The sequence below is a fragment of the Salmo salar genome, chromosome 04 (assembly GCF_965601325.2).
Source record: "Salmo salar chromosome 04, fSalSal1, whole genome shotgun sequence".
Taxonomy (NCBI): domain Eukaryota; kingdom Metazoa; phylum Chordata; class Actinopteri; order Salmoniformes; family Salmonidae; genus Salmo; species Salmo salar.
Genome location: NC_138294.1, coordinates 59,531,758 through 59,649,106, shown reverse-complemented (window position 1 = coordinate 59,649,106; position 117,349 = coordinate 59,531,758). Strand labels below are relative to the sequence as shown.

Genomic DNA, 117,349 nt, shown 5'->3' with positions numbered 1-117,349 from the left:
GAGAGAGGAGAGCGAGGAGGAGAGCGAGAGCGGCGAGAGAGAGAGGAGAGAGAGAGGCGAGAGAGAGCGAGGAGCGAGCGAGAGAGAGAGGAGCGAGAGAGAGAGAGCGAGAGAGAGAGGCTGCGAGAGAGAGAGAGAGAGGAGCGAGCAGAGAGAGAGCGAGGAGCGAGCGAGAGAGGAGCGAGAGAGAGAGGAGCGAGAGAGAGAGGAGCGAGAGTGAGAGGAGCGAGAGAGAGAGAGAGAAGGAGAGAGAGAGCGAGAGGAGCAAGAGAGGAGAGGGGCGAGAGAGCGAGGAGCGAGATCAACCTCTACAAGACTGGGACTGTCATGGTGCAAGGTAACATTAGGCTGTTTGAAACAGACTTTTAGACCATTAAGGAGAGAGCAGAGAGAGAGAGGACACCACCAGTGACATGCCCTCCCACAAGACAAACTCCACCAGGCCCACCCCCACTATCCCCACCCCAAAAGGCACATCCAGCACCTCTCTTCCCACCACAGTGGAGGACACGTCCCAGGAGGAGAGCGACCCCCACAGTGCAGAGCAGACTCAGGCCCTCCTCACCACCATGGCTGCCATGAGGGAGGAGTTCACCAGACTGGAGGGGGAGGTGGTCCTGCTCAGGGAGAGCGTGAGCAAAACAGACATCCTCACCTTAGAGGAGCTCCTAACCAAGGGTGTAAACAGCAACCAGACATCCTCACCGTAGAGGAGCTCCTAACCAGGTGAGGACAGAGCAGGACAGCAGCCTTGCAACACAGCTGAAAGAGGTTCAGCAAGAGAGAGACGGACTCAAGAGAGAGCTGGCTGATCTAACAAAGGAAGTGAGAGAGCTCCAAAAAGACAGGCAGAGCAGTAATAACGATCTGACCTCACTAAGAGAGGAGCTGCAGGAGAGAAAGAGAACAGAGGACAGGCTGCAGGAGAGAAAGAGAACAGAGGACAGACTGCAGGAGAGAAAGAGAACAGAGGACAGACTGCAGGAGAGAAAGAGAACAGAGGACAGACTGCAGGAGAGAAAGAGAACAGACTGCAAGAGAGAAAGAGAACAGAGGACAGGCTGCAGGAGAGAAAGAGAACAGAGGACAGGCTGCAGGAGAGAAAGAGAACAGACTGCAGGAGAGAAAGAGAACAGAGGACAGGCTGCAGGAGAGAAAGAGAACAGAGGACAGGCTGCAGGAGAGAAAGAGAACAGAGGACAGGCTGCAGGAGAGAAAGAGAACAGAGGACAGACTGCAGGAGAGAAAGAGAACAGAGGACAGGCTGCAGGAGAGAAAGAGAACAGGCTTCAGGAGAGAAAGAGAACAGAGGACAGGCTGCAGGAGAGAAAGAGAACAGAGGACAGGCTGCAAGAGCAGCTAGAACACCACTCTATGACCTGCCCTCACAGAGCAGAGGAGCCCAGCTCAACCAGCCAGGCTTCCCCAGCCCTGCCTGCTGCACACCTCCTCCCCAGCCCACAGAACAGCCTCCCACTGACAGCGGTACCGGCACAGACCAGCCACAGACCAGCCACACCCCAGCTCCAACACCCACCAGCCCCCCCACTACCCCCTCCAGTCCAGAAGAAACACTGGCTGACATCGTCCTGTTAATGGACTCATATGGGAAGTTTGTTCAGGAGAAGAAACTTTTCCCTCGACACAAAAGGAGAAAGGTGTGGTGCCCAACAACGCAGAGTGCCATGGAGCTGCTTGATAAGGCCCATCTTGGGTCCCCAAGCCACATAATCATACACACCGGAAGCAACGTCCTGCGTGCTCAGCAGGAGAGGGTGGCGACTTCACTACGGGGAGTGATTGAGAAGGCCTCCGCAATCTTCCCCAACACAAGAATCGTGGTGTCAACCCTTCTACAGAGGAAGGACTTCCACCATGCCACAATCCAAAGAATAAACACCAGCCTCTCCCGGGACTGTGCCCTGCGACCCAATTTACACCTGGCCACCATCCCACCCTCGATCAGGACAGTCTCTGACCATGTTCACCTGTACAGGGAGACAGTCCCCATCCATGCCAAAACTCTCAAGGACGTCGCTTTAAACCGCAGCCCGACCTCTCCACCCAGGAACAGCGGAGCAATCTCCACCCCTCCGAGATCACCGACGCAACACCACGGACCCCCCAGCCATGACCACAGCACCACCAACCTCAATGCCCACCACAGCCAGCGTAGCACAGACCACCCCAGTCCAGCTTCAGACCCACCCAGACGATGCCTACCACCCCCTGCCCCCCACCGCAGACCCACACTTGGAGGAGCCATAGCCCAGCAGGCAGAGCTACGCACAGGCTGTAGCACAGGCTGTGAGAGGAGCAACTGGCCCATCCCCCACCAACGAAATGAGTGACATTAACCTTTTTGGGCTAGGGGGCAGTATTCGGAATTTCGGACTGACGTGCCCAAAGTAAACTGCCTGTTGCTCAGGCTCAGAAGCTAGGGTATGCATATAATTGGAAGCATTGGATAGAAAACACTCTGAAGTTTCTAGAACTGTTAAAATAATGTCTGAGTATAATAGAACTGATATGGCAGGCGAAAACCCGAGGAAAATCCATCCAGAAAGTGGGATTTTTTTTATGTGAGTGGTTTTCCATTGAAAGCCAATTGACTATATAAGGTTTTAGGGTCTAGATTGCAGTTCCTATGGCTTCCACTAGATGTCAACAGTCTCTAAAGACTGTTGACATCTAGTGGAAGTCATAGGCTTGTTTTCTGAAAAACGACAAAGAAAAATATATTTTGGTAAGTGGTCTATGGAATCATGCAGTACCGTTTTGCGCACGTGACTGTGTGCGCGCTCTTCGTTCTTTTTACTTCCTATTGAATACGCTATTGTCCGGTTGAAATATTATCGATTATTTAGATAATTGACAACCTGAGGATTAATTATAAACATCATTTGACATGTTTCAACGAACTTTACCGGTATTATTAGGATATATTCGTCTGCATGTTTTGACCGCCTTTGAGCCAGTGGATTACTGAACAAAAAGCGCCAACAAAACTGAGTTTTTGGGATATAAAGAGGGACTTTATCGAACAAAACAACCATTTATTGTGTAGCTGGGACCCTTTGGATTGCCAACAGAGGAAGATCTTCAAAGGTAAGTGATTTATTTCATCGCCATTTCTGACTTTCGTGACGCCTCTTCTTGGTTGGAAAATGTTTGTAAGCGGGGCGCTGTCCTCAGATAATATCATGGTATGCTTTCGCCGTAAAGCCTTTTTGAAATCTGACAAAGCAGCTGGATTAACAAGAAGTTAATCTTTTAACCGATGTATAACACTTGTATTTTCATGAATGTTTATTATTACTATTTTTGTAATTTGATTTTGGTGCTCTGCAATTTCACCGGATGTTGTCGAGGTGGGACGCTAGCATCCCAATGAGCCCAAAGAAGTTAAACAAATGCTGAGTCTACTATGCTCACGTGATAGGCCGAGGGTCATGGTAAGATGAGCACAAGAACTCCACCATCCTCTCACTACATCCACCCAAGTGGCATGACACAAATCCTATCTTAAATGATTAACAAATCACATTTGCATAAGAAGAGTTTACATTAATTGAAAAATCCTATTTTAATAGTTCTTGTTTGGATTGTGAGTGTTTGTCTCATTTTGAAGGTAAAGAAAAAAAGTTATGAAATCTTTTTACGTTGCATGTTGGAATTTACACCTCTCAGACCACAGTAAAATCACAGTGTATCTGAGAAGAGCAGAACCCAACCGTGAAGCATCACGGCCCAATAAATTACATGGTACCAGACAGGCCTAAAGATGGAGTGAAAACAGTACAGACATCTACCAAAAAGCAATTAGTAGCCAAAAAATACAATCTCTACTGGACAACTTTTTAGCCTTAACATTCTCCTACAGCAATGAAGGTGTAAATTTGGCCATTTGGAACATAAACTTTATATTTGACAAATTAGCCTCCATGGCTAATCTAAAGAAGCATATGAGCAAACCAAAAATAACAGATAATGAAAGATGGTTTGATAATGATTGCAAAAATTGAAGAAAGTAATTGAGAATTATATCTAATCAAAAACACAGAACCAGACAACAAAAATATACACCTTCAATATGGGGAAATACTGAAGCAATACAAACACACCCTAAGAACAAAAAAGGAACAGCACATTAGAAATCAGCTGGATGGAATTGAGGAATCCATAGAATCAAACCACTTCTGGGAGAATTGGAATAAATTAAACAAACCTCATCAGGAGGAATTGGCTATCCAAAATTGGGATATGTGGAGAAATCATTTTGCAAACCTCTACAGCAATATAACAAAGAGCCCATAACAAAAAGATATACAAGAAAAATTACAAATCCTTGAATCAGCAGTCAAAGAGTATCAGAATCCTGTGGATACCCCAATTACAGAAGAATAATTATTGGAAAAACTATGCACTCTCCAACCCAAAAAGGTCTGTGGTGCTGATGGTATTTTAAATGAAATGATCAAATATACAGACCACAAATTCAAATTGGCTCTACTCAAACTCTTCAACATTATCCTCACTGCAGGTATTTTCCCCGATATTTGAAACCAGGAATTGATCACACCAATCTATAAAAATGGAGACAAATTTGACCCAAATAATTACAGAGGAATTTGCGTTAACAGCAACTTGGGGAAAATTCTCTGCAGTATTATAAATAGCAGACTACATAATTTCCTTGACGAACACAACATCCTGAGCAGAAGCCAGATTGGATTTCTAAAAAATGATCGTACAACAGACCACATTTACACCCTCCACACTCTAATTGACAAACAAGTAAACCAAAACAAAGGCAAAATCTACTCGTGTTTTGTAGATTTCAAGAAAGCATTTGATTCAATTTGACAATAAGGTATTTTTATAAACTAATAGAAAGTGGTATTGGAGGGAAAATATATGATGTTATTAAATCAATGTACACTAAAAACAAATGTGTGGTTAAAATTGGCAACAAGCAAACAGACTTCTTCTCTCAGGGAAAGGGAGTGAAACAGGGCTGCCCAATAAGTCCAACGCTATTTAACATCTACATGAATGAATTGTCAAAAACATTAGAAGAATCGGCAGCACCTGGTATCACCCTACACAACACTGAAATCAAGTGTCTGCTGTACGCAGATGACCTGGTGCTGCTGTCTCCCACTAAAGAGGGTCTGCTGTAAACAGATGACCTGGTGCTGCTGTCTCCCACTAAAGAGGGGTTACAGCAGCACCTAGATCGTCTTCACAGGTTCTGTCAGACCTGGGCTCTGACCGTTAACCTAAAAAACGATATATAAAATGATATTCCAAAAAAGGTCCGGAAATCAGGATGACACAAATATAAATTCTATTTGGACACCAAAAAGGAACTTCAAAATCGAAATTCCAATTAGAATCTGGCTCAAAATGTTCCATTCAGTTATAGAACCAATTGCTCTATATGGCAGTGAGTATGGGGTCCAATCTCTAAAAATGAATTTACCAAATGGGAGAAACATCCAATCGAAATACTGCATGCAGAGTTTTGCAAGTGCAAAGAAAAACTCAAAATAACGCTTGTAGAGCAGAATCGGGCCAATACCCCCTCAATCGAATAGAAAAAAAGAGCCATCAAATTTTACAACCATCTAAAAACAAGTGACCCCAAAACATTCCATCACACAGCTCTACAATGTCAAGAGATGAAACAAGAGAAGAGTCCCCTCAGCCAGCTGGTTCTGAGGCTCAGTTCACTAACCCAAACCAACCCCATAGAGCCTCAGGACAGCACTCAGAAAATCTGGCCCAACCAAATCACAAAACAAAAAGAAAAATATATCACTTATTGGAAAGACACCACAAAAAAATCTAACTTCAATGCTATTTGGCTCTAAACAGACAGTACATGGTGGCAGACTATCTGACCACTGTGACTGATAGAAAACACTGACTAGGTACTGACTCAGTGAGCACAGTCTGGCTATAGAGACCGGTCGTCACAGACAAACCTGGCTGCCCAGAGAGGACAGGCTGTGCTCACTCTGCTCCAGGGGAGAGGTAGAGAGAGACAGAGACACATTTCCTATTACACTGTGACAAATACTCAGACCTAAGAGAATATTTCTTTCCCAAAATTATAATTCAATACAAAGAATTTGAAACTATAAAATCAAATATTTATTGGGTGAAAAGCCAAAATGTGCAGTTTTGGCAGCCAAATGTGTGTCCTGCTGCCACAACCTGAGGGACAGCCAGTGAAAAGTGCAATGTAATGTCGATAATATTTCCCATCTTGTTTTGTTTTGTCTTTCATACCATGTCATGCGTCTTCTCAGTCATGTTGACACTGGTCTACTACCATTGCTTTAATGTATTGTTGATGGTAATCCCATATCCACTACTACTATTATTGCTGTTGGTCCCACCATTTGTTTATATATAAATATTATATAAAGTCAATTGAATTGAAAAGAGAGACAGAGAGAGAGAGAGAGGGCAAAGAGAGGGCAGAGAGAGGGGGGGGGGGGGGCAGAGAGAGAGGGGGGGGGGGCAGAGAGAGAGAGGGGGGGCAGAGAAAGAGAGGCAGATGAGGACATGACAGGACACACGTCACTCTTCATCAATTCACTAGCGGAACAACACAAATCAGCAAGAGCACAAAATGTCTGACAATCTTAACTGAACCAAGCTAGCTAAGCTGCAGAGGATGATGTATTGCAAGAAGGCTACAACGTTTTACCGAATCCATGCAGACTACCAGACAGACAGGCATTAACTGGTGGAGAGGATGAGACTGCACTGTGCACTCATGTCTGCCCTGCTGGCGCATGTCAACCCCAGCTGGGGTGCAAGGGCTTACCACCACACAATGGCCGTGTCCATTAAACAATGAGCCAGTGCATTACACACCCTGATCGAGTGCACTCCAACACTCCAAACAATGACAGAGAGCACTTACTGCCAGGACCTGAGGCTCAGGCCACTATTCTAGACCCTAGGATAGCAGCCATAGAGGCTAGAACATTAAGTACACTGCTACAAGTGGCTGTGTGCTGCAAAGATACCATCAAGGGAACCCCATGTTTGCCACAAAATAAACATGGGTGAATAAATATGGGTGCTAACTACTGCTCCACTTGTGTCCACTGTCCCACAGCTCCTTGGCAACTACCTCCAGATATTTCACAGGGGGTTAAAAGTGAAAGTGTTTTGGCCCTGGCTGGGGCACCTGTGTTTCACAGGGCCATTAGAGAGAGGGAAATCACAGTTCACTTCACACCGTTATAGTAAGTGAACATAAATAATACACCAACCTAACAAGCTCGCTCTGTCTGTCTCTCCCTCTCTGTCACGGCTCCCATTCAGGCTAGGCGTAATACTAGGCAGTGCTCTTAGGACAGTGGTCAAACCTAGAGACAGCTGCTATGCCAAGTTCTCCCTGACTGAGCCAAATCAAAACACTCCTCCCCAGACTGGAATTCAAAACAACCTACATTTTAGTCATTTAGCAGACGCTCTTATCCAGAGCAACTTACATGTAGTGAATGCATACTTATAACTTTTTTTTATAACGTTTTTTTTATTTTTTTTTTTAAACGTACTGGTCTCCCGTGGGAATCAAACCCACAACCTTGGCGTTGCAAACACCATGCTCTACCAACTGAGCCACACGGGAACCTCACTATTATTGGGCGTCTCTTCATTCCAAACAATCTATCATTTATTGCTGTGCTCTATTAGCTAAGGTCATTTCCATCCAAAAGTCTCCATGAGCACCAACATGTGAAGGAGCATGTCAAATTGGGTATAGAAATCAAAGCGAAGAGTCTACATTTTGTTTAATTAAGGCATATATAGACATTTTAACAATTATCCATCCTAAAAGGGTGGAATAAGCAAAAGCTTTGATTTCTGGTCAAACAGGTTGATAAGGGGTCTTGGAAAACATCTACCAGAAAAAGTCTTAAACAGGTATTGAAATACATCGCCTTCGCAAAGAGTTGATCAGGCTGTTGATTGTGGCCTGTGGAATGGTGTCCCACTTCTCTTCAATGGCTGTGCGAAGTTGGATATTGGTGGGAACTGGAACACGTTGATCCAGAGCATCCCAAACAGGCTCGAAGGGTGACATGTCTGGTGAGTATGCAGGCCATGGAAGAACTGGGACATGTTCAGCGTCCAGGAATTGTGAATTGTGTATAGACCCTTGTGACATGGGGTCATACATTATCATGCTGAAACATGAGGTGATGGTGGCGGATGAATGGCATGACAATGGGTCTCAGGATCTTGTCACGGTATCCCTGTGCATTTAAATTGCCATTGATAAAATGCAATTGTGTTCATTGTTCGTAGCTTATGCCTGCCCATACCATAACCCCACCATGTGGCACTCTGTTCACAACGTTGACATCAGCAAACCGCTCGCGCACACAACACCATATGTTGGCAAAGGAGAAATGCTCACCAACAGGGATGTAAACAATTGTGTGCACAACATTTGGGAGAAATAAGCTTATGGAACATTTCTGGGAGCTTTTCTCAGCTCATGAAACCAACAATTTACATATTGCGTTTATATTTTTGTTCAGCATAGCAAGGGCAATGACCACAAGTCAGTCATAACGTGGCTAATAGGCTAGCGTATCTATTTATGTAGCAATCTAAAAACACGGAGCCTAACGTTACAAAGTATGTGGACACCTGCTCGTTGAAGATCGTATTCAAAAATCATGGGCATTAATATGGAGTTGGTCCCCCCTTTGCTGCTATAACAGCCTCCACTTGTCTGGGAAGGATTCCACTAGATTTTTAAACATTGCTGCGTGGACTTGCTTCCATTCAGCCACAAGAGCATTAGTGAGGTCGGGCACGGATGTTGGGCGATTAGGCCTTGCTCACAGCCGGCGTTCCAATTCATCCCAAAGGTGTTCCATGGGGTTGAGGTCAGGGCTCTGTGCAGGCCAGTCAAGTTCTTCACACCAATCTCGACAATCCATTTTTTTGTATGGACTTCGCTTTGTGCATGGGGGCATTGTCATGCTGAAACAGGAAAGGGCCTCCCCAAACTGTTGAAAAGTTGGAAGCACAGAATCGTCTACAATGTCATTGTATGCTGTCGTATTAAGATTTCCCTTCACTGGAACTAATGGGCCTAGCCAAAACCATGAAAAACAGCCCCAGACCATTAATCCTCCAACACCAAACTTTACAGTTAGCGCTATGCATTCGGGCAGTAAAATAGTCCTAGCATCCGTCAAACCCAGATTCATCCGTCGGACTGCCAGATGGTGAAGCGTGATTCATCACTCCAGAGAACGCGTTTCCACTGCTCCAGAGTCCAATGGCAGCGAGCTTCACTCCAGCTGACGCTTGGCATTGCGCATGGTGATCTTAGGTTTGTGCAGGCTGCTTGACCATGGGAACCCATTTCAACAGTTCTTGTGTTGACGTTGCTTCCAGAGGCAGTTTGGAACTCGGTAGTGAGTGTTGCAGCCAAGGACAGACGATTTTTACACGCTCTAAATTCCGTTACCAAAAACAGAAATATCTTTAAGATATTTTTTAATTTCTCTCCATCATGAGGAAGATAATGAAAGTTCACATTAGTAACAAGGTAGACCTATCAATTAGTTCGTGTTTTTACTGTCTTTACCAAATCGGTAAAGAAATTTCTGAATAAAAATCTGTAACGGAATTTCTGCTACAATGGGAAGTCATAGTAGTCACAACTACAGTTGGGTTCACCAGTTTGGACAGCACAGTAGAGTTCAGTAAAATACAGTAGAGTTCAGTAAAGTTCAGTACACAGTGGCGCACACTAGAGTTGAGTACACTATAATGTACTGTATTGTACTCGTCTGTGCTGTACTATACGCTACTTTACTGTACTGAACTCTACTGTTCTATGATTGGTTGAGATTTGGTCCGGACCAACCAAATGTGTCTTGTTTGGGGCAGAGCGGATTAAAATAATAGCCAGTGTGTAGAATAATACCCAAATGCAAAAGAGGCTCTTGCGTATTTATACCTTAGTGTACCTATTTAGGATACATTACCATGAAGAGAATGCCATTCATAACCATAATTATGCATTTCTGTGTAGTACAGATCAGGGAACCATGATGAAATTCCTTTACCAGGTGTAAATCCACTTCACTTACTGTAGTTCAATAACCAAAATATATTTTTTCAAAGTCAATGTGTCATGTCAGATGACACCCCATTATTTCTGCAGACATCATTGAATCTTAATTCGGAGCGAATATTGAAGAGGTATTTAATATATATATATATATATATATATATATATATATATATATATATATATATATATATATATATATATATATATATATATATATATATATATATATATATATATATATATATAAACAAAAAACGGAGGGAGATTTTACAGAAATTCTATTACCATACTTCGCATACTTTCTTCCAGTAGATGTGTTTTTGTAACATTTTCTGTGTACGTTGTTAAAAGTAGTCCTGGTGCATAGGGTTGCATGGTTTGTTAAACTTAGAAATCACAGGTTTTTGTTTGGCATACATTTTAAGTGAAAAATCTGCATCTCAGCACAATTCCGGTACTGCGGAATTGCCCCGAATAAAGCTGAACTGATTGTTGCGTTGGGGTTTTCGTGATTCAAAGTATTAGCCAACTACTTTAGCAGACTGAAGCACTTCACAGAGATTGTTGAGAAAGAACAACTGTCCTGTAGAAAGTGCATTTTAGTTTAGTCATGTTTATGAACATACTAGCTATAAAGGCTAGCCACAAGCAGGCAGAACCCAACAGAGGGTGAGAGGGGAGAGGGGTCAGGCCCCCTCTGCCCTGACAGTTGTTTGGAAGCTGACCCATACACACCTCAACTCATCCTCATGTGGCAAGTCTAGAGTGTCTGTCTGTCGCACAGTTTCCCCTTACAAGGAGGTCAGTGCCAGTGAATGACACCAGCACAACGGGCCTGGCTGCCTGAGAGAGTCCACTCTGAGGCTTTACGACATATTAAAGGAATGAGCATTCTGCATTCCAAAGTGTTACAACACCAAGGAGTTTACATATCCTATATCCTATGTGAGTGAACTTAGGCCTTCATGCAACCAGGCATAATAGCATTCAAAACATTGGCATATTGCATCCTGTGTGTTACTACCTAGGTTTATTGCAATTTCACAGGGCAGCCTTATTTTAAAATGGATATAACAAAAACATTCTGCATTCTACACACTAACTCATAATGATAAAGCAAAAACTGGTTTTTATAAATTTGTGCAAATTTGTTAAAAATACCAAATGGAAATGTCACATTTACTTAAGTATTCAGACCCTTAGTCTCCCAGTCCTTGCACTGAAAAACATCTCCACAGCATGATGCTGCCACCACCATGCTTCACCGTAGGGATGGCGTCAGGCTCCCTCCATACGTGACGCTTGGCATTCAGGCCAAAGGGTTCAATCTTGGTTTTATCAGACCAGAAAATCTTGTTTCTTTAGGTGCCTTTTGGCAAACTCCAAGTGGGCTGTCATGTACATTTTACTGAAGAGTAGTTTCTGTCTGGCCACTCCACCATAAAGCCTGATTGGTGGAGTGCTGCAGATGCTTGTCCTTCTGGAAGGTTCTCCCATCTCCAGAGTGACCATCAGGTTCTTGGTCACCTCCCTCACCAAGGCCCTTCTCCACCGATTGCTCAGTTTGGCCAGGTGGCCAGCTCAAAGAAGAGTCTTGGTGGTTCCAAACTTCATTTTAAGAATGATGGAGGCCACTGTGTTCTTGGGGACCTTCAATGCTGCAGAAATGTTTTGGTACCCTCCCCATATCTGTGCAGACACAATCCTGTCTCGGGCAATTCCTTCAACCTCATGGCTTGGTTTTTGCTCTACCATGCGCTGTCAACTGTGGGACCTTATATAGACAGGTGAGTGCCTTTCCAAATCATGTCCAATCAATTGAATTGACCACAGGTGGACTCCAATAAAGTTGTAGAAACATCTCAAGGATGATCAATGGAAACAGGAAGCACCTGAGCTCAGTTTCGAGTCTCATAGCAAAGGGTCTGAATACTTACGTAAATCAGGTATTTTTTAAATAAATTTGCAGAGATTTCTAAAAACTTGTTTTTGCATTGTCATTATGGGGTATTGTGCATAGATTGATGAGGGGGAAAAAATGATTTAATAAATGTTAGAATAAGGCTGCAACGTAACTAAAATGTGGAAAAAGGGTCTCAATACTTTCAAACTGCACTGTATATGGCCTTATATAACCCCATAACATAACTAGGGATGCACAATGTATCAGTGAACATATCGGAATCGGACAATATTAACTAAAAATGCCAAAATCGGTATTGGTCCGATGTCTAGTTTAACGCCGATGTCAAAGCTGACGTGCATACCTATATAACGTAGGTACATGACGTAATGACGCCACGTAAAACTGTGCAACACAGCATTCCTAACCTGGCCCACAATGTCTGCTGCGTGGATCGAGCAGTCAATGAGTCGAGCAGTCATTTGAAAGAGTAACATTTCAGCGAGACAAATCCATTGAAGCCAAGATAATGGAATTCATTGCCCTTGACAATCAACCGTTCTCTGTCGTGGGTGATGTTGGCTTTCGCGACTGGTCGAGCACCGATACACACTAACAAGTGAGCTATTTTTCAGATCTTTCCCTACCGGAGTTAGACAGTAATTGCGTCACTGCTATTAGCATCACGACATACTATGGAACGCCGTTTGGGTCTTTGCGTGTCAAAAAAGATACACGTCAAATTACACTATTGACAATAACACTATTTGACAGGTTAAATAAGCTTTAAATTTGACAAGTAAAATAACAGTTCTATTATAGAATGTTGTGTGTTCTGAATTTGCAAGTGCAAGCCAAGCGCCACCACTACTATCAGTAGCACTGTCAAAGCTGTACAAAAAAAAAAGTTTGCAAACACCAGCCACAGACGATGTGTTCACAATACCGCATTGGTATTAAAGCATTATTTGTTCGACCGCAACTTCTAGGGTAGCTAGCTTTTAGCTTGGTACCTAGCTAGCGCCAATACAACCAGCCCGAAAACAATGACCAGTAGAAACTGCAGTCATTTTCATTATTCTTAGCAATGATTTAAGAATCCTTGTGAGTAAGTATTAGCTAGGTAGCCACTTCTTGTTCACCTATTGAAATTGAACTTCAGTTCATGAAAATAAATAGCTAGCCAGCTACTTACCCCTGAAGGCCAAAGCTAACGTTATCAGCAGTCAGCTAGCTTCATCTGGCTAGTGAGGCTCGACCGGACCGGGTTATGTGTTGTGAAGCTAGCCACAATAAGGATTAGGCACAATAGTGGAATTTGCGGTTTGTCTCTAAAATAAAAGTACCTCTTTGAAAGTGACGCAGAAGGTTACAATTGGTGGAATCATGCCATATTTAGACTAGATAACGTTAAACAAGGTTGGAATGCGAAGCAATGATATGGGGTATCAGTCTACTCGGTGACACCCACAGAACACAACTGTGTTATGCAAATATTATAGTTGTAGCTCTTATCGCAGGAGTGTCACTATGTGAAATCACCTCCCCAGTCAGACTACAGTGAGGGGAAAAAAGTATTTGATCCCCTGCTGATTTTGTACGTTTGCCCACTGACAAAGAAATAATCAGTCTATAATTTTAATGGTAGGTTTATTTGAACAGTGAGAATAACAAAAAAATCCAGAAAAACGCATGTCAAAAATGTTATAAATTGATTTGCATTTTAATGAGGGAAATAAGTATTTGACCCCCTCTCAATCAGAAAGATATGTACAGTGAAATAAGTATGCCCCCAATTCAATTCTAAAGTATGATACATCCAGTGTGATTTCAACAGATTTGTCAAATTAACTAATTATTTTCTTTTGTTGATTTATATAACAACATTCTAACCTCGTTTACCATGATCTATTCAATTATGGCATAATTCTACTATTTGTATTAATTTGCATCACTGTCAATTACATACTTTTATTTTGAAGTCTAACAACAAAGTCCACTATTGTGGCTAATCCTTATTTTGGCTAGCTTCACATAGATGGGTCCGACCACCATTAATCAAGTAAGAACTGTCTTATAAATTAGGGTTATTTTAGATGATGACACCTAGCTATATGTTTAGCTAGCTAGCTATAGCTACTGAAACAGATGTCATTTTGCTATGTTTTTGGGGAAGAACATTGTTTGCATCCATGAGCTAGCTTGCTTTTTTTATGACCAGCACGGTAGGTGCGTTAGACAACTTTACCAGCATCATAGCATACGTATCAATGAATCGTTGTGACATATGAAATACGAGTGGTAGTGTAATCAATGTGTAATAACTACGTGAAAGATTTATGAACGCGTTAAATTATTGTGTGACGTGCAGTCATATTCAGGTCCTGATTGGTCAACAAGCTTATTTGACACAAATAGTGTTATTTGACACAAAGTGTTATTTGACGAGTATCTTTTTTTGACACGCAAAGACCCAAACGGCGTTCCACAGAAATCCTGGTTGAGAATGAAACGACTGACCAACGAAACAGCACAGCAAGGAAGTGCAAGAAATAGGTTTTGATTATGTTTTACTGGTAATGGGGACATACAGCTGAAGTTGGAAGTTCACATACACTTAGGTTGGAGTCATTAAAACGTATCTATTAAAAGTATCTATATCCACAGTAAAATGAGTCCTATATCGACATAACCTGAAAGGCCGCTCAGCAAGGAAGAAGCCACTGCTCCAAAACCGCCATAGAAAAGCCAGACTACGGTTTGCAACTGCACATGGGGACAAAGATGGTACTTTTTGGGGAAATGTCCTTTGGTCTGATGAAACAAAAATAGAACTGTTTGGCCATAATGACCATCGTTATGTTTGGAGGAAAAGGGGGGATGCTTGCAAGCCGAAGAACACCATCCCACCCGTGAAGCACGGGGGTGGCAGCATCATGTTGTGGGGGTGCTTTGCTACAGTGAAGCTTGTGGAAGGCTACCCGAAACGTTTGACCCAAGTTAAACAATTTAAAGGCAATGCTGCCAAATACTATTTGAGTGTATGTAAACTTCTGACCCACTGGGAATGTGATGAAAGAAATAAAAGCTGAAATAAATCATTCTCTCTACTATTATTCTGACATTTCACATTCTTAAAATAAAGTGGTGATCCTAACTGACCTAAGACAGGGAATTTTTACTCTGATTAAATGTCAGGAAATGTGAAAAACTGAGTTTAAATGTATTTGGCTAAGGTGTATGTAAACTTCCGACTTCAACTGTACGTAAATGCCAACAAAATAACGTTTTGGTCAGTGTGGTGTGTATGTGTAACCTTTATTTAACTAGGCAAGTCAGTTAAGAACGAATTATTATTTACAATGACGCCTACCCTGGCCAAACCCGGACGACGCTGGGCCAATTATGCGCCGCCCTATGGGACTCCCAATCACGGCCAGATGTGATACAGCCTGGATTCGAACCAGGGACCGTAGTGACAAAAATGTCATATCGGTGCATCACTAAACATGACCATAACATACCTCCTGCTGTTCTGAACTAAGTCAATAGAGAGTATGGTCTCTAATGTTGCCAAATCATATCATCATCAACACTAATCAAATGATGTGGTGCTGGATGGTAATCTGAGCGATAGTAACACCCTCAGACAAATCCCATGACTGTGTAATACAGCAGCTAGGTAGTCATCTTACCTAAAGAATTGAGTTAAGTAAACAGCTGCTATGGTATGAGGACTACACTGTCAGCAGCCAGCTCACTAAATCATTGTATCGTTTGCTTCATATAGCTAATGTTTGTGAACACCCGAACCTATGGCTCAATCTGACCTGTAACAACCTAATTAAAACGAGGAAGTCATGTTGGTCTTCTTCCCCCAAATCCGATTGTAGTGTGGTCATGATGCGTTTACCATTTTAAAATCACAACAATGATTCATAGCCGTCTGCATAGTTGTACTAGATACGTGTTTGTCAAATATATATTCGTCAACGTAACCGGTCAAAATTAGCCAACCTACTGCCTCTCTCAGGAAGCTTACAGTAATGCAGTTGCATTCAGACTCATCGTTGCCACTCCTGCCTGGCAGTCACAGCACGTAAACAAACATATCACAACAGTAATTTTAGTAACATTAGCAAACCAACTCAGGCACACAAACAGATCATGTGCTGGGTCAAGTGTGGCTGACTTGTATGACGAAACCAACAGTGACTTGCTATCTTATAACCCATCAACAGTCAACTAACCCAATGATTTCTAACGTCTTAGCTGGTTAAAGTTAGTTAGCTAGCTAGCTCACAAGACGAGAAGATCACACTGGCCTAAAACGGTCTAAACTTGACCTAGCAAACATTTAGGCACCCAGTAACGACCTTGGTTATGTTAAATTGACGACATTAGCTAGCTACCCAGCAAGCTAACTGTTCCCCTCAAATAGGCGTGTCACTGTTTGTAAACTTACGTTAGTGGGGCTACCTGTAACTTTAGCGCGCTAGCTAACTTGTTGGCAATGTACCAAGCTAGCCAACGTTAGCTAGTTAGATACGTTAGCAATCTGCCCTCATGATTTGTTTGACAAGGGGATTATTTAACGATGCATATTTGTAAATACTAAGAGATCCTGCACTCGATTGAGAAAAGATCCAACGATCTGACGCCACACTTGGAAAACAACAAATCACTTTAATAATGTTTACATACTATTTTACCCACTTCATAAGTTATATACTATTCTAGTCGAGACCTATCCTAGCAATATAACTATTGCTGTACACACCTTTTCTATTAACATAACTACTGCCCATAACGTGTCTACACACCAGCATATACATATTGTTATATCCTTATATCCTAGACTTTGACATTGCTCGTTTTAATACTTCTATATTTCTTCATTCCTTTCGTTTTACTTTTGGGATTTGTTGGTATTGTTAGGTTGGCGCTAGGAACATAACATAAGCATTTCGCTACACACGGGATAACATCTCCAAAATATGTGTACGCGACCAATTACATTTGATTTGATAAGCTAGCTATCTTTCCCTGCCAGATTTGCTAGCAAGCAGGCGGAGAACGAAAACATTGCCACTATGTAGACATACCTTCTGAGAATGCTGTTGGAGGACATTCTGCTCCACGGTCATGGCCGGTTGAGAATGAAACGAAAATAAATTAAAACCTAAGCTAAAAAAACGAGTTATAGCCAAGTAAAATAACAGTTAAGATGTCCCCCAGTTATTCAGCGCGATAGCGGTCGCCATGGGAAATGCAGGCATGGAGGAAAACATAGGCAAAGACCGTGAAAAAACCTATGGAGTTGCTACCACGCGATCGCTTTTCTGTTTTCGATTTGTACTGCCTTGTTGGACTGCATTTACGTCACGGATCTAGCTTTAGAATGACGCAATGAACAACTTTCAGTTCTGCAATGTTGAATACTTTCCATTTCCATTTCTTGCCATTCGAAAACTAAATAATTTCAAACCAACTATTCTGATTTAGGCAACATGTCAGCTTCACTATTAAAGATTTTAACACATTTGTGTCTTGTGTGATTACAAATGACTATAAATAAGGGTAATATTATGTGTGTTATAAATTAATAGAGCAGAATATAATAATTGTATTTTTCCCAGAGAGAAAGACAGCCTTGATAAGATTTGTATATTTGTTAGAATACATGTTAAATGCCCTAAATGTGTGGCGTAAGGTTAGGGACCAAACTCATAATCCGTTTCTATTATCAATTTATTAACAACTTAACAGAGCCCACATGTGATATATTTGCAGATCACAGCAAATACAAAGACAAAATGTTGGTAACGAATTCACTGGTATGTAAATTATATACATTTTCCTGAAAAAAACAGTGTCACTGTTCAATTGGTTGTGTCATACTTTTCTGGCTTTGAAGTAGGAAGGGGCTTTAAGGCGGCAGCTCCGAAAAGCACAGAGAGAGACCCACAATGGAATATATTATTTTTGTTTTGTTTTAATACCCCGTACATTAGGTGGCGGCAATACACCAATAGGTGTCGTCTGCCATAAAACGTTAAAGAAGAAGAAGAAGAAGAGTGAGAGGAGCCAGAGGAGCCACTGTGAGAGGTTTTCATTGGGCTGGACATGGTGGCGAGTAGTGCGGACGAAATGGAGGAAATTGAGATAAAGTTGGTGAAGCAACAGCTGTGCTGGAATTCGAACAATATGAGTGTCAGTTCTGATGGTATGGAGCGGGAGGACGAGGGTCAAGGACCGGAATGTCCGGTAGTGGAAAGACATAGGAAGTAGAGAGATCATGATACAGGAAGCAGTGGAGTGTCTAGTAAAGGAGCATAAAGAGGGTCAAGGTAGGAAGCAAGAGTAATATGTGTTGGAGTGGAAAGTGGTGATAGTGTTTGATGAGACTACAGGGCCTCACTTACACCCTATCTGACTATATAATGCAGTAAAGAAAGAGGTAGGTGGAGTGAAATTAGCTTGGTTAATTGGAAATTGTAGATTGTTAATATTGTGTGGTTGCCAGGCTCAGCAAGAGAAGATTCTGAAAATGGAAAAGCTTAAAGGGAAGAAGATTAAAAGCCATGTCCCTGGTGCTTATGCTAGATTGAGGGGAATCATCACTGGGGGTCCCAATATCTATGTCCACAGATGATATTAAAGAAAATGTGATCGGAGGAAGGCCAAAAGGTTGATCAGTAGGAAAGGAGGTCAAAGAAGTGAAAGCCTATCAGTGCTGCTGAGGGTTGACAAGGTTATGCTTGGGAAAGGACAGATAGGATTCCTTAGTTTCAATGTCAGAGAATTTGTCCCATCCCCATTGCAGTGTTTTAAATGCCAAAGAATGGGATATGTAGCTGTTCTTTATAAAGTAAGGAAAAGATGTGCCAAGTGTGGAAGGGAACATGATTACGGTGAATGTGGGAGCAATGTGAAGATTACATTTTGTAATTGTTGGGGGGAACATAGTGCAGCATTTGGTGGATGCCAGGTGCAGAGAGAGGCTAGAGAGTCTCAGAGATATAGAATTAGTCATGATGTATCGTATGTAGAGACTGTAAGACAGATTGGTGGAACTACACTGTGGAATGATGGAGCTTCCATGGCCGCTCCTGTAGTAAGTGGACCTAATGTCGGGGCTGGTGTTTCTGCTGGTCCTGGCATTATTTAGAGGCCTGTTCAGAAATCTTGCACTCATGAATGTGCGGTGTCAAAGGATACTTTGATAATTAATAAAGTTGACTTCATAGCTTTTATTGGTAAAGCGACAAAAGAGATACTGGGGTAACAGATGTTACTGTTAAAATGTTTGTTGAGATGCTGAACAATCCTAAGGGTGGAGTGTTTCAGCATGCTATAGATCAAGTTTAATGGGGTAGGGAGGTTGGGGACTGTGTTTTTTTGGGGAGGGGGGGAAATGTGGTAGAAGTTAGTAGGGATTATTATTATTATTGAAAAATTGGGCAGATCATGATTGATCGTACACTCCAGCAGGGTAGGTGGCGGGCATGCACTTAAACGATTGGTTGCGGACCGCCATGATATCAAAGAAGAAGAAGAAACCCAGGGAGAGAGAGAAAGAGAGAGAGAGAGATTTAGTTACAGGTGCTTGCAGATGAATGCATATATCTATCTATTCGACAGTAGGGCTTTTGAGACATTGGGTGGGATGAGCTGTGTGGATAGCCTCCTGCTCAAAATGATGCTGTGACCTTCTGAGTTGTGTAAAGGTGCTGAACAGTACTGTACTGTGCTACTTCATAACAGAGAAGTCCTTCCAGATACAAGACCATAGGATAAACATATGAGGATTTATTAAATTCACTGCTAAGAATTTCTGACTAGAATTGCTTTGTCTTTCTCTATATGCAATGTATCACATAATGGTATGGTCTGTATTTAGTGTGGTGGAAAAATACAAATGCATGATAGTTTTTGGATAGCCCCTCAGGTGAGATACTAGAGTGTTTACCTGGGGGCCCCATTTAGGTCTTGGTGCAGTTTTGCCTGAGCTTTGGATGGAGAAGTCAGGAGAATCAGGAATGCTGAAGCATGGCTGCCATTTCTGCATCCACTTTGACCTCTATGTCTGTCTGTAGGAATCAAGCAGAAACACAAAACACAGCCGTTCAGTGGCAAAACTGTGACCAGGTATGGAGTACTGAAGCCCACCTCGGGTATTAGAAAGATCAGGTCTCACCAGTAGAGGGCACCACTTAAACCTTCTCCTGTTACAACACACAGAAAACATGACATTAGATAATCAATTCCCAACCATCTCCAACCCCCCTCCACTGCTATGTTGTTGATAATGTAATGTATCTAGGACAGTGAGTTATTGGGTCTTGCATTGGCTCAACATCCTAGAGTGTGACATTGGTGGAATAAAGGCTCTTTAACATGTGCTATAGTCCCACTTCTGTCATAATTGTTCCTGTCAGATAGCATACATTATACTTTCAGCTCTGTCAATTGTTACTCATAAATCAAGGCTTCTTACCTCAGAGAACTGGGTCATGTTTCAGATGTTCCAGAACAGACTTGCTGGAATATTCACTGAGCGTACAAAATATTATGAACACCTGCTCTTTCCGTGATAGACTGACCAGGTGAAAGCTATTATCCCTTATTGAAGTCACTTGTTAAATCCAACTCAATATATCAGTAACGTGTTCTTAATGTTTTGTACACTCAGTGTATGTCGCTGAAGTAAAGTTTCCCACCCTCCTGTAAATACATACGATTTGACATGAATTATCAGAGTCCTGATAAGATGGCTCAAGAGACAAAATACTATATTATCATAGGAAGATCACATGATCAGGGAATATACAGTATTAAGGATTATATTATTTTTGTGATCTGCATGGAAAACTCTTTTACAATTGAATTGGAAATCATAGAACAAATATTGTTTTATTTGGGTCATTTATTTTGGTCCTAATCTTCACAAAAATATATGTTTTACAATGTTGTAAGTGAAGGCAAATCACACCATACCCCCATAAACAAAAGTTTAAGAAGGTTGTCCAGCAGATGGCGATAGAGTATCTGATTTCACACTGCGGGTTGCGTAACGATATTTTCACATACCACCAAAGATAAATGAGGAAAAGCAAATGGTTAATGAAAATGAAGCCACTTTGTAAATCAAGTAGCATTATAAAACACGTAGTCTTGTTTCCAATTTTGAGCACCACTACTTAATCAATATTTGATATTTTTAGGTGCGGCATGCCGGATGCTACTGAAATATTGGCTGACCACCAGAGAGTGTGAAGGTTACTTAGAGCACTCTGAAGGCCTCCCTGAGAACAGCCTTTTTGTCAGGATACAGACACATGGCACAGTTTGACCTACAGACATACACACAGACAGGCATGCAGGAAGGAGGCAGAGACATCTGTCAGTCAGGGTATCTGGGAACTGATTAGGTCACCAATCAGTGATTCATTAATCTGTGAGTCAATCAGTGAATAAATGGTAAATAGATAAGGCCTTTCCCTTAACATACTATTAGCTGAAAGGAGATGGAGAGGAGGAAGTGTCACTGGATATGTGTTGTGTGTGATCTGCTTCAGTAAGACACTCAAATAGATCCCTAGCAGAAAGCAAGCCTGAGGGTGCAGAACGAAGGAACAGCTTTACACCAGGACATCCAGGGAACCATTCTGTATGGCCCTCTCATCCAGTTTCGGCATCTAGCCCTGCAAAATGTAAATGACTGTCAGAGTTTCTTTTGTAATAACATATCAGATAGGAAATTGTGGGGGAACATTGTAAATGTCTTGTGTGACTGTAGGCCTACCAGTTCTGCTGTCCTGTCAGTACCGAGGGCATGGCCAGTCTGGCTCACTAGCTAAATGAGGATGAAGCGGTATCTGTCAGAGCCACTGTCCAGATCCAGCACATTACAGCCTTGTAGCTTCTCAGGAACCACCAGCCCACAACCAGAGTACCTACAGAACAGCATAGTAGCACCCATGATGGTAGACACTGATGCATTGATGGAAATAACCAATCAACCAATCCTGACTTCTACTGACACTGAGTGCAGTTTGGAATTGAATAGTAATGCATTTACAAAAAGTGTATTAGGGGCTCAGGTATTTTGATTGTTATTGTTATTATTACTGTTCAATTACTCAGTTACAACATCAGTTATGTTAATTAATTGCCAAATAGGATCAGGCATTAGGAACTGACAATATTGAGTTGCAAAGTATAGACAATAGAGAGACATATTTTGGTGGTGGACTTGTCGAAGTGCATCAAAAGTGCTCTGTGTTATTGGGGTGGATGGTGACATGCATAATGCACTGGTCTTTAAACCACCACAGATCTCTGGTCGAGAGCCGTAGTATCGCTACAGTGAGGAGGATATTACCATAGTATTACAAATTAATCTTAATAATGTCTGATTCAGTCACTGATTTAACAGCAGATACAGTGCCTAGCAAAAGTTTTCATCCCCCTTGGCGTTTTTCCTATTTTGTTGGATTACAACCATGTATTTCATGTAATGGACATACACAAAATAGTACAAATTGGTGAAGTGAAATGAAAATAATTACTCCCCCCCTTTGCTATGAAGCCCCTAAATAAGATCTGGTGCAACCAATTACCTTCAGAAGTCACATAATTAGTTAAATAAAGTCCACCTGTGTGCAATATGTGTCACATGATCTGTCACATGATCTCAGTATATATACACCTGTTCTGAAAGGCCCCAGAGTCTGCAACACCACTAAGCAAGGGGCACCACCAAGCAAGCAGCACCATGAAGACCAAGGAGCTCTCCAAACAGGTCAGGGACAAAGTTGAGGAGAAGTACAGATCAGGGTTGAGTTATAAAAAAATATCAGAAACTTTGAACATCCCACAGAGCACCATTAAATCCATTATTAAAAAAATGGAAAGAATATGGCACCACAACAAACCTGCCAAGAGAGGGCCGCCCACCAAAACTCACGGACCAGGCAAGGAAGGCATTAATCAGAGAGCCAACAAAGAGACCAAAGATAACCCTGAAGGAGCTGCAAAGCTCCACAGCGGAGATTGGAGTATCTGTCCACAGCACCACTTTAAGCTGTACGCTCCACAGAGCTGGGCTTTACGGAAGAGTGTCCAGAAAAAAAGCCATTGCTTAAAGAAAAAAATAAGCAAACACGTTTGGTGTTCGCCAAAAGGCATGTGGGAGACTCCCCAAACATATGAAAGAAGGTACTCTGGTCAGATGAAACTAAAATTTAGCTTTTTGGCCATCAAGGAAAACACTATGTCTGGTGCAAATCCAACATCACCCCGAGCATCATGCTGTGGGGATGTTTTTCATCGGCAGGGACTGCGAAACTGGTCAGAATTGAAGGAATGATGGATGGCGCGAAATACAGGGAAATTCATGAGGGAAACCTGTTTCAGTCTTCCAGAGATTTCAGACTGGGATGGAGGTTCACCTTACAGCAGGACAATGACCCTAAGCATACTGCTAAAGCAACACTCTAGTGGTTTAAGGGAAACATTTAAATGTCTTGGAATGGCCTAGTCAAAGCCCAGACCTCAATCCAATTGAGAATCTGTGGTATGACTTAAAGATTTCTGTACACCAGCGGAACCCATCCAACTTGAAGGAGCTGGAGCAGTTTTTACTTGAAGAATGGGCAAAAATCCCAGTGGCTAGATGTGCCAAGCTTATAGAGACATACCCCAAGAGACTTGCAGCTGTAATTGCTGCAAAAGGTGGCTCCACACAGTATTGACTTTGGGGGGGTGAGTAGTTATGCACGCTCAAGTGTTCTGTTTTGTTGTCTTATTTCTTGTTTGTTTCACAAGAAAAAATATTTTGCATCGTAAAAGTAGTAGGCATGTTGTGTAAATCAAATGATAAAACCCCCCCAAAAATACATTTTCATTCCAGGTTGTAAGGCAACAAAGTAGGAAAAATGCCAAGGGGGTGAATACTTTCGCAAGCCACAGTACAGTGGCAAATATCAATTAAATTACTGTATTATAAAACAAATGGCATACCTGACCAAGTTCATGGTATTCCAAAGATTCCATGTTGTAGGCTATGGCTAGCTGGTTTACTTCAACTGTTGCAAAAAACATACTGGAAGTCAGCCTCAGTCTGACAGTCTGCTACTATTGTGTAACAGAGATACTAAACTGCACACCTCCTTTCATTTATGTTATTCCCTGCACATTTTTATTGACATAACAGTGAATTTCTCATCAAAATATAGGCTCCCGATTGGCGCTGCAGTCTAACGCACTGCATCTCAGTGCTAGAGGTGTCACTACAGACCCTGGTTTGATCCCAGGCTGTATCACAACCGGCCATGATCGGGAGTCCCAAAGGGCGGCACACAATTGGCCCAGTATCGTCTGGGTTAGGGGAGGGTTTGGCCGGGGTAGGCCGTCATTGTACAATAAGAATTTGTTCTTAACTAACTTGCTGTAACAACAGTTGTCATGGAGAGAAGACCAAGGCGCAGCAGGTATGTGAATACTCATATTTAATTTCCAAAGAAAAGGAGTAAAGCATCCACTCAACAAAACAATAAAGGTGACAACAGCAACAGTTCTGCAGGCTATTAAACGCAGTGCAAAAACAACCACCCACAACCCCAAAGAAAAACACACACACCTATATAGGACTTCCAATCAAAGGCAACTCAACACACCTGCCTTCAATTGGAAGTCCCAATCAACAACACAATCATTCACATACAAAAACTGCCACGTCCTGACCCCAAAACTAATACAATAGCTCCATCTGCTGGTCAGGACGTGACAGTACCACCCCCCCCTCAAGGTGCAGACCCCGGAATGCACCTACCAACAGAAAACACCCCAAAAAAAAACATAAACACTAACCCCTAAACAAGAAGGGAGGGAAGGGAGGGTGGCTGCCGTCACCGACGCACTGTGCTACACCCTCCCTTCCCAACCCACCTATCCTGGAGGTGGCTCAGGTGCAGGACGTGGACCTCGCTCCACCGTCGGCGTCGCCCACTTTGGTGGCGCCGATAGCTGCACCGGGCAGACGGGCCACTCGGGCTGACCCTGGCAGACGGACCACTCGGGCTGGGCCGGAGGACAGGCGGGCCACTCGGGCTGGGCCGGAGGACTGGAGGGCCACTCGGGCTGGGCCGGAGGGCAGGAGGGCCACTCGGGCTGGGCCGGAGGACAGGAGGGCCACTCGGGCTGGGCCGGGCAGTCGGGCCACTCTGGCAGACCCGGGCAGTCGGGCCACTCTGGCAGACCCGGGCAGTCGGGCCACTCTGGCAGACCCGGGCAGTCGGGCCACTCTGGCAGACCCGGGCAGTCGGGCCACTCTGGCAGACCCGGGCAGTCTGGCCACTCTGGCAGTTCCGGGCAGTCTGGCCACTCTGGCGGTTCCGGGCAGTCTGGCCACTCTGGCGGTTCCGGGCAGCCGGACCCCTCTGGCGGCTCCGGGCAGCCGGGCCCCTCTGGCGGCTCCTGACTAGCGGGCGGCTCTGGCGGCTCCTGACTAGTGGGCGGCTCTGGTGACTCCTGACTGGTGGGCAGCTCTGGCGACTGTTGACTGGCGGGCAGCTCTGGTGACTGTTGACTGGCGGGCAGCTCTGGTGACTGTTGACTGGCGGGCAGCTCTGGTGACTGTTGACTGGCGGGCAGCTCTGGTGACTGTTGACTGGCGGGCAGCTCTGGTGACTGTTGACTGGCGGGCAGCTCTGGTGACTGTTGACTGGCGGGCAGCTCTGGTGACTGTTGACTGGCGGGCAGCTCTGGTGACTGTTGACTGGCGGGCAGCTCTGGCGACTTCCGACTGGCGGGCAGCTCTGGCGACTTCCGACTGGCGGGCAGCTCTGGCGACTTCCGACTGGCGGGCAGCTCTGGCGACTTCCGACTGGCGGGCAGCTCTGGCGACTTCCGACTGGCGGGCAGCTCTGGTGACTCTTGACTGGCGGGCAGCTCTGGTGACTTACGACTGGCGGGCAGCTCTGGTGACTCTTGACTGGCGAGGCTGGGCTGACGCACTAGACTCCTGATGCGTGGGGCTGGTACTGGACGTGCCAGCCTGGAGACACGCACCTCCATGCTAGTGCGTCTAGCGGGACACACCGGACCGAAAGGGCGCACAGGCGGTCTTGAGTGCAGGGTTGGCATCACCCCTTCCGGCTCGATGCTCACCTTGCCTTGGCACCTGCGGTGCGGGGCGCTGGTACTGGGCGGACTGGGCTGTGCGTCCGTATAGGCGAGATGGTGCGTGCCTCAGCGTAACATGGTGCCCTCCACCTCATACGCACCTCCCTGTAGTCACGGGTAGCTGGCTTACGGCTCTTCCCTGGCCTGGCCAAACTACCCGTGTGCCCCCCCCAAACAAAATCTTGGGGCTGCCTCTCGGGTTCAATTAGCTCCCTTAACTTGTCCTCCCAGAATTGTCTTTCGTCCTGCCAGGTCCATTCCTCCATTTTTTTCTCCCATGGCTTCCTCCTCTTCTGCTGCTTGGTCCTTTGGTGGGTGGTTCTGTAACAACAGTTGTCATGGAGAGAAGACCAAGGCGCAGCAGGTATGTGAATACTCATATTTAATTTCCAAAAAAAAGGAGTAAAGCATCCACTCAACAAAACAATAAAGGTGACAACAGCAACAGTTCTGCAGGCTATTAAACGCAGTGCAAAAACAACCACCCACAACCCCAAAGAAAAACACACACACACCTATATAGGACTTCCAATCAAAGGCAACTCAACACACCTGCCTTCAATTGGAAGTCCCAATCAACAACACAATCATTCACATACAAAAACTGCCACGTCCTGACCCCAAAACGAATACAATAGCTCCATCTGCTGGTCAGGACGTGACACTTGCCTAGTTAAATAAAGGTTAAATAAAAATAGAACGGGGAGTAGGACTGACGAAAATGACAGAGCTTAGCTGGCAAGAAAGATCTCTTCAGAGTTGACATTCCCCTTACCCTCTCCACATTTATTGAGATCTGAGATCAAGGTGAGTATTGATTTTATGACAACAGAATGAATTAACTAGTTAAAGCTATCTGAGTTTGGATAAAGGACACACACAGCTGAGGTTTATGTCCTGTAAAATCCTACAAAACTTGCAACTACCAGATTTAGACTGTTTGTTGAAACCTTAACTTACTCCCACTCAATGCAACAAACTACAGTTTATGTTTTTCATGAATGATATCCTGTGTTGGTATTTTTCAGTGTTATTTATATTTTTACTTTCAGGCACTTTTCTATGAAATGAACGGAACATTGTTTTCTGAATATTATGTTAGTGTCACAGTTGTTGTCTTCGTCTTCTGACGATAATGCGAAATCGTCATCAGAAAATGTGGACCAAAACGCAGCAGGTACGTGAATGCTCATCTTGATTTTTAATTATCTTTCAAAACGAACATACAAAATAACAAAAACACGAACGATCAACAAAAACAGTCTGGTAAGGCACAAGGCGAAACACAGAACAATCACCCACCAATCACACATACAAACACACCCTAATATATGGAACTCTCAATCAAAGGCAGATAGACAACACCTGCCTTCAACTGAGAGTCCCAACCCCAATCAACCAAACATAGAAACACACAACCTAGACTAACCATAGAATACTAAACATAAACCAAAACCCGGAATTACTAAATCAAACACCCTTTACACAAAACACACCACCCCGAACCACATAAAACAAATACCCCCTGCCACGCCCTGACCAAACTACAAAACAATTAACCTTATATACTGGCCAGGACGTGACAGTACCCCCCCCTTAAAGGTGCTACCCCAGAAGCACCTTAACAAAAAATAACCCCAAGCAACACCAACAAAAAGTCCCCTTTTCTAAAGGGAGGGAAGGGAGGGTGGCTGCCGTCAACGACGGCACTGTGCTACACCCCCCCTCCCCAACCCACCTATTTCTGGAGGTGGCTCTGGCTCCGGCCGTTCCAGGCTGTCGGGCCACTCTGGCTTCGCCGGGGGGCAGTCGGGCCACTCTGGCTTCGCCGGGGGGCAGTCGGGGCAGTCTGGCAATTTGGGAGAGTCTGGGCAGTCTGGGAATTCGGGACAGTCTGGGCAGTCTGGCAATTCGGGACAGTCTGGGCAGTCTGGCAATTCGGGGCAGTCTGGCAATTCGGGACAGTCTGGGCAGTCTGGCAATTCGGGACAGTCTGGGCAGTCTGGCAATTCGGGACAGTCTGGGCAGTCTGGCAATTCGGGACAGTCTGGGCAGTCTGGCAATTCGGGACAGTCTGGGCAGTCTGGCAATTCGGGACAGTCTGGGCAGTCTGGCAATTCGGGACAGTCTGGGCAGTCTGGCCACTCCGGCAGTTCAGGGCAGTCTGGCCACTCCGGCAGTTCAGGGCAGTCTGGCCACTCCGGCAGTTCAGGGCAGTCTGGCCACTCCGGCAGTTCAGGGCAGTCTGGCCACTCCGGCAGTTCAGGGCAGTCTGGCCACTCCGGCAGTTCAGGGCAGTCTGGCCACTCCGGCAGTTCAGGGCAGTCTGGCCACTCCGGCAGTTCAGGGCAGTCTGGCCACTCCGGCAGTTCAGGGCAGTCTGGCCACTCCGGCAGTTCAGGGCAGTCTGGCCACTCCGGCAGTTCAGGGCAGTCTGGCCACTCCGGCAGTTCAGCGCAGTCTGGCCACTCCGGCAGTTCAGCGCAGTCTGGCCACTCCGGCAGTTCAGCGCAGTCTGGCCACTCCGGCAGTTCAGCGCAGTCTGGCCACTCCGGCAGTTCAGCGCAGTCTGGCCACTCCGGCAGTTCAGCGCAGTCTGACCACTCCGGCAGTTCAGCGCAGTCTGACCTCTCTGGCGACTGTTGACTGGCGGGCAGCTCTGACGACTGTTGACTGGCGGGCAGCTCTGACGACTGTTGACTGGCGGGCAGCTCTGACGATGACTGTTGACTGGCGGGCAGCTCTGACGATGACTGTTGACTGGCGGGCAGCTCTGACGATGACTGTTGACTGGCGGGCAGCTCTGATGATGACTGTTGACTGGCGGGCAGCTCTGACGATGACTGTTGACTGACGGGCAGCTCTGATGATGACTGTTGACTGGCGGGCAGCTCTGATGATGACTGTTGACTGGCGGGCAGCTCTGATGAAGACTGTTGACTGGCGAGGCAGGGTTGACGCACTTGAAGCCTGGTGCGTGGTGCTGGTACTGGGATTACCAGATTATGTACACGCACCTCCAGGCTAGTGCGGGGAGCGGGAACAGGACGAGTCGGACTGGGTTGACGCACTTCCGGGTCCGCACGAGAGACAGGAGCTGGAAACCCAGGGCTATGGAGGCGCACAGCCGGTCTAGATCTTACCTCCTGCACAACCCGCCTTGGCTGGATGGAACTAGTAGCCCTGTACGAGCGGGGTGCTCGTACAGGGCAGACTGGGCTGTGCAGGGGCCTGATGGTAGCCGTGCGTAGAGCGGGAGTTGGGTAGCCTGGTCCTCGGAGGCGTACCGGCGACCAGATGCGCTGCGCATGCATCCTCCTACCAGGCTGGATGCCCGCTCTAGCACGGCACCTGCGAGGGGCTGGAATAACGCGCACCGGACTGTGCGTGCGTATGGGTGAGATAGTGCGCTCCTCAGCGAAACATAGCGCTCTCCACCCCATACGCTCCTCCATATAACCACGAGTAGCTGGCTTCCGGCTCTTCTTACGCCTAGCCAAACTACCCGTGTGCCCCCCCCCAAAATTTTCTTGGGGGTGCCTCTCGTGCTTCTCCTTCAGCGCGTACTTGGCCTCGTACCACCGCCTCTCTGCCTTGGCTGCCTCAATTTCCCCCTGCGGGCGTCGATAATCCCCAGCCTGATGCCAGGGTCCGGCCCCGTCCAGAACTTCCTCCCAAGTCCACTTCTCCCGCCAGTCCAACTCGAACTCCGTCTGCTCCTTCCTCTGCTGCTTGGTCCTTTGGTGGTGGGTGATTCTGTCACAGTTGTTGTCTTCGTCTTCTGACGATAATGCGAAATCGTCATCAGAAAATGTGGACCAAAACGCAGCAGGTACGTGAATGCTCATCTTGATTTTTAATTATCTTTCAAAACGAACATACAAAATAACAAAAACACGAACGATCAACAAAAACAGTCTGGTAAGGCACAAGGCGAAACACAGAACAATCACCCACCAATCACACATACAAACACACCCTAATATATGGAACTCTCAATCAAAGGCAGATAGACAACACCTGCCTTCAACTGAGAGTCCCAACCCCAATCAACCAAACATAGAAACACACAACCTAGACTAACCATAGAATACTAAACATAAACCAAAACCCGGAATTACTAAATCAAACACCCTTTACACAAAACACACCACCCCGAACCACATAAAACAAATACCCCCTGCCACGCCCTGACCAAACTACAAAACAATTAACCTTATATACTGGCCAGGACGTGACAGTTAGTCTCGAGGTATTGCTCGCCTGAGGTAGAGTACCTCCTGATAAGCTGTCGACCACACTATCTACCAAGAGAGTTTTCATCTATATTTCTCGTAGCCGTCTATTTACCACCACAAACCGACACTGGCACTAAGACCGCACTCAACCAACTGTATAAGGCCATAAGCAAACAAGAAAATGCTCATCCAGAAGCGGTGCTCCTAGTGGCCGGGGACTTTAATGAAGTCAAACTTAAATCCGTTTTTCTTAATTTATACCAGCATGTCACATGTGCAACCAGAGGAAAAAAACCTCTAGACCACCTTTACACCACACACAGAGATGCATACAAAGCTCTCCATTGCCCTCCATTTGGAATATCTGGCCATAATTCCATCCTCTTGATTCCTGCTTACAAGCAAAAACTAAAGCAGGAAGTACCAGTGACTCGCTCAAATATGGAAGTGGTCAGATGATGCGGATGCTACGCTACAGGACTGTTTTGCTCATCAGACTGGAATATGTTCCAGGATTCATCCAATGGCTTTGAGGAATACACCACCTCAGTCACAGGCTTCATCAATAAGTGCATTGACAACGTTGTCTCCACAGTGACCGTACGTACACATCCAAACCAGAAGCCATGGATTACAGCAACCGAGCTAAAGGCTAGAGCTGCCGCCTTTAAGGAGTGGGACACTCATCCGGACGCTTATTAGAAATCTCGCTATGCCCTCAGATGATTCATCAAACAGGCAAAGCGTCAATACAGGACTAAGATTGAATTCTACTACACCGGCTCTGATGCTCGTCGGATGTGGCAGGGCTTGAAAACTATTAGGGATTACAAAGGGAAACCCAGCCGCGAGCTGCCCAGTGATGCAAGTCTACCAGACGAGCGAAATGCCTTTTACCTTCGCTTCGAGGCAAGCAACACTGAAGCATGCATGAGAGCGCCAGCTGTTCCGGATGACTGTGTGAACACGCTCTCTGTAGCTGATGTGAGCTAGACCTTTAATTAAACAGGTCAACATTCACAAGGCCGCTGGCAAGTGTCTTCACTGACATTTTCAACCTCTCCCTGACCCAGTCTGGAATACCTACATGTCTCAAGCAGACCACCATAGTCCCTGTGCCCAAGAAAGCGAAGGTAACCTGCCTAAATGATTACCACCCTGTAGCCATGAAGTGCTTTGAAAGGATGGTCATGGATCACTTCAACATCATCATCCCGGAAATCCTAGACCCACTCCAATTCGCATACCGCCCCAACAGATCCACAGCTGACACAATCTAAATCACACTCCACACTGCCCTTTCCCACCTGGAGAAAAATAACACCAATGTGAGAATGCTGTTCATTGACTACAGCTCAGTGTTCAACACCATAGTGCCCACAAAGCTTATCACTAAGCTAAGGACCCTAGGACTAAACACCTCCCTCTGCAACTGGATCCTGGACTTCCTGACGGGCTGCCCTCAGGTGGTAAGGGTAGGCAACAACACATCTGCCATGCTGATTCTCAATACGAGGGCCCCTCAGGGGTGTGTGCTTAGTCCTCTCATGTACTCCCTGTTCACCCATGACTCCGTGGCCAAGCACGACTCCAACACCATCATTAAGTTTGCAGACGACACAACAGTGGTAGGCCTGATCACCAACAACAATGCGACAGCATATAGGGAGGAGGTCAGAGACCTGGCATTGTGGTGCCAGGACAACAACTTCTCCCTCAACGTGAGCAAGACAAAGGAGATGATCATAGACTACAGGAAATGAGGTCCGAACACGCCCACATTCACATCGATGGGGCTGTAGTGGAGTGGGTGGAGAGTTTCAAGTTCCTTTGTGTCCACATCACCAACAAACTATCATGGTCTAAGCACACCAAGAAAGTCATGAAGAGGGCACGACAACGCCTTGTCCCCATCAGGAGACTGAAATTATTTGGCATGGGTCCCCAGATCTTCAAAACGTTCTACAGCTGCACCATCAAGAGCATCCTGACCGGTTGCATCACCGCCTGGTATGGCAACTGCTCGGGATCTGACCGAAAGGCGCTACAGAGAATAGTGCGTACAGCCCAGTACATCACTGGTGCCAAGCTTCCTGCCATCCAGGTCCTACAGTGGCAAGAAAAATAATGTGAACCCTTTGGAATTACTAGGATTTCTGCATAAATTGGTCATAAAATGTGATCTGATCTTCGTCTTCGTCACAACAGTTGACAAACACAGTGTGCTTAAACTAATAACACACCAATTATTGTTTTTTTGAATACATAATTTAAACATTTACAGTGTGTTGGAAAAAATATGTGAACCCCTAGGCTCATGACTTTTCCCAAATCTAATTGGAGTCAGGAGTCAGCTAATCTGGAGTCCAATCAATGAGATGAGATTGGAGATGTTGGTTAGAGCTGCCCTGCCCTATAAAAAACACTCACAAAATGTGAGTTCGCTATTCACAAGAAGCATTGCCTGATGTGACCCATGCCTCGAACAAAAGAGATCTCAGAAGATCAACAATTAAGAATTGTTGACTTGCATAAAGCTGGAAATGGTTTCAAAAGTATCTCTAAAAGCCTTGATGTTCATCAGTCCATGGTAAGACAAATTGTCTATAAATGGAGAAAGTTCAGCACTGTTGCTACTCTCCCTAGGAGTGGCCGTCCTGCAAAGATAACTGCAAGAGCACACTACAGAATGTTCAATGAGGTTAATAAGAATCCTAGAGTGTCAGCTAAAGACTTACAGAAATCTCTGGAACATGCTAACATCTCTGTTGACGAGTCTACGATGCGTAAAACACTAAACAAGAATGGGGTTCATGGGAGGACACCACGGAATAAGCCACTGTTGTCCAAAAAAACATTGCTGCACGTCTGAAGTTCACAAAAGAGCACCTGGATGTTCCACAGCGCTACTGGCAGAATATTCTGCGGACAAATTAAACTAAAGTTGAGTTGTTTGGAAGGAACACACAACACTATGTGTGAAGAAAAAAAAGGCACAGCACACCAACATCAAAATCTCATCCCAACTATAAAGTATGGTGGAGGGAGCATCATGGTTTGGGGCTGCTTTGCTAAGCCTCAGAGCCTGGACAGCTTGCTATCATCGATGGAAAAATGAAGTTTATCAAGACATTTTGCAGGAGAATGTAAGGCTATCTGTCCGCCAATTGAAGCTCAACAGAAGTTGGGTGATGCAACAGGACAGCGACCCAAAACACAGAGGTAAATCAACAACAGAATGGCCTCAACAGAAGAAAATACCCCTTCTGGAGTGGCCCAGTCAGAGTTCTGACATTAACCCAATTTAAAATGCTGTGGCATGACCTCGAGAGCAGTTCACGCCAGACACCCCAAGAATATTGTTGAACTGAAACAGTTTTGTAAAGATGAATGGTCCAAAATATCATCCTGACCGTTGTGCAGGTCTGATCCGCAACTACAGAAAACGTTTGGTTGAGTTTATTGCTGCCAAAGGAGGGTCAACCAGTTATTAAATACAAGGGCTCACATACTTTTTCCACCCTACACTGTGAATGTTTACACGGTGTGTTCAATAAAGACATGAAAACATATAATTGTTTGTGTTATTAGTTTAAGCTGACTATGTTTGTCTATTGTTGTGACTTAGATGAAGATCAGATCAAATTTCATGACCAGTTTATGCAGAAATCCAAGTAATTCCAAAGGGTTCACATACTTTTTCTTGCCACTGTATATACTAGGGGGTGTCAGAGGAAGCCCCCAAAAAGTGTCAAAGACCCAGACACCCAAGTCATAGACTGTTCTCTCTGCTACCGCATAGCAAGGGGTACCGGAGTGCCAAGGCTGGGTCAAAAAGGCTCCTTAACAGCTTTTACCCCCATGCCATAAGACAGCTGAATAATTAATCAAATGGCCACCTGGACGACTTGAATTGACCCCCCCCCCCCCCCCCCCCCTGTTATTACACTGCTGCTACTCGCTGTTTATTATATATGCATAGTCACTCGTACATGTACAAATTACCTTGACTAACCTGTACCCCTGCACATTAATTTGGTACTGATACCCCCTGTATACAGCCTCATTATTGTAATTTTATTGTTACTTTTTTTAAATGTCTTTTTATTTTGCTTTAGTTTATTTAGTAAATATTTTCTTAACTCTATTTTCTTAAAACGGTATTGTTGGTTAAGGGCTTGTAAGTAAGCATTTCACGGTAAGGTCTACTTCTGCGCATGTGACAAATAAAATGTGATTTGATTTGAATCACGTATATCAGTGTGTTCTCCTATCCTCCAATGTCCCACACAGTTGTCTCTGACTGCACATCTTTACAGTTCAACAATAACCTATAAATATGCGAGCTATGTATGGTGGAGATGAATCAAAATCCCCTCTGAATACCAGATGCAGTAAATAAAGTTGAGGCTCTGTCCCTCCCCTCAACCCCAACAACAGAGTTACATTTGACATGTTTCCCCTAAATGGCCCTTGGACTCCACCTGCACAAAATTCACATCTCAATCTGGTCTCAGCAAGACCGGCTGACACTGAACCGCCCTTTCTCATTCGACTAGGGTGTTTGAGAAATGTTTATTTGTGAAGTTCATGAGCCCATAGATCGGCACAGTGTTGTCATATGTGGTTGAACTACACAGCCAGTTACAAGAAAACCGTTTCCTTGAAAATGCTTAGAGAATGCTTTGAGAATTGAAAGGGGAGGTTAAATAGGTCAAAAGTGTTTCATTAGAATAATGGGGACACATAGCCACAATCAAGCACTGTGCAGTTTCCGTTCTGGACAATTTTGAACTTTACAATTTGGTTAGGATAATTGTGGATTACCTAGCATAAACAATCTGTAGATGTTATTGAGTGCTTTTTCTAGGAATATACTCACCCCGGAGAGCATAAATAGCAGTAAAGGGTTTGGTTGAGGAAATAATTCGATTTGAGTACTTTCCTGTGATGAAGACATTAGCAGACAGGAGAGTGACACCACTAGCTCTCCCCATCCAGTTTGTAAAACATTTACCCTTGTGCTTGTCTGACACTGCAGATGTCAGACATACTATTTCAATGTCAGCCAAGATCCCTGAAACGGACAGGCAGGCAGGCTGCTGCACTGAGGCTCTGACTGCTCTTAGGGATCGTTCATATTTCACTCACTCAGTTTACATGTATTCACTTGACCATCAATATGCAGGCTATACAAAATGTGTTATTTTTAACCTCATCAATAATGAACAAATGTTAACTCTGTGTGTCTTTGAGACTGGTTTCATTGACACAGTAAACCGACTGTCTTAGTAAACAGAGTATTTATCCAGTAGTACTAATAGACCATTAGATGTTCAGTCTGCTCCACTATCACAATAATCACGGAACTCATCTTAAAGCTCCACTCCACACATCAAGATAATTACTCATTTATGACATTAAGTAATTACCCAAACGTTTATGCGCCCCCACAGAGAGGCCTGGGGAGCAGAGAAGGTCAAAGGGTCAAAAGGCTATCAGGTGTGATTAAAAGAAAGAACTGAAATCATGCTGCCAGTTGTCATATTTACAGAGGCCCTTTGAAAAACGGGGTCATAAAGTGGAGGGGGGGCCGGCTCACAGCTGCAGGGCAACACATGATCCTCGGCTGCCGAGAAACAGAGGGCTGTCAGGCCGAGGGGAGGTTCAGAGGTCATGACCTTTGGCGTTTAAGGCTCCAGACTTCACAAGAGGTACATCTTCAAAAGCCAAGGCCCCATTGGGGAAACTGGTTAGCGCAGCAAAATGAACAGGATTTTCCTCGCCCAGTTGTTTGATTCTACTTTTTGTATTATTATTTATGTTGGTTCACTTCAAGTTTTACTTTCCAACTACATCCATTCATTGAAGTATTAAAACCATATAATTTAAAAGATATCAAATTAAATACTTTCTATTTATTATACAAGAGACAAAATTCACAAATGGCAGAGTAATGTCTTAAGCGTAAAACTAATAATTACTCAATAATACTGGGAATGGGCCTTCTGGGAATGCTATAAAGTCCGGAAGTTTGCTGTCAGAAGTATTACATTGTAAATGTACTTTTAATCCGCCTGTCTGCATATTTCAAGACATGACATTTGGGGGTGTAGTGACATACCCGATGGGTTGGACAATTCTCTTATCAATCATCTTGAAAAAAAAGTATACTAAAAACATGGAAACCAATCAATCCGCCATCATTAACACAATGGAAAAATCAAAAGATTTATTATTTAAATATTGAAAGTGTGTGGGCTATGGAGATAAACAAAATGGTGCAGTTTCAGGCCATGTTGCGGAAAGTGATGTGGACGCTGGAGATGGGGAGTGTGTGCTAGTGGGTCTGGGCAGCTGTGACATAGTTGATGTTCGTATGATGTTGTCGTTTGTGTGTGTATGTTTTGTATTGTTTATAAAAGAGAAAACGTTAAACGTTTTATTTTAAGGTTTCTTATGCTTACTCTTTTTTATACTTATTTAATTCTAATTGTAAACTTCTCATCAGGAGGAGCACCTGACACCCTTGGTCTAAATGATGTCACATGACACGTAAAATGTTAATTGTTGTGTGTGTACATAACATGGGAGGTCAAACCATATGCTCAAAGTTCAAACACTAGTAGAGCTGCAAAGCTAACAGTAATTTACCAAAGTTACAGGAATCTTCTGTAATTTTGGTAATAAAACAGGTAATCTATGGCCGGGGTTCCCAAACCTTTTGGCTTCGTGACCCACCCTTATAGTGGGGTAACCCACCATAAGGGTTGAGCGATGAAAAAACAGAGCTCTGTTACCCGACCCGAGCCCAACGGGCCAGACACTATACATCGGGTTAGGGCCGGGTAGGGCCTGTTTAAAAAAATAAAAAAGAACTAGTGTAGGGCTCGGGTATCACTAAATTGATCAATAACATTTTGAAGCTGAGCCAGTTGCTTGTGCTCTGCTGCACAGTACAGTCATATCTGACTAAGATCACAACATGGTGTCAGAAGAGCTTCATCCTCATCAAATATAAAACAGGAGAGATTATCTCACAGAAAATAATGTTCCTTGAGTTTTATCGGAGATGAGTGAAGAAAAGTAGCTGACAGCTAACTGCTCTCTCCCTGTCTCTTCATTGAGCAGAGCAGCTCAAGCGGAGCTGTTTCTATGGATACTCACAGAATCAGAGATGCCATGAGCAGAGCACATGCACAGCGAGCTGCACCCAGGGGCGAGTGACAGACAGAGAGCAGCTAATGGATTTACTAACAGAGGAAAATATTTCGGGCAATGCCGAGCCTTAAATTTGGCAGACGCAATCGGGCCTGGGTAGGGTAGGACCTGAACGTTGCCGGCATGGGTGGGGCTCAGGCTTAAAATGAATGCCTGTGTAGGGCTCTAAAAAAACATACACAATATATTTTTTTTTAATCTTTGCAGCGTAGCGAAAATGTTGCCGTTTCAAAGCTAATCTCCTGCAATTCCACATGTCCTGCCATGAAGCTGAATGAACATTTTGCAGTTTTAAAGCCAATTTCCTGAAATTCTATAAATGTTGCCATGGATCTGAGAGAAGTTTTTTAAACTAATTTCCCATAATTCTATGCATTTTGGCATGGCTAATGCTGTGTTCTTATGCTCAGACATGATAACAAAATCAATGGGGGCCTGATAGTCTAGCTTTTACTTTGTTGCTTGTAAATTCCCAAAGATTATATGCTATTATTGAAAAATATAGTGCATTCAGAAAGTATTTAGACCTCTTGACTTTTTCCACATTTTGTTACGTTGCAGCCTTATTCTAAAATGCATTAAATCATTTTTCCCCCTCATCAATCTACACACAATACCTCATAATGACAAAGCAAAAATGGGGTTTTATCAATTTTAGCAAGTTTATAAAAAACAAAAAATGGAAAGATCACATTTACATAAGTATTCCAGACCCTTTACTTTGTTGAAGCACCTTTGGCAGCGATTACAGCCTTGAGTCTTACATTTTAGTCATTTAGCAGACACTCTTATCCAGAGCGACTTACAGTAGTGAATGCATACATTTCATACTTTTTTTCCCGTACTGGTCCCCCGTGGGAATCGAACCCACAACTCTGGCGTCGCAAACACCATGCTCTACCAACTAAGCCACACAGGTCTTCTTGGGTATGACGCTTCAAGCTTGGCCCACATGTATTTGGGGAGTTTCTCCCATTCTTCTCTGCAGATCCTCTCAAGCTCTGTCAGGTTGGATGGGGAGCGTTGCTGCACAGCTATTTTCAGGTCTCTCCAGCGATTGGGTTCAAGTCTGGGCTCTGGCTGGGCCACTCAAGGACATTCAGAGACTTGTCCCGAAGCCACTCCTGCGTTGTCTGTGTGCTTAGGGTTGTTGTCCTGTTGGAAGGTGAACCTTCGCCCCAGTGTGAGGTCCTGAGCGCTCTGGAGCAGGTTTTCATCAAGGATTTCTCTGTACTTTGCTCCGTTCATCTATGCCTCGATCCTGACTAGTCTCCCAGTCCTTGCCGCCAAAAAACATCCCCACAGCATGATGCTGCCACCATCATGCTTCACCGTCGGGATGGTGCCAGGTTTCCTCCAGACGTAACGCTTGGCATTCAGGCCAAAGAGTTCAATCTTGGTTTCATCAGACCAGAGAATCTTGTTTCTCATGGTCTGAGAGTCTTCAGGTGCCTTTTGGCAAACTCCAAGCGGGCTGTCATGTGCCTTTTACTGAGGAATGGCTTCCGTCTGGCCACTCTACCATAAAGGCCTGATTGGTGAAGTGCTGCAGAGATGGTTGTCCTTCTGGAAGGTTCTCCCATCTCCACAGAGGAACTCTAGAGCTCTGTCAAAGAGACCATCGGGTTCTTGGTCAACTCCCTGACCAAAGCCATTTCCCCCGATTGCTCAGTTTGGCCGGGTGGCCAGCTCTAGGAAGAGTCTTGGTGGTTCCAAACTTCTTCCATTTAAGAATGATGGAGGCCACTGTGTTCTTTGGAACCTTCAACGCTGCAGACATTTTTTGGTACCCTTCCCCAGATCTGTGCCTCGACACAATCCTGTCTCAGAGCTCTACGGACAATTCCTTCAACCTCATGGCTTGATTTTTGCTCTGACATGCACTGTCAACTGTAGGACCTTATATAGACAGGTGTGTGCTTTTCCAAATCATGTCCAATCAATTGAATTTACCACAGGTGGACTCCAATCAAGTTGTAGAAACATCTCAAGGATGATAGATGGAAACAAGATGCACCTGAGCTCCATTTCGAGTCTCATAGCAAAGGGTCTGAATACTTATGTAAATAAGGTATTTCTGTATTTTATTTTTAATACATTTGCAAAAATTCCTAAAAACCCGTTTTCGCTTTGTCATTATGAGGTATTATGTGTAGATTGCTGAGGATTTTTTTAAATCCATTTTAGCATAAGACTGTAATGTAACAAAATGTGGAAAAAAGTGAAGGGGTCTGAATACTTTCCAAAGGCAAGTATAGGTTTATTATCTTTTCTACTGTCACGTCCTGACCAGCAGATGGAGCTGTTGTTGTAGTTTTGGGGTCAGGACGTGGCAGTCTTGTGTGTGTGATTGTTCTGTGTTGGTCTTGTGACTCCTGATCAGGAACAGCTGGGGATCGTTGTTCCTGATTGGGAGTCATATATGTAGGAGTATGTTTGTCACTTGGTTTTGTGGGTAGTTGTTTTTGCACTGCGTGTTGTGTGCCTGCAAAACTGTTCCTGTCTTATATATTGTTTGAATTATTAAGTGGATGCTCTACTCCTTTATTTTAATTAAAGATGAGTATTCACATACCTGCTGCGCCTTGGTCCATTTTTACAGAAGACAGCCGTTACAGAACTACCCACCACCAAAGGACCAAGCAGCGGAGAAGAGGACAGAGGCAAGTGAGGGAGGAATGTTGGAGGCAGCCCCAAGAATTTTTTAGGGGGGGGCACAAGGGCTATTTGGCGGGGCGAGATTACAGCCCCAGGCCAGCTCCCCGTACCCTTGTAGGGCAGACTGGACAGGTCCCGTGCTTTGGGGTTGGGGCTGTGGTGAGGCCTGGGATTTTCAGGCCGGTAGGCAAGGTACCAGCGCCCCGCATGTGCCAGGGCGAAGTAGGCATCGAGCCGGAAGGGGTGATGCCAACCCTGCGCTCAAGACCGCCAGTGCGCCCTTTCGGTCCGGTGTTTCCCGCCAGACGCACTAGCATGGAGGTGCGTGTCTCCAGGCTGGCACGTCCTATACCAGCCCCACGCATCAGGAGTCTAGTGTGTCAACCCAGCATCGCCAGTCAACAGTCACCAGAGCTGCCCGCCAGTCAACAGTCGTCAGAGCTGCCCGCCAGTCAACAGTCGTCAGAGCTGCCCGCCAGTCAACAGTCGTCAGAGCTGCCCGCCAGTCAACAGTCATCGTCAGAGCTGCCCGCCAGTCAACAGTCATCGTCAGAGCTGCCCGCCAGTCAACAGTCATCGTCAGAGCTGCCCGCCAGTCAACAGTCATCGTCAGAGCTGCCCGCCAGTCAACAGTCGTCAGAGCTGCCCGCCAGTCAACAGTCGTCAGAGCTGCCCGCCAGTCAACAGTCGCCAGAGAGGTCAGACTGCGCTGAACTGCCGGAGTGGTCAGACTGCGCTGAACTGCCGGAGTGGCCAGACTGCGCTGAACTGCCGGAGTGGCCGGACTGCGCTGAACTGCCGGAGTGGTCGGACTGCGCTGAACTGCCGGAGTGGTCGGACTGCGCTGAACTGCCGGAGTGGCCGGACTGCCCTGAACTGCCGGAGTGGCCGGACTGCCCTGTTCTGCCGGAGTGGCCGGACTGCCCTGTTCTGCCAGAGTGGCCGGACTGCCCTGTTCTGCCAGAGTGGCCGGACTGCCCTGTTCTGCCAGAGTGGCCGGACTGCCCTGTTCTGCCAGAGTGGCCGGACTGCCCTGTTCTGCCAGAGTGGCCGGACTGCCCTGTTCTGCCAGAGTGGCCGGACTGCCCTGTTCTGCCAGAGTGGCCGGACTGCCCTGTTCTGCCAGAGTGGCCGGACTGCCCGGTTCTGCCAGAGGTGCCCGCCTGCCCTGATCTGCCAGGGTGCCCGGCCTGTCAGGATCAGCCCGAGTGGTCCTCCTGCCCTCCGGTCCAGCCCGAGTGGTCCTCCTGCCCTCCGGTCCAGCCCGAGTGGTCCTCCTGCCCTCCGGTCCAGCCCGAGTGGTCCGCCTGCCCTCCGGCCCAGCCCGAGTGGCCCGCATGCCTTCCGGCCCAGCCCGAGTGGCCCGCATGCCTTCCGGCCCAGCCCGAGTGGTCCTCCTGCTCCCCGGCCCAGCCCGAGGGGCCCTCCTGTCCTCCGGCCCGGCTCGAGGGGTCCGTCTGCCTGGCGCAGCTATCGGCTCCACCGAAGTGGGCGACGCCGAGGGTGGAGCAGGGTCCACGTCCTGCACCGGAGCCACCTCCAGGATAGGTGGGTTGGGGAGGGAGGGTGTAGCACAGTGCCGTCGTTGACGGCAGCCACCCTCCCTTCCCTCCCTTATTGTTTAGGGGTTATTGTTTATGGGTTTTGTTGGGGATTTTGTTTGTTGGTGTTTTTTCGTTGTTAGGTGCATTCCGGGGTCTGCACCTTGAGGGGGGGGTACTGTCACGTCCTGACCAGCAGATGGAGCTGTTGTTGTAGTTTTGGGGTCAGGACGTGGCAGTCTTGTGTGTGTGATTGTTCTGTGTTGGTCTTGTGACTCCTGATCAGGAACAGCTGGGGATCGTTGTTCCTGATTGGGAGTCATATATGTAGGAGTATGTTTGTCACTTGGTTTTGTGGGTAGTTGTTTTTGCACTGCGTGTTGTGTGCCTGCAAAACGGTTCCTGTCTTATATATTGTTTGAATTATTAAGTGGATGCTCTACTCCTTTATTTTAATTAAAGATGAGTATTCACATACCTGCTGCGCCTTGGTCCATTTTTACAGAAGACAGCCGTTACATCTACTTACTTACTATTTGACTTTAGAAGTTTACGTTTACACTGAAAGTGTTTTTCTATCCCAAAATGTATATACAAAATAAATATCAATGTCATCCTGCGGCCAAATGAACACAAATGGATCCCGACCCACAGTTTGGGAACCACTGATCTATGGTAACTTTGGTCATTTATACTTGAATACTTAAAAAAACGTATTCATATAGTATACATTTTTTATATCCGTGTAAATATTGTCCATGAGTTTCTAGTGGATAGACCATACGGTTCAAGAGAAAATCACCTAATTAATGAAAAAAAGCATCTAATCAACAATTACATTATTTTCAGTTAACTCTGCAACTCTTCAACTATTGAATTCGTTTTTTACAACTACCAGCAGTTTGTCCCCAAAACATTTACAGCATAGACATACGGACATAGTAAAATAAATAAAAGTGTGTAAAAAAAAAAGAGCATATTTCATGCTGAAACCCTCATATTAAAGACAAGTGGTATTCACTAAGTTGATGGTTTATGTTTAGGATAATGTTTTACAGTTTTGTCATTCAAATTTTTGTTTTAATCATCTTATTTGATTATTTGATATATTTCACGTGATAAGGTCACACAGAGGGCGAGAGATAATAACAGACACCTGTGATCATCTGAAGTACCCAAAGGGGACACTAGACGTCTTGTGATAGATTAACATAAAATCTTTGAAAGTTACCAAAATTTTGCTAGTTTACTGGTAGACTTCGAAAGTTTCCAGTAACATACAACCCTAAACACTAGCATGAGCGGGGTGACTGAACATCTATGGGGAGATTCATCAGAACAATCACTATGACAACCAAAGACACATGTTGGCCCTGCATGGTCCCCATGTGAGTAAACAAAACCATTTGATAAATCAAAATAATACAAAAAATAAAAACAACAGTTTTAATGAGCATCATCCCAATAAAAAAGTGTTTGTTTGAAAACATTTGTGAACTTTTGTACAGATGAAGTACCCTCTTGTAGTGGGAAGCTGTGCAGATCCTTGACAAAGTTTAGAATTTCATGTGAACAATGCTCTGGACCGAGTTTTGACCAAATATACACTACTGAAACAACCAATGCCTGGAACTTGTTTTTGAGGCTTCTGACTAGCCTATGAGAAATGCCAAGTTGTTTGACTCAATTTGAATCACTGGTGACCTGCTGTGCTGCATGCATCCTTCTGGCCCCATGTCGAGGTCAGGGAATAAAAGGGTGAAGCACAGACAAACAACTGATTGTCAAGTTTTACACCTTGACCTCGGTTTAAACTTGTGCCTCCTTTATGCTCACTGCTGTTTTGGCAGTGGGATGAAATTGAGGGGTTATTGGCCATTCAGGGCTTGATAAGGATCTTGGGAAGTAGAAGTTCACCCAGGGGAAAGGCTACTGAAAGTTTAAAGAGAGTGCAGCCAGTCATGGGAGGATTATATAAAGGGAAAGCTAGTCAGGCTAGGACTGCTGATGAACCGAGCAGGATTTCAAAAGTGCACTGTCTGCAGACGGACAAAACCCCGACTGTTCACCCACTGGACTTCAACATTCAGAAAGTTTGGGTTGAACTTCCTTTCACCTTTAAAAAGCCCCTCTCCTCTTTCTCTTCCTCTCTAAGTACAGGGTGTTTTCTGTCCCTGAGCAGAGCTGTTGCTTCATGAAAGGGATCATCAGGATGTCTGAAAACAGGACTTCAGGTGTTTTATGGCGATAATATAATGTGATCTATTTTAGTCTGAGGGAGAGATGTGATGTGGATTCAGCTTCAAAGGGTATACCATGGTGCATGCATCCAGGGCACATCTACTGACCTCCACTCCTGTCCTCCTTCCTTTTAATGCCTTTCCTGCCTTTGTTAAGATCTGGCAGAGAAGTGACCAACAGAGAACTCAGAGTCAAAGTTATAGATGACGTCCTCAGGGCTTAGAATGCACCATGTATGAGGAAGCTGAACAGCAACTGACTCACACTGACAATATGTGTACGGGAATATAGACCAATTTAAGGAATAAACAACGAAATCAATCATATCAAATACCGTAGTAATATAATACGTTATTATAGTTAGGTAAGGTGAATATCATAAATGAAACAGGAACATAACTCAGTCAAGAATTTTAGTACTTTATTTTGGAGATATCAGTGCAAATGAACACCCAAAAAAATGCAAACATAAAAAATGAAATAATGTTTCAGGTTGTCACATGGAAAAATGAAACACTTTCGTTTTGCTACAAATGTATGTTTCAGATGCACAATGCCAGTAGGTCTATGATTGTACTTCATACCTCCGCTCTGTCATCAACCAGTAACAGAAAATAAAATCACAAAAATATTCAATGCACGTTTATTTTCACACGTTTTCTCCACTTTCTCAACAGTCTGTGGTTATTTAGGGACTGTTCATGTTCTAAATGACCGTCTCTCTCTCTGTGATAAAAATACCTATTTTAAGACTTGACATTTTACCCCATCACCAGTAGGGATACACAGGTAGTTCCCATGCGTCTGCATGCAACAGGCAGCAGTGAGGAGAGTCAGACACTATTACACAACACAGCGCAGGATAGATTATCATTTTACCACATAGAGACACATGCAAAGAACAAACCAACCAAAAAATGGGCATAGCATCCTCTGTCATTTGTATGTATGTACACTATTACGCATAGAATTCATATTTACATTTTTCCGGGCATTAAAAACTAGGGTAATATATTTTTCTTCACCAATACAAAATAGTTATCTTTCATAATGAAAGTACTATTTACACAAATATATTTAACCATTGTGAAAATCTATTAATAATAGAAGAAACGTACTGAATATGTACTTCATATGTATATGTATTAAAAAAGATCACATGTAAGACTAAATGGATGACAGCAGTGTGGGAAACTGAAACCAGAAACTGATCAAATACAGTACAATCCAAATAACGAGCTAGAGATCAGATAAGCCCTCAAGACACCAACAATGTCTCAATGATTATTGGGTGACAGGTTCACGTCATATCCAGCTGCTTTAAAATGTACCTGTGGTTTCCTCTTTATTTCCATGCAATTCTTTTGACATTTTAATATGAGCTAAGAAACCGCCAAGAAAGTAAAAGGTGTCTATAAAGCACGAGAATCAAGAAACACAAGATAAGCTTTACAAACTGTCAAATTCTCAATGGATAACAACACTGACATTTTTTCATTACATGCCATAAACATATTATTTTTAAGGACACCAACAGCTCAACTTTGACAGTGCAAACTCAGGGGTACAATATCAAATTAGACTGCATTTTTTAAATTTCAGAATATGCATTTATATTTCAAAACCATTCATTTTGAACTCATTTGGAACTAATAGTTATGCAGATGCTGCAGTATTTTAACTGTTGCCCAGAACCTGTATACAACACAGGAGGTTGGTGGCACCTTAATTGGGGAGGACGGGCACGTGGTAATGGCTGGAGAGGAATATGTGGAAAGGCATCAACAACATCAAACACATGGTTTCCATGTGTTTGATCCCATTCCTTTTGCGCCTTTCCAGCCATTACTATGAGCCGTCTTCCCCTTAGCAGCCTCCACTGGTATACAACTACTACTGCCACCCACAACTCACTGTCCCACAGGTAGGCTCGTCAAAGGTTTTTAAATAACCTCTACTACTACTATTCGGTAATAGCTGTATTACCAGTTGTATTACCATCTATTAAGACGTCACCCCGCATCTGCACTGTCAAAACGTAGCCCCAACAAGTTCATTACATATCAAAGCAAAATGCAATGCGTTGTGACCACATGAGCCCTGTCTGTCAGTCGACATAGTCGACTCACTGATGATCATAGAATGAAATCAGTCTTGAGGAGACGGTGCAGGAGCAACCAATACAGAGCCCTCTAACAGAACTGAACTGTAGGTACCTTTAGTAGATTTGATTATGAACATTGTTCACAGGATGTTCCTTTAAACATGTCTCTATCGTGTATGTTTTAATGTACTGCTGTGCTTGCCCTGGTATGACTATATTTAGGGTTTGATCAAAAATGTATGCTCTCTGTCGATCTGAAAACTTCCTGTTGGGAAAATAAATAAAGATGCAGTGATTTTTGGAGTCATCAATAATAAAGGTAGCTGGAAATGTTCTTGATCAATGTTTTACAGGTGCCAACAAAGAGGACACCGAATAGTGATATGTGTGCAATACAGACACAAATCATTGGAGTAAAACCAGACAACTTCTTTGAAAGGTGCTTTCTTCATTCATTTAAGAATGTGAAATACATACTGTATGGAAATCACCAGTGGGCATGTTCAAATTTGACAATTACCTAATTTTGGTGCAAGTGATTTGACAATCTGTTGAAGTAGAGCTATATCGTACCACCCATTCCGTAAACCGAGCCATCGATAATTATGATACAGTAATGAAAAGAATGCCTTGAATTCATTTGCTCGGTTCTTTTCATTCAAAATCCTCACTCTTGCATTCCTTGTTGTTATTTCTTCTCATCTAACTACAAATGAATTTGGCAATTTTTTATGTTTTAGTTAATGAAAGTCATTAAAACTACCATTTGTCAGATGAGTCGCTCAGCCTGTCGTTTTTGTGGCTGTGCTTGTCGTTATTGTAGGGAGGGGACAGGGAGGAGTGCTGGGTGGTGGCAGAGCTCAGTTTGTGTTCATAGGCATCATGGCCATCATTACCTGGCTCCTCCTTCACCTTCACTCCCCCTGGCCCTGACCCCTGGGTCCCCTCCGCCTGGTCCCTCCCCTCCCTCCTCAGCTGAGCGCTACCCTTTTGCAGCATGTAGTACAGGATGGGGTTGGAGCGGGTGAGCCGGGGGGAGTCTGGGCTCAAGTCACAGCCCTCCTCCGCCTGGTCTCGACCTGCCCACTGCACCGGGCTCTCCGGCTCCCGTTTCACCGGGGTGGGGTACCGTTTGGGCGAGTCCTGACGGGGTGGGGGGGCTGTGTGTCGCCCCCAGGGGGAGCGTTGACTGATGTCCCCTGTCTGGGGGGTGGGCAGGGGTCTGAGGTGGCTGGGTGGCCCTGAGTTGAGGGAGCTATGGGGGTGGTGCCAGGGCAGGGTAGGCAGGTTGAGGAGGTCGTGTTGATTGTAGCCTGACTGATTGAGGTTGAGGACGCTCCCGTTGGCTTTACCGTTGGTCTGCAGCACAGAGGGGACAGAGGGGCTAGGGACTCCCCGGGGCTGGGACAGCTCCTTCAGACAATTGTCAGACAGGAGCAGTTGTTTGAGCACGTTGAAGCCCCGGCTCTCCCTAGGGAGAAGAGCTTCACTGCTGAGGCTCCTGGCTGGGGCCTCCTCCTCATTAGGGCTCCTGAGGCCCCTGTGGTAATCAGGCTCCTCCTGTATCTGGCTATGGACCAGGCTGCTGTGGCTGCTTCCAATGTCCACCACGGCCCTCTGAGGGCTGCCATTGTTCAGGCTCATAGCCAGCTCTGAGCAGAGCCGTCTCTTTTTAGGGCTGGGCCCCTGGTGGTGGTAGTCTCTCTGCTCCTCCTTCACAGGGACAGGGCTGGGCCGGCGATCTGTGTGTGGCTGTGTAGGGCTGGTGTAGTAGGTAGCGCTCTGCTGTTTTAGGAGCTGGCTGAGGAGGCCATATTTAGCAATGACCTCTGTGGGCCGGGGCTCTTTTTTTAGGTCCTGCTGGGGTTCAGAGAGCGGGCTGTGCCTGTCGTCATACCCTCCTCCCCCTCCTCCCCGTCTCTTTCTGCTCGTCACATCCTGACACACTGTAGAGGACAACAGGCCTAGGACCTCTTCCCCCGGTTCAGTTTTAACCTTGAATTCTGCTGCCGAGGGCCCCTTGGATCTGTCACAGATGACAGTGCCAGGGGGCTTCTCATAGCAGCTCCCCGCTGCCGTCTCCACACTGCACCTCCCACCAGACCTGTCTCTGTCTCTGTGGGTGGCTGAGGCCACGGAGGAGGCAGAGGAGGAGCTCGCTCCCAGCAGGAGCTGCAGTACTGTGCGACGCTCCAAAAGGTTCTCGATCTGGGACGAGGTGGGTGACACCTCCCCCCGGCGACCGAACGACGGTGTGCCGCTGCCCGAGGGCCTCTCTGAGAGGGGGGTAGTTGTTGTGTTCCTCTGGATGGGGGCATTGAGCCTCTCCAGCAGAGCCAGAGGCCTGCCACCACCCACCTCCAGCTCCCGTCTGGGTACTTTGCTGGGAACCATGGGTGGGGAGGGCGAGGCAGTGCCGCACTGGGCCAGGTTCTGTAACAGTTTACTGGCGCTGAACGCCGGCTCATCTGCAGCTTTCTCAGCAGGGAAGGGTTTAGACTTACATAGATCCAGAGGGCTGGACTGGACATGGGGAGAGGGGTAGGGGGATGGGGTGCTGCTGGGGTCTCGGCTGAGAGAGTACAATGGAAGGCCTGATCTGTCCAGAGGGCTCTGTGTCCTTACTTCCTCCCAGGGGGCCAGTGATTTAAGTGGGCCCCGTGACAGACTGGACAGGGTTGCATCATGCTGCAAATCTGGATTAACCACAATTTTGTTTACCTTGTCGTTATTCTTGCGCTCCAGAAGGAGCTGCATGAGAGTGACCCTGGGGTGGGACTTAAGGTCTGGGCTCATTTCAATCTCCTTCTTAACCTGGGGGACCTTCGGACCGGAGGGATCTGGCTTCCACTTGTTTAGTAGGGACTCAGTGAGTTTGTCTAAGGAGGAGGAAGAGGAGGAAGAGAAAGCAGTGGAGGAAGAGGAGAGAACGGTAGAGGAGGAAGAGAAAGCAGTGGAGGAAGAGAAGACAGTAGGGGCAGAGGAGAAGATAGCAGAAGAAGAGCTGGAGGAGAAAGCAGTAGAAGAGGAAGAGTAGGAAGCAGAGGTGGAGGGGGAGGTGGCTTTAGGCCTGGTCTCTGGGGCTCTGGTGCTGGCCCTGCTCCTCATAGAGAGGTCAATGGGAGAACAGCTGGAGTAGGAGCTCTCTGCGTCGCTGCAGCTCTCCTCTCTCTTGGCCAGGCTCTTCTCCTGGACGGAGCACTCGCTGTCGGAGGTGACTGAGGAGCCGCGGCTAGGGGGCAGGACCCCACAGTCGTCCTCCAGGTGCCCGTTCTTAGTCAGCTGCTTCTGGTTGTTGTGGTTGTTGAGGAGCAGCAGGAGCAGGCTGCTGCAGGTCTGGGGGGGCCTGGCGGGGCGCGAGTCAAAGCCACGTTTCTCAGTAGTGGGGGTTTGGGGTTGGGTCTGGGTGTCGGTGTGGGGGGTGAGGGGCAGAGGAAGAGGGGTGGGGCAGGGTGAACTGTGGGCTGGCAGCAGGGAGGAGGGGCTCCGCTGCCTTGAGCTGGAGTTTAGTGCCAGTCGGGGGAGTGTTGTTGTCGCTGTCCTGTTTTGGGCAGTTAAGGAGCTTAGCGCGTCTGGGGCAACGGTGGTGGTGCTGGTGCTGGTGGGCGGAGCCTCTCCCACACTGGGCGGCCTCTTGTCCTGGGTCTGCTGCGTTGCCATGGCGGCCAGTCTCTCGCTGGCCGAGTGGCCCGAGTGCTGGACCTTGAGTGCATGCTCCCTAGTGTACTGCTGCAGGTGGGCCTCACTGGACAGCAGCAGGGCCAACTGACTGCAGGCCACACTGGGCTTGGGCGAGGGGGCGGGGCTGGAGCGGATCTTTACCAGGTTGGCCACAGCCTTGAGCCGTTCTGCACAGGACTGAGCATCAGTGGAAGCAGCAGCAGCGGTAGGGGTAGAAGGAGGGGTGCTGCTCTGTACCGAGCAGGGGGACTCAGAGGGCCTGTCCTGGCTGTGGCCGTGTCCTTGCCGGCTGTAAGGCGTGCTACTGTGGTTCTGCATCTTGCTCTTCCTCATCAGGCCCTTGAGGCGGCTGGAGGCCATGCCGTAGCAGGGGAGCCGCTCCTTGTCTGGAGCAGGAGGGGGCTCGGTGGGCGGGGAGCGCTCGCTGGGGGGTTTGGTGGACTGCTGCGACATGGCTACATTCTGCAGTCTGGAGCTGAAGGACTGGAGCAGGGAGGCCAGCAGGGTGCTCTCCCCAGCGTGAGGAGAGCCCTCCAAGGCCCCATTTTGCAGGCCTCCTCCACCCCCCTGGCTGGGCAGCTCCACAGGGGGGGAGCTCAGCCTCTGGGCTCCAGGCTCATTCCAGGCCCCTGAGCGGAGCAGCCGGGCCTTCTTCAGGTTCTGGGAGACCCCATGGTGCAGGGCAGGGCCGTTCCCGGCCTTCTGAACAGTGACGATGGCGGGGCCGTGGCTGGGCAGCTGGAAGGGCCGGGCCATCTTGTTGACCTGCTCCACCTGGTTGCCGTGCCCTCGGGCAGCCTCTGATCTCCGGGTTGCCGTGGCCCCAGGCCCAGACGCCACGGGATGCATCAGTAAACCTTCCAGATAAGTTAGAACAGCTGAATCCGTGTGTGTCTCAGGGCCAGGCTCCTCCCCATGAGTCATGTTCAATACTAGGATCCCCTGGTATGGTTCAGCACTGCTACTGGGAATAACAAGGTCCACTAGGTCATCAGGTACTGTACTTTCAGATATTGATAAGAGGTAAGTATGCACATGGGCAGGTTCTAGTCTTTACAGATACTGGAATCCATGGGCTCAATGTAAAGTCATCCCTTATCCACAGTGGAAAAAGCCACTAATACACAGAAACTGTGGCCATGACGGGAGCCATTTGGGGGCTCTCATCCGGCCCTCGCTGCCATTCCTGTGTGCCTGTGAACACCGGATGCTCCCAGAATGCCCGGTATAGGCTTATTCAGTGAGCGGCGAGGAGTGAGGAGTCAGCGAGATTGATCTCAGACGGGGATCTATGGGAGCAGAGACAGAGAGAGAGAGAGAGAGAGAGAGAGAGAGAGAGAGAGAGAGAGAGAGAGAGAGAGAGAGAGGAGAAACAGCATGAGAAGCAGGGATTTGCAGCACGGCAGCACTACATCACATTAATTTCAACACCTTGTCCACCATCCGTGTTACTTAGCAACATTTCAGTTTGACTGCACACATTTCTTTTTTCTTTCAACCGAACCGACAACGACAAATGTAGATTAGGGTCTGAATTTATTCAAATGGGAAATTCAAGCCCACCACCTCGAAAACATTCAGGTCTACAAGCCGTAAACCCCTCGTGGCGATGTCTCTGCGCTGTCGTTCAAGAGTGAAGGGCCTGTGAGAGTTGTGCATCATTTCTTATGCAGTTTGTCATTTCAGTGGATTATCCCCCTCCCTCCCTACTACCACTCCTCCTGCACTTGAGCATCTCACACTATCATGTCTCCGTTCTCACACAGCACCTGGGTACTCAGTGCCCCCCCCCCCCCACACACACACACAGAGGGTATAATGACTGAATGCTCTCCCACCTGGGTACAGTCCTGGCTGCCCTGGTGCCTATAGAGAGCTCTGGCATTATCACCACCTGCCCAGCTAGATCCCTCTCCTGCCCCAGTTGATCCCTGTCTGGACAATATATAGACCCCGCACTTCCATTCTTAGTGTCAGTGACATTTAAAAAAAAGCCCTGAAGGTATTCTAAAAACCAGAACTGCATTGACTTGACATGAGCCTGGTTATTATGTACAACGGCAGCACATGTTCCCTCAGTACTGACATTGGCCTCCACAGAGAAGAGACAGAATATGGCTCGGTTGATCTGCCAAATGTGTGTGTGTCTGTGTGTATGTGTGTGTGTGGATCCGGTGCACCTGTCACATTGTGGCTGTGCCATGGTCAGGAGGGCAAGACACTGACACTCAGGCAACTGACCGCCGTTGCCGGTTGCCATGACAGTGGCCCTGAGAGACCAGCGGTATGAACCCTGTCATGCTGGTCTCTGTGGTTACGGGACACGTCCCATAGTCAGGGCTCAGCCCATAAAGGTTAATTAATACAGAGATTTTCCAACGCCACCTCACCTCAGCTGCCTGATTGACCCCCAAAGTCTCTCCCTGAAGCGGCCTGCCTGTTCCACCTTTGGCGTGAGTGGACCTACAGGGCCAACGCGACAGGACAGCCCTTCATTATGATGACTGGAGGTCAGTGATGATGCAGCAACGAATGGACAGATAGGATTTAGCCTTATCCCTTAATTATGGAGGTCAGTGATGATGCAGACCAACATTGGTACAGGACAGTATAGCCCATTATGATGACTGGAGGTCAGTAATGATGCAGTCAGTCTAACCTATATAATAATATGTGGAATGAAGCAGCCAGGGCTGACAACCACAATACAGTAGGCTGTCTATAATCTGAGTGAAATCCATCTTCTGGGATGGTCCCACAGGTTGGCACGACCGTAAAGGCCACCAAAGTGGCACCTTTAATGGCACCTTAAAAATGAGCAAGGATTAGTTGTGGGATTACAGTTGATCAGATAGCTGAACTGAGAGCCTGCGATGAAATACTGGGATGGAACAGGAAAAGGAATAAGAAGTGTGTCATTTCAAGTTGTCTGAGTCAAAGCCTTCTTGATGAGCCATCCCACCCCCAGCCCGTAACTCAAGGTTTAGAAGGACCACATCTGGCCAAGATAAGAAATGACTTAATTGAGGTTGGCCCATCAGTGTCGAATACAGTTCAAGGCCAGATTTAAGCTGACCCAAATCTGACAACAACAACAAAAGCCAACCTAGTCACCTCAGCCTGGACTGGAGCGACGGACAAGCTGACGTCTGCTGTCCTGCTAATCTTAGATGGCAGGATTAGGGCTATTTTCCCGCCGTGCTGGCCGACCCAAGGGCTTAACTCAATTAAAAAGGAACGTAGTGTTTGGAAGGGGCAGTAAACACGTAAACAAATGTTTACCATCAATATTGTTTAGTCACTTAGCTAGTGACCTGTGTGTGTCATAACATTGGGTTCAAGAACGAGACCATGGAAAAAATGTCCACAAATGTGGAAGTACCTGAAAATCGGGGGCCAGCACAGAAATAAAAAAATTAAAAAAAATGTATGAAATGTATGCATTCACTACTGTAAGTCGCTCTGGATAAGAGCATCTGCTAAAAATGACTAAAATGTAAAAAAAATTTAAAAAATTATTGAACTGGAATTTACTCAAAACAGAACCTAGTCTCTGCTGGTGACTGTATTTTAGGCTTGACTCTGACCTTAGCTTTAAACCATCAAAATATTTTAATCAACTATAAAGATGTAATATAGGGTTATAAGGCCCATAAAGTGGAAAGTATAAAAAATGTAAATCTAAGTGTAGGTAGTGGCCCTGTCCTGTTTGTGGATAGGCAGGGTTAGCTGGGACTTTATGAAGGACAGGGCCCTTGACAGCAGCCATGACAGAGCTGAGGTCAAAAAGCCCTGGAATTTCAGTGGCAGCAGCAAGAGAAAGCGTGTGCTCTAGGGGTGGGCAGTAAACTGTAAAAAACGATATACCGGTATTCATTCACGGACTGGTTTGGATTTTTACTTTACTTTCTATAACGGTGTTTTAATGTTTGATTTGTTACATTAAATAATTCAGTAAAGACTGGAAAACATTATGGCAATCATCCGTTTTTATCGTTAGTAAGATACTGCTAACAGCTTAGAACTGCTAGCTAACTTCACTGAGGTATAATAAGAACTAGAGACTGTGTCCAAGATGTTTGACCATTGTTTTCAACGTAATTTACTCACGTTCGCATATGCTGATTCATGGACGTGTATATTCGGGTTGCATCCGGTTTACAGGGCCCAACTTCACATGCACACTACCATCCAAAAACATGCCAGACATTGGATGAATATATCATTTTAATATCTTCGGCTGTGAGTGATGGAAAACAAATCGGCTTCAGCGACAATTATTTTAATAATTCAGTAGATGTTTTGTGCACGAAGGTGATGACTAAAGTGTGTTATTAGGAATGGTCTAATCTGGCTTCTGTATGTGGCCGTCTATGGAAATTGTCTTTCTGGGGAGGGCGTCAGTTAAAACTGCAGTAACGAGGCAAGACTGTAGGAGCAGTCGAAACCGTGCTTCTATACAGCAGCCCTGGCTCCTTGACTAACTTGCTAGTGCCAGTCAAAAACTTCGGTAGGGCAACCTTGCCAAATAGAGAAGAACTGCAATTGAAGTCAAAAATGCACAGTCAAAGAGGACAATAATTATTCTGTCGAGGAAACATTTTTTGACGAAATATAGGCACACTAAGACAAAAGAAAAGTGTGACAGAAAATAACTTCTGGACATCAGGACTGCGATTACTCACCACGGACTGGCAGAATCCTTTTTTTCCTTTATTGAGTCTGACGAGCCTGACGCAAACGATATACTGCTTTCTCGGGAACAGGCCCAGATCCCCGTGACTTGCGTGAAGAGGAGGAGGAGAAAAAGGTGCCGGAGGGTGGGCTGCCTTCTGAGAATTCGTAGGCGATCGAATAAACCCCCACTTCCTTCTATTCTGCTAGCAAACGTGCAATCTTTGGAGAATAAAATTGATGACCTACGCGCATGATTAAACTACGAACGTGACATTCAAAACTGTAATATCTTATGCTTCACGGAGTTGTGACTATCAGCATACAGCTGGCTGGTTATACGCTGTACCGGCAGGATAGAACAGCGGCGTCTGGTAAGACAAGGGGCAGCGGACTATGTATTTTTGTAAATAACAGCTGGTGCACGATATCTAAGGAAGTCTAGAGCTATTGTATCTCATGATAAGCTGTAAACCACACTATCTACCTAGAGAGTTTTCATCTATATTTTTCATAGCTGTTTACATACCACAACAGTCAGAGGCTGGCACTAAGACAGCATTGAATGAGCTGTATTCCGCCATAAGAAAACAAGAAAACGCTTACCCAGAGGCGGCGGTCCTAGTAGCCGGGGACTTTAATGCAGGGAAACTTAAATCCGTTTTACCAAATTTCTATCAGCATGTTAAATGTGCAACCAGAGGGAAAAACAACTCTGGACCACCTTTACTTCACACACAGAGACGCATACAAAGCTCACCCTTGCCCTCCATTTGGCAAATCTGACCATAATTCTGACCATAATTCCTCTTGATTCCTGCTTACAAGCAAAAATTTAAGCAGAAAGCACCAAAGACTCAATGAAAAAGTGGTCAGATGAAGATGCTAAGCTACAGGACTGTTTTGCTAGCACAGACTGGAACATGTTCCGGGATTCCTCCGATGGCATTGAGGAGTATATCGGTCATTGGCTTCATCAATAAGTGCATCGATGACTTCGTTCCCACAGTGACCGTACGTATATACCCCAACCAGAAGCCATGGATTACAGGCAGCATCCGCACTGAGCTAAAGGGTAGAGCTTCCGCTTTCAACGAGCGGGACTCTAACCAGGAAACTTATAAGAAATCCCGCTATGCCCTCCGACGAACCATCAAACAAGCAAAGTGTCAATACAGGACTAAGATCGAATCGTACTACACCGGCTCTGACGTTCGTCGGATGTGGCAGGGCTTACAAACCATTACAGACTACAAAGGGAGGCACAGCTGCAAGCTGCCCAGTAACACGACCCTACCAGACGAGCTAAACTACTTCTATGCTCACTTCGAGGAAAATAACACTGAAACATGCATGAGAGCACCAGCTGTTCCGGAAAACTGCTCTCCGCAGCCGATGCGAGTAAGACCTTTAAACAGGTCAACATTCACAAGGCCGCAGGGCCAGACGGATTACCAGGACGTGTACTGCGAGCATGCGCTGACCAACTGGCAAGTCTTTTCACTGACATTTTCAACCTCTCCATGTCCGAGTCTGTAATACCAACATCTTATAAGCAGACTACCATAGTGCCTGTGCCTACGAACACTAAGGTAACCTGCCTAAATGACTACCGACCCATAGCACTCACGTCTGTAGCCATGAAGTGCTTTGAAAGGCTGGTCATAGCTCACATCAACATCAACATCATTATCCCAGAAACTCTAGACCCACTCCAATTTGCATACCGCCCAAACAGATCCACAGATGATGCAATCTCTACTGCACTCCACACTGCGCTTTCCCACCTGGACAAAAGGAACACTTATCTGAGAATGCTATTCATTGACTATAGCTCAGCGTTCAACACCAGAGCTAAGGACCCTGGGACTAAACCCCTCTCTCCGCAACTGCATCCTGGACTTCATGACAGGTCGCCCCAGGTGGTAAGGGTAGGTAACAACACATCTGCCACGCTGATCCTCAACACAGGGGCCCTTCAGTGGTGCGTGCTCAGTCCCCTCCTGTTCTCCCTGTTCACTCATGACTGCACGGCCAGGCATAACTCCAACACCATCATTAAGTTTGCCGATGACACAACAGTGGTAGGCCTGATCACCGACAACGATGAGACAGCCTATAGGGAGGAGGTCAGAGACCTGACCGTGTGGTGCAAGGACAACAACCTCTCCCTCAACGTGACCAAGACAAAGGAGATGATTGTGGACTACAGGAAAAGGAGGACCGAGCACGCCCCCATTCTCATCGACGGGGCTGTAGTGGAGCAGGTTGAGAGCTTCAAGTTCCTTGGCGTCCACATCATCAACAAACTAACATGGTCCAAGCACACCAAGACAGTTGTGAAGAGGGCACGACAAAACCTATTCCCCCTTAGGAGACTGAAAATATTTGGCATGGGTCCTCAGATCTTCTATAGGTTTTACAGCTGCACCATCGAGAGCATCCTGGTGGCTTGCATCACTGCCTGGTATGGCAAGTGCTCGGCCTCTGACTGCAAGGCACTACAGATGGCAGTGCGAACGGCCCAGCACATCACCGGCGCCAAGCTTCCTGCCATCCAGGACCTCTATACCAGGCGGTGTCAGAGGAAGGCCCTAAAAATTGTCAAAGACTCCAGCCACCCTAGTCACAGACTGTTCTCTCTGCTACCTCACGGCAAGCAGTACCTGAGCGCCAAGTCTAGGTCCAAGAGGCTTCTAAACAGTATTTACTCCCAAGCCATAAGACTCCTGAACACCTCATCAAATGGCTACCCAGACTATTTGCATGCCCCCCCCCCTCTTTTACACCGCTGCTACTCTCTGTTGTTATCATATATGCATAGTCACTTTAATAACTCTACCTACATGTACATATTACCTCAACTTACCTGTGCCCCTGCACATTGACTCTGTTCCGGTACCCCCCCCGTATATAGTCTCGCTATTGTTATTTTACTGCTGCTCTTTAATTACTTGTTACTTTTATTTCTTATTCACATCCGTATTTTTTTTAAACTGCATTGTTGGTTAGGGGCTCGTAAGTAAGCATTTCACTGTAAGTTGTATTCGGCGCATGTGACTAATTTGATTTGATTTGATTTGACAGTATGTAAATGATACATTAGTGCAGGAAATTAAGAAATTAATTAAAATGCTGGAAGTGAATGCTGGAATTCAGCAAATAACTATGCAAATGCAAATCACTGGTCAAGCACAAGAGTACAAAAGAGGATTTAGATTCCTATGCAATGTTCTACAAATATAACTACTTCACTGTCAGGTTTGTCCTCCTATTATTTTAGATTTCAATTTGTTATACTTTCCACTTCATGGGCCTTATAACCCTGTATTACTTCTTCATTTCCAGTTGATTATAATATTTTGATGGGTTAAAGTCAAGGTCAGAGTCAAGCCTAAAATCCTCTGGCCCTATCACGCAGCCCTAGTGTGCTGTAAATGAGCGTGCATGTTGCACTGTGAACAAATAAATGACCTTAATAAATGGAGCCTGTCCTCTAAGTCTAATCCTTAAAGCCCAGACCCCCCTCTCTGCTTTCAGGAGCAGCACAGGCGATACAGGCGTGTGTATTACTATTACATTATCTTGCCTGTTGTACATATTGAATATTATCTTACACATCTGTTAACATGTCATCTCATTCCTGGCCCCCAAAAGCCTGACCCCTCCCCCATCTCCATGGTGAGACACCAAAGGGCCAATGAGCCGCTCTCCATCGACTCCAGTTACCACGGTGATTGATTATCCATTATATTTGACAATGTCACGCAATGACATCCAAACGTATTTTAAAGAGTTTTTTTCTACAGTGGCCATGGGCAAAAGGGAGGCCAGCTGTGGAGACGAGAGTTTTATCATTCCCCGACCGACCGGTTTCTCTCCTACTTTCTTATTTCTTCTCCTCCTTCCTCTCTTTTTGCTCTCTTCTTCTCCTCACCTCCCTCTCCCCTCTCCTCCCTCTCCCCTCTCCTCCTCTCCAGAGGCACTAGGAACAGGAAGGTTAGTGACCTTTCAGCCATTTCCTCTGTGGAATTACCAGAAAACTGTTGTGATTACAACCCAATGCAGATGTCAGGGATTAGATATCCAAGTCTGACCTTCAATCCCCCTCATTCACGTTGGGCGTCAGATTAATCGCAACATCCCCTAACCCCCCCCCCTTCCTAAATTACCTTCATTGTCAGGAATGGTAATCCATTTAACCCATTTAAAATGTAAGAGTCAAAACAAAATAATGAAAAGGGGGAAGAACCACAGGAGCAGGCAGTTAAAGTCAAGGTCATTCACACCGCCAAGGCTTTCCACTTGACGCAACAGCTGGTGTCCATGCAAAGCTCTGGGCGTTAATAAAAAGTGACAATGCAGCCCGAGCGGTGTGTATCACTAACGTCTGACACCAGCCTGGCAGATGTGTTCTCCCTGCATTAAAGGGGAGTCAAGGTTAAAGGAATTGAAAAGGAGAGGCAGTGCCTAAACACCATTATATCATGTAATCTGCAGGCCAGCCTGCTGCACATACTCAACAGGGTACCTCACTTACACATACAGTGTGACCGCCATTTGTAAATTCAATATGGCCAGGCCTGACATGATTAAATAAGACAAAAAAACAAGCTGCCAACCTGACCAAATGCAATCGTTCAAACCGAGAATACAAGTGAACTTACACGCGGTAGGAAAGTCAAATTAAAAGCTCTGTCTCACGTTGGCAGAGGTAAACAAGAGCATAAAAGGCCACTGAACAGTGTGAGATCACAACCAAAGAAGAGGGTTAGAGATAAGTCATGCAGGACCAAGTTACATTGAAAACGCACAAGCACACACAAACTAGGGCACTCTGACCCAATTCTAAGGATGCATTGACCAAACAACTCATGCATAGTGCACAGACTCCCCCATGCTCGCTCGCTCTCTCACACACACACACACACACACACACACACACACACACACACACACACACACACACACACACACACACACACACACACACACACACACACACACACACACACACACACACACACACACACACACACACACACACACACACACACACACACACAAGGGATATTAAAATACCACAAAGCTGTACCTCATCCACACGCACCATCCTGCTGGAACAGTCATACTCCCCAGTCAGTCTGACACATGAACATGAACATTGCGTGGTGACCTAACACTAACATCACTGGCTCTGACAAACCAACATGAACAGAACAGAGTTCCCCATTTACAGTTCGTGGCCTGTGTCAGACCTTCACGGGAGGAGAGGAAAGGGAGGTTTAACTTCTGTACTCATCAGTACAAAGAGTTCTCGGGGGGAGAACAGAAAATAATTCATGCACATTGATGAGTCATCTAAGCGATTCAGAGCCTAGCAAAGGGATGAAGAGAGGCGGGATGAAGAGAGGAGGGGAGAGGAAAGGGGAGGACACAGCCGAACCCAGATGACCCTGGATGATATCACTTTTCCCCCCTGTGCCCTGGCCTGCATGGGAGCCAGACCTGAAATGGAGTGGCCGCCCCGGGCCCTGAGTCTACAACAGAACAGCTAAGCTTTCAAAATGTTTGTGTCCATAGTAAATATTTGTGTGGCGGTAGAAGACCCACCCAAGGGCTATTTCCTGAGAGAGAAAGAGAGCTGGACAATTAGTGTGTTGATTAAAACACACACACAAGACATTCCTTTATCTTAATGAGCTGTGGCCACTATCAATCTAGACCAATTCATTCCTATTGGGCCTCCATGCTAATCTTATGCTAACATTGTCTATTCAACATACATACTCTTTTTTTATCGCCCCATCCAAAGGAACAAGCCATTTTTCATGTGAAGCAACCTCAGCATGAGGTTGGAGGAACTGGAAGCCATAACAGCTGATTAGTCCAAGACCATGAAGCCAAAGGACACATCTAGTCATCTAGAAGCCCTTTGAAGGTATTTGAACCAGACCACTCTGGGCTGGCGATCATGATGATGGCTGAGGGAAATAGACCACTTTCCTATTGAAATCATCTGTCCCTCCCTCTGACAGGCTGCTGCTGCCCAGAACATTGGCTACTAAACCATGTTAAAAAACCCTGTCCTTTAATGAACTATTTCCATAATATCCTTGGCTTCTATCCTAAACAGCTTCACTCTCTCTGTGTGTGAGTCAGCAGGATGGATCTTTATTGGGTTAAAGGAGTAGTCTGCTGATTATAGGATGAGTAATTCTGGGATGCTTTGTGAATAAGATGGCCAACTTGGGACAGAGGACTAAGTGACAGAAAAAGAGGGGACATCTCTGCCTACTCGCCAATCATTTTCCCATTCATAATGCCTCCATTGACCTACTTCATCAGGAGTTTTTAAATCATTCTAATGCTTCTGCCCACAGTGAGCTCTGAAAAAGGCATGGGCGGGGTACGATTTGGGTACAATGTGCTATACCAGGACATTTTCTTTAGACTCACTCATCAGAATAGGCTCTGTTTTTTCCCTCTCTTTCTGCTCTTCTCCCTGTTCTGTCTCTTGACATAACTAAGAATACCATCTCATTCAAAGTCACACAATGAAATGAATCTCTTTAATCAATTAAGTGCACTTAACCCACTAAAGGATAAAATGATTAAGGTTAACGTTTTGGGAGAAAATCTCAGGCAGGCAGCACAGTAACAGCACCAATCCTGTTGGCAGGCCAGAAGCCAGCATATGCCAATAAACATCCCAGGACACCTCAACATGATTAGGACTACACCCTCCCCTAGAGCTCCAAGCTTGACCCAGTACTCCTTGTGCTCCAACTCGAGCTGAACCACAGACTCTTTACTGCTATTATACTACAGTGCTTCTGCTAGCTAGTAGCTTCACATCCCTTCATACTGTCCTGACCAGGGTTAGGGATCAATTCCATTTCAATTCGGGAAGTAAATGGGAAATTACAGTTCAAGAATGTGAAAAATCCTAATTGAAAATGAATAGCACAATTCAGCTGTTGAATTGGGAATTTCACAGAATCTCCTGAATTGAAATGGGAATGATCCCAACCCTGGTCCTGAATCAGTCCTAATAATGCCAGTAACTGTCAGTCCTCCATGTTAACCAGGATCACCTTGAAATGTCCTCGTCCTCTTGCGGAGTCCTTCATCTAACTAGATCTGGATTACATGGGCCAGGGCTGTAGGCCAGAACACCATAAGAACAAGTCCCCCCCCCCCCCCCCCCAACAACCATTGAAGCACTGCAGTTGCAGGACAGCACAATTAAAATGTGAAGGCTTGTTTGTTTGTTTGTCCTGAGCCTTTGAGATCAGGAAGTCACTAGGGATGTGTAAGTAGCAGGACTGTTGTCGTTTCCCGGCCATTAGGATAGACAGAAGGAAAAGAACTGAACACCAAACACTGCAACCCACCCACCATGAGGCCTATTACTTTGTATTAATAGAAGGGAAAGAGGGAGGAGAAACAGCAGACTAGGCTATGAGGTATTAAATAGGCCTACAGTAGAAATACCAACAGGATGATTCATTCAGTAGCAGTCTGTAGTGAATGCTACACTAGGCAGTGCTCTACACTAGCTAACACAAGTCCTCTCTGATTGCGAGGCAAACAGACACGCATCACGCGCCCCTACCTTGTCATCCTTAGCTGTGGAGGCTGATACAGGTAAAGTGCAGTAATCCATTTGCTCTACTGGCAGGAGCACTCCTGCAGAATAATAATCAGACCCTTTACCTCCTCCCCTCCCCCCCTCCCTCCCTCCCTCTGTTCGCCCTCTCTCCTTTCCCTTCCTCACTCACCTTTCTCATAACATGACACCCCCCTGCGCCCCAGATCTGACCAAATGCTAAAGAAGGGTGTCTTCTGCACAGATAGCTGCTGCCACTAATCAAGCCCACGTGCACCGGGCCGTGGGATTAAAGAGCTCACACAGCTTGACTCAGGGACTAAATAGCTGAGCCACACACACAACGCACACACACACAGAAACACCCACTCACACAACGAGGTGAAAATAAAACCTGTAGCAACCCAGAAGTGTCTCACACTTCAAACACACACACAACCACAGACACGCAAACACACAAGGAGGTCAAATCAAAAAGCTGCAGAAGGAGAACACTCTCTCGTTATAAAAGAACTCACTCACAGCCCAACAACATTAGATCTACATTTACACCTTTAAACCACCTCTCTATTTCTCTCTTTCTCCCTCTGAACACATTTCACAAACACTGCTGCATGGTGTTGTATGTATTTCAAATGAAGGGGCACAAACTCAACAACCATGAATTGACATGAACAATCATTCCAATTTGTTTTCCTTTACAGAGATAGTTTATGAAGGGGTCTCACTCTTTGTCTCTGTCTGACTCCACAGTATCAAAGGTCCTCCACTGTGTCTGTCTGTCTATCTGACTCCACAGTATCAAAGTTCCTAGTCTAGTGTGTCTGTCTGTCTATCTGACTCCACAGTATCAAAGTTCCTAGTCTAGTGTGTCTGTCTCTCTATCTGACTCCACAGTATCAAAGTTCCTAGTCTAGTGTGTCTGTCTGTCTATCTGACTCCACAGTATCAAAGTTCCTAGTCTAGTGTGTCTGTCTGTCTATCTGACTCCACAGTATCAAAGTTCCTAGTCTAGTGTGCCTCTCTCTATCTGACTCCACAGTATCAAAGTTCCTAGTCTAGTGTATCTCTCTGTCTAGTCTAGTGTGTCTCTCTGTCTAGTCTAGTGTATCTCTCTGTCTAGTCTAGTGTATCTCTCCGTCTAGTCTAGTGTATCTCTCTGTCTAGTCTAGTGTATCTCTCTGTCTAGTCTAGTGTATCTCTCTGTCTAGTCTAGTGTGTCTCTCTGTCTAGTCTAGTGTGTCTCTCTGTCTAGTCTAGTGTATCCCTCTGTCTAGTCTAGTGTATCTCTCTGTCTAGTCTAGTGTATCTCTCTGTCTAGTCTAGTGTATCTCTCTGTCTAGTCTAGTGTATCTCTCTGTCTAGTCTAGTGTGTCTCTCTGTCTAGTCTAGTGTATCTCTCTGTCTAGTCTAGTGTGTCTCTCTGTCTAGTCTAGTGTATCTCTGTCTAGTCTAGTGTATCTCTCTGTCTAGTCTAGTGTATCTCTCTGTCTAGTCTAGTGTGTCTCTCTGTCTAGTCTAGTGTATCTCTCTGTCTAGTCTAGTGTATCTCTCTGTCTAGTCTAGTGTATCTCTCTGTCTAGTCTAGTGTATCTCTCTGTCTAGTCTAGTGTATCTCTCTGTCTAGTCTAGTGTATCTCTCTGTCTAGTCTAGTGTATCTCTCTGTCTAGTCTAGTGTGTCTCTCTGTCTAGTCTAGTGTATCTCTCTGTCTAGTCTAGTGTATCTCTCTGTCTAGTCTAGTGTATCTCTCTGTCTAGTCTAGTGTATCTCTCTGTCTAGTCTAGTGTGTCTCTCTGTCTGACTCCACTGTATCAAAGTTCCTTTAGTGTGTCTATCTGTCTGTCTCTGTCTGACTCCACAGTATCAAAGTTCCTTTTGTGTGTCTGTCTGTCTGTCTGCCTGGAGGCAGGAGCAGTGTGTCCTCAGTCCCAGTGCTGTGTGCACACAGAGACAGGCCATCTGTAGAGCACAGATAGGAGAGAGAGAACGCCACCCTATGCATCAGCAGGGATATTTCATTATGTACATAACGAGTGCCATTAATCGCTCTTAACAAGAGGACGCAACCTCACCTTGACAGTCTCACACGCACAGCAGCAGGGGAGGGGTGGAAGGGAGGGGGTGGATGGGGGAGGGGGCAGGAGGGAGGGGACAGGCGTTGAAATTAAAATTCAACACACTCAGGGATCTGGCATCTCCTGTGCTGCTGCCGCCTAACCGACTAATACCCCAGCCGAAGAGAGCCGGAAGCCAGGCGCACCCGTAGTGAAAGAGAGGGGAATAGATAAATATATAAAGGAAATGAACGAGAGAGAGAGAGAGAGAGAGAGAGAGAGAGAGAGAGAGAGAGGTGGGGGAGTAGGTAAATAAATAAATAAAAGAAGGGGAAAATGCTGCAGTGGTCGTGCCAGCGGGGCTCGTGCCCTTGACATAGTGACATGGGGCCACTGTCATGTGACACTCTGTCATCCGCAGCGCGGCCACCTGGCAGAGTCCCCACCTTCCCCCGACCTCATCCTCCGGTGACCCGACGCCGTTCGCCCGGCCCTCCCCGTTTGCTCGGCCCTCCCCCGCAGCAAGGTCGGGCGGGTCACCGTGTCCTCATCTGTAATCCACTGCCATTCGTCAGCAGCCCAGGCTGGAGGAGAGAAGAGAGGCAGCCGCTCCGACGAGTGGAGAATTCCCAATTAGGCAGCCGTCACACACGCACGTACCGCACGCACACACACACACACACACACACACACACACACACACACAGACAGACAGACAGACAGACAGACAGACAGACAGACAGACAGACAGACAGACAGACAGACAGACAGACAGACAGACAGACAGACAGACAGACAGACAGACAGACAGACAGACAGACAGACAGACAGACAGACAGACAGACAGAGCACAGCACAGCAGAGCGGAGCGGAGCGGAGCGGAGCGGAGCAGGGGAGAGAGATAGGGCTGGAGGGAGGCTGCAGGATCAGCCCACAGTCCACAAACATGGGGATTTGAGTTTGGTAGGGTAGGGGGCAACTGCAGGACAGCCATGTATGAATTATGTCATGTGAGAAGGGGGAGGCATGGGGCACGGAGGGTTCTGAACAACTATTTGTGTTTAATGGCGTTTACTATCAAATCACCACCTCTCCCATTCCCTCTTACAAACACTGGGCTTTCTCAGAGCTCACTGACAGCCTTTCCACTGGGATTGAGTTTGACATTTCAACCAGTTCCCCCTCTCTGTTTCTCTCTCCCCCCAGGAGATGTGTCAATGACAATGTCTCCCCTCTATCAATAGCCTGCAGATGTGATGACATGATAAAGGAGAGGTAGAAGGAGACTAGTCTAGAAAGAAGAGCAAGTTACCCCAGGCTTTCTCCCTTGGTTGTAAGTTGATCGTAGGTTGTTCTTTATAGCCCCAAAAACACCATTTAATGGTAGCTATCGCATAATGTATCCCCACTAAACCATCTTCCTAACAAGCCATGCTAGTGTGTATACGCCCATGGAGTGAGGAGAAAGTCTGAGGAAGACCCAACAGACAGACTGGCTGACATAGGACTTTCCTGTGTGTTTTGAAGTACGCCAGATATCAAATGGCTGACAAACAGACCCTAATGGATCATTTATCATCCTCCCTACACATCTGTTTTGAGTAATGGGAAAAGTAATCAGCAGAAATGATACAGAGGACTGCCTGGCAGACAGGAAGCAGCAAGATTTATTCCCCGGCCAATCACCTCTCACCACTGCTCCTTATTGATTGTTTAGTCTAAATGTTTTTCCGCTTAATTAGAAGAAAGAGTTAAAGTGGTTCTATGCCAGTTGGATGGGGAACAGGTGAGTCTGACTGAGAGAGGGGAGTGGGGTTCGGTTGCAGCACGACCGGTTTGCTAGTATGAAAAGTAGCTACGTTTGTTGACCTTTAGTTGAACATCTATAAACCTATTGGCGACTATTCCAATGAAGTATTACCAAATACTTTTTTCCCGCTTTTTGTCTAAGTAAGTAGCCTTGTTCGAGCCAGAACAGCCCATAGGGCAGGAGCTTATCTCCTGTTTCTGTATAGCGTGAGGCAGCTTGATGTACAAGTACACCCCCTGGACAGGACGCTAGTCTATCGCAGGGCCTTAACCCCAATCTCCTTAATGCTGAGTGCCAAGTAGAGAGGCATCGAGTCCCATTTCCTGTCTTTGGTATGACTCACCCGGGGATCCAACCGTCCAGTCTCAGGGCGGACATTAACCATAAAGCCACTGAGATGGTTATTTTTGTCTAAAGCCCTGCCCAATGTGTCAAAGGTCGCTAAGGCTCAGTTGAACTTTAAATCCAGCTTTGCGGGGTTAGTGTTCAAACGGGTTGCATCACAAGATCTAGGGACATTTATCCAATAAATTCTGTCTGAGATGAAAGTTAAGGTGAGAAAAATCAAGTCCTGCTGATTGACAGGAATGGTTGGGTTCACAACCTCTGATGGGGAACCTTTTAATTTCCCTCTTGGGACCCACAGGTGGTATAGCTCATCCGATACACTCCCCACAAGGTAGATTGTTGTACATATAAGAGTTGATTCTGTCTGGGTCGGCAAGGTTAATTTACTCTGTTTTGGTATAATGCTTCTTAATAATGGAGCTGCTTAAAAGAGAAAGAGCCTAGTCTTACTTCAGAAAAACATCAAGGTTTTCTGAAGCAGGGATAGGCACCCCCTTGAAGAAAGAATAGGCCCCCTGTTGAAGCAGGGATAGGCACCCTGTTGAAGCAGGGATAGGCACCCTGTTGAAGCAAGGATAGGCACCCTGTTGAAGCAGGGATAGGCACCCTGTTGAAGCAAGGATAGGCACCCTGTTGAAGCAAGGATAGGCACCCTGTTGAAGCAGGGATAGGCACCCTGTTGAAGCAGGGATAGCCACCCTGTTGAAGCAGGGATAGACACCTTGTTGAAGCAAGGATAGGCACCCTGTTGAAGCAGGGATAGGCACCCTGTTGAAGCAGGGATAGGCACCCTGTTTGAAGCAGGGATAGGCACCCTGTTGAAGCAAGGATAGGATCCCTGTTGAAGCAGGGATAGGCACCCTGTTGAAGCAGGGATAGGCACCCTGTTGAAGCAGGGATAGGCACCCTGTTGAAGCAGGGATAGGCACCCTGTTGAAGCAGGGATAGGCACCCTGTTGAAGCAAGGATAGGCACCCTGTCTTGTCAGCAGCTTCAGTCTGTACAGAGTGCAATGGATGGGTTATCTCCTCAACAATCTGACTCCTACCAGCCATAAAAAAGTTAACAGATGAGGATTTGAGGCCACCGCTGCTGGACCCCTGTCTCATTAAATAACTTACTTTCCTATCCCTCCCTCACCTGATTTATCACACTAACATGGCTCTGTCTGTGTGTGGCTGGCAACAACAACAGTTGGATAAGTAGTCATCCAAGAAATCTCTGGGCTCTGAGGCTCTGAGGCTCAGAGAGAAAAAGACACTCATTACAGCCCTTAAAATGCCCTGTGACCAACAAGGTTCACACCTGGGTCTCCTGTAGTGTATGCCAGAAGAGTGTATTAGGCCGCCAAGTCAACACCTTGGTTAATGACTCAGGGTGCCAATGCAACTGTTCAGGTCTCAGGCAAGGCTACTCATGGTGACCAAACCACCTCAGTCACACCCCAACCAAACACACTCTAGACCAACATGTTGGGATGTTAACTCAATGGAAAGATGGAGGGAGTTTATTTACTTTATTTTATTGAATATTTAAAACATACAATATACTAGCAGTGAAGCCGCTCAACAACTACATCACATTAGTCATCTAACAGACTCCCATTCAGAGCGACACACAGAAGCAACCAGGGTCAATGCCCTGCTCAAGGGCAGGTCCACAGATCTCCCACAAGGTCAAAAACAGGGACCTGAACCAGCGATCCATCAGCCATCGGCCCAAGCTTCCAACCACCAGCCCCCCAAGATCCCCCCCACGGTTACCCAAGAGCTGCCCCTCAACCATCTGAGACCCCCCCTGCCAAAGAAATGATAATAATTCCATTCCCCACCCCCAAGCCCTCGTCCCCAAGCCCTCGTCCCCAATGCACCAACAACCAACAAAATTAACAAAAGAGAAAGACAATAACAAAAAACAATAATGCAAAAAACAAAAGAGATCAAGGACAACAAAAATCATAACAGCAAGGCCAACTGAATATGTTTGAGTGCATGTATGGCACTATTTACATGCGTGTGTGTCTGTGTATATGCACATGTGTGCATTTGAATGAGAGTGTGTGTATATGCATGTGTACAAACACCTGCACGGCATCAGCCTCAGACAAACAGGCATTAGCTGTCACGTCCTGACCAGTATAGAGTATATTTGGTTATTGTAGTTTGGTCAGGACGTGGCAGAGGGTAGTTGATGTATGTATTATGGGGTTTGTCACTGGTCTATGTCTGTGTTTCTATGTCTAGTTGATTGGGGTTGGACTCTCAATTGAAGGCAGGTGTGTTGAGTTGCCTTTGATTGGGAGTCCTATATAGTAGGGTGTGTTTGTCTTTGTTTTTCGTGGGTAGTTGTTTGAGAGCACTGCTTTTTGTTGAGCCTGCTTTCACTGTTTCATGTCGTTAGTTTCTTTATTGTTTTCTTCCGTGGTGTTCGCATTATTTTATAAATATGTTGAGCACGAAACCCGCTGCGCATTGGTCCCTTCCTCTCTACGACGACAAGCGTGACATTAGCTGTAAAAAAAAAAACACTGTCCCTCAGTGTCATTCAAACATACCTTTTGTTATGTTTATTTTTACATTATTTTTTTACTTTAATCTTTGACCGGCATTTTACCCACCAACTCAACTCCAACTTGTCTCCAATTCCACATCCCAACCCTCAGCTTCCCTCAGCCCATCCCACCTATCTCTGCTGGCCAACCTCTTTAGATTTTTACTCACCATATATCTTTCAACTATGCTGTGATATTTAACATACAATTTCAATCTATCTAATCGAATAGAATCCACAGATTGCGAGTTGAAGACAAATACATTTACTAAGAGTATAGGTATATTAGAAATTGACTGACCCGGTCTCTCCAGATCTCCCAACAGTACTATTTCTAGGGTCCATTTTAGATCAATCATTTTCAGCCATTCCTGAACCTGAAACCAGAAACAGGCTACCTGAGGGCAATACCAAAATGAATGGTCTATTGATTCTGTATCCTCACAACAAAATCTGTAGAGCTGTGATGATTGTATGCCCCAAATATTCAACATTTTGTCGGTGGCAAGAATTCAATCTAATAATTTTAGCTGAAAAGTCTTAAATCTTGTGTTGTTTTATACATCAACTCATACACACTGTACCATGGAATCGGTACATCACACATTTCTTCCCAACTATTTTGCAATCTGTATGGCACAGCTGTCAACATCCTGGTCCTCAAATGAAACTGGTATACTTTCCGATTCATGCTATTTTTATTCCTCTGCCAGTTTTGATCATTTATATTGGGCAGATAGACCAGTTCCCTACCTCCTCCCACTGCCACCTGCCTCTTCCATTTTTGGGGTAATGCTGTAATCAGTTGGTTGTCATTTTGGATTGAGGAGACCTTCCCATACAATTCTGATAACTGCATGAAATACATAACTGTCATAGGCGTCGTAAGGGACAGACCAAGTCGCAGCGGTTATAGTGCTCATCTTCCTTCTTTTTATTATGAGAGAACACTCAAACAAAATAAACGAACGACAAAACAGTTCTGTAAGGCACACAAGCTATACAGAAAACAACCACCCACAAACCCAAAGGAAAAAAAGGGCTGCCTAAGTATGGCTTCCAATCAGAGACAACGAAAGACACCTGCCTTTGATTGGAAACCATACTCGGCCACACATAGAAAACGAACATAGAAAATGAAAACTAGAACAAATCCCCTCTAAATAAACCAACCTCAAAACACACAAAAACAACACCCCATGCCACGCCCTGACCATACTACAATGACAAATGACCCCTTTACTGGTCAGGACGTGACAATAAATCTTTACAATATTGTAACTTTACAATATCATTTAAAAACAAAATACCCTTTTCAAACATCTTTCCTATAAATACAGGTATTTTATCAACCAGCACAGTTCAGCCATAATATTTGTTGTATTATTTGTTCTATCTTTTCAGGGGGGTGAATTTGAAATTGTAGTCAGCTTGTTTGAAAAAGAGTTTCATTTTCAATTAATCGAAAATGAGACATGGCAATCTGCACAAAGGCAAAAACTAAATTTTTAAACAATGGATGAGCTTTTCTTAATAATCTACTTGAGAACCATTTAGGGTACATGTAAAACTTTTGAATAAGTGAAGCTTTTAGGGAGAGGTTTAGTGCTTTTATATTTAATCTCAATCCACCCAATTCATATTCATTATATAGATAGGCACGCTTTATCTTGTCTGGTTTAGTGTCCCAGATAAAGTCAAATATTTTTTGCTCATATGATTTGAAAAACAAATAATCAGGAGTAGGCAGCGCCATAAGTAAGTGAGTAAACTGAGATATGACTAAGGAGTTAATCAGGGCAATTTTTCCATAAATAGACAGGTATTGACCTCTCCATGGTTGCAGGATCTTGTCTATTTTTACAAGTTTTCTAGTGAAATTCATTGTGGAGAGCTCATTTATATATCTTGTGATATGAATACCAAGTATGTCTACTTCACTGTCAGCCCATTTTATAGGTAAACTGCAGGGTAATGTAAAAGTTTTATTTTTTAAAGAGCCAATACGTAATATTGTACATTTATCATAATTAGGTTTTAGTCCAGAGTCCAGAAAAGTTATCTAGATCTTCAATGAGACATTGCAGGGATCTAGCTTGCGGACTTAATATGAAACTTGGGTCATCGGCATACATGGACACTTTTGTTTTTAAGCCTTGTATTTCTAATTCTCTAATGTTGTTATTTGATCAGATTTTAATAGCTTGCATTTCGATGGCCATAACGAATAGATATGGTGACAGCAGACAGCCTTGTTTTACTCCTCTTGACAATTCAAAACTCTCTGAGAAGTAGCCGATATTTACCATTTTACACCTGGGGTTGCTATACATTACTTTTACCCATTTTATAAGAAAATCACCGAAATTGAAAGAAATCTAGGCATTTATAAATAAAATGAAATCTTACTTTATCAAAAGGCCTTTTCAAAATCCACTTTTTAGATGTTTCATGATGTTCTATTATTTCTAGTAGTTGTCGTACATTATCTCCAATGTATCGTCCATGTAAAAAACCTGTCTGATCAGGATGAACAATACCTGGTAAAACCTTTTTAATTCTGAGTGCTATGCATTTCGCTAGTATTTTTGCATCACACCATTGAAGTGTAAGAGGCCTCCAGTTTTTAAGATAGAGTGGATCTTTATATTTGCCATCTGGGTCTTGTTTTAATAATAGTGAAATCAGACCTTACTGCTGAGTACCTGACAGACTACCATTTCTATGGGAGTAGTTAAAACAAGTTAACAATGGAGCTTTGAGTAAAAAAAAGGCTTGATATAGCTCTACCGGTATTCCATCAAGCCCTGGGGGTTTTCCAGACTGAAAGGATTTTTAATAGGCTCAAAAAGTTATTCCTCTGTAATTTGGCCTTCGCACTGATCTTTCTGTACATTTGTTAATTTATTTATTTATTTTTTATTTGGGAAGAATTCCTTACAGTAATCGTCATTCAGTGGGAGAAGATGTGACGGAAAAGAGAACATCTGCTTTAAATATTTAGTTTCCTCTAATATCATTTGGAGAATCATAACGAGTTTCTGCAAATAATTTTTGTTAGCGTTCCTGTGTGAGATTCAGGAAGAATGTTGTGCATTTTTATCCATATTCCAGCCAGTTTGCTTTATTTTTGTAATAGATTACAGTAGATCGTTCTTGAATAAGTTCCTCCAGTTCTTTTTGTTTTTCCTCTAACTTATTTTGTATCTCTGTAGTATCGTTTTCATTGCTATCTACCTGTACTATTAGTTCATGTATTTCCCTTGTTAGAAGTTTAAGGTTGTTTTTCATTGTGTGGGTGGCTGGGTAAGTGATGATTTTCTATGCCCCCCCCATTTGCTGTCACCCCTCCCCCTTCCTGTTTAATGTCACAGGGCTGGCTCATATGACCTTGAGAGGCATTGTTGGCACGGCGAGAGATCTGCCGCGGCCTCGCCTGAGGGTGTCCTTGAACTGGATCTGCAAGACCAAAAAAACTTCACGCTGCAGCCTGATAGACATCTCAGATCTCCTCCGTCCCTCTCTCTTCCCTCCCTCTCTCCCCAGCTCTTTTTTTATTCAATCTGTGCTGCTCTTATCTGTCCCCCCGAGGGGAAGATAGTTATCAGGATGCTGTATCTTTAACCTCCCTATCGGACCAAGATAGAGACAGAATTTCAAAATGTCTGACTGGCCTGGTCATGTGGATGTATTTTTAATCCTCCCTCCACCTCCTCCTCATTCTTCTGGCTGGAGCACCCATGTAATTTCAGGAGAGGAGTGTTTTTAGAACACACCTGTGTGTGTGTGTGTGTGTGTGTGTGTGTGTGTGTGTGTGTGTGTGTGTGTGTGTGTGTGTGTGTGTGTGTGTGTGTGTGTGTGTGTGCAGTGAGATAGCTGGCTAGCTGACCCACAACAAAGCAGCAGTCCACTTGAGGTGTTATTTACATACCAGGAAATCCCAGACTGTTTCCCCCCCTTCCCTTCCAGGCTGTTGGCACAAAGGGCTCTGTACTGGAGCTCCAAACATACCATTTGTCTCTATTTAAGAGATCTGGCAGCCTTGTGTTAAATCATCACCTGAAGAGGCAGCCTCTCTAACTAACTTAGAAAGGGGAGGAGAAGTAGATTTTAACAGGCTGCTCATGGTGACTGACAGGAATGCTAGGTCATGGTGAAAATATGTGACATTTACATGGGTAAACAACACCATGGTTCACTGTACAAAGTCCTTCTCTCATTCTGTACTGTCATACTAGCCAATCATTACTTCTACTTTCACCTGAGTTTGGAACTCAACATAAGCCAGAGGAAAGCACACAGATGCTTTTATCAACATGCAGATAAATAGCGCAGAGCATCGCTCCCTTTCAATATGATGCAAGAGCAGGTCAACCAGCTAATATTTACACTGCACCAAGAGACTGCTGGTTCAATATATGAACTGAAAGGAAATGCAGTGTTCTTTTTGCCTTTAATGCAAATACGACTTCCAGGAATCATAGTAGTGACTGTGTGTGTGTATCAGTGTGTATCAGTGTGTGTCAGTGTTTGTGTTGAAGAGCAACAGAAAGAGGCCTAGCCCTTCTCCTCACCACTGGCCCAGCCCCCTTCCCTGCAGCTCCCTTCACGCCTGACCTTTCATGACTGTAATGTTATCACATGTCCTATGCAGGCAGGGCTGCTGGAAACCATCTGCTAGCAGCGTCATGGCGGCCAGGCCCCTTCACTAAAACACTGCTCTGGTACTGGCTGGAGAGACCCGGTCTGGCCCTGTTTTGGATCTAACTGGTTTACTGCTCAGCATGTCTCACCTTCACACACATATACACACACACAAATATAGAAACACACACAGACTAGGGCTGGACGAAATGGTCAAAATATCATATCACAATATTTTCCAAATCTTGGACAGTTTGACGGTACTTTATGTTTTTAAATAATAAAAGTTATACATTTGCTTTATGAGTTGTGCATGACCCTAGAACATACATTTTAAGTGATTTCAATAGGGCTTTCTCCATTCTGATGGTTTTATATCGTTCAATCAAACTTCAAGTAAAAGTTGATTTCCACATGATATTGGCAAAACATCTAGGACTTATTTTTAAATGAACAGCGCAGTTAAAAACTAGATTTTCCTGTTTCCTTAATAATATTTCCACACTATGACGTTGAAATAACACTCTGAAATTGTGAAAATAATGATATTTTTGTGTAAGAGGTGTAATTTTTTTTTTTTAAAGCCTGGAATTTCAGCCTGTTCTGGTGGGATGGAACTTTTAGCTGACATAATGATGTCACAATGTGATCTATCCAAGATGGCGTAGCAGTTAGATGTCTTTGTCCTTCGTCTTGTTGTGTCCCATGTATATATATATTTACATCTTTTCTTCGCATATTTTTTATATATTTTTTTCTAAAAACTCAACCTCAAAACACTCTCCTGCAACCCGCCTCACCAATTTAAAAAAAAGTATTATTTACCTCAAATCTGAAATCTGAAATCTACAACAGAAGCTAGCCAGAGGTTAGCCAGAGGTTGGCCAGTTCACTGGCTAACGTTGGAGTTCAGCTAGCCACGGTTGGCGGTCATCAGCTATCCCTTAGCTCAAAAATCTATCGCCAGTTTTGTACAGCGCAACTCAGACCAGAGCATACCGGACCTATTTTCTCTCCATATCCCCGGATTTCTACCGCAGGCTCTGGACATTTACACCTGGATCTTGCAGCTAGCTAGCTGCTACCCGAGTGACTATTGGCTAACGTCGGTCCCGGAGCTAACATCAATTATTCCGGAGCTAGCCAGTTGAAGAGTTCCATCAGCCACTCCTGGGCTACAATCACCTATCCGGACCCGTTTTCCTGCCGATGCGGAGCCCCATCAGGCCTTCACGACTGGACTACCGACGTTATCTGCCCGAGGGAGTTATCCAACTGGCCCCTCCGTCGCGACATAACCTGAACACCCATCTGCGGCCCGCTAATCGTTAGCTGTCTTATCGGCTGCTATCTGAATAGGTCTATCGGACAATTTTCTTGGGCCACTATAACTATCACTATTTTGCCAATTGGACTGGTCCCCCTACCACACGGAACCCCACTAATCTACAGACGGAAACGCACGAGGTGGCTAAAAACAGACCTCCCTCCATCTTCTGCTAGCTTGCTACCTATGGCCCGGCTAGCTGTCTGAAACCCACGGGACCCTTATGATCACTCGGCTAAGCATGCCTCTCCTTAATGTCAATATGCCTTGTCCATTGCCGTTCTGGTTAGTGTTTATTGGCTTATTTCACTGTAGAGCCTCTAGCCCTGCTCATTATACCTTATCCAACCTTTCAGTTCCACCACCCACACATGCTATGACATCTTCTGGTTTCAATGATGTTTCTAGAGACAATATCTCTCTCATCATCACTCAATGCCTAGGTTTACCTCCACTGTATTCACATCCTACCATACAGTTGTCTGTACATTATACCTTGAAGCTATTTTATCGCCCCCAGAAACCTGCTCCTTTTACTCTCTATTCTGGGCGTCATAGACGACCAATTCTCATAGCTTTTAGCCATACCCTTATCCTACTCCTCCTCTGTTCCTATGGTGATGTAGAGGTGAATCCAGGCCCTGCAGTGCCTAGCTCCACTCCTATTCCCCAGGCGCTCTCTTTTGATGACTTCTGTAACCATAATAGCCTTGGTTTCATGCATGTTAACATTAGAAGCCTTCTCCCTAAGTTTGTTTTATTCACTGCTTTAGCACACTCTGCTAACCAGGATGTTCTAGCCGTGTCTGAATCCTGGCTTAGGAAGTCCACCAAAAACTCTGAAATCTTCATCCCTAACTACAACATTTTCAGACAAGATAGAACGGCCAAAGGGGGCGGTGCTGCAATCTACTACAGAGATAGCCTGCGGAGTTCTGTCCTACTATCCAGGTCTGTACCCAAACAATTTGAACTTCTACTTTTAAAAATCCATCTCTCTAAAAACAAGTCTCTCACCGTTGCCGCCTGCTATAGACCACCTTCTGCCCCCAGGTGTGCTCTGCACACCACATGTGAACTGATTGCCCCCATCTATCTTCAGATGGGACAAAAAAGTTCTGCGACACTGTAAAGTCCATGGAGAATAAGAACACCTCCTCCCAGCTACCCACTGCACTGAGGATAGGAAACTCTGTCACCTCCGATAAATCCACTATAATGGAGAATTTCAATAAGTATTCTTCTACGGCTGGCCATGCTTTCCAACTGGCTACCCCTACCGCGGTCAACAGCACTGCATCCCCCACAGCAACTCGCCCAAGCCTTCCCCATTTCTCCTTCTCCCAAATCCAGTGAGTCTGAATTCTGACTCTGAGTAAATAAAAACTAAATGCATGCTCATCAAAATCTGGACACCCACAAATCAGCCGGGCTAGACAATCTGGACCCTTTCTTTCTAAAATTATCTGCCGAAATTGTTGCAACCCCTATTTACTAGCCTGTTCAACCTCTCTTTCATGTCGTCTGAGATTCCAAAAGATTGGAAAGCAGCTGCTGTCATCCCCCTCTTCAAAGGAGGGGACACTCTTGACCCAAACTGCTACAGACCTATATCTATCCTACGCTGCCTTTCTAAGGTCTTCGAAAGCCAAGTCAACAAACAGATTACCGACCATTTCGAATCCCACCGCACCTTCTCCGCTATGCAATCTGGTTTCAGAGCTGGTCATGGGTGCACCTCAGCCACGCTCAAGGTCCTAAACGATATCGTAACTGCCATCGATAAGAAACAATACTGTGCTGCCGTATTCATTGACCTGGCCAAGGCTTTCGACTCTGTCAATCACCACATCCTCATCGGCAGACTCAATAGCCTTGGTTTCTCAAATGATTGCCTCGCCTGGTTCACCAACTACTTCTCTGATAGAGTTCAGTGTGTCAAATCGGATGGCCTGTTGTCCGGGCCTCTGGTAGTCTCTATGGAGGTGCCACAGGGTTCAATTCTCAGGCCAACTATTTTCTCTGTATACATCAATGATGTCGCTCTTGCTGCTGGTGAGTCTCTAATCCACCTCTACGCAGATGACACCATTCTGTATACTTCTGGCCCTTCTTTGGACACTGTGTTAACAACCCTCCAGACGAGCTTCAATGCCATACAACTCTCCTTCCGTGGCCTCCAACTGCTCTTAAATACAAGTAAAACTAAATGCATGCTCTTCAACCGATCGCTGCCCGTACCTGCCCGCCCATCCAGCATCACTACTCTGGACGGTTCTGACTTAGAATATGTGGACAACTACAAATACCTAGGTGTCTGGTTAGACTGTAAGCTCTCCTTCCAGACTCACATCAAACATCTCCAATCCAAAGTTAAATCTAGAATTGGCTTCCTATTTCGCAACAAAGCATCCTTCACTCATGCCGCCAAACATACCCTCGTAAAACTGACCATCCTACCGATCCTCGACTTCTACGATGTCATTTACAAAATAGCCTCCAATACCCTACTCAATAAACTGGATGCAGTCATCACGTGCCACAGTTGTCACCAAAGCCACATATACTACCCACCACTGCGACCTGTACGTTCTCGTTGGCTGGCCCTCGCTTCATACTCGTCGCCAAACCCACTGGCTCCAGGTCATCTACAAGACCCTGCAAGGTAAAGTCCCCCCTTATCTCAGCTCACTGGTCACCATAGCAGCACCCACCTGTAGCACGCGCTCCAGCAGGTATATCTCTCTGGTCACCCCCAAAGCCAATTCCTCCTTTGGCCGTCTCTCCTTCCAGTTCTCTGCTGCCAATGACTGGAACGAACTACAAAAATCTCTGAAACTGGAAACACTTATCTCCCTCACTAGCTTTAAGCACCAGCTGTCAGAGCAGCTCACAGATCACTGCACCTGTACATAGCCCATCTATAATTTAGCCCAAACAACTACCTCTTCCCCTACTGTATTTATTTATTTATTTATTTTGCTCCTTTGCACCCCATTATTTCTATTTCTACTTTGCACTTTCTTCCACTACAAATCTACCATTCCAGTGTTTTACTTGGTATATTGTATTTACTTTGCCACCATGGCCTTTTTTGCCTTTACCTCCCTTATCTCACCTCATTTGCTCACATTGTATATAGACTTATTTTTCTACTGTATTATTGACTGAATGTTTGTTTTATTCCATGTGTAACTCTGTGTTGTTGTATGTGTCGAACTGCTTTGCTTTATCTTGGCCAGGTCGCAATTGTAAATGAGAACTTGTTCTCAACTTGCCTACCTGGTTAAATAAAGGTAAAATAAATAAATAAATACATCTGATTACAATACACCAATGATTGGTCATCTGGGTGAAGGGGTGGGCTCTAGACCCAGGCTGGTCACTACAAATAGACGCGATTTAGGACATTTGAAAAGGTCTTGATAACATCGATATATGCCTTCCCTGGGGCTCACAAAAAAAGAAAAACTATCACCCAGCGCAAACCCATGAGGATCTGAGCCAGAGCGTGCTGTTCAGACTACGTGCTGCTTAGACTACGTGCTGCTTAGACTACTATTTTCTATAATGTAGAAAATAGTAAAAATAAAGAAAAAACCTTGAATGAGTAGGTGTTCTAAAACTTTTGACTGGTAGCGTATGTAGTATACAGTATGTTAGTATGGGTATTCGTACACAGCTTATGAGATCTTGTTGCTAGAGCTAGACCATCCTATCAGACAATAAGGGTTGTGTATGTAAATATATTTACATTTGTTTTTAAATGCACACATGATCAGACTGAGCATTTCTAGGGCCAAAGAAGGCTCAGGGAAATATATGATAAAAACATATTTTGGTGTTATTTTCATTAAATAAACACACACAGTGATTGATTAGACATAGAGTGATGCTTTAAAAAATTAAATTACAACGACTACAGGGGGGCTTTAACCAAATATTGCAATTGCGATTTGACTATAGTTAGAATGTAATAGTGGGCACTTTGAAAACAGTGTTGTTTGACATGACAACTAAATTTAAAAGCCAGGGTGGCGTTCATAGAATTAGGAATTAAAATACTAATAGGATCTCTATGGAGGCATTATTGTGACATGGTGGTTAGTGTTTCCCAGGGGAGTGGGACCCTATAATCTTTGGCTACATTAAATGTTTTCTCTTACTTCATGTAGCTAACATATTCATGCTTAGCCAATTCCTCTCTGATTTAGAAGATACTGTTGCACAAACAACATGCTGATTTCAACCTCATTTTCAATATCTCCAGCACAATACCAGTGTCTACATACGTGAAAACGGCACATTTCTATGTTTTGTAAAAAACAAATGTGAATTAAAAAAGTTCTACCCGATGAAATCATCAAAAGTTTCAACATTTTAAAAACACTATGAGATTCGTCGTAACGTGGGGAGCATGAAAATACCCTCCCTAAAAGTCAGTGATTTTTATTTTTAATCCTACCCTGTGATGTCTTAGAGAAGTAGAGACATCACAAATCTCAGATAATTTTTTAGGACCATTTATGTATGTTTTTAACCACAAAACTGTGGCTCAGTTGGTAGAGCATGGTGTGTGCAACGCCAGGGTTGTGGGTTTGATTCCCACGGGGGGCCCAGTACCAAAAAAAAATAAAAAAAATGCATGAAATGAAATGTATGTATTCACTACTGTAAGTCGCTCTGGATAAGAGCGTCTGCTAAATGACTAAAATGTAAAAAAAAATGTAAAATGAAACATGCTGTTTTCACATCCTGTAGACACTGGTTTGGTGCTGGAGATAATGAATAGGAGGTTGAAAAGTGGTGGAATTGAACTTTAAACAGTTATAATAAACAGTGGAAAACAAGCACTACTACTACTTTAATACGAGATTCTCCTCAGACCTGAAGGTGGCCAGCCTACTATAGATCCCCCTGTGGAGGACCAGACTAGAGTGCAGAACCTATCCTCCACAATGCCTAAAAGATTCATTACAAGCAAACCTGTTCCACATAGCGAAATATGAGTGAGAGCTGCTGGACTGTCTGAATATTGAATTGGTCCAAAAACTCAATACATGGATAAGCCCTGATTTCAAGTTCCAAGGTCCCAGCTCAGCTCAGCTCCCTACAAAGTCAGACAATTATGTTGCCTGGGCTTTTTGGAGACATAAAAGATGCCAAGTAAATGAATAACAGTGTGTTGAAATCAATAACAATAAAACCTATAGTGAATGTAGCACATATTTTACCGGGTTTAAATGGGGATATGACAGGAATCAGTATGGGCTGGAATTGCTAACTAGTCAATCTCACATAACATTAAGGGCCTTCTTAATTAAGCCCCTCAATATAGAAATGGAGATGGGGGGATTGCCTTGGATGTAAGATGATGACATCAGATGAAAGCGTACACCCTAACTGTCTGTGTACATACTGTAGATACTGTACATGCCATCATGATTCGTCACCAGCCAATTAGAACACTGAGTGCATTCTTGCAATTGGGTCATTTCAGCAAGCCATGACACCCACCATCTCAGACTGTTCTGAAATCGTTTCTGTAGTTAGAAACATATAATATTATTTTCTTTAAATTCAATGTGATCTCTGAGAATTTAATTGATTGCACAAAAATTGGCAATTTTAATTTGTAGAATTTATATAATATTCAAAAAATATAGTACCTAACATCCAATTTGGACCAAACTTTTTTTCTAAAAATGAGTAAGAAATTAAGTGGTCAAAAGCCATCCACAGACCCTCCACACTCCACCCCAATCCCACCCCAACAACGAGTATATAGTATCAGTTCTCCATGTTTGACATGTAAACTCAGCAAAAAAAGAAACGTCCCTTTTTCAGAACCCTGTCTTTCAAAGATCATTCGTAAAAATCCAAATAACTTCACAGATCTTCATTGTAAAGGGTTTAAACACTTCTTCCCATGCTTGTTCAATGAACCTTAAACAATTAACCTGTGGAACTGTCGTTAAGACACTAACAGCTTACAGATGGTAGGCAATTAAGGTCACAGTTATGAAAACTTAGGCCACTAAAGAGGCCTTTCTACTGACTCTGAAAAAACCCAAAAGAAAGATGCCCAGGGTCCCTGCTCATCTGCGTGAACGTACCTTAGGCATGCTGCAAGGGGGCATGAGGACTGCAGATGTGGCCAGGGAAATAAATGGCAATATCCGTACTGTGAGACGTCCTCGCAGCGGCAGACCACATGTAACAACACCTGCACAGGATCGGTACATCCGAACATCACACCTGCGGGATAGGTACAGGATGGCAACAACAACTTACACCAGGAACGCACAATCCCTCCATCAGTGCTCAGACTGTCCGCAATAGGCTGAGAGAGGCTGGACTGAGGGCTTGTAGGCCTGTTGTAAGGCAGGTCCTAACCAGACATCACCGGCAACAATGTCGCCTATGGGCACAAACCCACCGTCGCTGGACCCGACAGGACTGGCAAAAAGTGCTCTTCACTGACGAGTCGTGGTTTTGTCTCATCAGAGGTGATGGTCGGATTCGCGTTTATCGTCGAAGGAATGAGCGTTACACCGAGGCCTGTACTCTGGAGCCAGATTGATTTGGAGGTGGAGGGTCCGTCAGGGTCTGGGGCGGTGTGTCACAGCATCATCGGACTGAGCTTGTTGTCATTGCAGGCAATCTCAACGCTGTGCGTTACAGGGAACACATCCTCCTCCCTCATGTGGTACCCTTCCTGCAGGCTCATCCTGACATGACCCTCCAGCATGACAATGCCACCAGTCATACTGCTCGTTCTGTGCGTGATTTCCTGCAAGACAGGAATGTTAGTGTTCTGCCATGGCCAGCGAAGAGCCCGGATCTGCCTTGGTGGAAGAGTAGGGTAACATCTCACTGCAAGAACTGGCAAATCTGGTGCAGTCCACGAGGAGGAGATGCACTGTAGTACTTAATGCAGCTGGTGGCCACACCAGATACTGACTGTTACTTTTGATTTTGACCCTCCCATTGTTCAGGGAAACATTATTCCTTTTCTGTTAGTCACATGTCTGTGGAACTTGTTCAGTTTATGTCTCAATTGTTGAATCATGTTATGTTCATACAAATATTTACACATGTTAAGTTTCCTGAGAATAAACGCAGTTGACAGTGAGAGGACATTTCTTTTTTTGCTGAGTTTAGTATGGAGCTGCGGCTCAGAGTATTGTTTCTTTATCCTATGTAATGTATTCTTATTGAATTTGGTTATGTTTCCCCCCCTGTTCAGAGAAATTTGTCTTTGGGCTACCAGTGGACATGGCCAACTGCACTGTAAATACCCTGACCTGAATGTGATGAGGGAGAGAGGAGATCTGGGAGAAATCTGTGTTTTATTTAGAAAAATAACAACCTGAGTTCAGAAGAAGAAAATGTAGAGAGCTTAATTTCTTCTGAGTGTGTGTGTGGCTTGGCTGGCTTGTCTGTGAGCTTGTCAGTTGTGATTGCAGTAATCAAACGCTATTACTGGAGACAGAGGGGGGAACAGAGGCGCTTATAGGTGGTAGTACTTCACAGACTCCCACTACTGTAGGCCCTCCCTCTGTGTGTGTGTGTGTGTGTGTGTGTGTGTGTGTGTGTGTGTGTGTGTGTGTGTGTGTGTGTGTGTGTGTGTGTGTGTGTGTGTGTGTGTGTGTGTGTGTGTGTGTGTGTGTGTGTGTGTGTGTGTGTGTGTGTGTATATTTTTCTCTCTGTGTGATGTAGGGCTAAGGAGTGGTGAGGAGAGTTCCTCAGCGCTAGGCTTGGGGCATATAATCTATGGTTCATTTGCAGCTTTTCTCCTCAGTTTGACAAGCCGTTTACAAAACGGAGCCTCTGCCGCTGACCCAGTTCTGAGTGGCTGCCTCTGCCTGCATCTCGCAACAGCCAGGGCCCTGCCTCCCCATCATGCCTTGCTCTGCTCTGCTCCCTCTTCTACAGTCTAACTGACGATCAATCCGCCACCCTCTGCCTTCATGAACTGTGGGAAAAAATAGGTCGCCCTGACCCACTTTTCTTCCTTTTTTTCTTCACTCCCTGAGACCGTACTAGGAGTTCTGCAGCATACGATCAAGGGAGTGAGAGAGAAAGAGGGGGGGCTAAGGGATGTGGTGGTCATGAAATTTTGTCAGCCGGTCATTGTCAAGCAAATAACTGCCGGTCTCACGGTAATTGACCGTTAATTAACATAAACACATTTACCATCTACTGGCTTCCACACATAGCTTACAAGCCACTGATGCAGACCTTTGGAACATCTACATTTTAAAAAGTCTAATAAATCCATGTAACCATCACAATAAATCCATTATTTATTTATTTTAGGCAGGTCGAAAGAAACCATGATATGAAGAAAATGTAGTCTATTTCAGAAGAACAGAATAGAATACTCTGAGTTGTCCTTATGTTAGGCCCTGATCTGGCTATGCCACATGGCTGTGGGCTACACTAGTTCTTTTAGCGGACAAGATTTTCTTAGAATTACGTGGCATTATTTTATATTATTTTATGGTATGAAGAGTACAACTGAACAGAGCTGAATAAAATAAGGATATTTTCTCCAAACGATTTGAGAGAGTGCGCACATGCAGCTATTCTGTGTTGAGCGGTTAACAAAGAAACAGGTACTCCTATATGCTTAATTTAGAGTTATTTATGTAAGTTTAATTGTGATACAAATGTTGGGCTATATCTTTTGATTTTATATATTTTAAGGCTGCATGATGCCACTCTAATGGTGATTTGAAAAAAGTTGCATGAAAGGCCTGAACTCTGCTTTGTTTTTTGCGCAGGCTGTACACACTTCATCAGTCTCTCATTCACAATTTGACAAGCACTTAATAATGCCTTGAATTTCCAGGCTGCATCCCCTTTGTGTGGCCGTAATGCCCCCTAAAAAATCCATGCCTTTTGCAGCCAGTGGCCATTGTGCCCTTGGGCTGAATATAATAATTATAATTCCCTTCTTCCGGTTGTGTGCCGAAGCATCTCACACTCACATGGCTCTCAGTCACGTGATCGGGTCTTTTGACAAGTGACACATTGGGGATGCAACTGCACGCGTTCCTTATCCAATTCCGAGGCGCATATTGAAGATATTGGAAGAACTGTCCACATTTACTTTTCATCAGCCAACAAGATGAGTAGGCCTAATGAACAGCAAAAGCACTAGCCTATATCAATCTACTATCCCCCATAGTACAAACGTTTCCCTTTTCTATTCTGTGAAAGAAAGAAATATTCCAAATATAGTCTGGGACAGTTGTGGGTTGCAATAGATCCCAAATTAATACAACTAGCATCAAAAAAACTGTTTTAAGCAATGAGCCTGACACAATTGATGAGAAAGTTTAGCTTAAAATGTTGTTAAACTATTAGGCTATTTCTTCACTTTATAAGCGCAGCAATGCTCACACTGCAGTAGGCTATAAGCGCAAATGTTCCATTAGCAGGAAAACACCATTCTCAAAAGTGAACACAAATGCATGTAATGCGTTTATTATAAAGGTGCATTTCTGAATTTTTATGGTGAAAAGTATCTTCCCAAAACTTGAAATTCACATGCAGTTTATGTTTAACAGTTAAGCTCTACACCCGTTGTAAAGTGGATTAATGTGCTTCATTTTAAGACGTTATTTGGCCACTTTAGATACAAACCATATCAAAACATATAGGCCTATTGGCTAGGCTACATGAGATGTGCGACTATGATATGAAAAGTTGCAAAGAAAAGCATGCACTGTTTCTTGCCTTAAGCGGGCATCATTCACAAGTGATAATATATAATTCACAAATGATAGACTAATATTGTCACCCATCACACTATTCTTGATTTAATCTTGTCTTTACATATACTAAATAATATATATGTGTGAAATTAGTTTTGATTTATAATGGACCATTATCATGCACCTGTATCGAAACAGGAGCAGAGGAAAAAAATACGTCATCTATGCACTTAAATAGAGAATGGAGGAAGCTTTTCCCGTGTTTAATTTTCATGACAGCCAGGTATGCTATACTTCTGTTGTAAAAAGAAGCAATATGCTTAATTTTAGGAAAGTTGAGAAATAAATATAGTAGCCTATGGAAAGCTGATGGGATCCTCCTCTTTTTAATAGAGGCCATCACTCTGTTTTATCATGCAATTGTATAGCCTATAAAAATGTTGCGCAACATGAGCTCATGGGCTCTCATGAAGTTTGATTACATTTTCAAAATACATTTGCATTGATGTCAGAGTGATTAGAGGGACAATATATTGCTGAGTACCAGGCAGTTAGCAAATTTGGTAGGCTACTAATGACCATCAGCAGCATCAGAGCTTGGAGAAGCCTAATTACCGTGACTAAACGGTCACATGGAATTTGACTGCCGTCATGACTCGTGACCGCCGGTGTGGCGGTAATACGGTCACGTAACAGCCCTAGGAGGGACAGAGTGGGAGAGAGAGAAAGAAAAAGAGGGGGGGGGGGGGTCGAGAAAGAGAGACAAAGAAAGAGACTACCCTCCTGAGTCCCAGTGGTTGTGAGATCCCACTCCTGTGGCCTTTGAAACAGAGTTGACCCTTATCAGCTTGGCCTGGCCAGTATGTACAGTAGGCAGAGCAATCCTCCCACGCCTTCATTAAACAACTAGCTACTGCTCCCAAGGCACAAACATTAGCCAATCTACCGTGTTCACCAACACACACACACACACACACACACACACACACACACACACACACACACACACACACACACACACACACCCATCCCACCCCTCCTCAGCTAAGAGGTGAACATTAGCTCATCTATTACTCAGAATGTTAAATGGGATCCTTTGCCTTATTTAAACACACGCTGTTTTTTTACTCATTTATCAACAGCCATTAAGGTAGCTATGGAAAATGTGTTGTAGGTGCAACATAAGACAAAAAAATGACAAGGGTTTGAGTGAAAGGACTAACTTGTGCCTCCAAGTGGCCACACACCTCTACAAAGTGTGCACATTTCCTAAGTAATTTCAATGCACTTTAATGACTCAAAGAAGTGTCCTCAACTAACTAGGGCTGGGCGATATGTCCCAAATATCATATCACAGTATAAAAAAAATAAACTAGGGTGGCAACACATACACAACCGTTCAAAAGTTTGGGGTCACTTAGAAATGTCCTTGTTTTTGAAAGAAAAATATCTAAATAGGCATACAGAGGCCCATTATCAGCAACCATCACTCCTGTATTCCAATGGCACGTTGTGGTAGCTAATCCAAGATTATCATTTTAAAAGGCTAATTGATCATTAGAAAACCCTTTTGCAATTATGTTAGCAGAGCTGAAAACGGTTGTCCTGATTAAAGAAGCAATAAAACTGGCCTTTTTTAGACTAGTTGAGTATCTGGAGCATCAGCATTTGTGGGTTCGAGTACAGGCGCAAAATGTCAAGGAACAACAAATGCGCTCCTTGAGTGAAAGAGGGCGGGGTTAGGTCTGTGTGGAAAGCGGCATGTGAGAGAGTGATAGCAGAGAGAGATGAGTCAACTATAAAAATGGACTTTACACACGGTGTATCACATTTAACAAACCAAACATTCAAATACCGTTATAGAAGGTAAAGTTTAAAGCCCAAACCGGTCCGTGCATCAATACCGGCACATCGTAAAGTATGGTATACCGCCCAGCCCTAACTATAAGGCAATTTTTTGAGCTCTCCTAGCTGTGCCGTTGAGGAACTAGAGCAAGCACTTGTAGTTATTTTTGTTTGGAACACAACCCTGCCATCACACAATTAACGTTGTTGTTTACGCAATCCAAACATGGTCCATTATAAATCAGAATCTGGGTCAGGTGGGCATCATTTGAAAGCATGTTCTATTGTCAACATGACTAGCTAATTACAAAATATGATATTGCAGTGTTAGGCTTTCACAATGCAATTCAGGGAACAATATCATCATTTTGGTGCGCATGAGTGCCAGGGTCAGATTAAGAAATCGTAACCCAGCGTATGGCTCCTGAGTGCCACAGTGGTCTAAGGCACCGCAACTCAGTGCTAGAGGCGTCACTACAGACCCTGGTTCAATCCCGGGCTGTATCACAACCGGCTGTGATCGGGAGTCCCATAGGGCGGCGCACAATTGGCCTAGTGTCGTCCGTGAGGTTTTAGCCGGGTTAGGCTGTCATTGTAAAATAAGAATTTGTTCTTAACTGACCTGCCTAGTTAAATAAAGGTTCAATAATAAATAAATAACAAAAAATGGCACAATGCCATCTTGTAACAACATTAAACATAGTGATCATAAATGCTGACACTGTATATGATGTAAGTTTTATGATATGGAAATGTGCACATGGACTCACAGGTGTTTGGCTTGCTTGTATGACATCAAAGCAGTATTTATTATAATCCTCAATGTCTTCAAAATACATCGGGTCATCTTAATTTACAGCATTCCCCTCACTCAGGAAACAAAACATTTGCAAAAGTTGCCCAATTAGCAGGAGGGATGGGGCAACTTCTTGTCGCGTGCGGTGCTCAAGTTCAGAACGGCTGTCAGTCAAAACCCATACAGAGCTGTGAAGCGCAGAGGCTGAGGTCTGATGTCATGTATAGCATGTTACTGTACAGTCACTGCATTCCAATTAAGGCATTTAACAGTGGCCAAATCTGCCATTTTCAACCTGTATGACCCTGTAGGATAGGAAACTCTGTCACCACCGATAAATCCACAATAATTGAGAATTTCAATAAGCATTTTTCTACGGCTGGCCATGCTTTCCACCTGGCTACCCCTACCCCGGTCAACAGCACTGCACCCCCCACAGCAACTCGCCCAAGCCTTCCCCATTTCTCCTTCTCCCAAATCCAGTCAGCTGATGTTCTGAAAGAGCTGCAAAATCTGGACCCCCACAAATCAGCCGGGCTAAACAATCTGGACCCTTTCTTTCTGAAATTATCTGCCAAAATTGTTGCAACCCCTATTACTAGCCTGTTCAACCTCTCTTTCGTGTCATCTGAGATTCCAAAAGATTGGAAAGCAGCTGCTGTCATCCCCCTCTTCAAAGGAGGGGACACTCTTGACCCAAACTGCTACAGACCTATATCTATCCTACCCCGCCTTTCTAAGGCCTTCGAAAGCCAAGTCAACAAACAGATTACCGACCATTTCGAATCCCACCGCACCTTCTCCGCTATGCAATCTGGTTTCAGAGCTGGTCATGGGTGCACCTCAGCCACGCTCAAGGTCCTAAACGACATCATAACCGCCATCGATAAGAAACAATACTGTACAGCCGTATTCATTGACCTAGCCAAGGCTTTCGACTCTGTCAATCACCACATCCTCATCAGCAGACTCAAAAGTATTGGTTTCTCAAATGATTGCCTCACCTGGTTCACCAACTACTTCTCTGATAGAGTTCAGTGTGTCAAATCGGAGGGTCTGTTGTCCGGACCTCTGGCAGTCTCTATGGGGGTGCCACAGGGTTCAATTCTCAGGCCGACTCTCTTCTCTGTATACATCAATGATGTCGCTCTTGCTGCTGGTGAGTCTCTAATCCACCTCTACGCAGATGACACCATTCTGTATACTTCTGGCCCTTTTTTGGACACTGTGTTAAATACCCTCCAGACGAGCTTCAATGCCATACAACTCTCCAACTGCTCTTGAATACAAGTAAAACTAAATGCATGCTCTTCAACCGATCGCTGCCTGCACCTGCCCGCCCATCCAGCATCACTACTCTGGACGGTTCTGACTTAGAATATGTGGACAACTACAAATACCTAGGTGTCTGGTTAGAATGTAAGCTCTCCTTCCAGACTCACATCAAACATCTCCAATCCAAAGTTAAATCTAGAATTGGCTTCCTATTTCGCAACAAAGCATCCTTCACTCATGCCGCCAAACATACCCTCGTAAAACTGACCATCCTACCGATCCTCGACTTCTACGATGTCATTTACAAAATAGCCTCCAATACCCTACTCAATAAACTGGATGCAGTCATATCACATTGTCACCAAAGCCACATATACTACCCACCACTGCGACCTGTACGTTCTCGTTGGCTGGCCCTCGCTTCATACTCGTCGCCAAACCCACTGGCTCCAGGTCATCTACAAGACCCTGCAAGGTAAAGTCCCCCCTTATCTCAGCTCGCTGGTCACTATAGCAGCACCCACCTGTAGCACGAGCTCAAGCAGGTATATCTCACTGGTCACCCCCAAAGCCAATTCCTCCTTCGGCCACCTCTCCTTCCAGTTCTCTGCTGCCAATGACTGGAACGAACTACAAAAATCTCTGAAACTGGAAACACTTATCTCCCTCACTAGCTTTAAGCACCAGCTGTCAGAGCAGCTCACAGATTACTGCACCTGTACATAGCCCATCTATAATTTAGCCCAAACAACTACCTTTTCCCCTACTGCATTTATTTATTTATTTTGCTCCTTTGCACACCATTATTTATATTTCTACTTTGCACTTTCTTCCACTGCAAATCTACCATTCCAGTGTTTTACTTGCTATATTGTATGTACTTCGCCACCATGGCCTTTTTTTTGCCTTTACCGCCCTTATCTCACCTCATTTGCTCACATTGTATATAGACTTATGTTTCTACTGTATTATTGACTGTATGTTTGTTTTACTCCATGTGTAACTCTGTGTTGTTGTATGTGTCGAACTGCTTTGCTTTATCTTGGCCAGGTCGCAATTGTACATGAGAACTTGTTCTCAACTTGCCTACCTGGTTAACCTGTTATGGCTAGGGGGCAGTATTTTCACAGCCGGATAAAAAACGGACCCGATTTAATCTGATTATTACTCCTGCCCAGAAACTAGAATATGCATATAATTATTAGCTTTGGATAGAAAACACTCCAAAGTTTCTAAAACTGTTTGAATGGTGTCTGTGAGTATAACAGAACTCATTTGGCAGGCCAAAACCTGAGAAGATTCCATGCAGGAAGTGCCCTGTCTGACAATTTCTTGCCCTTCTTGATTATCTTTATCCATTACAGAGGATCTCTGCTGTTACGTGACACTTCCTACGGCTCCCATGGGCTCTCAGAAGGCAGCAAAAAGCTGAATCATGGCTTTGCAGACTCTGGCTGAAAAAAAGTAGCGCGTTTGGGTAGTGGCTGGTTACAGTACTGTGAGACTCAGGCTTGTGCCCACGTCGACCCCATGCTTTGTTTTCTTTTGTCTGTTTACCTAAACGCAGATTCCCGGTCGGAATATTATCGCTTTTTTTACGAGAAAAATGGCATAAAAATTGATTTTAAACAGCGGTTGACATGCTTCGAAGTACGGTAATGGAATATTTAGAAATCTTTTGTCACGAATTGCGCCATGCTCGTGACCCTTATTTACACTTCGGATAGTGTCTTGAACGCACGAACAAAACGCCGCTATTTGGATATAACGATGGATTATTTTGAACCAAACCAACATTTGTTATTGAAGTAGAAGTCCTGGGAGTGCATTCTGACGAAGACAGCAAAGGTAATAACATTTTTCTAATAATAAATCTGACTTTGGTGAAGGCTAAACTTGCTGGGTGTCTAAATAGCTAGCCCTGTGATGCCGGGCTATGTACTCAGAATATTGCAAAATGTGCTTTCACCGAAAAGCTATTTTAAAATCGGACACCTCGATTGCACAAAGGAGTTCTGTATCTATAATTCTTTAAATAATTGTTATGTTTTTTGTGAACGTTTATCGTGAGTAATTTAGTAAATTCACCGGAGGTATGCTAGTTCTGAACGTCACATGCTAATGTAAAAAGCTGTTTTTTGATATAAATATGAACTTGATTGAACAAAACATGCATGTATTGTATTACATAATGTCCTAGGAGTGTCATCTGATGAAGATCATCAAAGGTTAGTGCTGCATTTAGCTGTGGTTTTGGTTTTTGTGACATTATATGCTAGCTTGAAAAATGGGTGTGTGATTATTTCTGGCTGGGTACTCTCCTGACATAATCTAATGTTTTGCTTTCGTTGTAAAGCCTTTTTAAAATCGGACAATGTGGTTAGATAAAGGAGAGTCTTGTCTTTAAAATGGTGTAAAATAGTCATATGTTTGAAAAATTGTTAGTTTTGGGATTTTTGAGGAGTTTGTAATTCGCGCCACGCTCTACCATTGGATATTGGCGAGGCGTTCCGCTAGCGGAACATCTAGATGTAAGAGGTTTTAAGTACCCCTATAAAGCAGTTTGCAAAAAAAAACTAAAGTAGATGAGAAGCATCTATTCCAAAGCTGCAGCTTGTGGTTAGAACACATATTTCCATTTAATCAACCAGACCATTTTGATTTTGTGATAAAGCGGTCGTGATTTGGCACGGAATGTAGCTTGTCTACAGTTTTCTTTGTGTATCCCATCAGTTAGATACGTTTTTATAGGCAGTAATTTTTGTAGGCCTAATGGAAGCTTGGGTGCTGTCACGTCCTGACCTATTTAGGTATTATTTGTATTGTAGTTTGGTCAGGACGTGGCAGAGGGTATTTGTTTTGGTTGGTTCGGGGTGGTGGTTTGATTAGAAGGGTGTTTGTTTTATTATTTCCGGGTTTTGGGTTATGTTCTATGTTTTTCTGTATTTCTATGTTATCTCTAGTTTAGTAGTTCTATGTTAGGTAATTGGGTGTTGGACTCTCAATTGGAGGCAGGTGTTTGTAGATGCCTTTGATTGAGAGTCCTATATATAGGTATGGGTTTTGTTTGTATTTTGTGGGTAGTTGTATTTCGCACTGCTGTTATTTTTGTAGCCTGTGAAACTGTCGGTCTGTCGTTCTTTGTTTTCCGTGTTCACGTTTATTTAATAAATTATAATGATGAGCACGCAACCCGCTGCGCCTTGGTCCTCTCTCTCCTACGACAGCCGTGACAGAACTACCCACCAAACACGGACCAAGCAGCGGAGGAAGGAGCGACAACAGGTGGAATATCGTGAGTCATGGACTTGGGAGGAGATTCTGGCTGGAGAGGGCCCATGGAGGAAGTCTGGGGAGGACCGGAATCGCTACTGGGGAACACGGCTGGCGAGGAAGCTGGAGAGGCAACCCCAATCATTTTTTTGGGGGGGGGGGGGGGGCACACGGGTAGGTTGGCTGGGCGAGGATTAAGTCCCAAGCCAAATCCCCGTGTTTTTTCCAAACAATCATTGACTGGACAGGTCCCGTGCTTTGGGGTGATGGGTGTTGTGACGAGGCCGGGTATTTTCAGGCCGGTATGCGCAGTACCAGTGCCCCGCATGTGCCAGGGGAAAGTGGGCATCCAGCCAGTAGGGGTGATGCCAGTCCTGCGCTCGAGACCGCCAGCGCGCCTCTACGGTCCAGTGTTTCCCGCTCCCCGCATTAGCCCTGAGGTGCGTGTCTTCAGGCTGGCACGTCCAGTACCAGCACCACGCATCAGGCTTCCAGTGCGTCAGCCCACTCCAACTCGGCCGGTTTCTGCTCCCCGCATTAGCCCTGAGGTGCGTGTCTCCAGGCTGGCACGTCCAGTACCAGCACCACGCATCAAGCTTCCAGTGAGTCAGCCCAGTCCAACTCAGCCTGTTCACGCTCCCTGCACTAGCCCGGAGGTGCATGTCCCCAAACTGGCACTTCCAGTACCAGCACCATGCATCAGGCTTCCAGTGCGTCAGCCCACTCCAACTCGGCCGGTTCCTGCTCCCCGCATTAGCCCTGAGGTGCGTGTCCCCAGGCTGGTACCTCCACTACCAGCCCCACGCATCAGGCTTCCAGTGCGTCAGACCAGGCCCGAGTGTCCGGCAACAGTGCCTCGTCCAGAGTGTCCGGCAACAGTGCCTTGTCCAGAGTGTCCGGCAACAGTGCCTCGTCCAGAGTGTCCGGCAACAGTGCCTTGTCCAGAGTGTCCGGCAACAGTGCCTCGTCCAGAGTGTCCGGCAACAGTGCCTCGTCCAGAGTGTCCGGCAACAGTGCCTCGTCCAGAGTGTCCGGCAACAGTGCCTCGTCCAGAGTGTCCGGCACCAGGTGAGACGGCCCGCTGTCCGGAACCAGGTGAGACGGCCCGCTGTCCGGAACCGAGTGAGCCTGCCCGTGACCCGGAACCGAGTGAGCCTGCCCGCGACCCGGAACCGAGTGAGTCTGCCCGCGATCCGAACCGAGTGAGTCTGCCTGCGGTCCGGATAAGAATGAAGTTTACTATAACTTTGAACTATGTGAGTCTGCCTACAGCTCAGAACCAAATGAGTCTGCCTACGGCCCGGAACCGAGTGAATCTGCCTACGGTCCGGAGTCAAGAAAGCCTGCCTACAGTCTGGAGGACAGTAGGCCAGAACCTGAGCCACCTCCAGTATAGGTGGGTTGGGGAGGGGGGGTGTAGCACCGTTCACGTTTATTTAATAAATATAATGATGAGCACGCAACCCGCTGCGCCTTGGTCCTCTCTCTCCTACGACAGCCATGACAGGTGCGCAGCACACGTGTCTGTAGCGGGAGCGGTCGGATAGAAATTGAGTGAGAGACATGTAATGGAGGGAAAAGAATGTAAGGAGAAGAACTGTAATCACTTGACTAGGTTTCTTTTTTGTTGTGAGTTGATAATACACATAACAAATGGAAGGAACACTAGAGTCAACATGAATTAACAGTTGTTTTAGGCACAAAATGTAACCTGCTACAAAGCAGATTCCAGATGCCTAAGCCTACTCTATGACTGTGGTATAACTTTATTGTCCCCTAACGGTCATTCCACGCAATAGGATTTCACGTGGAATTTTATGCCATTTTCTTATGGTTTTAAGGGAAAACTGATTTAAATACCAAGAACATCTTTCTATTTGTCACATTCCTACCTGACACTGTCACACCAATGTCACTGTGGGTCGCGACAGCTCATGATATCTCCACCCACGCACACACGCAAACACACATACAATGCCCTTTAGAAAGTATTCATACCCCTTGACTTATTCCACATTTTGTTGTGTTACAGCCTGAATTCAAAATGGATTACAATTATTATTTTTCTCACCCATCTACACACATCCCATAATGACAAAGTGAAAACATGTTTTATAAAAAAGAAATACAGAAATATCTCATTTACATAAGTATTTACACCCCTGAGTCAATACATGTTAGTATCACCTTTGGCAGCGATTAGTGCTGTGAGTCTTTCTGGGTAAGTCTCTAAGAGCTTTGCACACATCGATTGTACAATATTTGCATACTATTCTTTTTTAATTTTGTTCAAGCTCTGTCAAGTAGGTTGTTGATCAGTTTAAAGTCTTGCCATAGATTATCAAGCCGATTTAAGTAAAAACTGTAACTAGGCCACTCAGGAGCATTCAATGTCATCTTGGTAAGCAACTCCAGTGTATATATGGCCTTGTGCTTTAGGTTAAAAAAAACTCCCTAGTCCTTGCCTATGACAAGCATACCCATAACATGATGCAGCCATCACCATGCTTGAAAATATGAAGAGTGGTACTCAGTGATGTGTTGTGTTGGATTTACCTCAAACATAATGCTTTGTATTCAGGACATAAAGTTAATTTCTTTGCCAAATGTAACTTTAGTGCCTTTTGCAAACAGGATGCATGCTTTGGAATATTTGTATTCTGTACAGGCTTTCTTCTTTTCACAATGTCAGTTAGGTTAGTATTGTGGAGTAACTAGAATGTTGTTGATCCATTGGGCGGCAGGTAGCCTAGTGGTTAGAGCGTTGGGACAGTAACTGAAAGGTTACTGGATCGAATCCCTGAGCTGACAAGATAAAAATCTGTTGTTCTGCCCCTGAACAAGGCAATTAATCCCCTGTAGGCTGTCATTGTAAATAATATTTTTTTCTTAACTGACTTGCCTAGTGAAATAAAAAAAATCCATCCTCAGTTTTCTCCTATCACAGCCATTAACGAACTCTGTAACTGTTTTAAAGTTCCCATTGGCCTAATAGTGACATCTCTAAGCATTTTCCTTCCTCTTTGGCAACTGAGTTAGGAAGGACATCTGTATCGTTGTATTGATACACCCTCCAAAATATAATTCATAACTCCACCATGCTCAAAGGGATATTCAATGTCTGTTTTTATTATTACCCATCTACCAATAGGTGACCTTCTTTGCGAGGCATTGGAAAACTTCCCTGGTCTTTGTGGTTGAATCTGTGTTTTCAATTCACTTCTCGTCTGAGGGAACTTACAGATAACTGTATGTGTTGGTTACAGAGATGAGGTTGTCATTCAAAAATCATGTTAAACACTATTATTGCACACAGAGTGAGTCCATGCAACGTATTATGTGACTTGTTAAGCAAATGTTACCTCCTGAACTTATTTAGGCATGCCATAACAAAGGGATTGAATACTTGCTGACTCAAGACGTTTCAGCATTACATTTTTCAATTAATTTGTAAAAATGTCTAAAAACATAATTCCACTTTCACATTATGTGGTATTGTGTGTATGCCAGTGACACAAAATGTCAATTTAATACATTTTAAATTCAGGCTTTAACACAACAAAATGTGGAAGAAGTCAAGGGGGTGTGAATACTTTCTGAAGGCACTGTAATTCTTCATTCTTCATTATGCTGCATTCAGTCATGGCTGGGTTCTTTAATATTCCCCTGCATTAGCCATGTTCCTCAGTTAGCAGTAGTGACAACAGCAACAGACTCCTCTTGTCCCTTATTGTGACCCTCAGTTTTACCTCAGCTAACGTGATCATTTGTTTTCACAAAGCACTAATTGATACATTGCCAAACCTATTGATTCCACTCAGAGATGGGATAGCTAGCTATATGTTAGCATCTCTTTGCCTATATCTTGACCCATGTTTCATGCAGTGAGTAGGCAAGCATACTGTATATAGAGACAAGAGTGATACCGGTGGATGCAGCAGCACGGTTGCTATGCCATGTGGTTGCATACATACTGAATAGCATTAGTCGTTACCTGACATTCTACTTTAAAAGCAGAGAGAGGAGGTTGACCTGGTGCTTAACTTTCAGCAGAAGTGCTAAGCCTCTGCATGCTAATGGTTACCTACTGTGCTGCTGCACAGACCTGTTGGGTAGCCTTAGAGACACAGTCATCAGCATGAAGCCTGCTGCTGTTCCACTTTTCCCTATGCTTGGCCTAGCCAAAAACACAACATAAGGCACTTCCTCTCCAGAAGAAAAAACATGAAATGTATCACTAATGTGAATGAGCAACATCAGCAGGTGAGAACTGAGGAACATGGCCTTATTCTCTTGTGGGTTGAATGTGTGTCAGATGTGTTCATGGGGCCTGTGAGGGTTGAGGGGTGGTGAGGTTTCCTAGGAAAGGCCAGTAAGTGGAACAGTCTAAACCTTTTTGGGGTGTATGTAGGTCAGGCCTGGTCTCCTCATAACCACCAAGGTCAACGCTGCTAAATGGAACAGCAGGTGTCTTACACAGAGCGAGACAAGAGAGCAAGAGGGAGAGAGACAGAGATGGACAGACCTGGCTGGGCTAAACCACATCTCTCTCTCTCTTTGCCAAGTCGTTCCACCTAAAAAAGGACAAGAAAGAGGATTTCGACACCCACCATCTCAGATTGTTCTGAAATGGTTTCTGTAGTTAGAAACAGATAAGATAAGCATTCCTGCAACATTATTTTGTTGAAAGATCATTTCAACTGTAAAAAATGTAACTAATTGATTGCACCCAAATTGGCCATTTCAATTGAATAGATTTGTGTAATACTAAATAAATATAATACTCAATGTCCAAATTTGAACCAAATCTCTTCTTAACAATGATTAAGATGTGAGGAATCCAAATAAAATGGTCAAAGGTTTTTCTGAGAAATTAACCATTGGAGTCGCTTGCATTTTCCCCCATAACTTAATGTGAAAGTACCAGGTTTTGCCCACTAGATGCACAGTTCCTGTCACGTCCTGACCAGTATAAGGGGTTAATGGTTATTGTAGTTTGGTCAGGACGTGGCAGGGGGTATTTGTTTTATGTGGTTTGGGGTTTAATGGGATATGTATTTATGTAAGAGGGGTGTTTGTTTTATGTGTTCCGGGGTTTTTGGGTAATGTTCTTGTTTTGTATTTCTATGGTTTTCTATGTTGTGTATTTCTTTGTTGGCCTGGTATGGCTCTCAATCAGGAACAGCTGTACATCGTTGTTTCTGATTGGGAGTCATACTTAGGTAGCCCTTGTTTCACCTGTGGTTTGTGGGAAGTTGTTGCATAGCTGTGTGTGTAGCCTGCAATACTGTTCGTTCAATCGTTTTTTTGTTTCGTGAAGTGTTCAAATAAAGTTAAGCTGAGCACTCAACCCGCTGCGCCTTGGTCCACTACGTACGACGACCGTTACAGTTCCCTCTATTGCCACACACATATACATTTTGCTGGTCTGTTTATTAAATGGATCACAACATTTTTCTCTGGACAGGGAAAAAAACATCACCAAATTCACAAAAAAAGACATTACAGAGTATGAATAAAGAGATGAATGTGCACACAAACATAGAGAACTGATATTGTATACTGGCCATTGGGGTGGAATTGATTTGGGGTTTGGGAGGGTCCGTGCGTGGCGTCTGACCATTTATTTGGATTCCTCACGTCTTAATCATTGACAAGAAGAGGTTTGGTCCAAATCGGATGTTGGGTACTTTATTGAATATTATATGAATCACATAAATTGTTTCATTTCTCAGAGTTCAAATTGTCTTTCAACAAGATAATGTTACTGGAATGCTTATCGTATCTGTTTTTTAATTACAAAAACCATCTCAGAACAATCTGAGATGGTGGGTGTCATGGCTTGCTGAGATGAAATGGAATGACTCAGCCCGGTCTGTTCTCTCTCTATACATGTAAACACAGTGACACAAGGACTGTTAGGCTGCTACAGCTCTCTTGTGCTAGCTAACAACCACAGGTGTGTGTTTGTGTGTGTGTGTGTGCGTGCGTGCGCATGCCTGTCTGTGTACGTGTATACAAAGCATGTTACACAAGCTGTACATTGGCATCAGTTTGTTAGCTACTCAAGCGCTAGCCCCATTCCCTGACATGTAAATACAGTTACACAAGCTGCTGTGTGTTTGTGCAACGCTAAAGCTAAACCTTGATGGGAAACAAGGTTATACAAGCTAAGGGTTACTCATGGCCTGGGAACCCTACATGTAAACACTTCTATTAAAATGTCTTTCTGTCTGTCTGAAAAATACTTAGGTTACATTCTGAAAATACCCCTGTATGTTACACACATCTGTTATAACTCAAGTATTACCTTAGGAAATACAGATGTTCCGCCAACTCTGTTTTTGTTTTGAACTCTTCATAAAGCTTCCCTTATTCCATAAAAAATACTTCTAAATAAAAATCCAACCCTTGATCCAAAGTCCAATAACCTCAAACCATCGCCTGCATATGTGGAGGTAAAGAAAAGGGAAGAGGTAAAGAAAAGGGAAGAGGAGAAATCGAGGGAGGCAGAGAGAGAGACAAAATACTGAGCGTGAGAGATTCCTGCCTAATGTATCATTACACACTTCATGGAAATCATGAAGTTTCATTGGGATGTGTTAATGTGGTGTTAACACGGCGATAAGGTTGATCCATTCACTAGGCAGAACATATATTAAATACATCAGAAGGGGGAAAAAAACTATAATGACAATTAAAAATACTCTGAAAAGCAGTCAGCTCTATTAAAGAAAGACGGAGTATGGCAGGAGCAGGTACATTTTTATGAGTGGGACAGCTACTGCTGCTGTAGCCGAGAAGAGGACTGACTCAAGGCAACTGCAATAACATGAATCCCCCCAGCCAGTTCATTGAGAACATGAATCACTTTAGTCACAGACTGACCTTCAAACTGACACATCCTGGGATCGGTGATCGAGAGTCGAGACGATGACTAATCCTGCCTGACCTGCCATTGGCTGCCATTACAATGAAGCATGCAGGCCCCTGGGCTCAGGGGGACTATTGGGGCTGCTGTTTGTTTGCTCCAGCTCAGATCATGACAGGAGTCATCCGAGGGGTAGAAACTAGGGGAAGCCATGTATCTGCCTGGCTCTGACACATTGACCTCCAACCTGTTTGACCTTGGACTGGCGTGATTAGCCAATAGGACAACAACCCCTGCAGCTGCATGCTCTGCTTGCATGCTACAGTCAGTCAGTCACCCCCTGCCCCCTCTTAGTCACATAAGGACTGTTAATGTTGGGAGGGGAGGTTGGGGTGAGGTTCGGTGAAGGATGTCACATGATTGGATCTCCTTCTGGAGAGTTACTTAAAAAGCCTCTTCAGCAATCAGGTCAAGGTCTTAATGCCAGAGGGAGAAAAAGAGAGAGAGAGGGGGAGGGGGGAGAGAAAGAGAGGGAGAAAGAGAGGAGAGAGAGGAGGAGGAGCGCTACAGTACACTACTCCTCTGCATTCACAGAGCCTGAAGAGGGAAGGAAGGAAGATCACTAATACACAGGCAGCAGTGGTTCTATTAACAATATTAATCTCTCTGCTTAGTGGACACTTTTATTCAAAGTCAGTTCCATGGTTATCAGTCTCACACATCTTTTTTTAATTTCTATGGCTGCTGGATATTTACTGGCCAAATTCAGGTTAATTGCCGTTACTCAAGGGCAGAGGAGAACAGCAGAGTATGAGCCAGCAATCTTCTAGACACCAGTCCATTCTCCCTAAGTAATAGGTCATAGCGCTCCCTACAGACATCTTTTCTACTCTCTCAAATGGCCTCTCTTTCTCTCACGCTGCACAGGGCAGGCAGAAAGGCTTAGCCCTGGGTGTGTACCACAGCTCTCTCCCTGTCTGTTTACCAAGGCAGCCCCCTCACCAGGATGCCCACAATGACATTAGTATTTTAACATTAGTATCACTACTTTACTAATGAATGTAAAAGCCCAGATCAGAGGTAAAGCTCAGGATGAGGGAGGAGGGAACACGCCGGTGAAATTAAAGAATGCTATTCATCAGTGTGTGAGAGCCTATGCAGTCCAAATATTGTAATGTCATATGAACTCTTGTCTGAAAAGCAAAGGGCAACATGTTATATATGTAATTTATCAATTATCACTACAAAAAGTGTAATCACACATTTACTGGTTTGTAGTCAGTAGGCAAAGAAACCTGTTTGGATAATTTTTTTAACACCAACAAACTGGAATTCTCCCTGGTTTTATATCATAGTACATGTCTCTCTCAGTAGCATATCTGTGCGGTAGGCTATACTGTAGGTCTTCTCCTTAACCCCTCTCCAGTCACCACACTCTGTCACGTCCTGACCAGTAAAGGGGTTATTTGTTATTATAGTTTGGTCAGGACGTGGCAGGGGGTATTTGTTTTATATGGTTCGGGGTGTGTGTGTATGTAGAGGGGTGTTTGATTTATGTATTCCGGGGTTTTGGTCATTGTTCTATGTTTGTATATTTCTATGTCTGTTCTAGGGTGTTTAGATCTGTGTTTAGGTAATTGGGATTGGGGCCTTCAATTGGAGGCAGCTGTCTATCGTTGCCTCTGATTGAAGGTCCTATAATTAGGAATGGTTTTGTCATGGGAATTGTGGGAGGTTGTTCTTTGCATAGCTGTGTGTCGCCTGCAAGACTGTTTGTCGCCTGTTCGTTTTCTTGTTTTGTTTTGATAAACATGAGCATTCACGTACACGCTGCGCCTTGGTCCATTCACTATGACGACCATTACACACTCAAAAAAATTTTGCGTTGTTTGAATGGTCTAAGTGCTGGTTTGCAGTCATTGGGCCACTTAGTTGGGTTGTTTTTCTTAAAAAAAATCTAGGTTGGGTTCTTGATGCTGGATTATTGCAATATGACGCAGCGGGTCAGATAAGAAAACTGTAGGAGTGGCTTTGTAGGGGTGTGGCGTTCAGATAGTTATTTTTGGCCATCCATGAGAGTAAATGTCATTCCGGTTAATCTGTTCTGTTGTATTGTTATCATATATTAAGGTTAAACACTGACAATTTTGTAGCTTTAACCCCACCTAGAGTTGACTGAAGCACTAAGTAACATAATAAAAAAAATCCCCAGTTTTGCATTGCATACGCCGACGTCGCACTTACGCATTTGTGGTGAAAGGTGGCAGAGCTGGAGCGGTGTTTGTCAGACCATGAGACATTCCGGAAATCGGTCTACTTACGAAAACGTCTGTAGCATCAAAAGGGGAGACTCTCACGAACACGATGGTGTTCTCCGTTTTGCTCTATGACCCCCACAAGTGTTACAAGACTCGTCTGAAGGTAACCAGTACCAGATTTAAATAATGAATGGAAGTATGAAGGTAGTTTTGTGCCTACCCCAAACAGGGTTCAATATGTGTACAAAAAATATACAGTATATATTTCCTGAGCTTTCTTATATCTCCTAGATGTAGGACAAACACTGCAAAACCTTGTTTCTTCTTATTTATTTTTTTACTGCCTTTTTTGCTATTTATGAATGTGTTATTCAATACGTTTCTCTGGTCTATTAGTAAAGGTCAAATTCAATATTTTATCAAATACTTTTTAAAATATATGTTTTATACCTAAAGGAGTCTTAAAATTCAAAATGAAATAGCTAAATTATCCATAGTATGACCATCTTAAAACAATTTCACACTGTATGTCAGTTTAGAACCCCCCGCGCCCCCAACGGCTTAGACTTTTAAGAATTAATGAGTCTTACACAAGTATATGAGATCTAAAAGAGCCTATGCATATCCCAATGTTGGGAGAGTTACCATTTGTTACAATATGTACATAATAATGTCATTCATTGTATATTAAATATGTAATGGGAAAGCCACGCCCCTAATAGGCCATGCCTCCTGAAAATAACCTATGGATTACATTAAATAAAACCAAGCATGAAAAGTCAACCCAGCATGAAAGTGAATAAAAAAACAACTGATGGTTAAATTAACCCGCGTTTAGGTAATCCAAATAACCCAACATGTTGGGTTATTCACGTAACCCAAATGGCTGGCTCAAAATAACCAAGCATGTGTTCTGTCCAATATTTACCCGGCGCTAGGTGACCAAATAACCCAAATGGGGTTGTTTTTAACCCAAAAATGTTTATGGTGCACTCTCCACAGCACAGCCACCCGCACAAGGTTCCCTGTTGCCTGGCAACAGCTCGCCTCATCACTAAAATCCCCAAATCTCCCAAAAGTTATACAATTACAGTTGGTGGTGTGGTGTTGGGGAGTACAGTACATAATAGGGATCGGGTTATTGTTTTCACAGCACTAAAAGGATAAAGGATGTGTGTCTAAAACAAGCAGTGAGTGACTGACTGACTGAATGGGGAAATCCCAGCTAGCAGCTCCTACTACCACAAACAGACACACAGTCACTGTGATGTCATCAGGATCCTGCTCCATTTGAATTTGGCCCTAGCTCTGTTTTTCCACTCCCTTGGAAAGCCATATGACTCAGATATCAGTCTGCCCATAGATTAAGACAACAGGGTGTGAGTCTGTGTACGTGTGAGCGTGTGTTAACATGAACGATAATCAAAATATTGACCGCCACACTGTGCACTATGAACTCTCTGGTCGGTGCTCCTGGTCTTGGAGCATTACAGCTACCTACTCTAAGGACAATGTTTTATACAATAAACATTTTCCCGAACGCACCCCTTCTTGAGGTAAATAAATCTCTCAGTCACATTCCCACAGCACCTACTGTATAGTATATGCACCCCTTCACCTACCCTCCTCCCTCCTTCCCTCTACTATCTTCCTGTGCAATATATCCATCATTTATTAATACATTCTGAAAATTCCTCTTTAGCTAATTGACTGGGAAATTTTCTTTCAAACAAAAGCTTTTAAAAGAGAAAGATATAATTAAGTTGCCGGGATCTCTCTGCCCACTCCTTGTCCAGGGGGCCGGGCTGGGGGCCGGGCTGGGGGCAGGGCTGGGGGCCGGGCTGGGGGCCTGGGGGATGTGTTCTGCTCTGCGCTACTCTATGTGGTGTCAGGGAGTCACATACACCCATGTTTAAAGCAGAGGTGAGCTGGGTAGGTAGGCAGGCAGCGTTACGTAAAGCCTCCCTCTGCACAGGCTTTTTGCAGCAGACGCTGTGTCCTTGCTTGGGCTGCTTCAAGGTTCCCATAAGGACAGGCTGTTAAGAAGTTGGGAAGGACAGGGCCCCTGTAATATGCTGGCTGGGAGGGAGCGCTGTGATGAGACTGCGCCTGCCTTGGAATTTGAATTCTCCGATAGACAGGCTCATGCATCAATCCCTCAGCTTACAAAGACAAACCACTAACCTTCACCAGGCCGGGGACTCGTCAGGAATGAGTGGCATTTTCACTTAGCCTGGACGGCTTCTCTCTCCCCCAGACCTAAGCTCTGCTCTGCTCTCAGTCCCTCCACATAACCTGGTTAAAATAAGACACAGTTAAGTAACACTCCCCTTAGTCCGCAAAAATCCTCTGGTGTTTCTGACATCCTAATCGGACTTTAACCTTTAACCCCCTAGCTGTGCTCTTCAGGACTGACCCTGATGACCAGGACACAGACAAAAACAGGTAGCCTAATGCATTAGCAGCTAACTAACTAGTAACTACACAAGACTAAGTAGCTAACTAGAAGAATTTGGGATAGTCATTATCAAATTCTGTAATTATCAAATGGTGTCATAGTGTAAGTCATACTGTAAGTTGTTGAACAGTGTGACTTTGCTTACAATAACATTATCTTTCCTTTCTGAAGGCCATTTATTGGTCTCCTATTTTCATCCTCTTCTTGTGATTTCAAACTGATTGTAAACACACCAGTAGCCTATTTGTTGTATCTACTTTGTAAAGCAATGTGAGTCATGTTTTGATGTATCGTAGCCTATAACTACTTCAGTTAGAAACAATGTATTCTACTGTATTCATGCGTGTATTTTCCTGTTTCATTTACAGTGCACCCACACACTACCATGCCAGTGGCATTAGCCTGCTTGTGATAAAGAAAGGAAGTGAAGAGACCTTCTCCCTGCCCAACCACACACACAGTAGGAGAAACCTTCTGCAGCACCTCCACAGCCTGAGGCCACCATCTCAACAGCAGGGAGAGAAAGTCAACTCTGCTCTGCTCCTCTGTTGTGACCACCCCAACCAACCCAAGGAGACAGTCAGGTCTACTTACATCAGCCTGTAGGTTCGGGCTTCTTCAGACTACAACAAAACATGGCCTTTATATCTGAATATCATCAGTAGTAAGGAAAGACAGAACAATGGCCACGCACATTATGTTTGGCCTGTGTATGTAACAGTACAAGGTAACTGTGTTCTTCTCTCTTGTTGCCACTGCTTCATTGATCGTCACAGTTAGGTTCCACAGCTGTCGTTTCTGAAATGGGGTGCCATGTTTTCATGTGGTGACATGCTTATTTATCTGACCTGCATCTCTCCCCTCTCTCCGTGGATCACTTTGGGAGTAATTTCAGCAAAGTATAAATCATTTACAGCAATCGCAAACGGTAAGAATCAATGTGTGTGGATAATTGAGCGGCCCTGTCAGTGCTCCAAGGCCAGGGTGCAGGAGGGTGAGGTGGGGAGGGGAGTAAGGTGGGAGTGGAGATGGGGAGGTGAGAAAGGTGAGGTGAGAGAGGAAGAGTTATCCAACAGATGAGCCAGACAGCCAGGGCCAGTCAGTATCTCAGAGGGCTGCCTGCCTGCTCCAGCCTCCCTCCAACTTTCATCCCTCCATTTCGTCATTCCACCCTGCCTGCCTCCAGGAGCCACAGCAATAAAGAAGCATTTAGCTGCTCCTGCCATGTCATCAAAATGAGTCCCATTGACTTTGGTTCCATCCCTCCCTTCCACCCCGCTCCTGGATTGGAGTAGATAGCCTAGGAGAGTTGGTGTGATGGGTTGAAAGCATGACCGACATCACATTGTATTTCTACATCACTAATTCAACATCTAGGCCTATTGTTAGCAGGGGTTGGAACCGGTTCAGGGAACAGAACCAAAAACCGGAAAATAACAACATTTTTAGAGGAAAAGAATCAGAACCGGAAGTGAAAGTGATCTATACTATTCCGGAACAGAGCCATCATTTTAAAAGCATGGGGACTGGTTAATAATGTTATTTTACATTCCAGACTTTCAGTCCCACAAAAAACACAACAAAGTGTCTATGCAATGCCCTCTGTCACTCAGAAACGTATTCCAGTGTCTGCCTGCCAGATAAAAATCTTTGCCTGTGTGTGTGTAGGCTACCTGCCCCTCCCCCTCCGAAGCATAGGCTACTCTAGCCTATTGACGTTACAAGCGTGATCCAGAAATTAGGAAGAGAGATTTTACATTTTTATTTTTAAAACCTTTATTTAACTAGGCAAGTCAGTTAAGAACAGATTCTTATTTGCAATGACGGCCTACCCTGGCCAAACCCTCCCCTAACCAGGACGACGCTGGGCCAACTGTGCGCCGCCCTATGGAACTCCTGATCACGGCCGGTTGTGATACAGCCCGGGATCTAACCAGGGTCTGTAGTGACACCTCTAGCACTGAGATGCAGTGCCTTAGACCACTGCGCCACTTCGGAGAGAAGAATGGATTCACTTTTTCAATGCTAATTAAGGATACTATAGTTATCATGTTTCACATTGGATTTATTAATTACAAAAAGGTCAGACGTGTTTTTAAATCTGGTGTCACTCTTCATACACAAGCTTGTTAGCTAGCCAACGTTAAGACAACTCTCAGAAGTTCAAAGACATCGAAGGTTCCTCCATAGAAGCCGCTCCTCCGTAGGTATAATTCTGAGGGCCTAATTCAGATAATGCATGTCATAACAAGATGCCCAGCGCTTCAAGCCTCCTCCTTCTCCCTCTCTTCCACCCACAAAATGTCCCTACAGTTGTCTGTCCATCGTGCATGTAAAAAATTATAGCTTGCCCGCTCCATAGCAAGCTGCTCTATCCGCACTGATTGCTGAAGTAATTTCATGTTGAGCTAAATGTAAAAGAAATCTGAGGCTTAACCTTTACAGCTGTGGGCTAAATCAGGGCCACACAGAGTGTTTCTTGGTAGTCTTAAACAAATCTACTTTGAAACCAAAGTATACACCTCACACACATGGTTATGGGCTTTAAAAATAATAATATACCTATACCACATCAGATATAGAGATGAAATGTATTACATTTTGAGTTTGCATCCCAATATTACACTTTATATACGTCATAGAAGACTGAAATATAACAAAACCATTTGACATAGAAACACCGGATTTTCTGCGTAATTTTAAAAATAAAAGTAAAAATTCATTATAAAAAATATTAATAACAGTCCACCCATGTGCCACTAAGTCATTTGAGGAAAGGGCTACGAAGAAACAGAAAGGAATATATAAACAGGTATTTTTTGGGGGGGGGGTCGAACTGGTTCAGTGGGACTGAATGAAAAACAATAACGGTTCTGTTCAGAACGAAACTAATTTCAGTTCCAACCCCTGATTGTTAGAGATATATTTTAACCCAAGCACATTTCTAAAGAGTAGCCAACTGTTGGAAGTTAAGAGGCTGGTCATTACAACACAATCAGCATTCTGATTCCATCTACAACAACCTTAAAGCCTGATACTCCGACCACAAGTTCGCAATGTCTGAACAGAGCTATCGTGGACACGTCGTGACACCTGTCATATACAGTAGTTTACAGTATGCAGATTGTTGACAGACAACCTTACACTGTCCTGACACGAGATTGTGTGTAACTCAAACACAGCTAGCTCGTTTCAGTAGCTCAGCATTCATGAAAACACAACTTAAGCGCACACACTCAAAGGCATGCATGTATGCACACTCTCTCACAGTATAGGCTACACACACCTTCCTCTACAATTGACCCTTAATATACCTACAGGGGTATTTTATACTGTGTCATTTTAATTAGGGCTGTCCCGAGAAAAGAAAATCGTGGTCGACAGAGAGTCATCCTGTTCTTTCGACCAATCGATTGGTCGAAATGTTTAAACCTATTTTTCCATATATAGACAGACACACCATATGTGTTTGAATAAAATCAACTACATATGCAGTGAGATTGTCTGATGCTTCAAGCACACTGTTTGATTAAATAATTAAGACACATAAATGACTCAAGATAGAGCCTGATGGTCACACTGCTCTGTTCGTGCTGAAGCTGCAACACCATTTCAGCCATTTCGTTTTTTACTTGTATCTGACTGAAAAGTTCTGTCACCGAAATCACTCATTTGTTTACGAAAAACATTCCCTATTCCCTCAACCCTTGCTCTCTTTATGTGAAACATGTATGCATCGCATGCATGTGAACAATAGGGCCTGACCTCAAGCCTATCATGATCACATCAATAAACTAGTTATAACAAACTCCGAAACACAGTAACATGTGACAGCAAAATGTGTGCGGAGGACGTGAAAAATAAACTCGAAACGGGCAAATGTTTACTGGCTGCTCAGGAGGGAAAGGGGAAGTCAATTCTGTGGAAGTCAATTGACTTAGTAGTAGAAACTGCTGGAGCTCAAGAAAAAAGAGAGTATAGGAGCAAGCTTTGCGTGAGTATTATGTGTGCCAAACAGTTGCTGTTAGATTACAATATTATATATTTTTCTGACCAGGAACAGTGTAAACAATACGAAATAAATAAGTGTACCAGAGAGTCTGTTCTAACGAAAAATAAAAGATATATAGAGTACCAGTCAAAAGTTAGGACACACTTACTCATTCAAGGGTATTTCTTTATTTTTACTAATTTCTACATTGTAGAATAATAGTGAAGACATCAAAACTTTTAAATAACACATTTAGAATCATGTAGTAACCAAAAAAGTGTTAAACTAATCTAAATAGATTTTATATTTGAGATTCTTCAAAGTAGCCATCCTTTGCCTTGATGACAGCTTTGCACACTCTTGGCATTATCTCAACCAGCTTCATGAGGTAGTCACCTGGAATGCATTTCAATTAACAGGTGTGCCTTGTTAAAAGTTAATTTGTGGAATTTCTTTCCTTCTTAATGCAATTGAGCCAATAAGTTGTGTTGTGACAAGGTAGGGGTGTTATACAGCCCTATTTGGTAAAATACCAAGTCCATATTATGGCAAGAACAGCTCAAATAAGCAAAGAGAAACGATAGTCCATCATTACTTTAAGACATGAAGGTCAGTCAATCCGGAAAATGTCAGAAATTGCAACCCAAATAAATGCTTCACAGAGTTCTAGTAACTGACGCATCTCAACATCAACTGTTCAGAGGAGACTGCATGAATCAGGCCTTCATAGTCTAACTGCTGCAAAGAAATCACTACTAGAGGACACCAAAAATAAGAAGAGACTTGCTTGGGCCAAGAAACACGAGCAATGGACATCAGACCTGTGGAAATCTGAGATTTTTGGTTCCAACCGCAGTGTCTTTGTGAGACGCAGAGTAGGTGTATGGATGATCTCCACATGTGTGGTTCCCACCGTGAAGCATGGAGGAGGAGGAGTGATGGTGTGGGTGTGCTTTGCTGGTGACACTGTCTGTGATTTATTTAGAATTCAAGGCACACTTTAACAGCATGGCTACCACAGCATTCTACAGCGATACACCCTCCCATCTGGTTGGCGCTTTGTGGGAATGTCATTTGTTTTTCAACAGGACCATGACCCAACACACTTCGAGGCTGTTTAAGGGCTATTTGACCATAAGGAGAGTGATGGAGTGCTGCATCAGATGACCTGGCCTCCACAATCACCCGACCTCAACCCAACTGAGATGGTTTGGGGTAAGTTGGACCGCAGAGTGAAGTAAAAGCAGCCAACAAGGGCTCCGCATATGTGGTAACTCTTTCAAGACTGTTGGGAAGGCATTCCAGGTGAAGCTAGTTGAGAGAATGACAAGCGCGTGCAAAGCTGTCATCAAGGCAAAGGGTGGCTACTTTGAAGAATCAAAATCTAAAATATATTTTTATTTGTTTAACATTTTTTGGGGTACTTCATGATTCCATATGTGTTATTTCATGTTGATGTCTTCACTATTATTCTACAATGTAGAAAATAGTAAAAATAAAGAAAAACCCTTGAATGAGTCGGTGTGTCCAAACTTTTCACTGGTACTGAATAAAGCCTTTATTACAGAAGACTAAAAACAGTTGCATGCATTCGTGACTTGCGATTGATTTATTGTTTAGGCTAATTATCCAAAACTCCCTTTGTTATTTCATTTTAAAACTAAAATGCTTGATTGAATTTAAATCATGAATGACTCATAATGCTGTGTGATGACATGAATGATTGAAACAGTATATAGATACGTATAGAAGTATTGAAATAAAGGGCTAAGTAATGAAAATTACACTTATTGATGACGATCATAATAATCATTTTTAGAATGACAATAAGAAGCAGATCAAGAAAAAGGAGGGTATAAGAGCGTGAGCTATGTGCATATTATGTGTGACAAACAGATGCTGTTAGATTACAATAATATTTTTCTGCCTGATTGGAACAGTGAAAACAACACTAAATAAATTATAAGCAATACCAGTCTGTTTTAATGAAATAAAATGGTTAAGCCTTTATTTCAGCATAGCAAAGATTAAAAACAGGCGAATCTGTGAAATTGCTTTATCTGACATTTTGCCGTTGCATGAGGCTTGGTGCTGACGGAATCAGTAGGCTATTAAACAAACACTCAAACAGGCAACATAAGCAAGATATGTCTTATTTCTGTTGATTTTTATGGATGATTTATAAAGCCAGGCACATTTAAGAGTTAGGCTATTGATTATAGACCTAATTAAGTTGGGGTTTTCTCTCTCCTCAATTTTCTTAGACAATAAATGCAAGGGCTGTTTCCTCTTCTCGGCTGCTGCTGCATCCACCGCATTGTTCTCAATCCCAATATGCTGGTTAACTTTCCTATTATGCACATAGCAACATAGGGAAAGGCGGCAATTTTCCACGCATTGAAGATTATGTTTCAGACAGCGACCATATCCAACACGGGAAAAAACGCATTTGTTATAAAATAATATGTGATTTATTTGTGTTGCACCATTATTTTTACAGAATATAACTATATACAATTTCAGTATGACGTCTTAGAGTGATGGACTGTACCATCCCTGTGGCCTCCGCAATGGATTAGTCCACTGAGACAGGGGTGAATCAGACAGGTGTCTCGTGCACCATGAAAAAACGAATTTGCGACTGCTCGACTTAAGAAATCTCGGTCAACCAACAGCCTATCGACCAAACAATCAACCAGTCGACAAAATTGGGTTGGCCCTAATTTTAATACATACACTACAGCAAAGTGCATTAATTGCAAAAACTGTAGCAACACTGTTACAACACTGTAACACCCATTTTCGGGGACGACAGATGGTTTGTTGTCCTGGGGAAACAGAACCTTGATCTGTTAGACCAGGGTCCAGAGTCCAGTCTTGTGAGCATTCAGCAGATGTAACATCATTTGCATATTTCTAATTTAAATATCCTCTGATTCTGTGGCGGGATACCGCACATCAATCATCATCAGTAGCTCCCTAGACAACAACCCACGGCTACAGCAAAACAAGTTGTGTAGAGTACAGTACACTAGCTCAGTGTAGGAGGAATATGGCTGGCATGTGCACCAGATTAGCCTATTCAAGAGCAAGAACATGTTAAATGTGGAGGTTTTAGTTATCTATGGCTCCAGTACAGAGGACTATACACAGCTACCGTTGAACATCCTGTACAAGATCAGGTCAAATAATTAAGTAGCTGAAACACTCCAGAAAGGGAGGGCTAAAAGCCAGACCCCCAGACAGGCTGAGTATTTAAACTTTTCAAAAGTCAGCCAAGTTCACTTCAACAACGCTCAGGCCTATATTTGGCTAATCCACCCCGGTTTGCTGTAAAAGTAGGCCTAGTACACAATTGAATGTGTTGATGTGTTCCAAATGATGAAAAGTAAACAGGTTTGTTGTTGGGGGGGAAGTTTTGCCAGGGTGGCTAAGCACACCTGAAATAACAGTGAGGTCATGCCCTCTCTCTCTCTCCTGTGACTCCGCTGGCTAATCTTCAACCCCTGACTTTTTGCCTCTCCACCGATCCCATGGTCAAATAGCCTCTGCAGAGTCCCCAACAATCGGATGTTCCGGTTTTCAGGGGAAATGGAAAGAGAGCCTGTGACAGGACTTCCGCATTTGGAAGTTAACAAGGCGGCACTCCATATTAACTCCTCCTCCACATTTGCTGGATTGGTTGAACAGTGCAGAAGAGAATGTTCCCTGACATTTTTTTCTCATCAAGACCAGTATGTAGGGGATCTAGTTTCAGGCGTTTCTTTCATGCCTGCTACATTAGGTTAATGGTCAAATGCAGCTACAGGACATCTGGTGATGACTACTCCAAACAGTGGAATAGTTCAAATCCATTCTACCTGTCAATTGTCAGTAGCCTACTGCTAAGATATTGAATTAAACCATAGCAAACTAAAGAATATATAAGATGTAGATAATAATAATAATAATAATAATAATAATCAACAACAATAATAATAATAATAATAATAATGTAGTAGTAATACAATGTCACCAGTACTTTCTGTGTAGAAATCCACAATGCTAATTTAAAATCTGGTATATGAACTGAATATTGAAAACTCAAAAAATGAAGTGACTAAAAAACTATGGTAGGCCTACATTATTCCAGACACTGTGCCAATGATGAATGAACATTTGAGGCGTGCAATGCCAAACATTTTGTCACCTTTGACAAGGAACAAGGAAGCACAACAGATTAATTGAAAATCATCAGCATCCAGTTTTAACTATGAAGCATTATAATGCATTTATAACGTTAAACTACACCAATCAAAACTCTGAAATGATTACTAATTTGGCTACATTGGAGCAGACTACGAAAGAGCCAAATTGATGTTGACAGTCATAATATCAATACCGGGTCTATTTACTAATGCTCATAGAAATAATATTCATTATCTGTATTAGTAGGCAGTGGCTATGCGCCTTTCATTTAGTACTAGTCCTATGCAGCATTGTAATGCAGGTTAAACAGAACATATGTATTCGTGGCCTATCATTTTGTAGGCTATAATTTTTACACGTAGGCTAGACTACAGCGAGGACAGTGCAACAATTGTAACAACAAACACTATAACAACAAATGAACAGTGTCACAACAATGAATGGACAATGTAACAATGTGAGAAAAATACGGAATAGCAAAGTAGCCAGCACGAACAAGCTACATGATTCGTATTTGAGTCATTAGATTTAGGCGACATAACATTGGCGCTTTCTATGGCAAATAGCTATTACATGTCTACGTGCGGTAATGCGTTTTGTTAAGGTCGACAAGGAAATAATCTCAAACTGGCTATAATGTAACCCCGATGCCATTTAACAAAATGGAAACGACATTACCACAGCACTGGCTGGTTTATTACGACTTCTTTACGCAGCGTTTTCACACCGCTATGAGCCCAGAGACTAAGGCTCGAGACACAAACATCCTTCAACCGTCAAAAACATGCTGTAAACATGTTAAATCCATGACACACACCCCGTTTGTGCCCTCGCGGATTTTACAGAGTCGTTCATTTCACAGCCTATTCTGTACATTTAGCTCGGCACGTACCTGCTTGGGTTTGTCTACCCCACTGGCTGACAGTGGACCCCACTCAAGCGAAAAGGTGCATTATCATTCGAAAGGAGGAAATCCTTCGGATAGTCTCGGTGAAAAGGTCGGATTTCTCGAACGCGGGTTAATTATGAAAAATTGATGATTTATTCCAAAATGCCTCGGGTTTGGATCGAAGTGATCAGGCTCTGCGACCTGAAGTCGAATCAGACGGAATTGCTTATTCTCGGAATCCCCTTGCTCCGGAGCACTCAGCAGAGGCGACACTCCTCCTCTCTGCCACTGACACCACCCTTAAAGGAGCAGTTTAAAGGAGCAGTGGCATTATCGACCGATCCCTGCCCCTCTCCAAATGTATCGTTAGACTTAGTGAAAACGTTTGCGGTTTATTGTGTTTAAAAGTAGTATACAATCAGTTTTATAGCCTATGGTTTATAGACACTTAAATAATGTGTTTATTAATGTTGTATACATAATTATCAAATAATGAACTGTCTATAAATTGGGACTACTTACAAACTCTTTGCAACCTCTGAAAGACAGCAAGGATGAGATCAAAGGAAATAGAATGAAAATGTAACAATCAACAACAAAAAACTTGTTGCCTTTTAAAAATTAGCACAATCAGGCTTTTACATTAATGGTTGTATTACATTATACTGATAGTCTGGGCAGTTTAGTAGAGTACGTTATGAATTTCCACTATTACTTAGCCGTAGCTCTTTTTTTCTGTGATATAATGTCTGTGGTATCTACTATGATGGCCCACAGTCTTCTATCTCATTTGGCCTTGAACAAAATGTCTCAGAGGACCTGGGGAACATCTCTGTTTTCTGTCATGAATAAAAACACAACATAACCTACTTCTCTTCTGCACAGCCCTTCTTCCAGAGAAACTCTTTTTATTTTTAGACTGGGGGCCTGGAGGGTGAGAGTGTGGGTGTGTAGGGGGGCAATACAGTTCTCCCACCACACTGATTTTCACTATTGTTTTAATTCCATGTTATTGGTTAGACAGATTTTTAACAGGACACATACATACACGCACACAGGTGCACACGCAAACACACGCAAACACACGCGCACACACACACACACACACACACACACACACACACACACACACACACACACACACACACACACACACACACACACACACACACACACACACACACACACACACACACACACACACACACACACACCGCATTTAGGTTAACCAATGGATAATGTGCCTCATAACTGAATGTAACCTCGCCATAATGGTTAAATAGTCATTTAATTCAATGTTAGTTTAATAAACAGAACTGACACTCAACTTGTCACTGCGATAAATTGTATAGCACCTTAGAAGGTCATTGTTCACGGCATGTCTTACCTTTAATTAGCATTTTACAGTGTAACTGAGGTTAATGTAGGACTCAGAGACTAAAGTTCAGTCCAAATTGGCACTCATATCAACCTTGTATTGTCTAAATTGATGGCTTTTTATTGTCACTGTCTGACTAGATACTACACATGAAAACAGGCTTAACTTTGAGATCCTTTTGTGCTATTTATTTTGTCTTACTAAACGTGCACCATACATCAAGAATGTTCTTCTTGACCACTGAGATGTCAGCCTTTAGGTTCGGGGGAGCAAACGGCCTCAGCAATTTACGGTATCTACCCTCGTAACCTCTGAACTTAAGTGACCTTTCATCTTTGAACTTTGACCTCAAATGCCACATGAATGGAGATTCAATATCCTCCCTTTTATTCCTTCCCCCACCAGAACTGCCCTGACCTCTGCCCCCAAGCTTTTCACAGAAATGTGGTTCACAGAACTTCCACCTTTGACCCTAAGGGAAGGACAGCCTGTGGCTGTTTTTGTGGCTGTATTAAGAACTCTGCATGTAACACAGTAATACTGAAAAGGATCACACACACACACAAAACAAAGTCTCTGGTAACAGACACGATGCTTTGTGTGTTACATTCTACGGTGGAAGTGGTAAGGGTAAAGTCTGTCAGGGCAGCCATGAGGATAACTGTGAAGTTAGAAGAAGTGTGGCGATTCTGACGAACAACAAAAGACAGAAAAGAGGAGAACGCATGGTGCATTTAAGAGGGCTGGTTAACAAGGCGTTTAAGGGCCTTTTGTAAATGCACTCTGATGTTTTACTGGACACACTAGTTAAAATTTTGTTAACACCCAAGATGACTTACTCTGTCATGCAGAATAACCAAAAGTAGTAGGTTTGGATGTTGTATCATGAGACATTACCAAAATAACCGTGGTACCAAAGAAAGCAATACAAGAATGCTGAACAATAATAGATTAATACAAAATGAAATAAAAAAAATAAAAAATGTGGAAATCACATAAAGATAATTGGTATCCTCATGTAGAATTGTATCAGTCTTTCTCTAATTAACAAACTGCCTGCTCATCAATTAATTAAAACTTGAAGAAAGTAGCCAACCTACCAATGTCAAAAAGACAAATTGCTTTAGACAATTAACTAGCCTGGTTGTTTTCTAAGTCTAAACTGTGGAATTTCTCATCCATAAAATACTTGAAAATAGCCATTCAACTGTGATTCACCTTACACATGAGCAAGGGTTCAGTGAGCAGTTACTGGGGCAGATTATTATCAGAATCTTTTTTTCTTTCATCCAGGAATTAAAGAATCCAATCAACCCCCAAGTCCCTCAAATGTTTTTTATGCAATTTAATTCCAGCTGAATATTTCAATGAATAGACAAAAAAGAGACATAGAATGATATGAATCCCAGTGCAAAGTTCTATGGTGCTCCACGGCTGTTCTCCTGAACCCAGTAGTGCAAATAGAGGAGAGTTTAGATTCAGACGCCTGATTGTCTCTGAGGGAGAGAGCCAGAGTGTCAGCAGACATTAACCCATGACCTTTAACCTCTACTCCCCAATTTCATCCGGAACGTCTCCTAAGGTTTGGAGTGGAGGGAGGGGCTTTGAAAGGGCAGGCAGGTGCGAACTGGGATAGGAGCAGGACTGTTGGAAGTCACACTATACTGTAACCTTCGGACTCAAATGAGTAAATAATGGTTGTTAGGGTCTCATGTATAGAAACAGAATGGATAGAGCTGTACTTTGACCTTTGTACCTGAGTTAGCAAAAGCCTGGGTATGGAAATATAATATACTGAGGTACTGTTTTTATTTAAAAAAACATAACCTATTTAAATTTGGCTGGAATTCAATCTTACTGACTGACTGACTGTATCAATTTCAAACCATTTTAATTTTTTGTCACCCTATTTCTACAGTTCCAGATCCCACAAGGAGAGAATTACTCATTAACAAGTTAAACTGACTTTATTGGTGCAACAAACAAAGGACAGGAAAGAGAAAAGCTAGCCTCTGCTCAGAGTAAACACACAAAGATGATATAACACTGACTAGCAGAGATGTTTCACAATCATCTAGAATTTAGATGTTCTGAATTTTTTACTTCTCCCTCATTGAAGTAAAAATGTTTTCATAGATACACTGACCGGCGTCCGATGAAGCAGATGCTAAGCTACAGGACTGTTTTGCTAGCACAGACTGGAATATGTTCCGGGATTCATCCAATAAATTTGAGAAGTTTACCACATCAGTCACTGTCTTCATTAATAAGTGTATCAACGACGTCGTCCCCACAGTGACCATACTTTACGTACAATTCCCAACCAGAAGCCATGGATTACAGACAACACCCACACTGAGCTAAAGGCCAGAGCTGCCGCTTTCAAGGAGCGGGACACTAATCAAGACGCTTATAAGAAATCCCGCTATGACCTCCAAAGAGCCATCAAACAGGCAAAGCGTTAATACAGGACTAAGATCAAATCCTACTACGTCGGCTCTTACGCTCGTTAGATGTGTCAGGGCTTGCAAACTATCACAGATTACAAAGGTAAACCCAGCCGCGAGCTGCCCTCCGACGCGAGCCTACCAAATGAGCCAAATGCCTTCTAGGCTCGCTTCGAGGAAGGCAAAACAGAACCATGCATGAGAGCACCAACTGTTCTGGACGACTGTGTGATTTTTCTCTCCATAGCCGATGTGAGTAAGATCTTTAAACAGGTTAACATTCACAAGGCCCCGGGGCCAAATGGATTACCAGGACGCATACTCAGAGCATGCGCTGACCAGCTGGCATGTGCCTTCACTGACATTTTCAACCTCTCCCTGACCCAGTCTGTAATACCTACATGTTTCAATCAGACGACCATAGTTCCTGTGCCCAAGAACACCAAAGTAACGATATATCAAATTAATTTGATTAATTCGAATGTATGTTTTAGCACAAAATTTGTTTTGAGTTTTTATGACTGTTTATGTCCACTTGTTCTCATGTTGTCTTTTTGGTCTCGTCTCCTTCACTCCTTCTGTGCTGTATGCACCTTGCAATTTACTCACACACACCAAGCCCCTCTCCCTGCCACTCACAACTACAAAGATGAGAGCTCTGACAAGTGGTTTCAACCCGCTATTGTCATTTGAGGTTTTGTCCAACATAATTGGTCATATGGACACCGAAACACATTGAGACGTTATTTTACTGTAATAGAGAAGTTAACCTTTCTAACGATACCGTTTTATGTCTCAACTACTCAAATTGCGAGCAGAGCAGACACTACTAAAACAGGAGTATCAATAAACATTGATTCTGGAAAATTAATTCTCAGTTTGTCGTGTGTGGTACCACGTACCGCTCGCAGCATTTTAGCCAAAGACTGATGTACCAGCTGTCTAGTCTGTGTTTTATAAATGTGCAATGTGCATAAAACACAATAATATAAGGAATTGGCAATTTGTTCTCATTTTGAGAAATAAGG

General features: G+C 44.3%; 2 protein-coding genes across 9 annotated transcripts in view; both read right to left on the bottom strand.

Annotated features, from left to right (window-relative positions):
• Positions 1-17,402, bottom strand: part of usp25 (ubiquitin specific peptidase 25) — a 68,841-nt gene extending 51,439 nt beyond the window's left edge. For 5 of the 6 annotated variants that reach the window (XM_014197388.3, XM_014197392.3, XM_014197390.3 and 2 more), the window contains exon 1: positions 17,138-17,402. In XM_014197388.3, the coding sequence (XP_014052863.1) occupies positions 17,138-17,179 (42 nt within the window). In that variant the 5' untranslated portion in view covers positions 17,180-17,402. The remainder of the gene's footprint in view (positions 1-17,137) is intronic. The other variant, XM_082974602.1, reaches the window with a different exon arrangement.
• A 27,119-nt stretch (positions 17,403-44,521) lies between these two features.
• On the bottom strand, positions 44,522-112,793 carry nrip1b (nuclear receptor interacting protein 1b). 3 transcript variants are annotated; one of them, XM_014197393.2, is made up of 3 exons: positions 112,500-112,793; positions 103,155-103,265; positions 44,522-51,195 (listed from the first exon to the last, which is right to left on the bottom strand). In XM_014197393.2, exon 3 carries the CDS (start codon positions 50,828-50,830, stop codon positions 46,985-46,987), a length of 3,846 nt encoding a protein of 1,281 aa, XP_014052868.1. In that variant the 5' UTR covers positions 50,831-51,195; positions 103,155-103,265; positions 112,500-112,793; the 3' UTR covers positions 44,522-46,984. The 3 variants fall into 3 exon arrangements, with proteins under 3 accessions (XP_014052868.1, XP_014052869.1, XP_014052871.1); XM_014197394.2 differs by lacking the exon at positions 103,155-103,265; XM_014197396.3 differs by lacking the exons at positions 103,155-103,265; positions 112,500-112,793 and adding an exon at positions 54,592-59,578.
• Between the last annotated feature and the right edge of the window lie 4,556 nt (positions 112,794-117,349).

Bases quoted from the DNA above. Each gene is read 5' to 3' on its own strand.
- nrip1b (XM_014197393.2), bottom strand. From the start codon at position 50,830: ATGACTCATGGGGAGGAGCCTGGCCCTGAGACACACACGGATTCAGCT.